The sequence below is a fragment of the Monodelphis domestica genome, chromosome 7, assembly GCF_027887165.1.
Source record: "Monodelphis domestica isolate mMonDom1 chromosome 7, mMonDom1.pri, whole genome shotgun sequence".
In the NCBI taxonomy this organism is placed as follows: Eukaryota; Metazoa; Chordata; class Mammalia; order Didelphimorphia; family Didelphidae; genus Monodelphis; species Monodelphis domestica.
The window spans coordinates 237,928,759-238,072,937 of NC_077233.1; the positions used below are offsets into that span (position 1 = coordinate 237,928,759).

Here is a 144,179-nt window from a genome sequence, read left to right on the forward strand (position 1 = left end):
CTCAAACTCCAACACCCCTCCCCACAGACTGCACTGTCCTAACAAAGCTCCAAGAGGGGAGACTGACAGAAAACCCCCAAACCAAAAAAAAATGAGAGGATCAAGAGCACAGACAAATATGGGGAGTAAAGGGGTAAATATGAGCAAACAACAAAAAAAAGAAGAAAGAAATTACAATAGCCAGCTTCTACACAGGCAAAGAACAAAGAGCAAATGAAACAGTGAAGGACTTATCATCAAACAATAAGTCAGAAATCCCAGCAAATTGGATACAGACTTTGGAAGAACTCAAAATGTAATTCAAAACACAATTAAGAGAGGCTGAAGACAATTGGGAAAAGAACTCAAAAAGAACTTGGGAAAGTCATCTGGAAACAGAAAATAGTGTCTTGAAAGCCAAAATCAACCAGCTTGAAAATGTGGCAAAGGAGATGAAAGATGAGGCAAAGAAGATGAAAGATGAGGCAAAGGAAATGAAAGATGAGATAAAGAGAATGAAAGATGACCTCCAAAGAAAATCAGACCAGAAGGAGAAGCATGACTAAAAAGCCAGGGATGAAATCCAGTCTTTAAGAACCAGAATACAACAACTAGAATTAAGTGACTTCACAAGGCATCAGGATACTATAAAACAAAACCAAAAGAATGACAAAAATTGAGGAAAATATGGAGCACCTAATCCACAAAACAGAGGATTTAGAAAATCATTTGAGGAGAGACAATTTAAGAATCATTGGTCTACCAGAAGACCATGACAAAAGAAAAAGCCTGGACATAATACTACAGGAAATCATCCAAGAAAACTGCCCCAATATTCTAGAACAAGAGGGAAAAGTGGAGATTGAAAGAATCCACAGATCACCTCCTGTATTTAATCCCCAACTGACAACACCAAGAAATGTTATAGCCAAATTCAAGAACTATCAGACCAAAGAGAAGATATTACAAAGCTGCCAAGAAGAAGTCATTCAGATACCATGGAACCACAGTGAGGATAACACAGGATCTGGCTGCACTGAAGGACCGAAAAGCATGGAATATGATATTTTGGAAAACAAGGGAACTAGGTCTACAACCAAGAATCAACTACCCAGCAAAACTGACTATATTCTTACAGGGGAAAGTATGGTCATTCAACAAAATAGAAGAATTCCAAGAATTTGCAAAGAAAAGACCAGACCTGAACAGAAAATTTGATGCTCAAGCACAGAACTCAAGAGCATCATCAAAAGGTAATTTAAAAAGAGGGAAAAAAGAAAAACAAAACAAAAAACAAACAAAAAAACTTTTTTAAGAGACTCAGTGAGTTAAAATGATATGTATTCCTATAAGAAAAGAGGTCATTGGTAAGTCTTAAAAATTGTTATTAACACCTGGGCAGCTAGAAGAATTATACTTCGAGGGAACAGTGACAAACTGTATAGGATAAAATCACAAGACATGAATAGGTATATAGATATATATATGCATAAATAAATATACATGTATACGTATATATATATATATACATATATATATATATAACTAGAGCTAAAAAAAGAGGTTAATACTAAAAGAAATGGGAAAAGAAACAAAAGGGAGTAAATTTATATGTTACAAAGAAGTTCATGGCAGGAGGTGAGGAGAACATCGATACACTGGAAGGGTAGAGATTGGAGATAGAAAATACTCAACTCTTATGTGTATTGAAATTGACCCAAAGAGGGAAAAACAATCCAATTCATTGGGGCAGAGAATAGATTCGCGCCCTATAGGGGAGTAGAAGGGTAACAAATGGACTGGTGGGGAGGGAAGCAGTACAAGGGAGGGAAAGGGTGAGGAGAGGGGTACTTTTTTTTTTAAAGACTGCAAAGAAAATAAGGGGAGGGAATAAGAAGTGAGGGGGGGTAGAAAGGGAAATAAAATAAGAGTGGGAACTAGGGGGACTGATTAAAAACAAACATTGGGGTAGAAGGAAATAGTGAAAGAAGAAAAGGTAGGACTAGGGGTAGAAATCAAAATGCTGGGAAATACACAGCTGGTAATCATAACTCTGCATGTGAATGGAATGACTCACCCATAAAACACAAGTGAATAGCAGAGTGGATTAGAATCCCAAACCCTACCATATTCTGTCTAGAAGAAACACATATGAGGAAGGTAGATACTCATAGGGTGAAATAAGAGGATGGAGCCAAATCTATTGGGCATCAACTAATAAAAAGAAGGCAGGAGTCGCAATCATGATATCTGACAATGCCAAAATAAAAATAAATCTAGTTAAAAGAGATAGGAAAGGTAATTACATCCTGATAAAAGGCAGTATAGACAATGAGGAAATATCTGTACTCAACATGTATGCACCAAATGGCATAGCATCCACATTTCTAAAGAAGAAACTAGTGGAGCTGAAGGATGAAATAGATAGAAAAACTATAGTAGTGGGAGACCTGAACCTTCCTCTATCCAAACGAGATAAATCAAACCAAAAAATGAATAAGAAAGAGGTAAGAAAAGTGAATGAAATCTTAGAAAAATTAGAGTTAGTAGACATGTGGAGAAAAATAAATAGGGACAAAAAGGAATATACCTTCTTTTCAGTAGCACATGGTACATTCACAAAAATTGGCCATGTATTAGGGTATAAAAATATTACAAACAAGTTCAAAACAAGTGCAAAAGAGCAGGAATAATAAATGCAACCTTCTCAGATCACAATGCAATGAAAATAATAATTAGCAAGGGTACATGGAGAGATAAATAAAAAATTAATTGGAAATTAAACAATATGATTCTCCAAAACCAGTTAGTTAAATAACAAATCATAGAAACAACAATTTCATTGAAGAAAATGACAATGATGAGACATCCTTTCAAAGCAGTACTCAGGGGGAAATTTATATCCTTGAGTTCATATATTAACAAATTAAAGAGGGCAGAGGTCAATGAATTGGGCATGCAAATTAAAAAACTAGAAAGTGAACAAATTAAAAATCCTCAGATGAAGAATAAATCAGAGATCCTAAAAATCAAAGGAGAAATTAATAAAATTGAAAGTCAAAAGAACTATTGATTTGATAAGACTAGAAGCTGGTACTTTGAAGAAAGAAATAAAATAGACAAAGTACTGGTCAGTCTAATTAAAAAAAGGAAAGAAGAAAACCAAATTGACAGTATCCAAGATGAAAAGGGAGACCTCACCTCTAATGAAGAGGAAATTAAGGCAATGATTAAAAACTATTATGCCCAATTATATGGCAACAAATATGGCAATCTAGGTGATATGGATAAATACTTACAAAAATATAAATTGCCTAGACTAAAAGAGGAAAAAATAAATTACCTAAACATCCCCATATCAGAAAAAAAATATTGAACAAGTCATCAAAAACTTCCCTAGGAAAAAATCCCCAGGTCCAGATGGATTCACAAATGAATTCTATCAAACATTCACAGAACAACTAATCCCAATATTATACAAACTATTTGACAGAATAAGCAAAGAAGGAGTTCTACCAAATTCATTTCATGACACAAACAAGGTACTCATCCCAAAGCAAGGCAGGTCAAAAACAGAGAAAGAAAACTATACACCAATTTCCTTAATGAATATAGATTCAAAAATCTTAAATAGGATACTAGCAAAAAGACTCCAGCAAGTCATCACGAGGGTTATTCACTATGACCAGGTAGGATTCATACCAGGAGTTAAAGGATGGTTTAATATTAAGAAAACCATCCACAAAATTGACAATATCAACAAGCAAACCGACAAAAATCACATAATTATCTCAATAGATGCAGAAAAAGCCTTTGATAAAATACGTAACCCATTCCTATTGAAAAAACTAGAAAGTATAGGAATAGAAGGGCCTTTCCTAAAAATAATAAACAGTATATATTTAAAACCATCAGCAAACATCATCTAGAATGGGGATAAGCTAGGAGCCTTCCCAATAAGATCAGGAGTGAAACAAGGATGCCCATTATCACCTCTATTATTTAACACTGTACTAGAAACACTAGCAGTAGCTATTAGAGAAGAAAAAGAAATTGAAGGTATTAAAATAGGCAATGAGGAGACCAAGCTATTACTCTTTGCAGATGATATGATGGTCTACTTAAAGAATCCTAGAGAATCAACTAAAAAGCTAGTAGAAATAATCAACAACTTTAGCAAAGTTGCAGGATACAAAATAAACGTGCATAAATCATCATCATTTCTAAACATCTCCAACCCATTTCAGCAGCAAGAATTAGAAAGAGAAATTCCATTTAAAACCACCCTAGACAATATAAAATCCTTAGGAATCTATCTACCGAGAAAAACACAGGAACTATATGAACACAACTACAAAACTCTCTCCACACAATTAAAACTAGATCTAAACAATTGGAAAATCATTGATTGCTCATAGGTAGGATGAGCTAACATAATAAAAATGAAAACTCTACCCAAATTAATTCATTTATTTAGTGCCATACCCATTTAACTACCAAAAACCTTTTGTACTGAATTAGAAAAAAACCATAACAAAGTTCATTTGGAAGAACAAAAGCTCAAGGATATCCAGGGAAATCATGAAAAAAAAATGCAAAGGAAGGAGGACTTGCAGTCCAAAATCTCAAACTATACTATAAAGCAGTGGTCATTAAAACAATTTGGTATTGGCTAAGAGACAGAAAGGAAAATCAGTGGAATAGACTTAGGGTAAATGACCTCAGGAAGATAGTTTATGATAAGCCCAAAGAGCCCAGTTTTGGGGACCAAAACCCACTATTTGATAAAAACTGTTGGCAAAATTGGAAGACAGCATGAGAGATATTAGGTTTGGAATAACATCTCACACCCTACACCAAGATAAACTAAGAATGAGTGAATGACCTGAATATAAAGAAGGAAACTATAAGCAAATTAGGTTAACACAAAACAGTATACTTGTCAGATCTTTGGGAAGAGAAAGACTTTAAAACCAAGCAAGAGCTAGAAAAAAATCACAAAATATAAAATCAATAATTTTGATTACATCAAATTTAAAAAGTTTTTGTACAAACAAAACGAATGCATCCAAAATTAGAAGGGAAGCAACAAATTGGGAAACAATTTTCATTACAAAAACCTCTGACAAAGGTCTAATTACTCAAATTCATAAGGAGCTAAACCAATTGTACAAAAAATCAGGCCATTCTCCAATTGATAAATGGACAAGGGACATGAATAGGCAATTTTCAGTTAAAGAAATCAAAACTATTAATAAACACATGAAAAAGTGTTCTAAATCTCTTCTAATCAGAGAAATATAAATCTAAACAACTCTGAGGTATAACCTCAGACCTAGCATTTTGGCTATCATAACAGCAAAGGAAATGAATGAATGCTGGAGGGGATGTGGCAAAGTTGGGACATTAATGCATTGCTGGTGGAGTTGTGAATTGATCCAACCATTCTGGAGGGCAATTTGGAACTATGCCCTATGGGAGCTAAAAGACTTTCTGCCCTTTGATCCAGCCATAGCACTGCTGGGTTTGTACCCCAAAGAGATAATAAGGAAAAAGACATGTACAAAAATATTAATAGTTTAGCTCTTTGCAGTGGCAAATAATTGGAAGATGAGGGGATGCCCTTCAATTGGGGAATGGTTGAACAAATTGTGGCATATGTTGGTGATGGAATACTATTGTGCTCAAAGGAATAATAAAGTGGAGGAATTCCATGTGGACTGGAACAACCTCCAGGAATTGATGCAGAGTGAGAGGAGCAGAACCAGAAAAACAGTGTACAAAGAGACTGAGACACTGTGGTACAATCGAATGTAATGGACTTCTCCTTCAGTGGCAATGCAATGATCCTGAACAATTTGGAGGAATCTATGCTAAAAACCACTATCCACATTCAGAAGAAATACTGTGGGAGTAAAAACATTGAAGAAAAACATCTGCTTGATTACATGGGTCGAAGGGATATGGTTGGGGATGTAGATTCTAAATGAACATCTTGGTGCAAACATCAACAACATGAAAATAGGTTCTGATCAAGGACACAAGTAATATCCAATGAAATTGCATGTCGACTATGGGAAGGGTGGGTTGAGGGGAGGGAGGAAAATAACGTGATTTTTGTAACCAAGGAATAATGTTCTAAATTGACTAAATAAACTAATTCAAATGGGGAAAAAAAAGAAATTATCCAAGAAAACTGCCCTGATATTCGGGAACAGAAAGGTAAAGTAGAAATTGAAAGAATCCATAGATCACCTCCTGCAATGAATCCCCAAATGATAACTCCCAGGAATGTTATAGCAAAGTTCAAGATCTCTCAGGCAAGGAGAAAATACTTCAAGTAGCCATAAAGAAATAATTCAAATATCATGGAGCCCTTGTCCAAATTACACAGGATCTGGCAGCTTCCACATTAAAGGACCATAATGTGTGGAATATGATATTCTGTAAGGCAAGGGAACTGGATTTACAATCAAGAATCACTTGCCCATCCAAACTGATTATATTCTTTCAAGGAAAAATATGGTTATTTAATGTATTTATTCTCACTACAAAGTCCTTTTCCTTTTCCTTCTTTTGTACATTATAGGCTCCTATTGAGTAGTTCTTAAATTGGATTGTGTGCCCTGTAAGGTTTTTACATTCCTATAGTAGGTGTTTGAGAAATATTTTGTTAAGTTGAATTTTATAGATAAACTGAGTTACCAAGGTAGTAAAAATTGTTCAAATAGCTGGTGGCAGAGTCAATTGGAATCATAGATCTTAGAGTAAAAAGGGACATTTAGTTCACTCTGTTACCAGATAGACCCTTACAGGAAGGTGAATTCCTTTTTTTTATCACTCCATTAATAAGTGATCCTCTAGTGTTAATTCAATTAAATAACAAAACACTTCCTATTGAATTTGGCCTCTGCTTAAACACTTTTAATGTTAGGATTTCACTCATCATAAATTTAGCAATAAGAGAGGTCCTAGAGATTATCTAGTCCAATCCCTTAATTTTGCAGATAAGGAAATTGAGGCCCAGAAAGGGAAATGACTTGTTCAGGATCACCTTAGAGATAGGTACAAAGTGACAGCAGCATGATATGAACTGGAATCCTCTGACTACAAAGCCAACTATTTTTTCTACTATATCACTCTGCCTGTTTACTACTCAGTTTTTCTAAATCTGTTGTTCCTTTTTAATATTGATCTCAAATTGCCGTTCGACCTTAATACAGGTGTCCTGACTCTAATCTAAAAAACTTATCACAACATACTACTTTCCTATATTTCTTACTTGACATATGAATTATATAGAAAGATGAAATAAAATAGACAAAAAATAGCAATATTTGCATTGTGCTTTACCGTTTAGAAAGCATTTTCACAATTCTATGATGTGACCAAGACAGGTAGTAATCTTATTTTATAAATGAGAAAACTGGTATTTAGAGAGTTTAGGTAATTCACACAGTCATAAGATTTATAATTGGCAGAACAAGCACACAAACAAAGCTTTGTTTTCTCATTCTTTCTGTTCTTTCTACTCTTAGTACACCACATATGGTCAAACACCTATGACCTAGATTAGACATGAAACCATAATCCTCTGCTCAAGGGCTGATGTCTTTTCTATTAGGCAACATATATTTCACACAATGGGGTATAGGTTATTCAATATTACCTGAATCACCCTGAGGAGTTTTTGTTAACTTAGAATATTATTTTTGGGTGAAAAGAATTTTGTCACTAACACAATCAAAAAGTTTTTGGAGCTAAGATTCTGATTATTCATGCTCTTATAATGCTGACAAAGAGCATCTGGTTCTTGCATAGCCAGGAATCTAAGGCAAACTACTGGGAATGAATTATTCAGAAGAAAAATGGTCAGGAATATAAAAATATGATGTCCCTATAGTCTTCCCTGACATCTTTGCCTGTTGAAATCCTTTCCTTCCTTCCAAAGTCAAATTGCATTCTCTCCCCTGAGTTTATTGGCTGTCAGTTCATCTCTCCCTTCTCAAATCACTTATACCATTTTATTGGGACTTTTCTTTGGGATTCATTATTTTATAATGTATATTATACTCATTAGTGTTCCTATCCTATCCCTCCTCCCTATGTTGTAAAGTCTGTAAGGACAGGTATAGCAGTCCAGCCCATATGTATAATTAAGAGGCAAGGATTGTGTGTGGGCACATGGCCATTCTGCGCATGGCAATGAACTCTGTTCTCAGCATGGCTGGAGTTAGGGCGTGAAACCTTGCTTCCCTTTGTCTCACTCACCTGAGGATAAAAACTCCACCTTCACCTTGTCATAATTTGCAATTATCCAATGGCAATACACTATGTAACTCATCAATATGTATTGAGTACATTTGTGTATCAAAGAGATTAAATAGGGAGCCGTAGCCATCTCTTTTCTCTTCTTCTTCTTGGACAATCTCACAGGTTTGCTACACTGTCTTTCCACCTTTCTCTCTCCTCTCTATCTCTACCTGAGGCCTGGCCTTTGGCCAGGTGTCTCTTTCTTTTCCAGTGCTAATACCTAGCATTCTCTAATTCTTCCTATCATACTCTATTCATTCTCCCAGCTGAGCTATATCATCCTCTGACCATTGAAGTGTTAAATTGGGATCTCTGGACAGAAGATAGCCTTCCAGTGACGTCCATTGATCGGAGCATGGCTGCAGCTCCAAGATATTAATAATAACTGATCTCTGACTCATTTTTGACATCCCGAACTTGGCTCCCTCACGCCCTTCGTGGCACCCAGAACTTCTATCCTTTTTCTATCTTCCTACCTTAAGGCTTCTCGCGGGATCGGGAAGCCTTAACAGGAATTGTATCTTATCTTTGTATGCCTTAGGCCCAATACAAGTATCATACACATAGTATGTATTCAATAAAAATTTGTTAAAGGTATAAATAAGTAAAGAATTTACCTTGTGTATATTTTAAGGGTAAGGTGCACAAAACAGGTAGCCTATATGGAATGGATTTAAGAAGAGAATGCTGGTATTAGCTGTGTCAGTTCTAGATCAAGAGTGAAAGGGTAGACATGAAACAATCAGGTTTGGAGTTTTTTGTTTTGTTTTGTTTGTAATGAATAAGAGAAGACTGTGGAAGAAGTGGTTTAAAAAAAAAACAAAAAACCCTTTAGCTTCTGTCTTAAAATCAATACTATATAGTGGTTCCAAGGCAAAAGAGAAGTAAGGGCTGGGCAATGGGGTTTCAAGTCACACAAGTTAGGACATACCTAAGTTCAGATTTCAACCCAGGATCTCCCATCTCCAGGCCTAGCTCAAGATTCACCGAGCCACCTTGCTCCTTGAAGAAGTGATTTTAGAAACAAATGGAAGAACAAAATAGGCTTCCAGCCAAGATGGCTGCAGGCTATCTAGTTTCTCAATATGTATTCTAACAAAAACCTGAAATTCTTTTCAGATGAAATAATGATCAGAAATCCAATGAGAAGCTATATTAAGTGGCTTCTTCTACCTAGGGCTGCACAAAAAGTCAGCTGACAGTCCACAGCCAGCAAAGCCAGCCCCAGTATAGGCAAATAAGCTTATATCCTCCCAGTGGGACTAGAGAAGTGTCAGAGACAGACACATGAACTGTCCAGGACTTTCTGTTCAGCAGTTACAAGAGTGGAGGGATTGCCTGATAAAGCCCCAGGGTATAAATCCATAGTAGGGGGTGGAGGCCTTTTGAAGGGCCAGAAAGCAGCATCCAGCAGTGCAGATGTGGGAGCAAGGAGCTGGAACACAATTCAAATCAGAACATTCAGTGTTCTGAATTCCTTATCAGCCTGTCCTTAGTAATGTCATAGAAGGCCCTGATCATCCAGCAATCTGAACATTAAGGAAGGACAAAGGAATAAGGAGGCATTATTTTCTGTACCCTTGTTAGGTGGGGTAGAAGTGCTGAGTGATTGCTTCAAAGGATTATCTTTTTTACATGTTCATTCACAAGAATTTTTCACTTGAGAGTCATCTTTTGTCCTTGGACTTGACCATAATTGTTCCTTATCTAGCTAGCATATGATTTCTCTTTTAGGTGTTTGTGAGAAATATGGAGTAGAGAAATTGTCCAGTCTACTATCTTATTGTCCTGTGACCTAGAATTCTAACTTATAGTATTTCCTCCTTATGTTTGATATTATCTTCTCTTTACTCTTATTTCCACTCTCATTTCCGGGGTTGGGACTTTGTGCTCAAATCACTCCTCTGCAGCACTCTGGTTTGGTGGTCTGGTTTGGTCTTGGACCCTTTGTAGTCTGGCTGCTTCTGCCACTCTCGAAACATCCCATGAACCAGCCCACCTTGACCTAAACGCTTCTAATTGGCTTACCTATTGGCTTTTCACTTCTTCATTCTTCCCTTACACAACTTTACTCTTTCATCACACTGTGAACTCTAATCCCTCAGCCTCTCAATTCTCTCTCTGGCTGCACAAGACATTCTCTTGACCCCTTGGTGAACAAATTCAACTACATCATCTTCCTCTCTTGACCTCCTACTCCCTCATCAGATCTTTGATTATTCCCAGTCAAGACTAAGCCTTGGATCACTCCCACCATTCAATGCTTTCATTCCTACACATGTGCTGCTGAAAAAAAAGGTGGAGAAAATCACACAATCATTCCACTACAAATTTATGTTACATAATCCAAACTGGGCCTTTCTTGCTGATAGGCAATCCTACTATACTTTCCTTCTTGATTCACTATGACACTCTCCACAGAGGTTTTTTCAAATATTTTTATCCTGCCTCAAATCTCCCATGGCTCTCCCTCCCTCCACACTTTGAGCTAAGAACCTTGCCTTATATTTTACAGAAATACTTGGGGTCACTCACTCTGAACTTTCACTTCTCATCTTTCCCTCATCTCCAATTTCTCAGATGCCTTCTACAACCATCTCTTCCTTCACTCCTTTCTTATATGATGAAGTAGCCTTACTCCTTAGCAAGACTAACCCAACTGCTTCTTTAAGTAATCCTACTCCATCCTGTTCCCTCTGCTCTTTCACTTATTTTTGATCTACTACTAGCTCATTTCCTGCTGCTCACAAACATACCCAATGTCTCCCCTAGCACCCCTCCCCAAAACTCACCTCATTTCTATTTCCACTATCATCCTATATCTCTTCTGTCCTTTGTAGCTAAATTCAAAAAGATCATCTAGTAGATGCCTCTAGTTGCTCTCCTTTCAAAACAAAAATAAACCTTTGTAATAAATGAGTAAATAGCTAAGAAAAATAAATTCTCAGACTAGCCATGTCCCAAACCATGGCCTTTTCTACATCTCATTCTCATCCATTACTCCTTTGTCAGAATGTGGGTAGCATTTCCATCATTGGTTATAAGATATATATATATAGATATGCATGTATTGGGAACTATTCCACACAGAAAATCTCAGGATGGAGGAAAGATTGGGAAGAATTTATATACATGTCTATGCTTAATATATATTTACCTTACATACATATACACATATGTGTATTTAGTTCAATCTTATTAGAAATGATCTGATTGTAGCAAATACTTAATTTTCTGGATCTATGAGTACATTGGAAAGTTACTCGAGAGGTTATCTCTTTGTATTAGGACTTTCAGTTCACCTTGCTTATTGCCAATACATGGTTTATTAGAATATAAAATCTTTGAGAACATTTCTTGAGTTTTAAGTAGCCTCCTACAAGTACCAGCTAAAATTTCACCTTCACCTTCACCTTCTATAAGAAGTCATCCCTCACCCCACTCAATACTAGTGCCTTCCCTCTGCTGATCATCTCAAACTTATCTGTATATATCTGTTTGCACAGTTGTTTACATACTATCTTTCCCCTTAGACTGAATTCCTTTGAGAGCAGGGACTTTGCATTCCTAATGCTTTACACAGTTCTTGGTACATAGTAGGTGCTTAATGAATGCTAGTTTACAGACTGAGGGGAAAGTAGAGGAAACTGGATGGAGGGATCACGATAAAAGGAAGATAAATTTAATTTTAGTAACCTTGAATTTGAATCATATCAAGGAAATGGGGAACTGTAGTCACAAGACATAGGAGGAGAACATGGATTTGAGTCACATTTACATAAAGATAACAGTTGAACATGTGTGAGAAGATAAGAAAATGTAGAAAAAAAGCAAAAAACTCCATATTGATGGTAGAAAGAATGGAGTAGAACAAGAAAGGGCCAGCAAAGCAAGAAACAGAATGGTGTATCTAGCCAAAGGTGTGTGTATGGATCATCAATCTCTGAAAGTGTTGGCTTCCCACACATAGACTTTCCTGTGTGGCACAGTAGGAAAAGCTCTGAATCAGGGCACCTTGTTTCACAATCTCATTTCTGATATTTGTGGGATTTTAGTGAAGTACCTTAACCTCCATAGTCCTTAGTTTCCATAGCAGTAAAATGAGGTCCTTTTCAGTCCTCTATTTATGATCCAAAGACTGAATATGACATAGGTATGACATTTGGCCTTTGGTTGAATATCTTTTCTATCTAATATAACAGTTCACTAATGGATACAGCTAATTGTTTTAAAAATATTCTCCAAATTTGCATCCTCACGGTTGCCATCTATTTTGGTGTGGGGGGGGCCATCCTAGATTTGGGGAACTGCCTCTACCTACTCCTACCTCTTGGCAGTGGAGTGACCCTGAATTCATTTACCATTTCTATCACAAAAGCCTTTTAAAAACTTGAAGACAACAATCAAATCTTTTATTCTTTCCCTCTCTCCATCTCCTCTTCTCCAAGCTGAAAAACTGCCTTTTCCTTCAACTCTTCTTATGATATGGTTTCTAAATCCAATATCTTGGATTCCCTACTCCAGAGACCCTCTAGTTTGTTAATGGTGGGTTATCCCAGCCTTTAAAGTAACTGAATTTCAGAGCTGAAATGGAACTTAAAGATCCCTTGCTCTGGTAGCTGGGTGAAGAAGCTAACCCACCCCTTCTCAGTCTGAGCCTAAACTAAAATACATAGTATTTTAAAGGAAACGATTTATATCCGAATAAGTTTGTGTGTATATATATATATATATGTAGATAGATAGATAGAATATACTTATACATGTATATGTTTTTGTTTTTTAAAGTTCACAAACCCTGCCTGCACTAGACCAACCCCTTCCTTCTATAGATGAAGTGCCTGAGCAGAACACCCAGAACTGAAGGCAATCCTCTAAGGGTGCTCTCTCTTAACTCTCTACCCAGCCTAGTTATTTTCCCTTTCCAGTCTCCTCTCCCTTTCTCTTCACTCTTCCTTTTTCTTTTTACCCTACCCCCACCCTAGCATTGTCTCCTAGCATTGTCTCCTAGCATTGTCTCCTACCGTGACCTTGACCTTGACCTCAACCTGCCTTAGTAGCCTTTCCTCTTCTACCCTCACAAGAGAGAAAAAGGGGAGGAGAGGCGGAGAGCCGGGAGGGGGAGGAGGTGAGGGAGGAGGGAGGGGGGATTGGGGGCGTGGCGCCCAAGGCAGGCGGGATTCTGGCGCCCGTGATCGCGCCAGGGGCCTACGCGTCTGGAACGTGGACGTCAGCTGGAGACCAATTGTTCAGGTAAGTAAAGTGCCCTCGCTACCAGGGGCGGGGCCAGAGAGGACGGGGGCTGCCTCGCGAGGCGCGCGCGCTAGCGGGCTGGCTGGGCCCGCCGGGCGCAGGGCGCACGGAGCCAGCCGTAGACCGCTGGGGGACAGATTGACGCATGCTCCTCCCACTGACCAGGGAGCGCGAGCCTGGGCTGGGCTGGGTGGCGCGCGGCGGGGGCGCGCGGCTCCCGCTGCTGCAGCAGATTTAACATCATCAACCCGGCTCTGCGAGTCTTGTGACCTTTGTACAGGGAGAGGCGGCCTCGGGATTTGTCCGTAAAGGTCACACCCTCACCTCCACACTCCCCAAGTTTGTCTCCTGTCATTCTTGATCCCGGGATCCCCACGGCGAGCTCCACTCGTACAGAGCTCCAGAGCCCTATTAGTTGCCCTTTTCTAATCGCAGCCGCCGCCGCTGCCGCTGCTGCTTCCGCTGCAGCCGCCGCCGTCGTTGCCGCCGCTGCTGCTGCTTATTTCGCAGCCACTTCCGCCGGAGCTGGAGAACCTGCGCCTTCTGCCGCTGATCCCCAAGACCCGTCCATCGGCCCTCCGCCGCCACAGTCCTGCGCCGCACGCCAGTCCTACAGGAAGCATGTTGCCCAACACCGGGTAAGGGACCGACGCGACCGCGGGCCCAGGAAAGTGGCGGCCGGACTCCTCTCCCTCCAACATATGCAACACACATGGAAACAGACACACACGCAACTCAAGCCTGGTTCCCCCACAGACACATACACACAGACATTCCCAACCTTCCAAACCCCTCCGACACACACACACAAAGACACATTACATACAGATATGGCTTCAACTAGCCAGACCCCATGCAGACACACACACACACACACACACACACACACACACACACACACACACACACACACGAACACTCTTTTTCTCCCCACCCCGCCCCACTTCATTGGGGCTGACTTTTTACAAAATTCCTGTCCTCATCCGGAGAGATGAGACCCTCCCTCCAAAAAGGGATTGCCTTTTCCCTAGCACCTTGCGGCCAATTCGGAGTGACTTTTTACAAACTCCCTTCCAGTCCCTGCCCTTTTACAAAACCAGCTCCATCCAAAATGGGTCTTTTTTTTTTTTAACTAGCTCCTTCCCCCAAATCGGGGAGCGATAACAAACCCCTTCTTCCTATCTAGTGATTGTCCTTTTTTTACACTTCCCAAGCTGGAGTGAGATTTTACAATCCCGTCGTCCCCGAAGAAGCCCACTCAAATGAGTGACTTTGACAGTTATTTCCCCCTCCTCTCCTCTTCTACCGCTCCAGACAGTAGGGATTTTTACAATAATCGGGTAGTGTGACTTTTGCAGCCCTTTCCCCTTCTGGATTGAATTTTATCCCACCGGGAGTAACTATTACAATTTCTGACTTCCTCAAAGGAAGTAACTTTTATTGTCCCCCGAAACAATCTTCACTTTAATACATTTTTACATGCCTGATTCTCCAAAAGGGAATATTTGTACGACATTTTCTTTGCCCTCAAACTCCAAACAGAAGCCATTTTAAAAATTAGCTTGAGTGGTTCTCCCAGGAAATCCGGGGGCTAAAGTCTTTCTACCTCGGCTTGAATAGGAATGAAGGGAGGGGCTTAGATGTTCCTTGAAGCCTTCACTCTAAGTGATAAAAGTTTAAATTCTAGTTTACTTAAAGTTTTGAAAAGGCATTTCCAGGAACATCTGTCGCAGTGTTTTGGGGACCGGGTCCTCCTTTTGGGGGATCTTCTGTCGGTATTCTTGGGGATTTTGGCAAGATTAGCCACTTTGCCTCTTCACCCCCTTAGGAAAACCTTGTGAGATATTTAGGTGAAAGGTTACTGTAACCACCCGTATGCACATGCAGTTGGTTCATTCTGATCTCTTTTCTGACAGACCCTATTTTTCCCACATTTTTAGAATGTCAGATTTGGAAAAGACCTCAGTGACCAACTAGTCCAATTTACTAGTTTCAATTATTCAATTCTTGAATAATTTTTAAAAATTCTTATTTTTTTAAGTGATTTTTTAAAAATTCTGTATTAGAAAAAATTTACATTTTAGAGATTGTGCCCTGAGCATGTTTGATGTGCCTGTGTGTTATTGTTAAAAAAATGGAATTATGGAATAACATTATAAACATCTAGCTCTGATTTACCTAATATTTTAATCAAGTTCCACAAACATCCTTGTTTTTAGCCTATGTTTTAATAATTTTCTACCTGAGTTGATAATTATTACTAGCTCCACTTGGGACATGAGAAAAGTTTATTGTTTTGTACTCTAATTAGCTTATTAGGTTTGTAGACTATGTGAGATATTTTTGTTTGCTGTTTAAACTTTTTATTTAGTTAGGGTTACCTTTGATTTCATTATTACTGGGAACTCATATGTAAACATCCTTTGCAAAAATTGGCAATATCACAACTTGTCTGCAATTTATGGTTGATCCTGGAGCAGTGAAAGTTTGTGATTTGTCCATGCTCACCAATCTAGTGTATTTTAGGAATAGTACTTGAATTCAGATCTTCCTGATCTCAAAAGTCAGCCCTCCAGCCTATCCCCAACTAGATGAGAGGGTTTCTCTCTTAAACATTGCTGACTTTCAAAATTCATTTATTTCATTTTAGGACTACTAAAGGTCTTTTTTGAAATTTTTATGGTTTTAATAGATAAACAATAATCAATAAATGCTTTCCCTTTTAAAAGGGTAGTCTAATACTTTTGTTTAAATTTATGCACATCATCTAACTCTAAATGAATGTTTCATTTCTCTGAGGATAGAAAAATTGAGAATTTGACACTGAGAAATTATGGAGGAGGAAAGTAATAAGCAAACTATTCTGAAGCTCCTTTAATGAACTACTTTTATGTTTTACATAGAATAATTCAGAATTCTTGTGTTCTTACAGGGTAGAAACAGTTTAATAGACAGTTCTGCAATGTAGAAACAGTCCAGTAAATGGTTGTTTCTCAGAGGTAAGCTCAGAATATGTCACAAAGGAGTCACTGTTATCTAGGCAACCACTATTTAGCAGACAGAATTTATCCAAGTGAAGATGCAATGTTAATTTACAAGTTAAAGTAATATTTTGAGATGAGTCTTTTAAAAAATTAAATAAATAAAACTTTTCATTTAGTTAAAATTTATTAATTTTTAAAAATCACTAGGAAGTGTTAAGCCTATGATCAATTAACAAGCAAATAAGATCAGTTAACAAGCATTCAGTAAGAACCTGCTGTGTAACAGGTACATTTTCCCTCCTTCTATTAACTTTGTTGATTTTTAGTTTCAATCAAACATTTCTTAAGGATTATTCCACTAAAATCCCAGAATAATCCCTTACATTTTAGTGTATATTCTCATTTATGTTGTAACATTCATTCTATATAAGGCTAACTGAATTCCTTACATTAACTGATGTTTTTCTTCTGTTTCAGAAAACTAGCAGGTTGTACTCTCTTCATCACGGGTGCAAGCCGTGGCATTGGCAAAGCAATTGCATTAAAAGCTGCAAAAGATGGAGCGAATATTGTTATTGCTGCAAAGACCACCCAAGCCCATCCTAAACTTCCAGGGACCATCTATACTGCTGCTGAAGAAAGTAAGTTTTATTATGGCATTGAATACCTTTTGGTATAATGTGTTTTAAAAATGAGCTGAGAAGCATCATCTTGAGAATTTTCTTAAAGCCTTCCATGGAAATAACTAATCTTATTTATATACTAATTTATGTTTAGAAAATAATTTTCCTAATGACAAATGTTGGGAGAGATGTGGAAAAACTGAGATATTAATGCACTGTTGGTAGAGTTGTGAACTGATTCAGCCATTCTGGAGGGCAATTTGAAATTGAATACAGATGAAAGCATACTTTTTAAAACTATTTTTCTTGTTTGTTTTTTGGTTTGTGTTTTCTTTCACAACATGACTGAAGATGTATTTCGCATGACGGCACATGTATAATCTATATCAGATTGCTTGCTCTTTCACAGGGGAGGAGTTATATGAGGGAGGGAGTAAATTTGGAATGAACTCAAAATTTTTTAAAAGTGAATGTTTAAAATTGTTTTTACCTATCATTGGGGAAAATATTAAAAAAGATTTTTTTTAAAGAAAATAATTTTCCTTTTAATAAGTAGGTAGCCCTATTTGGCAGATGAGAAAAACTTCACCCTAGAGAATTTGAGATTTAAACAAAGTAAGGCCTAGAGTCATGACTTGAACCCTGCTCCATCATGTTTTCCATTATACTCTCCTGCCTTTCCATCACATTTGAAAATTTCTTTAAAAATCATCTCTCTTATTGCATAATTATAATAATCAGGTTTGATCCTCCAAAGAGATCAAGAGAATGCATCTCCCTTCCTTCTTTGCAGAGGTAGGAGTCTATGGACATAAACACTGTACATATTGTTAGATTTCTCAGTTTAGCTGAGGTGGGTTTTTTTTTTCTTTATTATAAGGGATAGCTCTCTCTGAGTGGGGAAGAAGTAGTTATATTTGGAAATAAAGACGATTTGTATCAAAAGACATACAAAAATATTGATAAGAAAGTTATGATCCTATCTTCTTAAAGAAGGAGACCAGACTTTTTCAAAAGCCTTTCATCTTTTCACTTTCAACACCTTTCCAAGATAGTAGTCAGCTGAAGAATGAATTAATTTTTTCTAAAATTGCCTTCAATTGACTTCTTTCTTTTCATTTAGTCTAGAAGAATCCTAGGAGAATATACCCCTACTGTAAAATTAAGTCACTTGTAAAATTAAAGCCTATTTTGGCAATCTCTTTTTTTCCCTTAAGGAGAAAATAAAAATTCTTTTCTTTTTCCTTTGTAGTTGAAGCTGCTGGAGGAAAAGCTTTACCATGTGTGGTTGATGTGAGAGATGAACAGCAAATCAGTGATGCAGTAGAGAAAGCTGTACAGAAGTTTGGAGGTAATTTCTTAGCTGTTAAATGTTGGCTAAAGACAGAGATGTAGCTAGAAAACAGAGTGATTTAATCAGATATCATCTAGTCACAGGGCTTCTAATTGAGAAAATTTGGAGCATTTCTAGAACTAGGTATAACTATTTTCCCAGCTATAGCACTGCTTCAGAAACCTTCAATAGTTCCCCACTTGACACAGGTAAATTTTGAACTCCTTAACCTGGCATTCAAAGGTCTTCACAGTCCAGCCTTACCTCCTTTCCTACATAAACCCTTTAATTTTTGAAACTGATTTCTTCTCTAGTCCCTGAATGTATGCCCTTCTTTCTTACCTCTGTGTCTTTCTGCCTGCCTGAAATGTCTACCTTTCTTTCCTCTCTACTTATTAAAATCCTCTCTGTCCTTCAAGGCTCAAATCTTATACCTTTTCTAATCATCACTAACAGAATTGATTTTTCACCTTCATTATTCATAATAACAGTATATTTATGGGGAGCTTTCTTCACAATTATAATTACTCAGATAGAGAGCTTTCTTAATAATTATTATAATAATAGCTCATTTATATAAAGTTTTCTTCACAGAGAACTAGAAGTATTTTTAGTTCCATTTTACACAGGAGGAAATTTTGGTACAAAGTGGTTAACTTGCTCAGTGTCGTAAAGATTCTGTTCCTAAATTCAATACCATTTCTGCTACAACCTTTTAAATTCCCATTATACTTACTTTGGTCTTTTTTGCTGCATTTGTTTTTTTTTTTCATGTATTTCTGTCTTTATCTCTAGCAATATTATAAAATCCTAGGTGATAGGGGAATGTATCTTTCTTAACTCTTTCTTATTTTCCCACAAGGCTTAATAGGAGTCTTGCACAAACTAGGTACTCAGTAGTTATTTGGTGGTAGCAGTGTTGATAAAGACGGATGCTTAGTTTTGGAGGTTAAGGAAAATTGAATATGGAGCATTCTCCAAATCTGAGAAGTCTTCCCATAGGTTCCAGGTTGCCCCTTTAGACAATTGCTTCTCTGCCCTTTTAATGAATTTTTAGTGGGAATTGAGCTTAAGTTTTAGTATCTAGGCTGAAATGCAAGATTCCTAATTATACCACTGACAACAAATAAAAATTATCCATTTGAAGATTTAAATCAGGTTTTTTGAAACAATAAAAATGAACAGTTAAATACTACTGTGAATGGGAAGATATTACCAAAGAATATGATAACTTTAAAATATGTACCTGTGAGCATTAAACCTATAGAAAATGGAGAAAATCAATAGCCTCATTTAAAGTGTCTTCTCCAAATTAAAGATGTGAGAGAAAGGTATATAATAAGAGGTAGGAGGTTGCCATGTCTCAGTGTACTTTATAATCTTGCCTATGGTTGGGCCTGTGCACCAGTCATCATGATAATAGTTTTGCCCCCGCTAGGAAGCAGGTAACTCCTTTCTGAATATGATACCCCAAAATAAGAGAATTTTCACCATTCCAGCCTATAACATCAGCTAGGATATAAGCCCTCCATTTAGAATTGGTAACCCTAGCAGGAGGGCAGCATTGTGCACTTGGGTAGAGGGTGAGTGCTACCTGTATTGGGTACCACAATGGGGACCTTTGAATACCAAGAGGGCAGCATTCAGGTTCCATATATTTAGAAATATGTTGGGCATCAGTGGGGGAGAAGGAACCCAGGAGGTTGGGGAGATTAAGGAAAACTAGGTCTATCTACCTGGGACTTCTGTGGTTCTTTTCCTGTGAAAGTCATTTAGATTCAGCATTAGTTCAATTAAGATATATGCCTATTTACCTTACTGTGTCAATATGGAGGGTCCTGTGTAAGTTAGAGCAAGGGTGTGTGTGTGTGTGTGTATGTATGTATGTGTTAACTGGAACCCATGTGACCAGCTCCAACTAGGAATAAATTTGTATATCTTGCTCAGAGATGACGTTTAAAGCATTAACATGCGATGTTTTTATTTTAAAAATAGGAATTGACGTTTTGGTAAACAATGCTAGTGCTATCAGCTTGACCAACACACTGGAAACACCTACAAAGAGAGTAGATTTGATGATGAGTGTCAACACTAGAGGAACCTATCTTACGTAAGTCGGAGAGGAGAGGAGCTAAAAATCTCCTAGGGTTTTCTTGGAGGAAATGTTTTAATTACTCTTTTTAAACCTGGTTACTAGTACTGTGTCAATTCTGTTGTTTATGTAACCTGTCATATCTAATGAACGCTTAAACACAATGCCAAAAATAAATGGTTAAATTTTTTTCTTTAGATTTGGTGAAGTAAGCTGTGCTTTCTTATTCCAAAATATTTTTCATCAGGGTATCAAAGGTGCCTGCACTTGTGAGTAAAATTTCTCCTTAGCTTTAGATCAGTCTGTATACATGGATGGGTGTTATCAGTATCAATCTTTTAGTCTGATTGCTTCTGGCAGTTCTTGTAGTGGTGAGAAGAAAGGTACAAAAGGAGGGGTAGGAAGTTGTCGTGTCCCAGCAGCCTTCATAATTTTGGCCATTTGTCCTGCCAGTAATTGAACAACATGTGTTTAGGGAATTAAGATAGCTAAAGCAAAACATAACTAGGAAGGTCAGTCTGCTGAGGGATGGAAGTGCATTCCAAAATCAATTAGTAATCTGAGAAGTATTCATTAGTTAAATTTGTCCAACCACTAGTTTGTTAGCACTTAGAGTTGACTTAATTATTATACCTATCACTCATCTTTTCTATTTTGAATGTTACATAGCTGAAGATGTTTGTGTATATAGTGTACAGATTTGCATGATAAGGTTGACCACACTAATATATTCACACAGTCTTTAACAGGAGAATTATACCTGCAGCTTGTTTATAGGACTTAATGCCATTCCTTTGTCTTGCATATTGGCCTTATGATCAACATAATTATTATTTTGAAATTGAGCTCTTCATCTCCAGGGCTTCATGCTGGTCCACTCAGCTGCTGACATTGATAGTATTTTTCATTGGTGTGTCTCTGATGTACTTCATGTACATACGTGCCCTTTTGGCATGTGACTTCTGCTTTGGCCCCTCAATGTCATTAAGACTCCTAATATGATTACTCCTATTGACTGCATTTTGGTAAATTTAGCTTCAGTGCCTGGGATGAGGTTGTCACAATCCAAAGCCATTACACTGGAAACTTTGTTTTACGAATAGCATGTGAAAGCATGCTATAGCATGTGAAATTGCCAGAAAGGGATCTTGTCTAGAAAGAAACAAACACTGGTAAAAGAAGTTAGTTTGACACATTGATTCAGTTACTCCTTCTAGTTCATCTGTTATAATTTCAGCCATATATGCCCACAACTGTTGTCCTTTTGCAACACCTTTGACTTTGTGATTCCAATAAAATTTTTGAGTCTACTTAGGAAGAGACCCAAGTTTGGTTAACTGCTCTCTGTCAGAAAAGATTGGGTTTTTTTAATCATATGTGCATACTTTCAGAGCACTGATATGGATCTACAGTGGTGCCTTCCTGTTTGGGACACTGAAGAGACATTTTGATTTGAGGTAGAAGCCTAACAGTGGTATCTCTGTTAAAGATCTTGCACCGTTTAGTAACTTTTGGGTCGTTTTTCCAAATAATCGTTTCCAGAATGACTAAACCAGTTTACAAGAGTGAATTAATGTAGCATTTATACATTTAACCTATGTTTTTATGAGTGGTGTTCTCACTCAAAAGAGCATTCCTTGTGATGAAGAGTTCAAGTTTTGATTATACCTAATATTTGGAATTAAAGGTTCAGTCTTTTTTTTTTTTGCCTCAATAAAAAATTCATGGTGGGCCAAACCTGTTAGCATCATATCATCACCAGTTGTATTTTTATTTCCAGCCTCAGCCAAAATTATGTTCCCTCTTAGTGATAACACTAATCAGTTTAGAGAGAAAAATTAAATTTTAAAATTTTAAGTCCAAAATTCCTTGTCTTGACAGCACAACAGTTCAGAAAATGTCAGCATGGATTCCTCCTCAATCTTTTGCAGAGAAAATGACATAGTATTTGGGAGAATACCACATGGACTAATTCTTCATAAAAAAAATTATTTAACTTTCACTGCTCTCCTTTGTTTCTTCCATTCCCTTCATTTTTTAATCTATTTCTATACCTTTTCCTACTAAGCAAGTCATTACTTGTGACAAAGAATGAAAAAAGAACGGGGGAAGGGAGCTAACCAACAAATCTACTAAGTCTAATCATATGTGTTATGTTACCTATAGTCTCCCACCTTAATAAACAAAAGGAGGCAGTTTTTTCTTTAAAAGGAAATTAAATTATTGGAATCAGTCACTTCCTATTGCAACTACTATTGTGTCTCACTGTTCTCTTAATATTGAGTTGATCCTGATTATTGGATACCAGCTTAGGGAGAGCTTTCTGACCACTTAATTACATATTGATAACAATAAATAGTACATGGCATCTAGATGACAATTTTTACTGTAATGAAATAAGGTGGTTTTTATTTTTCATAAGTTCTTGCTTTCCATGATTACTGGGATTCAAATGTCTTGTTGATTTCTTACAGACTATGGGTGGCAAAAGAGGAACAGTCTATTTTGATGCTTAAACCCAGTGTTTTTCCAGTATACTGCTCTGCCTCTCTGAAAATGCTAGGAAAAACCAATTATTACTCACTATCTTTTAGATTTGGGATTTAATTTATAATTATCCACATTTATTTAAATAGGAGTTACCCTCTCAACATTACTGAATCCAGGAGAGTCATCTTCTCCATGGGATTCCATGTTAGAAAAATACCTTCCATTCCTTTACTTGTGTGGGAGAATGGACCTTCAGTTTGCTCCTTGAGGGACATGGATTTGTTGTATACTTATTTTGGTGTACGTCATAACTTGCCTAGCCCTTAAGTCAAGGATACATCAGTACTTTGCTGCAAAGGAAGCATATTCCTGACCTGCTTTAAAATCTGAACCTTTCACTGTCACTTGGCTTGGGAGTTCAATCTCTGAGGAGGAACGAACAAAGAGAGTAGGAATCTCTTTTCAGGTTTTAACTCCAGAAACAGAATTACTTCAGTCTCTGATATCTATATATCTATATATCTTGAACATACAAGGGACTATAAAGTCCCCGATTTTTACCTGATCTATATTTTTTTACTATTCCAAAAGCTGATTTGTTATGCTTTATTTAAGTTGAGTCCCTCATGTTTAGATTTTTAAATGTATATTTTTCATCACAATATCTTTAGTTCCTGCCATTTTTATGCAAATATTATCACAGAGCAGCATAGATTATCTTTTTTTTAATATATGTAAGTTAAAGAGGTAGCATTAGTATAGAAGAATAATACTTATTATTCTTATTGCAGTAATAAAAAAGAATGCAGCTGTAAAAAATGCACCTGGTCTAGTGGAAGTGGGGTGAGGGATGTATTGTTTGACAGATCAAAGAGAAGTCTATTTTTGTGTTGTAAATCAAATGAGTTCTTTATGAGCATGAAAATATGATCATGAAGGCTGGATTAGTTTTTTTCCCCTCAGATGATGTTTTGAAGTTCCCTTTTTCTTTTTAAAGAAAAAAGCAGCCATGATTGCTTTTTTTCAGTGTAGCTGAAGTGTACTTGAAAATCATACATATTATACACATAAAAGTCTGTGCTTGCAATAGAGTTTGAATTTTGATAGTTTAAAAACAAAATAATAACCAACTGACAAAGGATTTCATGCTTTTAGAAAAAAGGAACAGATGCTTATTTAAAAATAAAAGCGGTCTAGATCAAAGGCATGGAAATAATTGTAAAATGTAAGAACCAATGTGAAAGAGGTTTAAGTTTAACATGGCTTAATTTTTAAAAATCGAACCTGATTCTATCACAGCATGAATAAATTGTCTTTCCCTAGATAGTGAATTAACCTTTTCAGTTCAGTATGATTGCTGTATACTGTTGAAAGAAAAAAATCCATCATAACTTAAAATGTAGAAGACATATATTTTTGGACATGGCCAGTGTAAGAATTTGTTTTGTTAGACAGTATATATTTGTTATAAGGGGTTTCTTTTTTTTATTATTCAGTTGAGGGCACAGTGGAAGGGAAAGACAATAAATGCTTGTAAAAATAATAAATTTTAAAATTTACCTTGGAGTAGACAGATTGCTCCCTCAACGTAGTTCAGACAAAACTTATTATATATAATAACAGTGAAAAACTACTGAAAAAAAATAAAGACTGAATATACAGTATTATGGAACATATTTCAAAATATTTTCTTTTAAAATATTACATAGGATCATAGATTATCTAGTCCAAACCTATCCATTTTACATATGAGGAAACTGGGGCAGGGAGGGAAAGTAATTTAAAAGTGACATAGATAATAAGCTGCAAAGTCAGAATTCAAACCCAGATTCCAAATCTGACAAGCTCTCCAACCCATAAAATGTTTTTCTTGAGACCATATAGTACATAGGAAAGAATATTCATCTTGTAACCTTATAGAGTCATAGAACAATGAACTGGAAAAGATTTTACAAATGATCTGTTCTATTTTCCTTATCTTTTTGATGTTGAGAAGGGGGAAAGGGAGGACACAAAGAGGTTTGCATGATTTGCCTGAGATTATTTGGCTAATTAGAGGTAAAATCATGACCAGAGCCCAGATATGTGGCTCTTTGAATCAATCACATCTTGGCAGTTCTTCAAAGGGCCATATTCTTGTTACATTCTACTGCTTCTTTTCAGCTGTGATCTAGAATGTCAGAGGTTCTTAACAGTTGGTTCCCTCATCATTAAAACAGTGCTGATGTTATTTGCATTAACTCATGGGGATAGTGTGAAAATTAAGCAAGGTAATGCATGAAAGCTCTTTGTAACCATAAAATGCTATATAAATATGTAAGCTATTTATGATGATGATGTTGATGTTCCAAGACACTTTCTGCTGTCCTGAATAATAAATATTTATGCTGTGGATCTCTTCTTGAAAACTATATAACGGTTCAGGAGAAAGAAATTTTGATATGTGTGATATTTTGTTTTTGAAAAGCAACAAACTTCAGATTTGTAGTTTTTAATGAGGCAAAATTGGTGATATGATGAGGTTTGAAAAGAGTATACCTAGTATTAGATTATCTGCATAAGGGTAGGCCACATTGCCAGGCCATGGTCATATCTGGTAAGAAATTTCTACTTCTACCTTTGCTTCAGAAAAACATGAGCATTAATCTACTCCCACTGGCCTAATGTCTCTTTAGAGGTAATCCAGTTTTGAGTATATCTACTGTTATCTTTAAGATATAACCAAGTAAAAAATATCATTACATACATAGAGAAGTGATTAAAAGACTACTAACTTTCATTTTTTCCTTTTTTTTTGCAGATCTAAAGCATGCATTCCTTATTTAAAAAAGAGTAAAATTGCTCACATCCTAAACCTCAGTCCACCATTAAACCTGAATCCAATCTGGTTCAAACAACATTGTGGTAAGCATTGGAGAAAATAAGCCTGGTTGCCCTGGTTAGTTCATTTATTAAGCTTTTGAATGGCATTAGTGAACCTAAAGTAACCTATATGTAATAATCACGATTGAATGATTTTTATCTAAAGGATGGGAAGCAAATGTCTTCATTAAAAGCAAATTTCAAGAAGAAAGGAAAACTTAAAACTTGAATAATTTCAGATATTAGCCTTTGCATTGGCTCTCCTCATTTCTGGAATGCTCATGAAGTCTTTCTGGGTATTCCCTGCCTTCTAGTTCTTTCTCTTCCTAATGTTTATCTACTTTACATGTGTTTTGTATATCCCTATTACATGTAAAATTTCTCCTTCAATAGAATGTAAATTCCTTCTGGGCAGGAGCTATTTCATTTTTGTCTTAGGCAAGGGAACCATACCTTATAGAGAAGATATGAAAGCAAGAAACTCACGTTGGCTTTATTCTTGAGGGCAGTTTCATCTCAATCTGAGTTTTAGAGAAAAAAAACTGATGATTTTTATCTCAAGTTCCTAGCCAAACAACCTGCTTACCCTTGTACATCCCACCAAATTAGAAGAAATAAATCATTCTTTCATTGAGTTGACAAACGTTCTTATAACCAAATAAACTAGGATTACCTTTAATTTTCAATTTTATTAACTAGGGTAGCCAAACTGGTAATTTAAAAATTCCTTGATTTTGAATTTGTTTCCTTTATATGAAGGTGATAGAATCTGGGCTTGAAATAAAAGTGATGACCTTAAAAAAAGGTGGCCATAGTGTGAACTATGAGGAAATTTTCTTCTTCCTATGCTATTGTATGAACTTCCATCTTACCTCTCTTCTTCTTTTTTCTCTCTTCTAAATTCATTCCTTGAAATTTGTTTCTTTTTTTTTTAAGCCCCTACCTTCTGTCTTAGAATCAATACTGTGTATTATTGGTTCCAAGAGAGAAGAGTGGTAAGGGCTAGGCAATGGGGTTAAGTGACTTGCCCAGGGTCACACAGCTAAGAGAAATTTGTACCTTTGACAACATAGTAATGATTTCAGATAAGATTAAGTAATTACTGTGGTAGCACCATACACACTTGTGCATAGAAATCCTTGTGGTCCTTATTTCAATTTTTTTTTAATCCTTCCTTTTTGTCTTAGAATTGACAGTAAGCATCAATTCCAAGGCAGAAGTCTAGGCAATTACAGTTAAATGACTTGCCCAGGATCACATAGCTATGAAATGTCTGAGGATCACATTTGAATGCAGACCCTCTAGACTCCAGGCCTGGTGCTCTATCCACTAAGCCACCTAGCTGCCCCTTTTAAGTTCTTTTTTTTAAAAAAAAACCTTACCTTCTGTTTTGCAATCAATACTGTGTATTGGCTCCAAGGCAGAAGAGTGGTAAGGAATAGGCAATGGGGGGTCAAGTGATTTGCCCAGGGTCATACAGCTAGGAAGTGTCTGAGGCCACATTTGAACCCAGGACTTCCCATCTCTAGACCTGGCTCTCAATCCACTGAGCTACCCAGCTGCCCACTTAAGTTATTCTTTAGGATGTTTATATTTCAGTTCAGCTAGTAATAGATATAAACTAGTTCAAAGCCTTTTTAAAAAAAAAAAAGGTTAATTAAAAATAGTCTGTTTTTATTTCCAACTCTTTATTTTGTACTATTTATAGTCTTCAGAAGCCTAAACAGATAGATGTGTATCTTAGAAAAGGACCAGTGGAAGGGAATTGATTATATTAACCCATGGGATTGATTATCTAAGGCCTTGTTTTTGTTCTTTTTCAGCATATACTATTGCTAAATATGGTATGTCTATGTGTGTACTTGGAATGGCAGAAGAATTTAAAGGAGAAATTGCTGTCAATGCTTTGTGGCCCAAAACAGGTGTGTTTGATTTTTTTAAAAAATTCAATTTTGAGACATTCCTATTATCAGTAGATATTTTATTATGGAGTAGAAGGTTGGTCCACTTGTTAGCAAATGAAAATTATTTTATTTTTTGAATTTAATGTAGATTGCCTACATGTGTTTGTTTTGTTTTTCCAGAGGATAATATTTATTAGGGGTAGTTTTCTTTTTTCTTATTGTTTTAAATTAATCATCTTCTATCTTTGACTTGAACCATATTACTATATAATTTTCATTGAGAATTTACTAAAGGAATTTCCATGTGGCAAAATAAGGCATATCAGACTGCAGATCCCCTTATAACTTTTTATCCTTTAAAAAATACAACCTCTGCTTTCTTTTACTTTAAGCCATTTTCCCTTTATGAATAATAGTCTGTTTTGAACCCCTTTTTATATTTCTGATAGCACCTTCTGGTCTTCTACAGTGAGATTTTTAAAAAAGTAGGAATTGATTCATTCTCTGTACTCATATCCCCAATTCTTAACACAGTTCCTGGCATATAATAGACATTTAATAAATTCTTGATTCATTCTGTATCTTACATGGATTCTGCAGGGCTCCCAAAATCCACATAAAGACCTAACAATGGCTAGTATATCTGCAAATATTCATCACAGATGAGTCAGTACAATTTTTTAATTTTTATTGTCATGCAAAACACACTTCTGTGTTGATCATTGTTGTAAGAACAAACTAATACATAACCAAATCGCCAAAATAAAACTAAATACACTGATGTAAAAGACAACTCCTAGAATTCTTTCTCTGGAGGCGGATCGCATTCTCTGTCATAAATCTTTCAGGATTGTCCAGATCATTGCATTGTTGAGAGTAACCAAGCTTTCACAGTTTTTCACATGGTACAGTATTACTGTTATTGTTTACAATATTCTCCCAGTTCTGCCTAGTTCACTCCTGCAGATCTTTCCAGCTTTTTCTAAAATCATCTTGCTTATCATTTCTTATTAGTATTCCATCACCAACACGTACCACAGTTTGTTCAGCCATTCCCCCATCAACGGACATCTCAATTTCCAATTCTTTGCCCCTACAAAAATTGCTGCTGTAAATATTTTTGTGCAAGTAGGTCCTTTCCCCTTTATTATCTTTTTTGGAATACAGACCCAATAGTGGTATTAATGGACCAAAGAGTATGCAGTTTTATAGCCTTGTGGACAGTTCCAAGTTGTCCTCCAGAATAGTTGGATCAGTTCCTAACTCCACAAATATGCATTAGTGACCCAATTTTGCCATATATCCTCCAAAATTTACCACTTTCCTTTACTGTCATATTGGCCAATGTCAGTACACTTTACTTTTTATTTTTTTTTATTATTTTGAAATGTTTATTTAATTTGGAATATTTTTCCATGGTTATCAGATTTATGTTCTTTCCCTGCCCTTCCCCAACTCCTCTCCCCTAGCCAATGCACACTTACTCTGGGTTTTTACATGTGTCATTGATCAAGACCCATTTCTATACCATTAATATTTGCACTAGCGTGATCATTTAGTCTACATCCCCAATCATATCCCCATTGACCCTTGTGCTCGAGCAGTTGTTTTCCTTCTGTGTTTCTCCCACAGTTTTTTCTCTGGATGTGGATAGCATCTTCTCATACATCCCTCAAAATTGTCCTGGATCATTGCATTGCTGCTAGTGGAGAAGTCCATTATGTTCTATTGTACCACAGTGTATCAGTCTCTGTGTACAATGTTCTCCTGGTTCTGCTCCTCTCACTCTGCATCACTTCCTGGAGGTTGTTCCAGTCTCCATGGAACTCCTCCACTTTATTATTCCTTTTAGCACAATAGTATTCCATCACCAACATATACCACAATTTGTTCAGCCATTCCCCAATTGAGGGGCATCCCCTCGTTTTCCAGTTTTGGGCCACCACAAAGAGCGCAGCTATGAATATTCTTGTACAAGTCTTTCTCCTTATTATGTCTTTGAGGTGGGCCAAATGGCAGACAGTCTTTTAGCGCCTGTACACTTAAGATATTGCTAATACCTCAAAGGAAAGGGAAGGAAGAGTAAGAAGAAGAAAGAAACAGAAACAATTCTTTTAGTTTCATACTATTCCCCCTTTATCTAGTGGTAGTTTAAAAACTTATGAGAAGGTAGTGTGATATAATGAAAAGAATGGTTCACACGAGGTAAGAAAAACTGGGTTAGAATCCTCTCTTTCACACTCAACACCTCTGTGGCCACAGACAGGTCATTTAGTGGCTCTAGTCTCTAGGGACTTAGTTTTCTCAAGTGCAAAATGAGGATAATAACTGTCTTGCCTACTTTATTGGATTGCTCTGAGGCTCAAATTTGATATTTGTAAAACACCTTATATACCATCAAACCTTCTGGGGATATCATATGTTTTTATCAAGGTGAGAGGGCATGGCATAATGGATAAAAGCAGACCTGAGTCATGTCTTATTTATTTGATAGATTACTTGAATGACCTTGGGCAGGACATAGAACATTAACCTTACATTGCCACAAGTGACTTTCTGAGTCTCATGACATATTAGTAGAGAATGAGCTTAATCATAGGCCTGGTCCCCCCAAAATTATTGTTATGAAGGAAAAAGCTGATATCTTGTATGTAATTTATGTAAGGTCTTTTCAAAACTTTAATGTGCTATATATAACCTCTTATATTATTGAGAAAGCTTACTTAGAATTTTTTAGGTTAAGAAGTCCATTTGCAGTTCTTTTAAGTAATATCCTAAAAAATTGAACAAATACTCTGAATTGGTGTTTCATTACCAGAAAAATAGATAATGAAAGCTACTATTTCAAATACTGAAAATTGAGCATTGAAGGTCCGTTTCTGAAAGATGTTTAACATAATAATAACATAGAATTAACATCTACATATGAAGAATCCAAAGTAAAATTAGTAATAACTTTAAATAAAATTCTAGTTTTATGAATTAATATACTTGTATCTTGGAAATTTGCAGAACTTAAACACTAGGTAAATTATAAACTTTTCAAAGTTGAGAATTGTAAGCAGGCAGGATAATTGTGGGATTAATGTGCAAATTTGCTTTTGTTTTTTTAATATAAAATGAAACATTTACAAAATAACTCCCCCATAGGTATATACACAAATACAAAGATGAATCCACAAGGAGAAGACAGAGGAGTAGCCAATAACTATTGGATGTGTAGAAATTCATTTTTAACATTAAATAGTTGTAGTTATAACTGGTTTTGTCACAGTTAAGTTCATAATAATAAAATTGCGGATTGCACTCTGAAAAGAAATGGAAGAACATCATGGCATTTCTACTTCTATCATTGAATTGGATATGGAAAAAAGAATGGTGCTTACATACTTTACCTATATTATCAAACCTTCTATACACTTATAAGCATTATGTGGATTAGCACTTATTGTAAACATGCTTGGATCCCTGCAGAGGTAGTACTGTCCCTCCCTTCTCCCTTCCCATCAGAGAAGGGATGTGACCCCACAAACAGGATTCTTGCTTTCTGAAAGCGGTCTAATACACTTTTTATGATATCAAATTTAAAAAAAATTCACCAGATCACACTATTTTATTCTGGGTCTTTGTTTCATTGACTGTTCTCTTGAGTAGCTAGAATCCAAGCCTCTCAGAATTTCAGAGCTCAGGGGTCAGCTGTATGAGTCTGAACATTTAGTTTTTTTAAGCCTCAGTTTCTTCTTTTGGAAAAGAGGCCTTATGCCTGAAATGATCTGCTACTTAAGTGCTTCATCTGGGTCTCTTTTTTGCTCCCATTATATCCTCTATTTGTGTCATACTTAAATGTTTTCATGTTCTATTCTTTTCTTCCTCCTTTTGCCTTTGGTAGAATGCAATTTTGAGGTCAGAGACTGAGCTAAATAAAAACAAAAACCATCTTCCTAGTCATACATAGGTCTCAGCCCCAGAATCATTCTCAGTTCTTCATTTTCATTCTTATATCCAATCAGTTGTCAAGTCTTGTTGTTTTTCCTTTACATCATCTTTTATATCTCTCCTTTTTTTTCACTCATTCAGCATTTACCTTTGTTCAAGCCCTTTCACCTCCTATCAGGAATCTTATTGTCTGTTATTCTCTATTGGGTCTCTCTGAATCTAGTCTCTCTCCTCTCCACTACATCTTCCATATAGTTACCAAAAAATTTTTTAAACTCTTACCCTGCCTTAAAATAAATCCTAAGTATTGGATCCAAGGCAAAAGAGGAATAAGAGCAAGGCAATTGAGTGAAGTGACTTGCCCCAGGCTCATATAGCTAGGAAGTGGCTGAGGCCAGATGTGAGCTCATGACCTCCCATTTTTAGGCCTGGCTCTCTATACACCAAGCCACCTTGCTGCCCCTCCACTCCATCTTTCATAGTTACCAAAATGATTTTCTTATAGCCCATGTGTGACCATGTCATTCATTTACTTGTTTGAGATATTTGGGTGGTTTCTTGTTGCCTGTAATTTAACACACAAACCTGATGTTGGAAATTTAAAGCCCTTCATAGTCACTGGAGTCTCTTTACATCCTGATTACATGTATATATTGTTTCCTTTTCAGCCTCTCTCTGCTCTAGCTGGATTGATCTGCTTGTTCTTCCTTGTATACAACATTCTATGTCTCCTGTCTCTATGCCTTGTCCCCCAAGCTTAGAGTTCTCTCCTTTACTGTAGCTTTTTGAAACCCCAATGTCTAAGGCCAGAGTTCAAGTGCCAACTACTTTAAGAGACCTTTCACTATTTCACTAGTTTTGAGTGTTCCTTCACTCGGGCCCTGAAATTACTTTGTATTTATTTTGCATATCAATTGTATTTACTTATCTTCAGATATGTTGTATTTCCCCCCCAGTAGAATGTGAACTTGAGAGCAAGGGCTATTTTGTGTTCATTTTTGTGTCCCCAGCCCCTAGCTTGGAGCACATATGCGTAATAAATGCATATTAAATGAATGAATACATGAATTAAATTACTTTCAGAACTTCAATTACATTCTTTTAAAGCTGTCTGGTTTTTAAGGAAGGTAAAAAAAACCCAATAATACCTCACTGTCTTTGAATGTGTTTTTTTTTCCCATTTGAATAAGTTTTAGTCAATGTTCTAACATTATTCCTTAGTTACAATAATCACATTATTTCCCTCCCTCCCCTTTACCCACTCTTCCCCCACCTCCCCACAGCCAATGCGCAATTTCATTGGGTATTACTTGTGTCTTTTTTATCAGAACCTATTTCCGTGTTGTTGGTGTTTGCACTAGGAGGTTCATTTAGAGTCTACATCACCAATCATATCCCCTCGACCCATGTATTCAAACATTTGTTTTTCTTCTGTGTTTCTGCTCCCACAGTTTTCCCTCTGAATGTGGATAGTAGTTTTTCTCATAGATCCCTCTGGGTTGTTCAGGATCACTTCATTGCCATTAATGGAGAAGTCCATTACATTCAATTGCACCAGTGTATCAGTCTCTGTGTACAATGTTTTCCTGGTTCTGCTCCTCTTACTCTGCATCACTTCCTGGAGGTCATTCCAGTCTCCATGGAATTCCTCTAGTTCATTATTCCTTTTAGCACAATAGTATTCCATCACCAACATGTACCACAATTTGTTCAGCCATTCCCCAATTGAAGGGCATCCCCTCATTTTCCCATTTTTGGCCACCACAAAGAGCGCAGCTATGAATATACTTGTACAAGTCTTTTTTCTTATTATCTCTTTGGGGTACAGACCCAGCAGTGCTATGGCTGGATCAAAGGGTAGACATTCTTTTATCGCCCTTTGGGCATAGTTCCAAACTGCCCTCCAGAATGGTTGGATCAGTTCACAACTCCACCAGCAATGAATTAATGTCCCCACTTTGCCACATCCCCTCCAGCATTCATTACTTTCCATAGCTGTCATGTTAGCCAATCTGCTAGGTGTGAGGTGATACCTCAGAGTTGTTTTGATCTTTGAATGTTTTCAGTCTGGAAAAAGACTGATCTATATACACAAGTTCTAGAATTTTTACAATTTTAAATCACAGTCAATAATTTATAGTCATGCCTCCTACTGAGTGCTATCAGAGGTAGAAATGGAACATGCTGTTCTTGCCCCCAGAGAGACATAGCAATACTCATGAAACAACATGATAATGAAGCATTATCAAAGTTTTTAGGGATTCATTTTTTCCTTTGGGTCAAGGAAATGATTTGCATAAGGCAATAGGTCTACAGAACATATCTGCCTCTATTACTGTTCTGTTTTTCATTCTTACTTTCTAAGAGGTAGATTCATTTTTGCCTTAATATATATATTAAGTCCAAAAATTTTCTAGTGCTCTATTCTGAAGCTTTTAAGAACTGAAGTAACTTCCAAAAGTGAAATAACTTTTGGTCTTCTTCATCCTTTACAAGTTTATCTGTTTTACACAATCCAGGTATGTCCCCTGAGTATGAAATTTAGCTGCAAAATGCAAGTGAGACATGAACTAGCAGCAAGGAGACCTATTCTGTGTTCATAGTTGGAGTTGCCTCCTTCAAATCTGAAGATGTAAGCCAGTAGCTATCCACAAAAGTGAATTTAGGGGGTAGGAACCACAATTGGGGACTTTGAGAGCTTTAGGAATATGAAGGTTAAAGCAAACTAATTAGGAATAAAGGTTTTTGAGACTAAACATCTTTAGGCCTTGAATGCCCCCTAGAGGATCCAGTAATCAGAATTGCTACAGTCATATATGACTTTGGCTAAAACGGTGACTACCAGTTTTTTTAATGCTGAATTTTCTTAATTGTTGTTTGCATCTACTTCATTGGTCACAGTTGTGATTTATCCATGGAAATAAGATCAAGTTTTCCTTTAGACCGACAAAGAACATATTGGAAACAGATCAGTAAGCTGTAACAAATTACCGAAGGGCTATCGACACTCATTTCTCTAGTTATTCCTTAAAAGGTCTCAAATTTTAAGTTGATGAACTCTAGAGTTCATTGGCTTTTATCACAAACTCTTATTATCTTCTATCCAATAAATCATCATTAAGCACACAATTAATTGTAGATGTGTACTTTTAATGAGCATTTTTGCTGAGAGCCAGTTTTGTAACTAGTTTAACTAGTTTGCTTAGCTATGCTACATAATCTTTTGTTGAAGGCTACTTCTCTTACAGCTCCTTACTTGATCTTGAAGTTGTACTTAGGTGTCATCTTTGTAAAAGATCATCTCCAGATAAAGTTTTTAAATGGATAAAACTTGATAGGAGATTCAATACCTTTTTTTGGTTCCATTTTAATAAATCTCCTGCAGAACAAATATGTTAAAGCATTTGGAGAATGCCATCTCCCTTCCCTCCCATTTTAATCTCTTCAGGAATCAGGAAGTTTGTTTTGTTTATGACGATTCCCTCTTAACCCCCTTCCCTATGTTTCTGTACCAAATTGTGCATGTGTGTATGTGCATTTGACCATCCCTTTATCAGTTTCAAGACTGTGACATTTATCTGATGTCCATTTCTCCAAATATTTCCATATTCCCCTCAAATCCCCCAGTTATGAAAAATAAGTTTCACCCCTTCATCCTTCTTTCTGTATTAATCTATTCCTTCTTTTACCTTCCCTTCTCATAAATCCCTCAGAACATAATCCATGCCTAGGACTTCTCTCTAAAAGGCTAAGAAAAGACCTTTGTTTCCCACCCCCTTCCCACATCCCCCATTAGAATGTTAGGATTGCTTCATCATACAGCTCCCTCCAATTGATTCAGTTAAACTTATCTTCCTAGGTTTCTTTTGACTCTAGTATTTGTGTGTCAAAGCTCCCATTCAGTTCTATTTTTTTTTTAATCAGAAATGCTTTGACAATTCTTTATTTGAGTGAAAGTGCACTTGATTCCTTTCTTTGCAGGCAAACTATGTCTATATGTCATTTTTGCAGGTTTGCATATAGTCCGGTTTGTATCTGTCTGTATTTCTTTTTTTTTTAAACCCTCACCGTCCAGCATAGAATCAATAGTTTGTATTGGTTCCAAAGCAAAAGTGCAGTAAGGGCTAGGCAATGGAGGTGACTTGCCCAAGATCACACAAGTAGGGAGTGTCTGAGGCTAGATTTGAACTCAGGATCTCCCATCTTTGGGCCTGGCTCTCAATCCACTGAGCCACCTAGCTGACCCTATACTTATTTCTAATAATTCTATTTTTTTTTTCAGTCTGAGACCTTGTTTTCAATTCCTATATATTTAGAGTTTCATTAATACTAGCTAGTGTTTTCTTTGATTTATTCATCTCTCCAACTTAGTTTCTGAATTGGGGCTCTGCCCTGTGCTGTGCTTTTGGGTGGAATGAACCAGGTCTTTGAGGTTCAGAGTATTGAAACTTCAGGGATTTCGGTAGCATCTCAGGAGAGAGTGTTAGGGATTTTAGATTCTCTGGGTCTGAAATGTCCCAAGCTGAGTGTGGAGGCGTGTTCCATGCAGCCAACTTTCGAGCTACAAATCCTTGAGACTTGTAAGATCCCTATTCTGAGGCTACCACCCTGGGGCTTGCTAATAAAATTTCATATACCATCAGTGTATTTTGCAATTTTTTGGTGATTCTTTTTTTTGAAATGGGTATTTGCAAATTAGAGAAAGAGAATGGGTCAGTTCTTATATTCCATTTGTGTGGCTTGATTTTGTGTGCTAACTTTGTATTTTTCTTCTTTGTAGCCATACATACTGCTGCTATGGATATGCTAGGAGGATCTGGTGTTGAAAGCCAATGCAGAAAAGCTGACATCATTGCTGATGCTGCATATTCCATATTCAGTAAACCAAAAAGTTTCACTGGAAACTTTATTATTGATGAAAATCTCTTAAAGGAAGAAGGAATAAAAAATTTTGATGTCTATGCAGTCAAACCAGGTAAAATTTATGGTTTTTTTTTTTTTTTAAAGATGATGGGGGGGCAGCTGAGTAGCTCAGTGGATTGAGAGCCAGCCCTAGAGATGGGAGGTCCTAGGTTCAAATCTGGCCTCAGACACTTCCCAGCTGTGTGACCCTGGGCAAGTCACTTGACCCCCATTGCCTAGCCCTTACCACTCTTCTGCCTTGGAGCCAATACACAGTATTGACTCCAAGACGGAAGGTAAGGGTTTATTAAAAAAAAAAAGATGATGGGAACACTCTCTGTATTATTTTGAAGTCAGATTATATTCTCAGAATCAGAAGCCCAGAATTTCTTTTATTAGAATAGATATTAGTAAGTATCTAGCCCAACATAGACCCAAAAGAAATCCACTAATCATTCAACCTTTATTTGAAGACTTCCAGTAAGGAGGAACACTATCTTCCAAGGCAGCTCATTCTATTTTTTTTAATGGCTTTGGTTATTAGAAAGGTTTATTATTCTTAAATGTAACAACAGTCTTTTATGTAAGTTTTTCAAAATTATAATATTCAAATTGTGTCCCTCCTCCCAGAGCGTAAGCAGTTTGATCTGGCCAATACATGCATGATCTTGCAAAATATATTTCCATATTGGTCATGTTGTAAGAGAATACTCATAAAAACCCCCAAGTCCAAAAATAAAAACACACACAAAATGAAAAATAGTATGCTTCAGGGGGCAGCTGGGTGGCTCAGTCGATTGAGAGTCAGGCCCAGAGGCTGGAGATCCTGGGTTCAAATGTGGCCTCAGACACTTCCTAGCTGTGTGACCCTGGGTAAGTCACTTGACCTCCATTGCTTAGCCTTTACTGCTCTTCTGCCTTAGAACCAATACCCATTATTGATTCTAAGATGGAAGGTAGGGGTTTAAAAAAATAGTAGGCTTCAGTCTACATTCATACTCCATCAGTTCTTTTTCTGGAGGAGAATTCTTTACCCTAAAGTTGTCCAGAATTGTCTTGAATCATTATCAGATTGCTAAATCTCTCAGAGTTTTTCATTGTATAGTATTGCTGTTACTGTTACTGTTACTGTGTACAATGTTAATGTTCTCCTGGTTTTGCTCACTTCTCTCTACGTCAGTTTATGTAGATCCTTCCAGGTTAGAAAAGCTTCTGACAAGTTTATTTTTGCCCATTTGCAACTTCCATCTATTGCCCCAAGTCAGCCCTCTGGGTTTACACAGAAGAAATCTTCCATATAACAGCCCTTCAGAAACTGAAAGACAGCTGTCAGGTTCCTCCTGAGTCTTCCCTTCTCCAGCCTAACCATCAGATTTCAAATTATCCAAAATAAAAACTAAAGGCTGTCTTTCAAATTGCTTTTAAACTTTTAAAATATAGATTTTGTTTAGAGATGTTATGTTGGAAAACCTGCTTTTCTCAAACCTTTTAATGCTATTAAACATTTCTGAACCCCTCTCATATATTGTTGGGGAAGGACAAGACTGATGCATCAGGCAGAATGATAGTCCCCCACCTTATGTGAAGACCTCTCTGCCCTGATCTATCTCCACCATTCTCATGCCTTGCTTGAGAATTTTACACCTTGGAGATGAACTCCTGTAGATAAAGAAGGCACTGTGTTGTGTCTTATATCAGGTGTTCAATGAACCTGTTTAATTAATTGGACTTTAAGACTTTTTAAGATTTTGTGGTCATTGAGAAATTTCCTATAAAGTTATTTCACAGTAGATCAGTCAACCATTAGGCATTCATTAAGGCCCTTCTCTATGCCAGACTCTGGGCTAAATGCTGGCTACTTTTAGGAAAATAATGCATTAAAGCATATTTGCTATTATCATCTGATTGGGGAATTAGCTTATCACTGCAATTTTCTAATCATGCCCCCTAGCAGAGAGTAAGTCCCTATAGGAATGGGATACAGGATCAGTGTCTTCAGATTTTATGGATTTATTTGCCTGTTTTGTTTTGGATTACCTTTTTAGGTCACCCCCTATTACCAGATTTCTTTGTGGATGAATACCCTGAGACAATTTCCAAGGAAGTGGAAAAACAACAAGGTAAGATGATGATTGTATTTTCTATAGGTTTGTAATAATGATAGGAATATATAGATGTGGTCTAAAATAAAATAATTGCCCTCAAAAAGTGACACCTGTTTCTGTTGTGAAAGCTCTTGATAATTTAATTATGGGATAAATAATTAGGATACTTTAAGGCCTACCCCTAGCCCCCCAGACAAAGAAGGGTTTTATTTTCCTCCTACCGGCTGCAGACAGAAAAAAGCCAGAGACCCTTAATATTATCCTTGCAGCCATTTAAAAAAACTGATTGGAAAATTCAGTTCAATTCAACTCAACCAACATTTATTAAATGCCTACTGTGTGCTGAGCACCATGCTGGGCTCTAGGGGAGATGCAAAGTTGAGATAAGATAAGGTCCCTGCCTCTTGGAGCTTGCAGTCTAGTAGGAGGATATGACATGTATGCAAATAACCATAATAGAAAATATACATAAGTACATGTAGGAAGAACACACACAGTGTTCGTTGTAGCATCACAATTAGTCTTTGCTTTTCTTCCTATTATGGACTCTTTAAATGTTGCTTTATTTTGGAGAAGAATTGGGTCACATCCTAGCGTGTTGGAGCCTTGGTATAAGTGTTCTCAAGGTCAGTACCGTGGGACGGGTGAGGCCACGTAGCCTGATAACGAGATTTAACTGTAACTTATTTTCTAAGGAAACCTAAATAGATCCCAGAGGGACCCCGCCCCCCATGCTAAGTTCTCCTTCTAGTGAAGACTTATAACAAGTTGCCAGTGTATTAGTTTTTCCTGATTTCTTCCCTAGTTAGAACTTGGACATCTGGTATTCAGAAGGAGAAAGTTCTTTCAAGTAACCAGTTTCCGGGTAAACGTTCAGGTAATAAGTGCTTCTGCCATTAGAAATTGCAGGGTGTCCAGTACGCACAGAATTGAGAGGCAGTGTGGTGTAGTGGATAGGGGCATGAGGTGGGGGTTGGACTAGGCGGTCTCCAAGGTCCCTTCTAAGCTCTAAATCTGTGATCCGGTGACTTCACTTTTCTGCGCATCACTTTCCTCATCCTTAAAATGGGGATATTCCTAGCACCTTCCCCACAAGGTTGTCATGAGAATCCAAGACCTTAAAGCACTGAATGAAAAATCAGCTCTAATTACGATAATATTCACTCACGTATTTGGCATTCATCTCTCGAGGCCCTCTGTCCACTACGCCCTGCTACCTCTCAGAGGAGGGTGGGAGGGGGTGGGGGAGCGTATCTTATCTCAACTTTGCATCTCCCAGAACCTAGGCGGGCACTTAATAAATTGAGTTGAATTATTAAACTGAATTTAAGCATTTTGTTGTTTCCTTCAGTTGATAGGTGGTGGTGATATCATAGGGAACCTATTAAACAAAAGCATCTCAGAACTTTTTCTAATCATTCTCTGAGTGGCTGATGTCTTCAAATGGAACAATCTGGGGGTATGTAAAGCTATTAGATGTTATAATTTTATTAATCTTCTAGTGTCCATTCGATGGGCTAAGTCATAACTCTGTAGGGCACAGGCCTTGGTCAAACTGTAAAATAGGGTTGCATCACATGTACAATGTTTGCTAGGCTCCTGTTAGCTAATGCTTAATGTTTGGCCTGGCTTTGCTAAGATTTCAAGTGCCTACGTGACCCCCTTTCTTCCAGATGCAGCTCCACCAGCAAAAGATTGGAAGCAATATCTACAACAACCACGACTAGCTGCTGGAGCAGTTGAAGAAACATTTAAAATTCTTAAGACCGCTCTCAGTGAAGATATTGTGAAAGCTACTCAGGCAGTTTATCTGTTTGAACTCTCTGGTAAGGATCGGCTCTGTTGGCTCTGCCTCGAGCCCAGCTCAGCAGATTCTTGTTGAGCACCTGCTCTTCTAGGTGGGAGGAAGTCGAGAACAGCAGCTGCTCCTTGAGAATTAGGTCTAGCTGGATTGCCTTCATTTTGTTTTAAACCGTTACCTTCTGACTTGGACTTGATTCCGAGTATTGATTTTAAAGCAGAAGCGTGGTAAGGGCTAGGCATTGGGCTTAGGAGCTTGCCCAGGGTCTCATAGCGAAGAAGGCCAGATTTGAATCCCCCCATCCCAAGGGTGGCTTTCTCTCCACTGCACTACCTCGCTCATCCCTCTGTCTTCAGTTTTCAAAGGGACCTTTGCTACTGTGTCCTGCTATTTCTACGCAAGGTTGTTTAGCCTTTTGTCTCTAAGAATTAGGGCATGCGGAGTAAACCACCGAATTATAAGGCACAAGACAACTTTGGGGGCCAGAAAAAGAAGAAACGTAGTCTTGTAAATCAGATGGTCTGTTCAAGTGTTTGTACAAGCAGTTTGCCTGTGTGTGCCTACAGGCCGTGGTCAAGTTTGATGACAACCTAAGTTTTATGACTTTCTGTTGTGCCTAGGTGAAGATGGGGGAACTTGGTACCTTGATCTTAAAAACAATGGTGGGTATGCTGGATCTGGACAACCTAGTGACCAGGTAGATGTGGTAATGACCATGACCACTAGTGATTTTGTGAAAATGTTTTCGGGTAAGTTCTTAAATGAGTCGTGTGTATGTGTGTGCGTGTGTGTGCGCGTATTTTAAGCTAGCATGAATATAATCTTATTTTAAGGCTTGTGCTTCATCTCTTCCCTAGTAATCAAAGCTAAGAACTTTTTTAAATTGAGGGATTCCCCATGAATCTTAAGTAATTCCTTATGTTGCAGAATAGTTGCCAAATCACCCCTACATTTCTCTGGTCCAGCAGCTACCTTTGTGGTGGCCTTTCTTGTCATGGTACTGAACCTTTGCTGTGGAGTTACATAGAAGGGAATTGGAAATCGGCTTTCTTTGTGTATTACTGGCAAGCAAGTGCTCGCGGGAACAGACCGCTGGAGACAGAACTAGAGTATGAAAAAGAATTCTTAAAATCGAACTTGTTCCTGGTAGCCTGGTGGAAATGTATCCGTTTTCATGGCAGTGTGATCAGCAGAAATGTTAAGTTTAGTCCAGAACTGTTTATGGAGAAATAGGAATTTCCTGGAGAACATTCAGGTCTGGCTACTTCCATGATCAAGGCTGTCCTTGAAACTCCTGAGCTGCTTCTGCTCATCTGCCCTCAATATCTGGGACCAACAGAAAAGTTCTTTAAAAGTTAATTTAATTTAGGATCCACTCTTGAGCCATACCAGAAAAGTAAATGATGTTCTGTGCACTAGAGCCATGTGTTTATGTAACAGCAAGATCTTCCTCAGTTGTATAGGCTGCTTCCACAGTGAGAGCTCAGGCCACGTCAGATGCTGATTAAAGTAATCTATAATCGACAGGTCCACTTCCTTTTATTTCAGTTCAGTTCAACAATAATATATTTAAGCAACTCTTGGGTGCCCCGAGGATACAAATGAAAATGAAACTTTCCTTGTCCTCTAGCAGCTTAAAATTCTACTGGCAGTGAACAATAGGTCATGAGAAAAATACAAACAAAATAAGTCCAAAGTAATTTTGAGAGTTGGAGGTATCCACTCAATAGAGGGGATCAGGAAAGGTTTTTTGTGGGAAATGGCATTTGAACTGAGGCTTAGAGGAAACTAAGGATTCCAAGAGGTGGAAAATGAGGGTGGTTTTCTCTTGTGCAAAGATGCAGAGGTGGGAAATGGATTGTCCCCTACAAGAAGTAACCAATAGGCCAGTTTGGCTAGATCATGAGGGTTGGTAATATTTGTCCCAGAGGCAGCAGGCAATCACTGAAACTTTCTGAGCCAGAGGGACAACAGAGTCGGACCTCACAGGCTTTAGGAATATCTAATTTAGCGACTTTTGGCGGATGGATTGGAGAAAGGAGAGACTTGAGATAGGAAAAACAGTGAGGAAACTGAGCATATAATGACCCACATAAGAGGTAACAAGGATTTGAACTAGAGCAGTTTGATGATGTGTTGGGAGATTCAGGAGAGGAGTAGTAAAGACAAGGTCTAGCAACTAATGAGCTATGGAAAGTGAGTGAGAAAGAAAAGTCAAGGATGACCTCAATGTTTTCAACCCGAGTCACTGGAGAGTTGAGACCCTTGGCAGAAATAAAGAAGTGAGGAGAAAGATTGCTTTTACAAGTAAATAATTTATATAGTATTACTTTTTAATTTAAAGATCACATATTATCTCCTCTTTATTCTGTTGGGCCAAAGCCAAAAACTTCTGATTTGACCAGAAAAGCATGCATTTTTTTCAGCTATTATCTATAAATATCTAAAGAATTAATATATGTAGTTTTTTTGATATTTTAATTAAAAAATTTGAATTTTCCTGACTTGAAATTTCTGTGTTTTTTGTTTGTTTGTTGACATGCCCTTGATTGTGAATTTTCCTCGTGTTATTAGTTAAAATCCTAAGTATTTTTTTGGGTAATTTATAGATAGTGAAAATAGAAATTTCTTGACTACTTCTAGTAAAGAGAAATCAGGATATTCCTTTAATCTCACTTATATTAGTATGTGCTCTTACTAGTCTAGTGAGCTGAGTATACAGCATACTTTGTAAATATGATGATTTTTTAGCAACTTTTGAAATGAGGGAGAGAGGTCTCTTTTAATTTTTTTGTCTTTTTAAATGTGTTCCCTTAGACTGACGAGTAAGGGTCAATGGACAATAGCACAAGATTAACACCGTTTACCAACAAATTTCTGGATTTTGCCATAAAATTTCCTTTTCTTTTTTTCCCCATTCTCCTCCACTCCTCACCCCCTTACATCTCTCCTCTTTATTTATGAGGTTATATGATCTTGAGATAAGAAATATAAGTTTCTATGGACCTGGTTACTTAGTATATATTTGGTGTTGACTTATCTATCTGTCCTGCCCTCCACTCCCCCAATCTCCCAGAAAGCGAGCTCCTTGAAGGCATGGACTGTGTCTGTTATCCAATGCTTTTGCACAGAGTAAGCATTTAATAATTTGGTAGGCATTTAATCATCGATAAATAACAAAAATGTCCAAATATTCTAATTGGGTAGATTTGCTTCTTTTGGTTAGTAAGAGGGCTTTTACAAGCTAAAGTAAGATGATATGCTATTTTTTAAAAATCCTTTAAAGACAAATTTTGTTGAATTTTTGATTAGCAAACAACATCCAAGACAAAATATAACTTCTGAAGACCAACCTTAAACTTTTTAATTGAATAGAAATTTGGATGGGTACAGTGAATATTATTACAGTATACTTATTCATAGTACATTGAATTACGTTAAAAACCAGTTCATTTTATAGACTAGATGTCCTCCTTAAAAGCAAGTATTAATACATTGACTCATTTTCCAAATGAAAATGCATTATAATGAGTTGCATTATCTTTATTTCTGTAGATGTTTAGTTTTTGAGTGCTAAGACATTATTTTCTAAAGTACCTTCTTCCCTTCATTATCATATCTGAATCTTCATGACCTCATGGACCACAACATGCCAGTACTGTCCATGGGGTTTTCTTGGCAAAGGTACTGGAGTAGTTTGCTATTTCCTTCTCCAGCGGATTAAAACAAACAAAAGTTAAGTGACTTGCACACAGTCACCAAGCTAAGAAGTATGAGAGGCCATATTTGAACTCGAGTCTTCTTGACCCGGCCCAGACCCAGCACTCTGCCCACTGAGCCACCTCGCTTCATTTCCTCTGTGTCCACTGTAAAATAGTTAAGAATACCTCCTGTAGGAGTTCTTACCTAGGATCCATGAACATTTATTATTTAAAAATATATTAGTAACTGTATTCCAATAGAATTGGTTTCCTTTGTAGTCCTGTTCACTTTATTGGTTTAAAAGCATTATTGTAAGATGGGGTCCATAGGCTTCACTGGACTGACAGAAGATCAAGGGGTTCCTGACCCCGAAACAGGTTGAGACCCCCTGATTTGGCACTCTACAGTTTACAAATCAGATACTTTCCCCTTTAGCTCTTGCTTCTGTCTAGCTTTTTATCTTGTGTATGATCCTTAGTTAACGTCTGTTCTGGGGCGCGGGGAATTTTCTCAGGATGCTGCTACCAAATGCATCCACATGAAGAATAACAACTCGGCACCTGCCTATGTAAAGTTATAGAGCCTGTCGTAGTTTCAGTAACGAATGGTAGAGCTCTAGCAAGCATATGTGAACAGTAGAGGAAGGGGAGAGAGAGAGTGGGTATACGAAATGACCACATATAGTGAGTGTAAGCGAACTTGCGGGCATTTTTTGACTCACTTTATTTTTCTTCTTTCCCATTGTAGGAAAACTAAAGCCAACAATGGCCTTCATGTCAGGCAAATTGAAGATTAAAGGTAACATGGCTCTAGCAATCAAGTTGGAAAGGTTGATGACTCAGATGAACTCCAGACTGTAAAAGGAAAGGAGTTCTTGTTCCATATGTAGAACACTTGGCCTTAAGGAGTAAAAACTTCATTGTTTAAAATACCTGTTCACTTTGTTTTGCCTATCTAGATCATGAAGCAGCATGTTGGTCCTAGTGGAGAAGCTTTCATGTCCACATAACTTGATAAAGAAAGCAGGAAATTAATTTGGTTTAGCTTAGTTAAGTGGAACCATTGAGTTGTGTTGTTGCTTACATACGCCTGGCTGAGAAATACCAACTCTGTCCAACTAGCTGGCTGAATTGTCGTTTGTCGCCAAGTAGTGGCCAGAGAATTCTCTTTGTTGGGATTTGGTATTTTGCAGTGCTTAAAATCTTATTAGATCCTTCAAGATCAGAAATCAGAATTGGAGAGCTTTATAGATTTTTCTCTACATAACTGCAAGCTAGTTTATTTGAAAATTGAGAGTTTTTTAAAGCCTGGATTAATGGAAATCTTTGCTGATATTTTGGATTTTTAAATAGCTATATTTTAAAGGAGATTATCAGAAATGCATTTTGTCATAATATGAATGTTTACTAATCCAAGAAATATTAACATCTAATGAAATTTAAAATGTGCTATTTTTGTTTGATATTAACTTTCTTGTCTGGTGCAAAACATCTACAAGAAAACAATTTAAATGTAAATCAACTAATTGTAATATGAGTTCTGCTCATTGTTATGTGTAAATGCTCTGAAATAAATGACTTTCCCACCTGGTCTATATAATTGTTTTTTAACAGTGGCATGTACCCCCACAGGTTAATTGAGGACAAAAACAAAGTAAACAAAGTTCCATTGTAAACTCAAATCTCCAAAATGCTGAAAACAAAGTGGGTGCCCATCTTTTTCTTGGGGGGTGAGAATGACTAGAAAAGCATTTGGATGTCAATGAATATTATTATTAAGTAGTAAAAATGATAAATTTGTAGAAATGTAGAACCTGACTAATTCAAAGTAATCAAGTAACTCAAATAAACAGAATCAAAAGAACAATAAGCAAAATAACTATTACCAATATCAATGAAAACAAATATTAAAAAGTTGTACTCTGAATAATTGAAAAGCCAGTGAAAGTTGCAGAGAACAGTTAATGAAACATACTGTCCTCAAAGCAAAGAGGTTAGGGACAACTAGGACAAAATCTTGTACATTTTAGAGAGTGTGTCTATCTCAACTGGTTTTTGCTTAATTGTTTTTCTTAGTCAAAAAAGAGGATTTAACTACAAGGAGTTAGGAAATGACAATGAAGAGGGGGGAAAATCATTCAAAGAGAACAATAGTGTTAGTTATGGCAGTGTTCAAGATGATAACTTATTGATTAAAAAAAAAAAGAGGGGCAGCTGAGTAGCTCAGTGGATGGAGAGAGATGGGAGGTCCTAGGTTCAAATCTGGCCTCAGACACTTCCCAGCTGGGTGACCCTGGGCAAGTCACTTAACCCCCATTGCCTAGCCCTTACCACTCTTCTGCCTTGGAACCTAAACCTAGTATTGATTCCACGATGGAAGGTGAGGGTTATTAAATAAAAAGAATAAAATAAACATACAATGTATTTGTTTTTTAGAAGGACATAGGAAAGTGATTAATTTTAATTACAGAAATATAGTACTATAGGCCAATTTTGTTTATTATATCAAGAACCATCCTTAACTAATGGCTATTCCAAGTGCTGCACCAATACTAGTAGCCATGGAATATTCCAAGAACCACAGGTAGAATTCCATCACATCAGCTTCTTTTTTTTTTTCTTAAACCCGTACCTTTCATCTTGGAATCAATACTGTGTATTGGTTCCAAGGCAGAAGAGTGGTAAGGGCTAGGCAATGAGGGTTAAGTGACTTGCCCAGGGTCACACAGCTAGGAAGTGGCTAAGGCTAGATTTGAACCCAGGACCTCCTGTCTCTAGGTCTGGCTCTCAATCCAGTGAACCACCCAGCTGCCCCCATGTCAGGTTCTTCATAGAGGATTTACTGAAAGATATGAGCAACAATTATAGAGAGTGAAAAATCATTTTGCTCTTCATGAAATTGGAATGACTACTCAAACCAGTGAAATTACAGATCCTTTGAAGTTTTTAAATATGTTTTTTGCTTTGCTCATTTCCCTTTCTCCCACTTTTCTAAGAACTCTGTTACGGGGGAAAGAAGAATTGACTTTAAATTGGACTTGAACTTATCCCTATACTTTAAGCGTTCACAACTAGTGATCATCTCTTCTATAACTAGGGTATATTTGCAGTGACCCAAGACTACTACTATCATAGAGAATTTGAAGAAAAATGTGTACAAAAAATAGCAGCTGTTTGTTGTGGCAAAGAATTAAAAATTTAAGGGGATGTCCATCATTTGGGAAATGTCTGAACAAATTGTATGATTGTGATGGAATATTGTGCTCTAGGAAATGGCAGGAATGGTTTCACAAAAACCTGGGAAAACTAATGCAGAGTGAAGTGAGTAAACCAGAAGAACACTGTACACAGTTACAAAAATATTAAATAACCAACATAATGACCCAAAATAATTCCAAAGGACTGATGATGAACAATGCCATCCACCACCAGAGAGAGAACTGATGACTTTTGACTGCAGATTGAAGCATATTTTTTCACTTTTTTTTTTGCAACAGCTAATAAGGAAATATGTTATGCATGATTTTACATGTATAATTGATATCAATTGCTTGCCTTGGGTTGGAGAGGGGATGTGAGGAAGAGAATTTGGAACTCAAAATTTTTTTTACAAATGAATGAAAAAAAGGGTGTACTGCTGGTATGCTCTTCATTTTTGTTACCTATTTAGGAATTCCATAGAAAGAATCTCATGTTAAGCCATATAGGATCTCAGGGTCATCTAATCCAGAGCTCTCATTTTACAGGGAGGTTATAGGGATAAGCAGGGGGGCCTCTAACTCCCAAAGCAGAGCTTTTTCTACCACACCCTGCAGAGCTTTTGAATTACCCCCAACTGTCGAGGTAGGAGAAGGAAGCGGTCTGAACTGGATTTGTCACCAGGGAATTCAAAGGAACTGCAAAGTAGCACAAGAAAGTGGTCATCAGGGTGAGGTGTGAGGAAAGGCCTTTTGCGATTTGCCAATTAAAAGGTCATTAAAAGTTTCCAAATCTGTGTATAGACAGCAAACAAACCCAAAAACCATTTGCCAGAGTATGAGATCAAAGAGAAAAAAGTTCCTCAAGAAATTGCAAACTAAATCACACTAAGTGCCACCCTATATTAATATCAAAATACAAATCAAGATAACCCTGAGGTTTCACCTCACAGACTTCGAAGGTGCCAAGGTTGCCCCTTGCAGGCTGGGCTGTAATCGGTGGCCTTGACTAGTCTTGTCACTGGACTCGACTGGAAGAGAGTGGAAAGGGAAGTGGATGACTTTATGCAACTGCGCCGCCCTTAAATCCAACTCATGAGCAAATGTCTGTAATGATTAAAATTTAGGGGAGAGGGGGAGACTGAGGCATCTGAGGCAGGTAGAAATTAGTTTCTCTCTACAAGGAGTATTATATTTTTTAGAGGTTTATTAAAGTTAAAGATTAAGAATATACAAGTAAGAAACATGTGCCTAGGCCAAAGGCCTAGACAAAATAACCTCACATCATGGAAGAGACGCCTCTGCTCCAAAAACGGAAGTCCAAAAAGCCCCGAGGCCTTCAAAAGCCTTTGCTTAAATATCTTCTCGATCTCAGCCCAGGTGAGATTACAAGGCATTCTGGGGAAGTGGAGCAAAGGCTCATGGGGATTGTAGTCCTGTATTCGAGTCTATTTTTTACATCCCCCCGTGTGATCATTTGTGGAAAAATTAATTTTTCCCCAAAAGGATCATAAAAACATAATAAACTTAAAAGATTACAATAGTGTGAGGATAAGAGAAAAAAGAATAAAACCAATAATTTCTGAACACATTGACAAAAAGCCGTTAGGGGGCAGTCCCCTTTGGCATAAAAGTATACATACAAATAAATGTTCAATCAACCACACCCAAAGTTCAATTTTGTGCAACTTGTGGTCTGGAGGCTTCTTCATGGTGGCTTCTCCAACAGTTCAGTTCTGGATTCAGAGAGGTAGCATCTTCTTCACCTAAAATTCTTCTCAAAAGGAATTTAAACTTTGCAATTTAAATAATGATATTTTTTACATTCCCCCGTGTTGTGGGTGATTGAAAGATTCAGAATCAGTTAGGGATGCATGGCTGAGGTATGAGGTATATGAATCAATTGGCAAGAGATATGCCAGGCTTTCTCACCAAAAAATGAGATCCATTTCCTCTTTGTATCTGGCCATGATCACTGTGAGTAGAAGGCAAATGAATTGAACAAGGTTAACAATTTTTTCATCTTTAAAAATACAGTAGTACAACTATGTAGTTACCAAAATCCCCAAAATTCTCAATAGCCCAATTAATTACAATAGCAAACAAACACACTTTCATATTTCACATAAGTTGCTGTATGACATTTTTAAAACCTATGAATTGATGGACATTTGTCACAATTTTTACAAACAGAGCAATCCTTCAACCTTGGTATTTAAACATATTTTAAAACAAAGTAAAACTCATCTTGGGTTTAGAACATAATCAAGAAATCTATATATCATCCTGGTAGAAGTAAAATAGTGAGCTGAAGAGCATAAATAAAGGGGTGCTCCTTGTTCTTGGAGGCTTTTCCCAAGGGTACAAATGCCCTGAAATTAACTGCCCAACTTCCATTCACATGTGGGAAGGTTGGGGGTTATAAAATACATTTCACTTCAGCTACTAGAATGGGCCTTACCTCGTGGCAGGGGCAGGCAAAATAACCAGATTGTTAAAAAAAATTCCAAAATCATATTTAAAAAACCCTTAAAATCAAATCATTTGAGGTATTTAGCACATTAAATTTTCAAAGGTTGTTAATACAATTATAACCAGTTCTGAAGTCCATCTATCCTCAGCAAAATAGAAAAAAGCTGTTTTTTCATATATGGGCTTATTCACAATAATATTTTTTCAACACAGTTATAGGGGGAAAACAACAGAATTTCAAAACTCAGTACATTCAAAATAAATTCCATCAACCTTCAGTTCACAGAATAATATTCAATCCAGTAATATATGAACTTAAAATCACAAAGTTATATCTTAAACAAAAAATGCAATAGAATACAGATAATTTTATAAACCATTAGAGTCTGAAATGCCTTAGAATATAGCCTTTAGCCTCTTCAAAGTTCCTTGGGGTTTTTTTTTGTTTGTTTCTTTTTATTTATCCATTTAAATGTCTATTGTCCGAAGGTAGAGTAGTAAAGGCTAGGCTATGGGGTTCAAGGGATCCGTCCAGGGCCCCATAGCTGGGGAGTATCTGAGGCCAGATTTTAACTAGAGACCTCCCGTCTCTGGGCCTGGCTTCCAGTTCGCTGGGCCACCCATTTTCCTCCCCAAAGTTAAAGTTGAATCTTTGGGCTGAGTCTGCTCCCAGACAGGCAGGTAAAATCAATGAAACTGCCAGAAGAGTCAAAAATCCTTTTAAACAGCCCATTGCTATTAAGTTTCTGTTTGAAAAGATCTGTTTCTTCTCTTTAGTCTTTTCTGTCTTTCCCCTCTCTGATACCCCTGTGGCCAATACCCCCATCCACGTGGAGGCTTAGCCTAAGGGAAAATTGCCCGGTCTCCTTTCCCTCTGGTCTCTCCCCTCCGCCCACGTGGCCAATACTGTTACCAGCTGGTCGCAATGAGTCCTGAGCGATCTGCTCCAAGGATCTGGGTGATAAGCCGGCTGGGGTCACGCTCGAGGGTCTTAGGCACAGAAATAGGCAGGCAGCGGGCCGGTGAGAGGCCAGGAGCTGGAGCTGGAGCGGCTGTGGGGGTGGGCAAGGCCGGGACCAGGTACCAGGTGAGGACAATCAGGGCTGCAGGCTGAGGCAGGAAGCGGCGGGACCGAGCCAGGTGGGGTGGGCAGCAGGTCCGGAGTCTGTAGCAGCTTTGCGAGGGTAGAAAACCTTGGCCAGTGAGATATGGCTCAAAAAAAAAATTTCTAGGTACTAGCTATTAAAATTGAATTTAAGATCAGAAAAGAAATCAGAAGACTGAGTTTTTTTCCCATTAGGTCGCCATAACTGTAATGATTAAAATTTAGGGGAGAGGGGGAGACTGAGGCATCTGAGGCAGGTAGAAATTAGTTTCTCTCTACAAGGAGTATTATATTTTTTAGAGGTTTATTAAAGTTAAAGATTAAGAATATACAAGTAAGAAACATGTGCCTAGGCCAAAGGCCTAGACAAAATAACCTCACATCATGGAAGAGACGCCTCTGCTCCAAAAACGGAAGTCCAAAAAGCCCCGAGGCCTTCAAAAGCCTTTGCTTAAATATCTTCTCGATCTCGGCCCAGGTGAGATTACAAGGCATTCTGGGGAAGTGGAGCAAAGGCTCATGGGGATTGTAGTCCTGTATTCGAGTCTATTTTTTACATGTCTAGAATGAAAAGTGGGCCTGAATGTATTGAGGTAGCTGCAACTCTCAAGAATCAAGAAACCGAGTGCATTTCTGGGAGAGACGTGATTTAGTATCGCCATTTTGGAATTGGGCAAATAAAGGCCCCCCGTCTCATTCCTAACTACTGCCCGTACTCCAAGGAGGTAATTGATTTTAAAAAGTTCCCCCAAATTAAAAAGTGGGAAATAAAGTAGATCCCCATCAGTCAAGGGCTGTGATGAAATATCGTGCTCTAGGAAATGAAGCATATGTCAAAGATTCAACATTTTATAGTTGAGAAAACACATTCTGTTACTCACCTGGGGGTCCAAAGGCTAGTAAGGTTTGAGGCAGCATTTGAACTCAAATCTTCTGTCATTCAAATCTGTATCTGTGTGTGTATGTGTGCATGTCTGACACATCTGAACCAGGAGGGAAGATCTCTGATCAAAGAACTCAAAGGAGTTGGAAGTATCACCAAAAAGTGGTCGTTGGGATTACATGCCCATGGATGTACATACATGTATTCATATATTTGTGCAGACACACATACACAGAGTCAATTCTACTAGAACACCCATCTCAAACACTGTAATTCATTCCAACCCAGTTGCTACAGTAGTAAATCTTGACCATCACTCCAATGTTTGTCTCCAGAAACCAGCAGTATGTTGAAAAAGGCACCATTTCACAGTAACTCACAAGCTACAACCCTTGGAACAATAGGGTCCACCAACATTGGGTCTTTGCACAGGAAAATGTCATAGTGTCGCTGCATTCCCTCCGGCCGAGGAGAAATTGGCCCTGGGCCAGCAGGTCTCCCTTACCCCAATCTCCACCTCCACTGCCTTCCACGAGGCAAGGCTTCAGCCCTCTGGAGTTGTGGCCTGCCAGCTTGTTAGGACAGAGCCCGAGTGTAAGTGGAGCAGCAGGAGTAGCTAAGAACTCAGCCATTGACCATTGGACATGTATAAAACCCGGCTACCTATTGACATTTCTATTTGGGGGTTTGGGTTGTCTAAGTGTGCTCTTACCACAACCAATGTGGAAGTGAGTTTTGCATGATAACAACAAAAAAAAAATCAGTGCTACCATTGTTAGAGGTTCCTTTTCATGTCACTGATGAAGTTTTTGAGGGCTGTGCTCCTAAACTTCATTTTCCTGTCTTAGAATCAATAGTGCAAATTGGTTCCAAGGCAAAACAGTGATAAGGGCTAAGCAATGGTGATTAAATAACTTGTCACACAGCAAGGAAGTATCTGAGGTCACATTTGAACCCAGGACCTCCTGTCTCTAGTCCTGGCTCTATCCACTGAGCCACCCAGCTCTCCCCAAGCCTGTGCTTTTTTTTGTTGTTGTTGTTGTGCAATTTTGGATAGTGTGGGCCTTTTGGGGAAATGCATATATTAACAAATATCTATGTTTCTAATACATACAATAAACAACACAGGAAGGATTATAAGGAAGCTTACAGATGTCTTCTAAAGGGGGAATGATAAGAGATAACCATGGATGTCATCTGGGAGTTATGGTAAGAGGAAAGAGGCCTTGATGGTCTTGCCTGTTCTCAGGACTTGGTGAATTATTACACCAAACTCATTAAGACTCCAGAATCTACCCTTTTTTCCAAGCAGCAAGTTCACCTTAGCTATCAAACTGTTTAAGATAGAGAAGAAGGTCTACCCTACTAGCGAATGCCCTCAGGCTTAATCTTTTCTTTAGATCAAGGCCTTTGGGTGATTCTAAGACTATATCCTAGGTTATGATGAATATTCCCTATGCCTAGTAATCTCTGAAACCTCAACCAGAGATCTCAAAAGGATTTTGATTGAGCTCCCCTTTTGTTTCAAAAAATTTTGAACCCTCCTCTCCAAAATAAATGAATCCAGGTTTCCCAAATGTCTTGGTAGGATATTAAATTTTAATCGCTATTTAACAGCTGAATATTGCTTTTAGACTTTGGAGACATCCTACTGTAATTCATTTATTCATTTATAAATTATATATGCATGAACATGGTTCTAAGTTTAGTTTGTTTAGTCTTAATGGCTGTCAGAGATGAAAAAGATACATCATAAGATACATAATTCCAAATAGAAGAATTGCAGTGTTGACTGCACTTATTAAATAATTTCTTTTGCCATCATTTCCCCATAGCCTGTAGACTAGACCAGAAACTAATCCCTGGAGGAATTAATCCTTCCTCCTCTTTAACTCCATCCTTATAAGTCCCTGATTTCATATTCAGAGTTGCCTCTGTTACCCCACTATATTTAGGTCTAGTTTTCATTCGAATATTCTTTACTCCCTGATTGATAAGCCTCAGACCCATAGATGAGTTAAAGGTGTGTCTACACTAAACACATGAAGACTTAAGCTTGCAAAATGGTTGAAAAAGAACAATTCGTTCCAGCCCTATGAAGGTGTCTGAAGCAGGTGCTGTGGAACTCTTAGAGCTGGATCAGACATCAGAGATACTAAGGTCATCCACGCAGGCTGGGCCATCATCAGTTGTCCTAACTTTAGTTTTGCTAGGGATTTTGATGAATCTGGAAGAGAAAGTGAGGCTGATGACTTTATGCAACTCTGCCTCACTTTAATCCAATTCATGAGCAAGTCAAGAAATCATCCTGTGATGTTACTGGTTCTCTTTGAAAACGAGGACAAATAACAACCCCCTGACCACCTTTATATCAGCAGCCTTTGTTTTCAAGGCATCCCTCCATTCTTCATCCCACATCTTTATGATTTTTCTTTTTATGGCTTCTGGCAAAAGTGTGTTAATTTGCTCCCCTATGGTTCCATTCACCATTAGTGTAATTTTTTTAAACCAAAATGTCTCTTCCTGGCCACTCTATATATGTCCCTTCCTATTAGAATATAAACTCTTTGAGGGCAGGGACTGGCTTTGCATTTGCATTTGTATCATAGTACTTGCTGCATAGTAAGCACTTAATAAATGTTTCTTCATTCGTTGTTGATGCTAATTTTTGGACCCCTTGTGCTAATTTATGCAAAAGTTTTCATTGAAATTTAGTTCTTAAGTTTTCTTATTTAGGTAAATCAACTATTCTTACAAACTATTTTCATGAAGTTGATGCATTTTCATTTTTAGCAAATAAGTTCAAAATTTGTTGAAACTCTTTGATAATTTCATAATAGGTTAGAGAATTCTGTGTCCAAGTTTGCGTATTCTTTTATGAGTTTAATAGGTAAAATATACTTACCTAATTTTCAGAATCCCAAAATAATATCATAATGGATACATTTCCAAGTATCCTTTTTCAAAATTCTTTCTGTAGTGTATTTCTTTCAAAAAGCAACCAATTTCCCACTCACTAAAATATTATTTTTGTCTGATATGCAAACTGTATGGTACTAACATAAATACATAACATCAAAAGACATCCCCCCCCTTATTTAAGGAGTAAATTGATATAAACAAATAGTTCTTAAAAGAAAAATTGTAAACTATTAACAATCATATGAAAGTTTGCTTCAAATCATTAATAATGATAGATGCCCATCAAAACACCTCTGAAGTATCACCTTGTACATAGAGATTTGGGTAAGGTGGCAAAAGTTCATAGTCAATGTTGGAAAACTGGTGGAAAGACAAGAACACAAATATGCTATTGTTTGAACTGAATATTGGTCCAAACATTCTGGAATTTTAATGCTATAAGGATAGATATCTTTTGATGCAGAGATATCACTGAGAGGCATATAACCCAGACAACTCAAATATAGAAAGAAGGGTTCAAAATATACCAAAATGGGTAATAGCAGTCATTTTTACTAATATTACAGAACTGGGGGAAGTAGAACCTCAACAATCAGAGAAGGACTAAATAGATTCTGTGAATGTGATGGAATTCCTTGGAATACTACTCTTCCACATAAGAAACAATGAATATGGAGCATACAAAGGGCTTCTGGGAAAACTGAAAGCTGTTTGCCAGAAATTAGGTTTAGAACAAAATGAAACTTTATCTTTTGATGTATATAATAAGCTCCAAATGGATATATGACCTACATAATATATATATATGTATGTATATGATCTTGTTATAAACAAGTTAGAGGAAAAGGGAAAGAGGTAGCCTTCAAAATTATGTACAAGAAGAGAATTCTTAAGAGACTGGGATTGTGGAGAGCCATCATATCCCTGCTGTCTGACAGTCACAGATTGGGGAAATAGAGACTGCAAAGCAATCCCCAGAAAATAAGGCACCCACTGAACCCCCTTCTGTGTGACTTCTCCCTCTAACTTCCCCTACTAATGGAATTGCTATGATTATTGTTCTCTCTCCAATACAGGAGAAATAATATGAGAGCAAATATTTATAGGGTTAACACACACATATCCCACCTTAATCCCCCCAGATCATTACCCTAAAAGATTAAATTCAAAGAATTAAAATCTAAAGATTATTACCCATTTACCCCCTTCCTTTCCCTCTCTATAGAGTTACATTCACTCTCATTACAAGCCAGGCAAGCCAAGAACATCAACCACCTTCAAGCCCAGGTATACAGGACACACTCCACTGATTTGTTATATACCAAGCAACCTTGCCAGGTGTCTGAATCAAGCACAAGAAATATACATCTTGGAAATTGAGGAAAATCCCAACTCTAGTCTGTCTTAAATTACCCTCTAACCCTGTACCTAGCTACAAACTGTTTTGTAACCCATCTCCTAAGTAATTTGTGATTGATTGCGAAAGCTAACCAAAAGTAACAATGATTCTCCCAGGTCATCCCATAGGTCAGGGAGAACCAACCTCCAGATCATCCTGTTTATGTCATTCATCTATTTTTGTCATAGTAACAATGTTTTGTTGACTATTTCCTTAGGCTTTGTGTCTGTTGTTAGGTTCTATGGAAACATGTATGTTGAGAAATGATTGTGTGCCAGAAAAGCATGTACTTACTGAACCTATAAAATAAACCAACCTCTCTGCCATGGCAGAACACTGGGTGATGCCTAAATGAGCACCCAGTGTCTCTCATCATTTATCTGACTGAATCATCACACTTAGAAGAAGAACCCTCCCCTCTGAGAGTCCGCTGGCTTGGTTCTCAAAGTGGGATAATCATAAAAAATTAAATGGAAAGATTATGTAAAGTATAATTTTTTTCACCTTTGTTAAGCAGTGTATGAGTAGAAGACAGCAAATAATGGGAATGATTGCAAGACTGAGGCTTAGTAAGGTATAATTAGCAAGATGTCAAGAGGGCCAGGTACTCAACAGTTTAAAGTTGAACTGATACACCAAAGGGTCAAGGTGGGGAAAAGAAAAGAGTCTGATTAATGAAAGTTCCCTTGGCCTAGGAGGAAACCAAAGAATCAAGGTTTTGGAGATCAGGATATAGAAAAAGAGTAGGACTTGGTATAGGTAGAGAGAGGGAGAGGTGGAAAGCCAAAGGATTATGATCAGAGAAGAGGATTTCAGATTTCTTGAACAAGGAGACAGTACATCTGTGGATGATAATGAGATAAAAAAATATCTTTGTATGTGGCTTGAGGTATAGTGGAGGAGTAAGTAATGGGAAGTAAGTAGGCTGAGGAACTGAACAGTTAAAGTGTCTGATGGTGGTGTGTCAATACGTATGTTGAAGCCTCCTTATATGAGGGCAGGAATTGGGGCAGAGAGAAAGACTGTGAACCAGATATTGAACTTATTGAGGAAGGAATAGGACTGTCCTATTGTAAGGGGTAAATATAGGGGGTTTTGACTGAATATATTATACTAGTGATTGCCAGGGATTTAATTCAATCCCAATAAAAATACTCAAGTCAGTTTGGGAAATTTATGGTGGTTTAATAGAGGGAAAAAAAATAAGAAGAGAGGAAAAAGGTATAAGATTTCTCCCTAGCCTAAGCTAAGGGAAGTTCAGAGACCTCAGCTATGAGACCTCCTCCAAGATTTAATCTAGCTCGACTTCCAGCCATGAGGCCTCCTAAGAGGATAGTGCTTTTGGGAGGTAAAGGAAAAAGGAATCAGCCTAAACTCCAAGAGAGCTCAGGGAAGACGCCTCACCTGACCCACGGTACTGACCTTCTCCCAGTTTCTTCACTAAGGATGCTCATCGCCAAGTCTGGACAAGAGTTGCAAGCATGCCAAAACGCCAAGATCCCCAGCACACTGCTTTGCTGAACCCAACGTTTCCATGAGAGATACCCAGAGCTCAACGCCTCCACTGCCATCAAAGAGAGCCCGGCAAGAGGAAGTGATGTGAATCTATAGACATTTTTTACATCACTTCCTGCATCTTACATGTACCAATGGTAGCTTAAGCTAATCTTAGGACAGCCCAGGGGGGTTTGTCAGTTGTTTTCTTATTTGTCACTTGCTAGCACATGTCTGTCAGACGCCATACCTCCTCAACAATCCTTAAGTAGGGGTGTTGACATTCCTGTTTGTTAGGATTTTAAAAACTAATCAGGGTGTAGAAAATCTAAAATTCACACTATGGGTCTACAGACAACATTTATCAGGATTTTAATTGAGTGGGAAATGTGGATTTTATGGAACAAAAGGAATAGAGGAGTGATGGAAGTAGGGGCAGGACCTGGAAGGGGCAATGGGGAACAAAGAACATTCAGTTCTTTTGCCTTGACAAATGAGCCAGGAGAAATGGGCAAAACTACAACCAGTACTGGAAATTGTGGTTAACGAGGCTGTGTCATCAAAGGAGACCTAGGTCTTGGTGATTGCCAAGAAGATGGAAGGAGTTGGAGAAGAGATTTAAAATAAAGATAAAGAAAAACTTGTTCCTACAAAACAAGGAACAGATTCCAGAAGGTGCAACAGAAAGGTTGCGCTGGTTGGGACTTGGGGGTATGAGGGTTAAAGGAAAGGAAAATAGGGAATCAGGAGGTGTAGTATAGACAGAACAAGAAGTAGATTATAAATCTGGCAAGAAAGCATGGTGTACGGTCTGATGGCTATAGAATACTCTTTCAAACAAAGGCAAAGTAAATGATGAATTATTGACTTACCTCCAGAATTACACTGAGGTTGTGAACATGGGTGACTGAAAAGATAGTTCTCACCAGAAATAAGAATGTTTAGAAGGGGGGTTAAATTGGAGAAAACATAATGAGATCTTTGACCTATCCATGCCTAAGCATCTTATATGACTCACTCTTCAGTGAAAATGCAAAGGAGGGGGGCTGTTTTTACCAAAGGCAGAAGGTAATCTTGGGGAGAGGGGTTAAATATGTGTGGGGAAAGAAGAAATTTTCCCAGTGACATCTGCATAGTCACTGTGGGTACTCAGATTTTGTTTAGTTTATAACTATAAATCGAGGCTGATGCCTGGCATAGAAGGGAAAAGGTAAGAGCTTGCCCAGATATAGAGAAAGAGGATAGAGCAGAGAAATGATAGTAATCACTGAAGACAATGGCTAGGTTGTATTGTCTATTTTTTAGGTAATCAAATCAAGAACTTAAAGTGCTCTTACTTTATACTAAGTAAGAGAGTTTGTCACTTGCTAAAGTGGGTGACAACTCCAGAGGCCACTACCCTGCCCTTAGGGTGATAGGCTAGACATTTCTCTACCCTCTTCTTACATTTTTCCACTTTCACTCTTTCTACCTCTTTGTAAATAAAGCTACTAAAAATCATTTTGACTTAAGCTATAATATTTTTTAAATCAGTGACCACAATATTACTTTAGAACTTTCATATTAGCATAAAAACCTACATTTTACATTCTTACAATTAGAGAAGATTTCCAAATAGATACCGAATGGGTAGAATTGACCCATCTCACCATCAGATTGGTTGTAAACTTCTTGGGGTCATTTTAGGGCCCTTTGCACATGTTTGGTCCCCACTTTGGGGATTATTGGTCTAGGACCTAGACTCTCATTGGTGAAGATGTGGCACCAGTGCAAAGCTGGCACTTGGGGAGTTGTTCCATTCCCCCCTCCTCCCAGCACTCAAGGACATTTTTTTTTGCATGTTCTACCCCTCTGTCCAGTGGCCGAAAGCAAGCACTTTCTCCCTTGGCTCTCTCTAGTAATGCAGGGGGGCTCATAGACAGCTTGAATTTGCCCTCTGGGCACTCAAATTCAATAAAGGTTCTCTAGTGCTGACCTAGACTATCTTATATTAGCCCTGATAAAAATCAAATAAGATTAGTTTTGCATGGCTTGTGTTTTATGAAGCCATATTAGCTATGTTCCCTACCTCCCTTTATAAAAGCTTAAAACCATAATTTTGATCATATGTCTAAAATTTTCACTAGAAATCACAAAGCTATGATGTGTAGTTTTTCACTTAAAAAAAAAAAGACTTTTGACCTTTCCCAATCCTGCTATAGTCTTCCTTTTCTCTACAGTCTTTTAAAGATCACTGACTATATGGTTCAGCAATCAGACCCTCAGTCTACTATTTCATCTAGGATATATAGTTCACTTAGACCTGGTTACCCAGTGCAATACTATTTCTTCACTTTTCTTGGGCTTTGTTGTTGTTGTTGAGTTAGTTATTCAGTCATGTCCTACTCTTCATGACCCCATGGAATATCTAGCTTCCATGAGGTTTTCTTGTCAAAGATACTCTAGTGGTTTGCTATTTCCTCCTCAGCGAATACCAAGCCAGGTATTCTATGGTGAACTGTCAGATGGACTCAGGAAACAAGGCTGACCAAAGAAAAGATTCAAGGATCAGCTAAAGTCCAACTTGAAGTGGGCTGGCATTACGCCAAAGCAACTAGAACTTGCTGCCTCCAACAGAAGCAGCTGGCGAACCCACATTAACCATACCGCCGCCACCTTTGAAGATGAGCGAGGTCGACGTCTTGCCGCTGCGCGTGAACGCCGACACCAGACCACAACCGCACCTCCCATAACAACTGGTGTTCCATGCCCCATGTGCCACAAACTCTGTGCCTCAGCCTTTGGACTCCAAAGCCACATGAGGGTACACCATAGATGAAAATGCACAAAGACAGTTGTTATTCTCGGACACTGAGAGACTACTACTACCTCAACAGAGATTAAATGACTTGCCCAACAGCTAAAAAGTGTTTGATTTCATGAAACCAGCTCCTAATCTTATTTATTAGTTCAATAATTCCCTTGCTTTCAATTTTATTAATTTCTCCTTTGGTCTTTAAAATTTCCAATTTGGTCTTTAATTGGGGGTTCTAATTTGTTCTTTTTCCAGTTTTCTTAGTTGCATGTCCTGCTGCAACTGGGATTGCATTGACCTGCTTCTCTATTTTATTGATATAAGCATTCAGGGATATAATTTTTTTCCCTTATGAACTGCTGTAGCTATATCCCATAAATTTGGTATGTTGCTTCCTCATTTTCATTCTCTTTAACGAAATCATTGATTGTTTCTATAATTTGTTCTTGTTGACCCACCCCTTTTGAAGAATTACATTATTTAGTTTCCAATTAATTTTTAATTTTTCCTTCTATAAACCTTTATTGATTATAATTTTTATTGCATTATGATCTGAAAAGAAGGCATTTATCATTTCTGCTTTTCTGCATTTGGTTGTAAACTTTTTATGCCCTAGTACATGGTCAGTTGTTGTATATGTACTATGTGCTATGAAATAGAAGGTATATTCCTTTTTATCCCCATTCAATTTTCTCCAGAGATCTATTAAATCTAATTTTTCTAAAATTCCATCCACTTCCTTTACTTCTTTCTTATTTATTTTGTAGAAAACCAGCTCATACATATAATTCTTGCATGGGTTTGAATCAACCTGTAGAGGGAGGCTAGAAGCTGGAAAGAATGGGTTAAGTTTATAGGTTAGAGAAAATAAGTCATAGAAGGGACATAGAAAGAGAGAGAGAGAGAGAGAGAGAGAGAGAGAGAGAGAGAGAGAGAGAGAGAGAGAGAGAGAGAGAGAGAGAGAGAGAGAGAGAGAGAGAGAACACAAGGACAAACAAACTTTAGCTTGGTCTCAGCAGGTCAGTTATTCCTCCTCAGATGGTCAGAGAGAGTGTGTGAGTGAGTCAAACTGTCTTTATTAAGGAAAGTAGCAATAGGGGTTGTGGGATGTCAATCAAACACTTGGTACATCAGAAATTTTAACATGTTAAATTTAATCATGTTAACATGTTAAAGACAAACTCACAATAGATCACTAGCTAACCATGACAGAACGTTTCCCCTTTCTGGGATGCTGGCATCAGGCTTATTTTAGGGATGCAAATGTAAATCTTTGACATTAAAAAGCCCTTTTAGAACTGGTCTGCTAGCTTTCAGACTCCAGATCACAGTAAAGAATTGATTTCAAAGTTCCACAAAATTTAAGAACCAACCAATTTAAGGATTCAGAAATCAATCATGTGAAATATTATAAATATATCCATAAGTCTGGTCCAGGAGCACTTTGCTCATTAGAGTCAGCTTTTGAATACATCTTTAATACCTTCATGATTCATTTATAACTGAAACCATATATATTTTTTTGCTTAGATTTATCTAGTTCTAATAGGGGAAGGTTGAGATCTCCCATTAGTATAGTTTTACTGCCTATTTCCTCCTTGAGCTTATTTAGTTTCTCCTTTAAAAATCTGGAGGTTCTATCATTTGGTGCATATACATTAAGTATTGATATTACTACATTGTCTATAGTATCTTTTATCAAGATGTAATAACATTCCTTATCTCTTTTAATTAGACCCATTTTTTTGCTTTAGCTTTGTATGGGATCAGTATTACTACTTTTGCTTTTTTTAATCTCATTTGAAGCCCAATAGATTCTGCCCCATCCCCTTACCTTAACTTTGTGTGTCTACCTGCCTCAAATGTGTTTCTAATAAACAACATATCATAGGATTATGTTTTTTAATGTGTATCCCTTTTAATCATGTACTTCCTCTTTTCACTCTGCCTCTCCCCGCAAGTATTTTGCTTTTAATCACCTCTCCCCAACTCCCCCTTCTTTATATTACTTCTCTTCCTTCTTCCACTTTTCTTATTCACCTTCTGTTTCTCTATAGGTCAGTGAAGACAAACCTTTTAGAGATGGAGTGCCAGGCCCCACTCCCACCTACCCCCAGACTAAGTGCCATGCCTACCCTCTCCCAGAGACTGAGTGCTGCACCCCACCTCCCCCTGGAAACCAAGTTACATGACCCACCCCTCACCTTTCCTCCCAGCTTCCTCTTTACCCTAGACAGAGGAGGGAGGAAGCACTCCCATTGGGCTGCTGGGCAGAAGGATGAATAATGAGAGAAATGTCTTCAGTGCAGGTGAAGAAGGGAAGGGGAGTGGCCCAAGCTCTCTGCTCCCCTCTAGCTCTGCCTCCTATGAGTTGCCCACTTTACCCACTGTGCACTCCCATTGGGCTGCTGGGCAAAGGGACAGATGATGTGAAAAAATGTCATCAGGCATGGTGGAGAGGGAGAAGGGAGCAGCTCTGCTTGAGTCCCTTTGCCTTTCTAGTATCAAACTGGGGGGCGGGGGGAGGACAGAGCATATGCCCACAGAGAGTACTCTGTGTGCCATCTTTGGCACTCATATCCTAGGTTTGCAATCACTGATTTCGGGTAAGATAGGATTTTATACTCCAATGAGTCTGATTGTTATTCCTTCTTTTAGCCAATTCCAGTGAGAGTAAAGTTTAAGCATTGCCCGTCACCACCCTCATCCTCCCCTCTACTGTAATAGTTTTTTTTTCTCCATATCTCTTTATGTGATACAACTAACCCCAATTTTACCTCTCTCTTCTCTTTTCTCTCAGTGCAATCCTCTTTTTCAACCCTTGTTTTTTTGTCTTCCTTATCAACTTACTCTTATATGTTCTGTCTATGTATATTTCTTCTAACTACTATGATTGTGATAAAATTTTAGAGTTACAAATGTCTTTCCACATAAGAATACAAACAATTTGACTTTATTGAGTCCCTTAAATTTTCTCTTATTTACATTTTTATGCTTCTCATGAATCTTGTATTTGGACATCAGATTTTTTGTTTAGGTCTGGTCTTTTCATCAGGAATGCTTAGAAATCTTCTCTTTTATGAAATTACTATTTTTTCACCCTGAAAGAATATAGTCAGTTTTGATGAGTAGGTGATTCTTGGTTGTAAACACAGTTCCCTTGCCTCCCAGAATATCATATTCCAAGCCTTCCAGTACTTCAATGTAGAAACTGCCAAGTCCTATATAATCCTGCCTGTTGCTCCATGGTATCTGAATTATTTCTTTCTGACTGCTAGCAATATTTTCTCCTTGGCCTGGGCGCTCTTGAATTTTGCCAAAAATATTCCTGGGGTTTATTGTAGAAGATGAACTGTGGATTCTTTCAATTTCTGTTTTACTCTATTGTTCAAGAATATCAAGGCAGTTTTCTTTGATAATTTCTTGTAATATGATGTCTAGACTTTTTAAAATAATGACTTTCAGATAGTCCAATGATTCTTAGATTTTCTCTCCTGTATCTCTTTTCCAGGTCAGTTATTTTTTCAATGAAATAGTTCATACTTGTTTCTATTTTTTCATTCTTTTGATTTGCTTTGTTTCTTGATGATTCATGGAGTCATTAGCTTCTATTTTCTCCATTCTAATTTTTTTAAAAATATTTTTGTCTCCATAAAAAATTTCTAGAGTTAGGTATTTCTTTTGCTGTTTGCTGATTTTCTTAGCACACCTCCCTCCCATCTTTTAAACATTTTTACTTTTATCTTAAAGATGGACTCTGTTTTCAGAGTAGAGGGTGCATTCCCTTAAACTTTAGTTTTCCTTACTGCTACCCTCATCTCTCATTCTGGTTTGCTGCAAGTTTCAGTTCTTCCAATGTGGTTCCAAGTCTGTGGGCTTGGAGCTCTGGAAGCCACCTCCCACTGCTGATTCAATCTCCTCTAGGGACTGATGACGGCTTGTAGAGCTCGGAGAATTTTAAAGTAATTTACCCTGGGGCTAGGGACTTCACCACAGGCTTGAACTGGCCAAGTGCTACAGGTAGTTGGGGCCTCATTACAGGCTTGTGCCAGGGCTTGGGACTTCAAGGAAGTGGACATGAGGTTCTCTGCTATTGGTTTAGGCAGAGTCCCAGGGTCTCCAATTTTGTGCCCAGGTTTGGAATATGGAGCAGTAGGTGGGGGTTGGGCAGCTTGCACTCTTCTGCATGCAATTTTACTTCCAGCTTCCCTCTCACTCATGAAATAGACCCTCTCTGCCAACCTTTCAAGTTATTTTCTGCAGGAGAATTACTTCTCTCCATCTCCTTGTTGGTTCTTTGACTCTAGTATTCATTTTGTGGTGGTATTTTAAGGTTGGTTTGAGAGGATTCTCAGAACAGTTCCAGTTTTCTGTGATACTACTATGCCATCTGGCTCTGCTCCCTAGAAAGTGTTTGAAACTGGATTTGAACTCAGGTCTTCCTAACTCTAAACCTAATGCCACTTCCTCTTGGGCCTTAATTCCCTATTAGTAATTTTAATACTAACCTTCTAAGTTTAAAGATCATTCTCCTTGGCAGTGCAGAAGCAAAATAAATTGAGTAGTTGTACCTTCTGTCCCTCACTTTTATCTTATCAATAATTTTATGCCTTTGATTTTTCTATTATTCCCAACTTACCTAAAATAGCCCTTTTTATTGTCCTGTATATTCATACTTAGCCATAGTTCATTCTGAACTTTAGAGATCCTACCACTATCCTTAAATTTCAGTATTACTTTTATATTTATACTTTGCTCTGTCCTTGTTTCCATTTTTTTCCATGACAATATTAAATCTAACTCAGTAGATGAATTCCCAGTGAATCAACAATTTCTTTAGACAGCTTTCCCCTTCCTCATCCATATCACTTGGAGTTTTTATCATTAGAATTTCTTCCTTTTCATTTTGAATTTTATGTCACTCTCATTCTGTCCTTTATATGAAAGCTGAAATCTGCTACCCCCAAATCTATAGCACGTGTCAGATGATGCCTTCTTACCTATCTTTTTCTAGAATTTTAAGAAAGAGTGGTCATTTGATCTCTAGGTTCCTGTCATTTCTACTTTAGTAAATAACAGTTCCATCTTCTTAGTCATAATGGGGTCCAGACTAGCAGCTCTCCTTATTCCTTTTGCTGCCTTTTAAAGAATAAGGTTCTTCACTCTAATGCAAATATTATCAACAAAGTAATGGGTTCAAATCAAGAAAATATCTAATGCCCAGTGGATTTACGTGTCGGCTATGGGGGGTGGGGGGAGGAAAAGAAAATGATCTATGTCTTTAACGAATAATGCTTGGAAATGATCAAATAAAATATATTAAATTTAAAAAAAGAAAAAAAAAGAATAAGGTTCTTAAATAAAAAATTTGATTAATAGATCTTGATTTACAAGTCAAGAATTTATCAACTTTTCAGGTTTTGACTGAGGAAATATACCAGCAGAAGTCAGGGTTTGTGAAATGTCCCGTCACCTTCATGTTAAGTTTGTGATCTGGTTTCTGGTCTCATTATAGTTCATTCTTTGCCCCATATGGTCTCTTAATATTACTATGACAATTTTGCTTCTCTTCCTTCTATTGATTCTTACCCAAATGTTTCCCATCATACTTTTCCACTCCAGTTCTGGATTTTTTCATATTGTTATTTGAGGGAACACACACTCCTTAGATGGGGAAATGAGGGTTGAAGGCAGTGAGGAAAGGGTTGATTAAAATGGCTTCCCTTACTATTCCCTCCCGGAGTCCCTGCATTACTTGAAGGAGACAAAATGGAGATCTCTCCTCAGTGAAGGCTTGCTCCGTAATGGCCATGCCAGCCCTCAGGGGCCGTGGGGAAGTCTTCTCTACAAGGAGAGGTATATGGGATCTCAATCCAAACATGCACTGCTTTGGGGCACTCAAAGCCTCCCCCTCATGTCCTCTTGAAAACTGGCAACAAGATGGAGTCTGCTAATGGGCTTACTCTCTAGATGTAAATAAACGAGATTGAATTTGCTATTTGCCTGTTTTATTTAATTGTTGATTGGGGCAAAGGGTAAAGGTTAGAGGGGTTGTAGGTTGCCCTAAATCTTTTTCTGAATAATCTAATTACTGAAGTAAAAGGTTTTCTTGTAGACAAGGGAGAGGTAGAAAAAAGGGAAGAGAGCCCTGCTCACCAATTTGAGTCCAGTATCTCAATAGTTCATGGAATGAAAGTCTTTGAAGAAATTAGGTTTCTTGACAGGAACCAGTGATGTTTTAAATAGGAACCTGCAATATTAAGATTTCTGTCAGTTTCAGAAATCTCCAAAGGTGACTTGAATGGCCCTGAGAAACAGCTCCTCCTTCCACTCCCTTCTGTGTCTCAGCACCCAAAACCCTTCCTCAGGAGAATTTCCCAGAAGTCCTTGTTCAGTTTCCAACTGCCATTTCTGCCTCAATTTCTGTAGAGGTCTCCCAACGGTTTTTTTTCCTACTCTCCATCATTACAATATGAATATTTGTCCTCAACATGTGATCTTACTCCTCACCTCATATCTCTAATGTTTATATCAAAGCCTCTCATCATATGAGGAGAGACCAATTACATTACAGAGGATCTGCCTACTTTCATTGTCTTTACTCAAAAACCCCATCAACATCATTATATGAAAACACCTAGCACTTGTCATCAATCACCCTTAAAGCAGGTAGTTCAAAAAGCTCAAAGATAAAAAGTTTATTTGTACTCCATAATTATATATATATATAATTCATCATAAAATTCAATTTATCATATAAACTCATCATAGAAGTTTTCATATGAGATATGAATAATGGTCTCTGCTCATGAGTAGCCCTTTCCCAGAGTCTTATATCCCTTCCATTGCTTATGTTGTTGTTAAATCGTTTTTCAATCATGTCTGACTCATCATGACTCCATTTGGGGTTTTCTTGGTCAAGATAATGGATTGGTTTGCCATATCCTTCTGTAGCTCATTCTACAGATGAGGAAACTAAGGCAAATTGGGTTAAGTGACTTGATCAGGGTCACATACATAGCCATGAACTAAGTAAGACACCTAACATTATTTCTTAGAGTTTCCTAATATAACTTATCTACTCAGGTTTTTCATAGTCTCCAGGAGGTGGTACCCATTATTATTCCTTTTGTAGTTCTGCCTGGTACCCATCCAGTAGTGGCTATTATCAGTTGCCTGAAGTTCTTTGCTATTCCTAGAAGCTAAGACCCAATAATCATTCCTCCTGTCTTTCTCCATATGGAAAGAAAGGCAGCTATTCACCCACCCAAGACGAACTCCAAAGGAGAAGAGCAAAGGCCAAGTCCCAAGGAGAAGTCCTCCAATACGGCAGCCTAAAGAAGAAGATGTATGTAGCTAGTGCTTCTGTCATCTTGTTTAAAGTTTACTGCAGTTTTTAGCAAATTACATTAATAGCTCTTTTTCCCCATAAGAGAAAAGCTTCTCTACCACAGGACCCAATCATTGAACTATCCAGGGAGAATTTCTGAGTTTTCCTGTCATGGCAACCTTAGGGCCCAAATAGAGTGCCGACCAGGGCCATCTCCACTCTAAAGTTTCTCCCTTGTGTTCTTGTTTCCTGATCATCTTTTGCTTCATACCCAAGTTTGTCCAGGAATCAAGAACACAGACCAGGATTCTTGATATCTGATATCTTTTTTTCTTCAAACACCAGAACACTGTGTTGACTGTCCACATCAACACTGTTTATAAGTCTAAAAACTTGACAAAATACCCCAGTTTCTTCCCAATTAAAGTTTCTTGGGGGTAACTTGGTTGGATTAGTTAAATTCTATGGAGTTCCTTTCTACTACCTCTAGTTGAAGATGGGAGAATTAAGTACTCCCTGCTATTATCATTAAGGGTGGGTAGGTGGCACAGTGGATAGCATGCCAGCCCTGTCTCAGACAGTGTGACTTAGCCCTGTTTGTCTTGGTTCCTTCATGGAGAAGGAAATAGCAAACCATTCCATTGTCTTTGCCTAGAAAATCCTAAATCAGGTTACAAAGAATTGGACACAACTAAATGGCTATTTATACCAGGAAGGAAAAGAAAGAAAAACAAACAAACAATCCCCATTATAGGCATTCCCTTCTATATCCATATTCTAGCCATGAATCTTTGTAAAATTCCTCTACTTCATCCTCTACACAGATGTAATTGCCCTCATGGCCATCCATTTGTGTATAATTAACATGAGAATCTCAAGGCAAGATGATGAAATTCCTGTGAAAAAGGTTTCCTCTTGTCCTTGAGTAGATGACACAACCAACTCCACCACAAAATCACAGAATTTTAGAGCCTGAAAAGAATTCAGCAATCATTTGTTCCAACCTGAAAAAGAATCCTCAAGCAGTTAAATTATGGTATAAGAATGTAATGGAATATTATTGACCCATAAGAAATTATTTTAAAAAATAATGATTTCAGTACATTAAGTATATGAAATGATGTAGAGTGAAGAGTACAGAATAAGGAGAGCAATTTATACATTAATGACATTTGTAAGAATATAAAATTAGGTTTTATGTTAAATATGAGAATTCAATAGTAATATTGTGGTCATCAATTTAAAAATATTATAACAAGTCAAAAATTACTTTAGTAGCTTTATTTACAAAGAGGTAGAAAGTGAAAATGGAAAAAGGTAGTTAAAGAGACAGATTTTTTTATCTTTTTTTTGTTTTAGTTTTATTTAATTGATCAATTTAGAACATTATTCCTTGGTTACAAGAATAATATTTAAAGAGACAGGTTTTAACAAGCCTACTAGTCGTTCTCCAGTGAAGTGAGGCTCGGCTCCATAGGGGCTTCCCTGAGTTTGATGGTGTCTTCAGCTAGAGTTCCACTGAAGTAGCTTCCTCCAAAGCCACAGCAGAGATCTCTGGAACCAATCTCTCCAGAAGCCAGGAAAGAAAGGCAGCTATTCACCCACCCAAGACGAACTCCAAAGGAGAAGAGCAAAGGCCAAGTCCCAAGGAGAAGTCCTCCAATACGGCAGCCTAAAGAAGAAGATCCAGGAGCAGCCCTCCAAGAAGCAGTGCAAGAGCCAAGGTTGAAGGTCCAAGGTCAAAGCTCTCCAAAGAACAGTCCCAAGGAGAAGGTCCAAGGTCCACGGTCCTCTCGACAGGAAGTTCATGTTTTATAATCCTTTTTCCACATCACTTCCTGTCCCTTCCTCCACTTTACGGGAACCAATTGCAGTCTTTTAATTTGCCTAGTACTGACCAGGGGCAGTGAGAGAGAGAGAGAGAGACAGAGAGACAGATACAGAGAGACAGAGAGACAGAAAGAGAGAGACAGAGAGAGAGTCAGAGAGACAGAGAGACAGACAGAATGGCATGGAAGCCAAATTCCGGCAAGGTAAAACTAAGTGCAAGACAGCCATTTAGATAGCTCTATTGGTTAAGAATTTTTCCTTAGGTCAAAGTTTATTTTCACCTACTTGTTCTAGTTTTTCTGTTTGGGACCACCATGTGTTGAAGGTCTCCTTACACAATAACAGTTATAATCCATTTCAAAATATCATGGTTTCTATGGCTCTCTATTATGTGCTGAAAGACAAATATTAAAAAAAATTTTTTTTAAACTAGAAATGTTCTTCCTTCTCCTTTGGAGAACATAAAAGAATTGATATTGGTTGTTAGAAGAGAGGTGCCTGTTTACATGTAGCTATAATTAAGACCTTTCTCCCTTGGTTTTGTGAATTAGAAGTTTATTCTTGTTTCCCATCCCCAAATGAAATCTTAGTTACCATATGCACATGTAAAATCTCAAAGGATAAAAAAAATCAAGAACATTTCCAATCAGAGGTCTTTGCTACTGACATGAGACAATAACCCAAGGCCTTTCTCCTGGAACTAGTGAGATTTTTGAAGGGCAGAACTCCCTGGAAAGATTCACATTCATATTAATTGGCTACTCTCCTGTGGACTTGTGTAGATTTAATTGCTCATTGCTTTCTTTTGCTTAAATTCCCGAAATCAGCTGACAATCAGCTGAAATCTTGTTTGCCCAGTTATACCTCTATAGGTCAATGACCATCTGGGCCCAGAAAGCCCCAAAGCACCTGGGTTCATAGATAAGGTCATCCACATTCTCCCTCATTGGCTGACCTTGAGTAAATTGGGAAGCATTCCAGTTCCATCTCATCCCCCTTTAGAAATTACTGGGTTCCAAAGATCTCAAAGCAAAAATCTGAAAGCCAAGGTACTAGATAATGCCTTTTCCCCCCTTGATGACTATCCTGGGACTCCTGAAAAGGAGGGAGCACCTTGAAAACATTATCTAAGATGAAGTGCTTGGTACAAGGTTGGGAGTACACAGACTCCCTTTTATTAACATGAATCAAGTCCTCCCCTCATTCACTATTGACTGGTTTCTAGAGTTATAATCTGGTCAAAAGAACCAGCTGATCAGAATGCAATTTATGACTCTAATCATTCGCATTCAAGTAAAGCAACTTCACCTCTTAAAGCACTAACCTATCGTGCGTTCCTCATCATGTCCTTCTGTGGGGAAAAGGGGCTTCAGCTAGAATATAAAACAAATCAATTTTCTTTTCTTCTTACTCCATTACACAGGCTCATGAGAGGAGTCCACCATCTTGTCAGGACATGTTCCTCACAATAACACAATCTATCTTTGCACATATCTATTTTTTGGTTCAAGCCTTGCTCCTTTATCCAAAAAGGAATCCTATCCCTTAATGGGAAAAAGAGTGCTCTAAGCTATATATCCAAAGGTTTGCCTCCCTTCCCAACAAATGCCAGCTCCACAAAGCCCACACAGACAGAACCACAAGTAAACCCATTTATTCAGGTTGACAGCAAACAGAAGTGAGAGAAGTTTTACAGATGAGATTATACCAGACAACACACAAAGTGAATGAGTTCTTCTCCTGGGATAGATAAGTGCATGTGTGCCATAGTTGGATTTTATGTCACATGCTCAGGATAGAGTGTACTATAACTGGATTCCCCTCCGAATAGACATCTGCTTGGGGCTTCCTAGTGGCTGGAAGAGCCCTGATATGCAAAAATAAGACACTACCAAACATTAATTTGAGTTATTGAGATCTTTGCTGGGGCCAACAAACTCGGTACTTAAAAGTTACATTTGTATGAATGAGCTTAATATATGCCAGAGCTGTTAAATGTCAAAAGCTCACCAGGGCTGAATAATCATCACCTTAACAAGAACAAATCTCATGCATTTTACACCTAATTGCTCTCTGTAATACCTGTTTTCTGATTATTACACTGTCATGTTAACAATTTGGGTGTTATCCAAAAGACTGTGAGGCAAAAAATTACTTTTCCACCCATAATCACCTTTAATCAGGACTTGTAGCTTCTGCATTTCTTTTAAACAAATAGAGGCAATAACTGTGCTAACCATGATGTTTTGGTGCTTTGGAGCTCAGTTCCACAGAAATCAATGAGGTTCATACGCAGATTTGATAGAAATGCTCCATCGATTTCAATAGAGCTAAGCTCCAAATGCAATAAAACATTATTGCCAAAGCTGTTATGAAGAGGAATCGATGGAGAAAAAAACCCAATTTTGCTATAACCCGGGCTTTCATCGTCCACTGTTTTCAACAGAGCATTTCTAAAAGAGTCTTGTTCTTGGCAAATAACCTTTAGATCATCCAAATATAAGGGCTCAGTAAACTGTGTTTAATTCCTTAAAGATGACACTTTACACATTGAAAATTCCTATACTGGAAAGAGGAAAAATGACATTTATGATTAGTTTATCAATGCACATAGATTATATTGCTAGTAGAACATAGAAGCCAAGAATATATGTGTGTGTGTGTGTATATATATATATATATATATATATACACATACACATAGATAGGCTATATTATTATTATCTGGAGATATATGTGTAGGTACAAATATAGGTTATAGGATAGATGTGGGTATAGATATATAGGGGTAGATATGAAAATATGTAATAAGAAAAGGAAGACTGCAAAAGGATTTTTGCAATATGAACTTCCATTTGATTGACAGGGACATGTGCCGGAAGGTCACATGGTGAGCCTGAGTCAAGAATTCTAATGTCCCAACTGTAACAGCCTCCTAGAGGAAGCTGTTGGAGATGGGAGATTTTCCATCTGTCTACCAGGTTTCTGGCCCTTTGGACTATACCAACTTGAGTGAGAGAAAACCTTCTTGGACTGGCTGCTGGTAGCTGGACAGAAAACCAAAGAACCACTTCTCTACTGGACCTATTTTGGACATTTTCTTCTGGGATCTTGGCTCATATACTGGACTCTATTTTGTGAGATTGTGTTTGGGGAAACTTAATTGATTTAGCATAGATAAGTTAGCCATTAAGATAGTTTTAAGGGAATTAGTTCTGGAATTAAGATCAATAACCTTCCCTTACCCTTTTACCCTCCTTCCTCTCAACCTTCCCAACAATAAACTTAAAATATTTATGTTTTCCCTCTTGTTATTTCCCCTAACAATCCTACAATAACACTACATACACATAGACATTCTATATTATTATTATATGTAGATATATGTATATACACACATATAGGTTATAGTATAGATGTGGGTATAGATATATAGGTGTAGATATGAAAATATGTATGCATATGGGCATAGATAAATATAGCTAAATTAATGTATAATATTATATTAACATGTCATAGATTCTTTATATATCATAAATATAAAATTAATATAGAATATAATTATATAGCTCTTTAAAGGTTTATAAGATATTTTACAAGTTTCTCATTTTAGCTTTGCAACAGCCCTGGGAGGTAGATGCTGTTATCTCCATTTTATATATTTAAAAAAACTGGAGGTAGACAGAAGTCAAGTGATTTCTTTTAGTTTAGTTAATTAATGAATTAATTTAGAATATTTTTCCACAGTTACATTAATCATGTTCTTTCCCTCCCCTCCTCTTGTAGCCAACAAGCAATTCCACTGGGTTTTATGTGTGTCCTTGATCAGAACCTATTTCTATATTATTAATGTTTGCACCAGGGTGATAGCTTAGGGTCCACATCCCCAATCATATCCCCATCGACCATGTGATCAAGCAGTTGTTTTTCGTCTGTGTTTCTGCTCCCACAGTTCTTTCTTGAGATGTGAATAGTGTCCTTTCTCATAAGTCAAGTGATTTTACCCAGGGGGTACAGATGGTATAGCCAAGGCTGGATTTGAACACGAGACTTCCTGATTCTAGATCCAGGTCTGGGTATAGGTATAGGCACATTATACAAACAATATGCTCAAATATAAGTATATATAGGTATATACAATAGGTATAGGTATGATGTATTATAGATATGGGTATAGACATAGATAGCGGAATGGATATGGATATGATAAAGGAATGGAAAACAGGTATGGTTATGGGCATGGGGATGGAGTTGGGTATAGCTAGAGATAGAGATTGTTGTTTGATTGTTTCAGTCATATATGACTTCATGACCCCATTTGGGGTTTTCTTGGCAAAGATGCTGGTTTGCCATTTCCTTCTCCAGATTATTTTACAGATGAGAAAACTGAGGCAAACAGGGTTATGCGACTTGCTCAAGGCCATACAGCTAGTAAGTGTCTAAGGTCAGATCTGCACTTAGGTCTTTTTTGACTCCAGACCTGGCATTCTATCCACTCTGCCTCTTAGCTGCCCTTTCACTATCAGGACATGTTTGTGTTTGGAAATGGATAGAGCTAAAAATACGGATATAGGCATGGGTTTAAAGGAAGGGATAGACATGGGGATGAGGATGGACATAAATATAAGTATATCTAGGTACAGATATGGGTATTGGTGTAGGTCAAATGCTGGAGCTGAAGCTTCAATACTTTAGCCACATAATGAGAAGACAGCCCTGATGTGGGCGAAGGCTGAAGGCAAAGGAGAAGGGCATGGCAGAGGCTGAGATGGGTAGATAAGTGTCGTGGAAACGATGAACATGAACTTGGACAGACTTTGAGAGAGAGTGGAAGACAGAAAGACCTTGTGTGCTATATGCTCCAGGAGGTCATGAAGAGTCACAGTCAGATACAACTGAACAAATGGACAACAAACAGGTATAAATATGGCGATGAGTCTAAAGAAAGGTATTTGGGTCCAACACTATGTTTAATAGAAATGTACTTCTAACAGCTATGGTGTCCCAAGCCTTCTTTCTAAATTTAATGCAAAGTTAACTAAAAGGTCATTGGTATTCATGGCACTCTCATAGCTTCTGATCTGTCATTTAAGTAGGATAGACATAGATCATGAAGAGAGAAAAACAAATCAATCCTTTACATAAATTTGTTAAAAACACAAAACAAAACAAAACAAAAATCCTTGTTTTCTTTTGTCTTAGAATCTATACCAAGCAAGGGGTAGGCAACAGGGGTTAAGTGACTTGCCAAGAGTCACATAAGCTAGGAAGGGTCTGAGGTCAGATTTGAACCCGGGACCTGCTATCTCTAGTTCTGGCTTTCTATCTACTGAGCCACTGAAATAAAGAAATCTGAATCAATTCTTTGATCTGGAGTGGGCCAGTTTGTTAAATTGGTTTCAGATCTAGTTTTCTCCATGAATTTCCTTTTTTCATGGGAACTGAATAATTCTGATAAAAGGAAATCAATATCTTTGAAATCAGGACCAAAGATCTTGAATGCCCGTTTAAGCTCCTTATGGGCTTTAAAAGGATTGTCCACAAATTTTGGAAATTGATGTTTAATGGACTCAAGTTCTTGTGGAGTGAATTGTCTATGAGCCTTAGTGTGAATAGTACCAGCATTAGTTGTAAGCTTGGTGACTTCCTTCAATGGACATATTTTCTCAGGGGCACTAGCAGCCTGGTTCTCATTTTCATTGCTCCTCTCATTTTCCTGAGGTTCATTCTCTGATTGCCCATTGTCCTTGCCCATAACTAGATCTAAACCCTTTTCCTTAATGAGTTGTTCAAACACTGCTTTAATCATTTTGTCCAAGTCATTGTCAATGGCCATAACCTTCTCTGCCTTCAGGGGAACCATGAATCTGAAAACTTTCCTCACGTGTTAAAGTCTGCAACACAGCCATGAATAGTACATATACTTGTGCCAGGACTTGCCATAGAACTAATTCATTTTGGAAAGGTAATTGTAACACAGTCATTGTCAAGTTTCCTATATAATGCACAGTCTCTACTACCATTTGAGTCAGTTTGCTGTAAAGAATATGGTAAACCCAAAAGCTACGATGGCTGTCAAAACCACCACACCAAAAACTACTTGTTTAAACATCTTTACTGTCTTTCCTGCTTGTGAGATTGTTGGGTATTGCCAAACTACTGGGGTGCCAATTGAAATAAAGAATAAACTGACTGAAAACTGTTACTGATTGAAATGGAGAGGGTAAATTGATGCGGAACCTGTTTCTACAGCAATGACTGTTATTCTCTGGCTGACTGTGTCTAGAGAGGGCTGCCTATAGGAAATTGAACCTGCTTATTGGTAATGGAGGTAGAACAAAAATGATGCTGGGGGATGCCACTACACAGAGATGCTAATACACAGGGGACACTGCTTATAAGGGACTGCCCTGGGGTTTACTCTGGGGTTTCTGCCTATTGATTCCTACTGATGACTAATGGATCATTCTACTTCTTCACCTCCTTCCTCCCTCACTCCCTCCCTTAACCAATCTCTCCCTTTTGCCTCCCTCACCTCCCAAATCTTCTTGAAGCTTTTGTTTCTTCCCTCCCTCCTGAGTGAACTATAAAGATGCTCCAGTTGCTTTCTCAGTCAGAGGGTTAATTGGGACAACAGGATGGGAAACTGAGGTAAGGGGGATAAGGATTTCCCAAATCTAAATGAGATAAAATTGAGGGCTTGGGGGAGTCACAAGTGTGACTCTTAGACAGTTAGAAAGATGGAGGACAATAGTAGTTCAAAATCTTCTTTCTATTTTTTCACAAATCAGCCAGATCTCTCAGCTTAACCCCAAAAAGAAACAAAATTCAAAGTCTCTCCTTTTCTCCTGGCCAGCTCAGCTCTCTTATAGATCACCAACTCAAAAGCTTCTCCCCTGAACAGCTTCCATTGCTCAGAGTCAGAGAAAAACAAAAAAATCAAATCAACCTCACAAAAGTTTTTCAGCCAGCTTCAAATCTCCAAGGAGAGAGAGTGTGTCTCCCAGTCCCAGACACAAAAACCAAAAGTCCCTCCCACCTGGCAGCTCAAACTGCCACCAACCAGGGACATTCCTTTGGAACCCAGGCTCTTGCATTCTTTGCATCTTGGTCCACAAGTCCTGCAAAAATCTCTCTCTCTCATGTCTCTATCACACCACCCAGCTATCCCCTTAAAAACAACAACAACTTAGAGTACATCAGCCTGCATCTCAATGGCTCCCTGACTTAAGCACTCATTCCACTGGCTCAGGTCACAGTCAAGCTACAACTTCTCATCCTGTATAATTCTGGTCCATATCTTTCAATGACATCTCCTTAAAGGACCCACCTCTATGCTGCCTCCCTTAAAAAAAAATGAAATCTTTTATTAAATTCAATTAAACAAATACCTAATAAGGTTTTCATTATGTCCAAGGCACTGTAACAGATGTTGGATTCGCAAAGTCAAAGACAAATAAAAAATTCCCTCTATCAAGACACTGATATTCTCTTGGAGGACAGAACACACAAACAGATAATAATAGGCAGTATTTTTAGGTTTCTAAACCTTGCAAATATTACCTTTATTCTCCCAATAATCCTGTGAGGTACAGCCAATTTATTATCCTGATTTTTACAGACAAAGAAAACTAAGTCAGACAGGGATTAGATGACTTGCCTAGGTGTATATCAATAGTGTTTGAGGTGTAATTTGAATTCAGCTCTCCATGATGCTAAATCTGGTGCTCTGTCCATTAAGCGATCTATTTGCTTTCTAATAACAATAATAACTAATATTTACATGGTATCTTAGGATTTGCAAAGCACTTTTCAAGTATTACCTCTTCTTTCTGGGCAAATCAATGAAAAGAGCACTGGATCTGGAATCAAGAAGACCTGAGTTCAAATCTTGCTGCATACACAGGTTCGACAAACACAGAACCATTTTCTGCCTTGGTTTTTCCAACTGTAAAACAGGAATAATAATACTACCTGTCCTTCAAATTGTTCTCAGGATAAAATGAGAAAATGTTTACTAAAAAAATACTTTGCAACCTTTAGAGTAAATGCTAGACATTATTATTATTAGATGTGTAAACAGGAGATAACTACAAGAGTGAGAAAACACATAAAAGTAGGAGATTAGGAAAATCTTTAGGTAGAAGCTGGCTTTTGAGCTATACTTTAAAAGAAACTGAAGGTTCTAAAAATAGAGGGAATAGACCACGTGGAAAGAAGGAGGTAACGAATATTTATTAAATACCCACTGCATGCCAGATACTATGCTAAATGCTTAACAAACATTATTTTATTTGAAAGGGAACAATGTAAAGTAAGTCCGGAATGGTGGAATGGAATCATATTATAAGGGGCTATGCTAATGCTAGGATGAGCAGTTATATATTTTGATCTAAAGCCAATAGGGAGTTATTGAAGATTTTTCAAGAAGAGAGCGACAGTCAGAACTGTGTTATAGAACTATTGCTTGGGCAGATTGTTGTGGAAAAGAGATAAAAATAGAAAACATCAAGAGAGAAAGGAAGAAAGGAGGGAGAAAGAAAAGAGGGGGAGAGAGAAAGAAAAAGAGAGAGAGGAGGGGGAAGGAAGAGAGAGAGGAGAAAGAAGGGGAGGACGAAAGAGAGAGGGAGGAGGGGAGGGAAAAGGAAGAGAAGAGGGAGTAGAAGAATGGGGAGAAAAGGGAGACAGAGATAGACAGAGGGAGGGAAGGGAGTGGGGAAGAGTAGCGGGGAGGAAAGGGGTGGAGGGACTGGGAAGGGAGGCAGGCAGAGAGGAGAGAGGGAGAGAAGGAGAAAAGGAGAGGGAAAGAGAGAAGGAAAGAGGGAAAGGGAGAGGGAGGAGAGAGAGACAGTGTAATATATTTATTGGGAAAGGAAATAGGATTGGGAAAAATGGGGATAAATGGGGAATAATGGGAGGTTTGTATAGGGGTAATGAGGAGTTAAGGGGAGAGAGGGAATATTGCTTGGTGAGGCAAGGGAGGGAGATGCCCCCTGCTGAAAGGAAACTGCAGGGGTCCAAAGAGGTCTGTTTGTCTTTGAATGACTGAAACTGAAGTTCAGCTCCCTCTATGATCAGTAAAGATAGTCCACTTATCTGACTGGGAATTCAAAATATAACGTTTAATAACTAGTTGGGATTGGAGTTTTTCTCAGCTTCAGACCTGAGGCCAGGCCCCAGAGGCTGGTGGAGAGTTTGTCCCACTCCCGTCCACTCTCATTGTTCTAATTCAGAATCTTAGCAATAGACAGAAAGCAAACAAGAACAATTCTAACCTTTAGAAGCCTGTGTCTTTGGGCTGAACCAAGAAGAGCATGCCACTCCAGACTGGGTTGAACAAGCTCCTCTCTCCTCCAACACCAGGACCCCCCCCCCCCCCCAGAAGGCAATGCTAGTCCCAAGACCCAACTGCCACTCCCAGTTGGGCCCTTCCCCCACAAACTGTCAGTCTTGTTTCCTTTCCACAACAGAGAAGTAGAGAGAGAATGTTACCTAGATTTTTAGCAAAGCTAAAGGGAGAAACTATGACTGCTGTCTCCTGGATTTGAGATCAGCACCATATATATCTGTATATTTTATTTCATTTTTTCAACTACCAAGCATTAATTTTTTTCATTCCCTTTTCTTCAATGTTCATTGAAGAAAATGAAAAAGAAAACTCCTAGATATATTCTGCCTTTGGAGCCTACATTTCCTTGGAAGTGACCAGCAGAAACCCAAGTTCTTGTACCATGCCAAATGAGTTAACATATGTAAATTGCTTTGCAAACCTTAAAGCACTCTGTAAATGCTAAGCTATTATATCAATAAACTAGACCTTGATCTACCAGAGAAGTTTTGCCCTGAGTGAAAAGTCCAGGATGAATGTGTTTGCCTGCTCCCACACATCTGAGTGACAACTGAACAAATGTTTATTTTTACTTCCGTCAAGACTCATACGGATTCATGCCTGCTCTGAAAAGGATCAAAGGGCTGTGGAAGCAAGCAGTGTTGTACAATAAAAACTGAATTAGCTTTGGAGTCAGAATGCATGAATTCAAACCCTATCTGCAGATTTTGATCAAAACATTGAACTTCTCTAGACCTTAGTTTCCTCCTATACAAACTGAGAGCATTGAACTACATGGCCTCTAAGGTCATTGTCAGTTCAAAGTCTATGATCTGTGATCCCACCAGATGATTTGTTTTTATTCATTTCTAATTAAAGCACTGTGCATAAACACACACACACACACACACACACACACACACACACACACACATATTCACCTTTGTAAGCTACCTCAGAGAAATGTATCAGGGACAGAATGGGGAGGAGGGATTTCCCTAAGTAGGATGGGGGCTGAATTCCATGGTGTAATGGATACTCCTCATAAAACTTAGGCTAATTTTAGAGTCTGGGAAAACACTCAAGATTGGTAGAACCAAGGGGATTTCATAGAAGTTGCCATAAAACCTGAGGAGGTCACCAGAACTATGACTGATACCCTAGGGGGGTCTTCTCTGAGTTTTGGTGTTGTACATTGTTGTGATAGAAAATACAGTAGGAAGGCAAGGAGACAGATCACAGGGCCCTCTACCTGATCATTTGAGGGGCTTTATGGAAATGAAAGGCTATAGTCATGCTCTGTTACCACAAAGGAGAGTAGAAATGGCATAACTCCCCCTCTACCAATGATAGAGATGGGAACAATAGGTCCTGAGACTTGGCATTGTTTTTTTTTAATTTATTAAATTATTTTTAATGGAAATTTTTTATTTAATTAATTAAGAATTTTTTCCATGGTTACATGATTCATGGTCTTTCCCTCGCCTCCCTCCACCCCCACCCCATAGCCCACGCACAATTCCATTGGGTTTTACATGTGTCATTGATCAAGACCTATTTCCATATTATTGATAATTGCACTAGGGTGATGGTTTAGGGAGACTTGGCATTGTTGTAGATCCTTACCTGACTGGTAGCTGAGTAGAAACAAAGGGCTGGGATATTGTTGCAGTGACCCAGGAAAGAGTATGTGTAGACTCCAGGAATGGTAACAGGTTCAGGGCAATATATTCTGGACCAAATGATCCTTTAAAACTAGTCTCTTAGTGGGATTTGAAAGGAAGTCCCACCATCTTGTGTAGTGATGGAACCTCTGAGGAAAGAACTTTTGTTTAAGGGTGGCATCTACCTGGTTGCTCCTGGCAATGGAGGACTGTAATGTCATTACAGTGAATCAGAGCTCTCAGATATATGTATCTAGTTCTATTTCTTCTCTGGAACTCCAATCAAACATTATCAACAGCGTATTGGTTATTTCCAACTCTCTAGGTAGCACAGTGGATAGAGTACTGGGCCTTAAGTCAAGGATACTAATTTTCCTGAGTAGCTGTATGACTCTGGGCAAAGTCACTTAACCCTTTTTGCCTCAGTTTCCTTATCTATAAAATGAGCTGGAGAAGAAAATGGCAAACCATTCTAGGGTCCCTGCCAAAAAATACTCAAATAGGGTCATGGAGAGTTGGACAGGACTAAAAACAACTGAATAAAAACAACATAGGCATTTCTGTATCAGTGTGTCCAACACAGAACATATTATCTTTCCCCTAAAATCTATCTCTTTTCTGAACTTTCCCACTTCTGATAAGGGCATCACTATTCTCCCAGGTTATCACCCAGGTTCATTTTCTTACTATCCTTAACCTCACATACTCAATCAATTGCCATATCTTGCCATTCTACTTCCACAGTTCATGTCTATATTCTATTCTCTCTACTTAGACAGTCCCCCCCCCCCTCTAGTTGAAGTTTTTATCACCTCTAACAGGGAGTATTTTAATAGTTTCCTAGTTGGTCCTTCCTGCATCAAGTCTTTCCCTCCTCCACTCCATTTTCCACATACCTGACAAAGTGATTTTCCTAAAATATGGGTCTGACTATCTCACTCCCCTACACAATAAATTCTAGTTGCTCCTTATTGTCTTAAGGATTCATCATAAACTCCACTGTTTGATATTTAAAGCCCTTCACAATCTGGATCCAGAAGATATTTCCAATTGTATTATCCATTATTCCTCACCTAGCACTCTTAGAATCCCTGACTTCCTTCCAGAGTCAGTTCAAACATCATCTCCTAAAGGAGGCTTTTCTTGGTTCCTCTAGCTATTAGTGCTTTCTCCTTTAAAGTTATCTTCTATCTACTTTGCATAAATCTTTTATATCTCAATTCCTATACATTTCACCTCCTCCATTAGAATGTAAATCCCTTGAGAACAGGGATTATTTGTGCTTTTTATCTTCAGAATTTAACAGAGCACCTGGCACTTGTTTGATCACTTGGAATCTCTTTGTTGTGTCCAATTCTTCATGACCTCATTTGGGGTTTTCTTGGTAAAGATACTGGATTGGTTTACCATTTCCTTCTCCAGCTCCTTTTACAGATGAGGAAACTGAGGTTAACAGGGTGTGTAAAGGAAATTTATCCTCCCCCTTTTCTGGGGTCGCACAGGTGATGTCCTCTACTGTCAATTATCTGGCTGTGAGCCTGAACTTGCCCAAGAGGCAAGGATTGTGTAAAGGAAATCTTTGAGTGAATTGGGTCATGAGGATAGAATGGCAGCCAGAAAAAGGCAGTGATAGAGTCAAGAGATCAGGGGACAGGGGGCAGGGTGGAAGCTCTCTACACTGACCCCTGGGTGGCCCAGGCAAAAGAGAAAGCCAAACAGTTGGCTCCCTAGATGTGCTGTGTGAGATAGTGGGCAGAGAAAAAGTTTGATAAACTGGGGCAAGAGGGGATTTTGCTCTTTTCTCTTCTGTATTTGTTGCTGGCTGGACTTCCCTGTGAGTGTGTCTAGGAGGCCCTAATGGCAGCCACATAATTGCAAGTGCCTATATATCTTTCTCCTATTTTTCCATCTTTTCCCCCCTACTACTTTTGATTTAATAAAATTATTAATTGACAGCCAGTGTCCTAATTTTTCCTCTTATAACGGTTAAGTAACTAATATTGAACCATTTATCAGAGTCAAAGATTTCCTCTCCCAGGTCTTTAGGAGTTATGGCTGCTAAGGGAAAGGAGATGGTGTTCAGCTCCTTTAAAATCTATTGCCTGACAATCAAATGTAATGGGCTTCTTTACTAGCAGCAATGCAATGATCCAGGACAATCCTGAGGGACTTATGAGAAAGAACACTATCCACATCCTGAGGAAGAACTGTGGGAGTAGAAACTCGGAAGAAAAACATATGATTGGTTTGATGGGGACATGCCTGGGGATTTTGACTTTAAAAGATCACTCTATTGCAAATATTAATATGGAAATAGGTTTCATGCATAACCCAGTGGAATTGCTTGTCAGCTCCAAGAGAGGAGAGGGAGGAGGTGAAGGAAAGAATATGAATCATGGAACCATGGGGAAATATTCTAAATTAATTAATTAAAAACACAACCAAACAAAAAAAACCAACAACTTATTGCTAGATTGAATTCCCTAAAAGGTGGATTCTCCTGGTTGATGTCTATTGAGGGTGGGTTGGAAGAAGAAGGGTCAGCAGACTAGATATTGCTGCTCTTCCTGGGGTTGTTGGTTTGGGGATCCTGGGCTACCTCCATGAAACTCTAAGGGGAGGGAGTAGAAACAGTGGTTTGAATTGGTGGCCCAGATCATCTCTTGTGTGTGTACATATTGTTTACTCCTGTGAGGAGCAGGTCCTGACAAGATGGTAGACTCCTCTAGTGAGGCCGAAGAAAAGAAAATTGAGTGGTTTCATGTTCCCAGCTGTATGAGATGATAGGGTTTAAAGATAGCAAAGACCAGTCAAGTGAACAGAGGCAAGGTTTAGTCTTTCTCATGAGGAGGGGTTACGCATAGATGCAGATACAAGCATTTTATTTTCCTGATGCAAGGCCCCTTCCCCTCTCTGCTCGATATCCCATGGTCTGGGGGCTGAAGTTACAATCTAGGCACGAAAGTCTAGCCAATTAGAAAATTGACAGGTTACCTAACATGAGCTTCATCACAAGTTTCAACAGGCTGGGTGGGGGGAGGTTATGAAGAGGTAGCTATGTGCTTGGGAGTAGCTCTTCTGACTCCAAAGGTCACAGGAGATAAGGAGGTAGGATTGCATAATGGTTTGCTCTCTTTGAGATCAAAGATCTCTCAGCTCTCTGGTTCTATGGCAATGTCCTTGAGATCTTGTTTTTAAAATTTTACCAGGTTTCCCTTTTCTGTTTTTCTTTCTTTCTTCTTTTTTTTTTTAAGGTTTCCCTTTTCGAATGGGATCTATAATAAAAATCCCACCCAGAGAAGAACAAATTAATTCTTTTCTCTCCACACACTAGCTTAAGCTCCTTTTCCTCACATCCACAGCAGCAAGACATGATGAGGAACACATGACAGGCTAATAGGTGAAGTCGCTTTTCTTTCATGTGAATTATTAGGGTTGTAAATGGCATTCCAATCGGCTGACTCTTGGGACTAGATTATAACTCTCTAGGAATCAGCCAATGGTGAGTGAGGGGAGGGGCTGATTTGGGTTAATAAAAGGAAGATTGCCCGCTCCCATTCCTTGTACTTGCTGACTGTACTCTCTGTAAAACTGGCTCATGGGTATCCATTCTCTCAAGAATAAACTAACAGAGGCTTCGCCACATTAATGCTAAGTTCAAGATTCTTTTGAGTAGGTGGGTATTCCTCTCACTCCAATAAAATATAGCCTCCTTGAGGGTAGGTACTGTTTCATTTTGTTATTGTATTCCCAGTGCCTAGTACAGTGGCTGGCACATAGTAGATGTTCAATAAATGAAGAATGGTTGGTTGATAGTGAATAGAAACAGAGCTATAAAGAAAGGGTTTTTTCCCTGGAATGCCAACATCCAATTACATGTAGTTCCATCCCAAGCAGGGCTCATTCTCCCCCTTGGCAAACACCATTCTCATGCCTTCCTTCATAGTCTTCCATTGGTCTTTGATGCATTATAGCACAACTGTCCTCAAGCTGCTCTGCCTAGTATCTTATCATCATGGTGCCCCTCTTCTCAGGCAAATCTCCCCATCCCTCCTCCTGAAAAAACCCAATAGAAAATATATTGTACACAGCATTTTCTGGACCATTTTAGGAGCACTGGACTGAGGAATGGCACAGTGGAGAGTTTTACTCTTGTAATAATTAAAATTATGAGGCTGCTAGTAGTTTTTTTTCTGTTATCACATCATTCTCTCATTTTTATTATGATTTTAACATCAACATGCACAAACATTTCAATATACAAAGAATAGAAAGACTACATTTGAGAATGCAAATCTCCAGTATGAATAGCTTAGTTTTTTGTTTTTGCTTTTTTAAACTCTTACCTTCTGTCTTAGAATTGATAGTGGTATTGGGTCCAAGACAGAAGAGTGGCAAGGGCTAGGCAGTGGGGGTTAAATGACTTACCCTGGGTCATAGTGTCTGAGGTCACATTTGAACCCAGGACCTCCCATCTCCAGGCCTGGCACTCTATCCATTGAGCCACCCAGCTGCCCCTGAACAGCTTGTTTTTAAAGTAGGTTAACTGAAACATACAAGGCTATGGACCTTACAAAAAATAAAGGTCTTTTCTTGTAACAACATAGTTATAGCAAAGCAAAACATGTTCACACATTGGCTCTGCCCAACAGCATACAACAGATATCTTATTCAGCACATCCCCTCTCTGCCATGGTCTTCAAGCTTCTAAAGTCAATTGGTCATTTCACTGATCAGTTTTTAGGTCTTTCCAAAGCTCTTTCCCACATTTTCTCTCAGGCTACTTGAGATGGGGTCTGATCTGAGCAAAGTAACTGGGAAATGCCTCACAATTCTTGGAAGCTAACCCTCTAAGCAAAATGCTGACTAACAGGTACTCTTCCACCCATATGTCTCCCATGAACACATCAAAATTAAGCTTCCTTGAAAGATGTAAAATAATCAAGTTTGATGACCCTCATAAGTTGTTTGGTGAGACACACAAGAGAGACACAAATCCCACCCCCAATATTTTTCTTCTTTATAAGTGTCATGAAGAAGCTCCAGCACTGGATCCAAGGTGAAGGATTCCCTGGACGGGAGGATGAGTTCCTCTAGGGCCATATACAAGAAGAGCTCCTACCCATGGAAGCCACTGTGCTAACTGCATCTAGCCCCTTCCCTCAAGCCTGCACGGATACTTAGATTAGATCTGGAATCACTCCAAAAGGTGCAACCATTTACAGTAAAGAACCATGGAGATGAAGAACACCCTTTGTCTAATGTTAAATTAGAAGGGCTTACAGAGCTTGGCCATCACACTTGCATGTATGTATGTATACATACTTGCAAGGATATATATATGTATGTATGTGTGTGTGTAGTTCCATGAATAAACAAAGGCTCCTCCACATACCTCTTAGAAAGACACTCCAAATGGATGAGTCACTGAGCCCATTTCCTCTTCCTAATCAAATATATAACAACAATAATAACAGTATATTTAAAGTATTAAAAAAATAAGTGGAAACCAAGTCAGTGCAAATTGGAGGAAAGGCCAAATAGTGGCACTGAATATAAGAGAATATCATTCCATGACAAAAGAAATGAATGTGAGGAATTCAAATGTGAGTAGACATTGCTGCCGAGTATTCAAAACTGGAATTGAAATAACATAATAATCTCCACATTCTAGGCCTGCCTTCTGGATCAGGAGGTCTTAACCTGGGGCCAGTGAGCTTCATTTTTTTCATATTTCAAAATAGTTTCCTTTGTATCCTATAGAGGTTAATTTATTCATTCAGCACCATGATTCTCAGAATCCCTTAAGCTTTCCTAAAGCTTTTAAGTCCTTAAGCCAACAGTGACCCATGACATAAGAAAAAGTAAAGAACTCCTGGGTAAGAGGAACATCTCTAAAATATTTGCTATTCATAAAAGTTTTATCAAGAACAAATTGCTGGGGGTAGCTGGGTGGCTCAGTGGATTGAGAACCAGGCCTAAAGATGGGAGGTCCTGGGTTCCAATCTTGCCTCAGACACTTCCCAGCTGTGTGACCCTGGGCAAGTCACCTCACCACCACAGCATAGCCTCTACTACTCTTCTGCCTTAGAACCCATAAACAGTATTGATTTTAAGACAGAAGGTAAGGATGTTTGTTTGTTTTTTTAAGAATAAATTGCTTCATGTTGAATGAAGGATACACTCGAACTGAAATTCTACTCAAAGTCATTCTAGCTAATACTGTGAGGTTAAGGAAACTCTGTATTGCAGCAAAATTCTTCTAATCTTTGTCCAGGTTTTTGTCCATTATAGGCATTTATGCTATTGAGCTAGTTGTCCATTCAGGCAATCCTCCTCACAGTAGCTTCCTTCAGCTATCAACTACTGGTAGCTATTTTTTTCCTAATTGTGGGTTATCTGATATTACTTCCATAAGTTTTCTCTAGAGTATGAATTCTCAAGGGTAGGCTAAACAGTCTCTACAGGTCTTCCCACAGCCATCACATTCATAAGGTTTCTTTTTTTTCCCTCATTTCCCTCACTTTATTTTTTCCCCTTTTAAACATTATTTTATTTGGTCATTTTCAAACATTATTCATTGAAAACAAAGATCATTTTCTTTTCCAACCCCCCGCCCGCCCCCACCCTGCCCCCACTCCTCCCACAGCCGATGTGCGATTCCACTGGGTATCACATGTGTCCTTGATACAAACTCATTTCCACGTTGTTGGTATTTGCATTAGGGTATATAGTCGAGGATTACCTCCTCTTTTCTTTATTTGTATTTGCTTAAGATAAAGTTGTGGACTTGCTTGTCTTTGCTTCAGACAAAGATGAGGATTGACCTTCACCCATCCTGGGACCAAGGATGGAACAGTAAACATGAAGGATGCAGGATAACATTTATGAAAGGCAAATTGCGATTAGGTGGGCGCCTATCCCCTTGTCTGCCCCTCTTCCCCTTGTTTGTATTTGTAATAAACGAAGGATGTGGGTTAACCTTTGAACACCTACCTATCCCTGGACCAAGGTTAGGGTTTCTGGAATGAAGAATCATAAATTCCTGTGGGTTTTGTCTAAGTAGTCTTTGCCTATAAAAGTTCTGGGTGAAGCAAATAAAATTGGCACTATTTCTCTCTTTTCATATTGTGTCCATCTCTTCTTTTGTTACTCTTCATTTTTCGTTACCCCAAACAGGATGTCACAGGACTGGCCAACCCTGTGGATGAGTCTTGTAAGCCATAGAGTCTTACAAGGGTGTTCATTTAGAGTCTCTCCTCAGTCATATCCCCTCCACCCCGGTAGTCAAGCAGTTGCCTTTCCTCTGTGTTTTTACTCCCACAGTTTGTCCTCTGCTTGAGGATAGTGTTTTTTCTCCTAGATCCCTGCAGATTGTTCAGGATCATTGCACTGACATTAATGGAGAAGTCCATTACGTTTGGTAAGTGATACAGTGTATCAGTCTCTGTGAACAAGGTTCTCCTGGTTCTGCTCCTCTCACTCTGCATCACTTCCTGGAGGTTGTTCCAGTCTCCATGGAATTCCTCCACTTTATTATTCCTTTGAGCACAATAGTATTCCATCACCAACCTGCCACAATTTGTTCAGCCATTCCCCAATTGATGGGTATCCCCTCGTTTTCCAATTTTTGGCCACCACAAAGAGCGCAGCTATGAATATTCTTGTACAAGTCTTTTTCCTTATTATCTCTTTGGGGTATAAACCCAGCAGTGCTATGACTGGATCAAAGGGCAGACAGTCTTTTATCACCCTTTGGGCATAGTTCCAAATTGCCCTCCAGAATGGTTGGATCAATTCACAACTCCACCAGCAATGCATTAATGTCCCCACTTTGCCACATCCCCTCCAGCATTCATTACTTTCCTTTGCTGTCATGTTGAACAATCTGCTAGGTGTGAGGTGATACCTCAGAGTTGTTTTGATTTGCATCTCTCTGATTATAAGAGATTTAGAACATTTTTTCATGTGCTTATTAATAGTTTTGATTATCTGAAAACTGACTATTCATGTCCCTTGCCCATTTATCAATTGGAGAATGGCTTGATTTTTGTGTACAATTGACTTAGCTCTGTAAATTTGAGTAATTAAACCTTTGTCAGAGGTTTTTGTTATGAAGATTGTTTCCCAATTTGTTGCTTCCCTTCTGATTTTAGTTACATTGGTTTTGTTTGTTCAAAAATTTTTAATTTGATGTAGTCAAAATTATTCATTTTCTATTTTGTGACTCTTTCTAAGTCTTGCTTGGTTTTAAAATCTTTCCCTTCCCAAATGTCTGACATGTATACTATTCTGTGTTCGCCTAATTTACTTATGGTTTCCTTCTTTATGTTCAAGTCATTCATCCATTCTGAATTTATCTTGGTGTAGGGTGTGAGGTGTTGATCCAAACCTAATCTCTCCTACACTGTCTTCCAATTTTCCCAGCAGTTTTTATCAAATAGTGGATTTTTGCCCCAAAAGCTGGGGTCTTTGGGTTTGTCATAGACTGTCTTGCTGAGGTCACTTACTCCAAGTCTATTCCACCGATCCTCCTTTCTGTCTCTTAGCCAGTACCAAATTGTTTTGATGACCCCTGCTTTATAGTATAGTTTGAGATCTGGGACTGCAAGTCCTCCTTCCTTTGCATTTTTTCCATAATCTCCCTGGATATGCTTGATCTTTTGTTCTTCCAAATGAACTTAGTTATGGTTTTTTCTAATTCAGTAAAGAAGTTTTTTGATATTTCAATGGGTATGGCACTAAATAAGTAAATTAATTTGGGTAGGATTGTCATTTTTATTATGTTAGCTCGTCCCACCCATGAGCAATCAATGTTTTTCCAATTGTTTAGATCTAGTTTTAATTGTGTGGAGAGTGTTTTGTAGTTGTGTTCATATAGTTCCTGTGTTTGTCTCAGCAGATAGATTCCTAAGTATTTTATATTGTCTAGGGTGATTTTAAATGGTATTTCTCTTTATAATTCTTGCTTCTGAAATGGGTTAGAGATATATAGAAATGCTGATGACTTATGCGGGTTTATTTTGTATCCTGCAACTTTGCTAAAGTTGTTGATTATTTCAAGTAACTTTTTGGTTGATTGTCTAGGATTCCTTAAGTAAAACATCATATCATCCACAAAGAGTGATAGCTTGGTCTCCTCATTGCCAATTTTAATACCTTCAATTTCTTTTTCTTCTCTAATTGCTACTGCTAGTGTTTCTAGTACAATGTTAAATAATAGAGGTGATAATGGACATCTTTGTTTCACTCCTGATCTTATTGGGAATGCGTCTAGTTTATCCCCATTGCAGATGATGTTTGCTGATGGTTTTAGATATATATTGTTTATTATTTTTAGGAAAGGCCCTTCTATTCCTATACTTCTAGTGTTTTGATTAGGAATGGGTTATGTATTTTATCAAAGGCTTTTTCTGCATCTATTGAGATAATCATGTGATTTTTTTTTAGTTTGCTTGTTAATATGGTCAATTATGTGGATGGTTTTCCTAATATTGAACCATCCTTGTATTCCTGGTATGAATTCTACCTGGTCATAGTGGATAACCCTTGTGATGACTTGCTGGAGTCTTTTTGCTAGTATCTTATTTAAGATTTTTGTATCTATATTCATTAGGGAGATTGGTCTATAGTTTTCTTTCTCTGTTTTTGACCTGCCTGGCTTTGGGATCAGTACCATGTTTGTGTTGTAAAATGAATTTGGAACAACTCCTTCTTGGCTTATTCTGTCAAATAATTTGTTTAATATTGGAATTAGTTGTTCTTTGAATGTTTGATAGAATTTATTTGTGAATCCATCTGGACCTGGGGATTTTTTCATAGAGAGTTCTTTGATGGCTTCTTCTATTTCTTTTTCTGATATGGGGTTGTTTAGGTAATTTATTTCTTCCTCTGTCAGTCTAACCAATTTATATTTTTGTAAACATTCATCCATATCACCTAGATTGCCATATTTGTTGCCATATAATTGGGCATAATAGTTTTTATTCATTGCCTTAATTTCCTCTTCATTAGAGTTAAGGTCTCCTTTTTCATCTTGGATATTGTCAATTTGGGTTTTTTCTTTCCTTTTTTTAATTAGACTGACTAGTACTTTGTCTATTTTATTTGTTTTTTTTCAAAGTACCAGCTTCTAGTCTTATTTATCAAATCAATAGTTCTTTGACTTTCAATTTTATTAATTTCTACTTTGAGTTTTAGGATCTCTAATTTTTTAATTTGCATGCCCAATACATTGACCTCTGCCCTTCTTAATTTGTTAATATATGAACTCAAGGATATAAATTTCCCCCTGAGTACTGCTTTGGCTGCATCCCATAGGTTTTGAAAGGATGTCTCATCATTGTCATTTTCTTCAATGAAGTTATTGTTTCTACAATTTGTTCTTTAACTAACTGGTTTTGGAGAATCATATTGTTTAATTTCCAATTAATTTTTGATTTACCTCTTCATGTTCCCTTACTAATTATTATTTTCATTGCATTATGATCTGAGAAAGTTGCATTTATTATTTCTGCTCTTTTGCAATTGTTTGCAATGTTTTTATGCCCTAATATATGGTCAATTTTTGTGAATGGACCATGTGCTACTGAAAAGAAGGTATATTCCTTTTTGTCCCTATTTATTTTTCTCCACATGTCTACTAACTCTAATTTTTATAAGATTTCATTCACTTCTCTTACCTCTTTCTTATTTATTTTTTGGTTTGATTTATCTAGTTTGGATAGAGGAAGGTTCAGGTCTCCCACTAGTATAGTTTTTCTATCTATTTCATCCTTGAGCTCCTCTAGTTTCTCCTTTAGAAATCTGGATACTATGCCATTTGGTGCATACATGTTGAGTATGGATATTTCCTCATTGTCTATACTGCCTTTTATCAGGATGTAATTACCTTCCCTATCTCTTTTAACTATATTTATTTTTACTTTGGCTTTATTGGATATCATGATTGCGACTCCTGCCTTCTTTTTATCAGTTGATGCCCAATAGATTTGGCTCCACTCTTTTACTTTTGTCCTATGCATATCTACCTTCCTCATGTGTGTTTCTTGTAGACAGTATATAGTAGGGTTTTGGATTCTAATCCACTCTGCTATTCGCTTGCATTTTATGGGTGAGTTCATTCCATTCACATTCAGAGTTATGATTACTAGCTGTGTATTACCCAGCATTTTGATTTCTACTCCTGTTCCTGCCTTTTCTTCTTTCACTATTTCCTTCTACACCAATGTTTGTTTTTAATCAGTACCCCTAGTTCCCACCCTTATTTTACTTCTCTTTCTATCCCACTCTCTTCTTATTGCCCCCCCTATTTTCCCTGTAGTCTTTCTAAAATTAACCCCCTGCACCCTCCCTCCCTTGTACTGCTTCCCTCCCCACCAGACCATTTGTTATCCTTCTACTCCCCTAGGCGCAAATCTATTCTCTGCCCCAATGGATTGGATTGTTCTTCCCTCTTTGGGTCAATTTCAAAGCACGTAAGGGTTGAGTATTTCCTATCTCTGACCTCTTTCCCCTTCCAGTGTATTGATGTTTTTCCCCTCCCACCATGAGCTTCTTTGTGACATATCAATTTACCCCCATTTGTTTCTTTTCCCATTTCTTTTAATATTAACCTATTTTTTAGCTCTCATTATGTATCTATATATATACGCATACAGATGTGTATGTATTTATGCATGCATATATCTATATACCTATTTTTGTCTTGTCCTTTCATCCTATACAGTTTGTCACTGTTCCCTCTAAGTGTACTTCTTTTTGCTGACCAGGTAATAACAACAGTTTTTAAGAGTTACTAATGACCTCTTTTCTTATAGGGATACATATCATTTTAACTTATTGAGTCTCTTAAAATTTTTGTTTTGTTTTGTTTTTCTTTGTTCCCTCTTTTTTAATTATCTTTTGATGATTCTCTTGAGTTCTGTGCTTGAGCATCAAATTTTCTGTTCAGGTCTGGTCTTTTCTTTATGAATTCTTAGAATTCTTCTATTTTGTTGTATGACCATACTTTCCCCTGTAAGAATATAGTCAGTTTTGCTGGGTAGTTGATTCTTGGTTGTAGACCTAATTCCCTTGCTTTCTGGAATATCATATTCCACGCCTTTCAGTTTTTCAGTGTGGATGCAGCCAGATCCTGCGTTATCCTCACTGTGGTTCTGTGGTATCTGAATGACTTCTTCTTGGCAGCTTGTAACATCTTCTCTTTGGTCTGATAGTTCTTGAATTTGGCTATAACATTCCTAGGTGTTGTCAGTTGGGGATTAAGTACAGGAGGTGATCTGTGGATTCTTTCAATCTCCACTTTTCCCTCTTGTTCTAGGATATTGGGGAAGTTTTCTTTAATAATTTCTTGTAGTATGATGTCCAGCCTTTTTCTTTTCTCATGGTCTTCTGGTAGACCAATGAATCTTAAATTGTCTCTCCTTGAACTGTTTTCTAAATTCTGTTTTGTGAATGAGATGCTTCATATTTTCCTCAATTTTTTCATTCTTTTGGTTTTGTTTTATAGTGTCCTGCTGCCTTGTGAGGTCACTTAATTCTAGTTGTTGTATTCTGGTTCTTAAAGACTAGATTTAATCCCTGGCTTTTTGGTCATCCTTTTCATTCTGGTCTGATTTTCTTTGGAGGTCATCTTTCATCCTCTTTACCTCGTCTTTCATCTCCTTTTTCTCATCTTTCTTTTTCGTCACCTCATCTTTCATCTCCTTTGCCTCATTTTCCAGCTGGTTGATTTTGGCTTTCAAGACACTATTTTCTGTTTCCAGATGATTTATCTTAGTTTTTAAGTTCTTTTCCCAATTGTCTTCAGCCTCTCTTAAATGTGTTTTGAAATGCATTTTGAGTTTTTCCAAAGCCTGTATCCAATTTGCTGGGATTTCTGATTTTTCCTTTGCTTATCCCTCCCCCTCTGTTTTGTTCTCTCTTTGCTCGTTACTTGTACAGAAGCTGGCTATTGTAATTTCTTTCTTCTTTTTCTGTTGTTTGCTCGTGTTTACCCCTTCTTTGCTACCCGTATTTGTCTGTGCTCTTGCTCCCCTCATTTTTTTTGGTTTTGGGACTGTCAGTCTCCCCTCTTGGAGCTTTGTCAGATCTCTTGGTACAGTCTCTGGGGGAGAAATGTTGGCTTCCCTGTCCTCTGGAGGCTTTTGATTGGATTATGTTCAACTGGGTTAGGCTGTATGTGCTCTGAGGCCGAAAACTCCTGGAAGGCTGGAGTCGCCCAGGCTCTCTGCAGTTCTCTCCAGCTGATTCTCTGCTGCTTGTGTTCCACACTCTGAGCCTGGCACAGCACTGTCCACAAAGTACACCAGTGCCTGTGCCCGCCCAGTGGTTCCTGTCCTTGTGGGAAGCCCTGCACTCTAGGGGAGGGAGGGGTCCTTGCCTCCCTGAGATCTGAGGACTCCTGATGGGATTAGGTTCAACTGGGTTGGTCTGGATGTGCCCTGAGGCAAAAAAACTCCAATGAGACTGGAGCCAGATGGAATGACCCAGCCACGGGGCTGCAGGCTCTTCGGTCTCTCTCTGGCTGTTTCCCTGCCACCTGTGTTGGATGCTCTGAGCCTGGCCCAGGCTGCTCTAAAGGTATACCCTCCAGATCAGCACCTTTGCCTGCCCAGAAGTTCCTGCTGCCGCTGGGGGCTCAGCACTCTCTGTTGGGGGGAGGGGTCTTGGGACCTTACTTCTGCCTTCCCCTTAGACCCAAGCGTTCTCAGATTCTGGCTTTTGGAGGGTGTACCTTTTGAATTGAGTCCAGAAGGAGGGTTCCCCACCTCTCAGTCCCCTAGGAGCATTCAGTTTGTGATTGGTAAGGAAGGTTTTTCAGAGGTCTGAACTTTTGCTGCTTCTAAGCCACCATCTTGACTCTCCCTCACTTTATATCCATAAGGTTTCTTCTGGCATGAATTCTCTGATGTTGAGTAAATTCTGTGCTTAGGTGGAACCCTTTCTACATAGATTCTTTACAAGGATCCTCTCTAGAAGGAGATGCTTAAATAATGTGACTTTTAATGGTGAAACCTTCCCAAAGTCATCACATTTATAAGGTTTCTAATAAAAAATATTTGATCTTCAGTAAATTCTGTGTTCATATGGGAGCCTTCCTAGATTTTTATAAGATTTCTCTGTGGTATAAATTCTCTGATGTTCAGTAATCTGCCGTTTGAGGCCAAAGAGCTTGACAATTCACTAAATTAACAAAGTTTCATTCCAGTATCAGTTTTCTCATGCTGAAGGCAATCTCTCAAAGATTGATTGAAAAAAATGAAAGGTCTTCCCATATTTGTTCATAACATTTCTCTCCCATATGAATATTCTGATGTCTAATAAAATTTCTCTTCAAATAAAAGGCCCTTCCAACAGCCTCTGTAGTCTTTATGTCTCTCCCCTATGAATCCATGTTGAAATAAGATGAGTTCAAAAGGAAAGTCTTCCCATACTGATTACATTTTACAGGTTTCTCTCTAGTATATGGATTCTATGGTATCATATATGCTTTTTGTTCAAACACAACACTCGAATCAACCCAAAATGACTCTCTGATGTTAGAGTGTCCCCTCTAGCTGAAGGCCCTCTCATATTCATTACATTTTCTCTCCAGTATGAATTTTCTCATTCATACTGTTCTCTTCAAAGACCTCATACTGATTACAACTGAACATTTTCTTTCCAGGATGAACAGGCTGTTGTTCTGCAGGCTGTCTTCTCCTACTCAAGGCCTTCCCAACTTGATTACATTCATAAGGTTTCTCTCCAGTATGAATTCTCTGGTGTCTTGTATACTCTTTGCTGAGGCAGAAGGCCTTTCCACATTCTTTACATTTGTAAGGTTTATCTCGAGTATGAATTCTCTGATGCAAAGTAAGCTGTGACCTATGGCCAAAGGCTTTCCCACATGCACTACGTTCATAAGGTTTCTCTCCAGTATGAATTCTCTGATGTATCATGAGATGTGTGCTGTGGCTGCTAGTAGTTCTTTAACTTTATTAAATCAAAGTAGTAGAATTAAAGAGAATGAAAAGTAGGAAAGAGGTAGAGAGGTACTTAGCTAACTAATCTATTGGCTGATAGATGGATTGAAGCTAACCTCCAACAATGGTTCCTTTAGCCTCCTCACTCCAGCCAGAAGACCCCCAAAGACTCCTGGGTCTCCCCTTATGAGCTCTTTTCTCCACCCTCTAGATCTCACACATCACATCTGAGGAACCAATCATAGTTTCTTCATTTGCCCAAGCCACCCAGGGGGACAAATGCCTGTGGAATCACTTTCCTGTCTCATTGGTTCTTTAACTTCCTTTCTCTGAGGGATTGTCTATATCTGAATTTACTCAGTGGTTTTTGACCTCCAGGTCACTGAGAGACCGACATAATGGAGAGAGGAATTCTCTTCTAACACTTGCAATTCTATCCCTAACTTAGCTTTTATATTTTATTTAAAAATGTTTTTAAATCCTCATCTTCTATCTTAGAATCAATACTATGTATTGGTTCCAATGCAGATGAGCAGTAAGTTCACATAGCCAGAAAGTGTCTAAGGTAAGATTTGAACCCAGGACTTAGGCCTGGCTCTCAATCCACTGAGCCACATAGCTTTGTATTATATTTCTCCCTGTCCCTTCTATAAAGTCAAAGAATTGGACTATATCATCTCTAAAATCCTCATCAGTTTGAAAATTTTGTGATTCTGTGAAATTATTACAGATTTCCATATTTGGAAACATTTTTGTTTGTAAATATTCAACAAAATGACTTTTGGGGCCACCACTGAGATCAGCACCCATTCAACCCTATATCTAACACAGTTACAAGTTGGTAATTGTAGAGTCTATGGGCCTTGTCCATAATCAGATATAACTTTTGACTGAGAGGCTCCCTTTTGATATGAAGGTCAAGGTCCATTTTGGGGACTTCACTTGAATGGATGGATGAAAAAGCATTTACTAAGTGCTGATTATATACTAGGTATTAGGAATACAAATATAAATAAGCAAGATTGTCCTTGCCCAAAAGGTCTGTATATTCTAATGGGGGAAGACGACATACAAAAGGGAGTGGTGGTCAGGGAAGTCAAAGGGAATGGTGACTGGGGTCACAGGGTAACTGACTCACATCTTTTTCAGAAACAGAAGTATTGCTTTGATTATCTAGTTCCAGAACTAGAACTGGAAACTGGGAAAGGAAGGGACAGCTACATGCCACACACTCTTATGCTGATGGCCATGCAACCACTCTTCTGATGTATTATCCCAACCTAGGTGGAACCTGGGAATTTTGGTATCTCCATTTCATGCCCAACTTAAAATTCTTAAAAACTTTCAATTCATTAATATCAATAAGCATTTATTACTAGGTAACTACTATGTATTAGGCCAAATAATGAGAAACCAAATAGAAAGAACTAAAATCTCCACTCTTAAAGTCCTTACATTCAACGAGGTAAAACAATAAGTATATTATATAAAAAATAAAAAGAGAGAATACAGAATAAATACAAGCTAGGGAGGGTGGACAGTAGCAGTTGGAAGATAAGAAAAGGCTTCATGGACAAGATGATGTTTGAGCTGGTATTAAAGGGCAAAAAGGTATCGATGAGATATAATGGAGGAAGGAGTTTACATTCCAGGCTGGGGGACTTGCCATTGCCAAGAGCAACATCCTAGAGATAGGAGATGGAGAGATATGTTAAGAATAAAGAGAAAGTTGCTTTCTCTAGAATATAGAGGGGTGGGAAACAGAATAATATATAATGAATTGGAAAAGATAGATTGGAGTCAGGCTGTGAAGGACACTGAAAGCTAAACAAGTATAAAAAATATAGAATAGCTTTATAGTTTATTCCATTCCCTAAAACAGTCAAGAGATGCTTAGAGTATCCTTTCCACCTTCATTTCCCATTCCTCTTCAGACCTAGATAGTTCATTTGATTTAGTTATAGAACTACCCTGTGTGTGGCTCAGCAAGGAAGGAGGCTCTCTACTCTTTGTCATTTTGTTCTTTTGTTGACAACTCTTCCAATCATTGCTCCTCACATTAACCTCTATTTCCCCAAAGTGTCATCAGTCCTTTATACTAATTGGAGGTAGATAGGAATGCTTTAGAAAGACATGAGTTTAAATCCAGCCTCAAACACTCACTAGCTATGTGATTCTGGGCAAGTCACTTAACCATCGTCTACTTCAATTTTTTCATCTGTAAAATGGAAGTTATCATAGTATCTCCCTACCAGAGGAGACAAGATGAAATAATATTTGCAGAGTGCTTTGCAAATCTTGGCCCTGGAGTCAGGAAGTCCTGGGTTCCACTCTGACCTCAGACACTTTCTAGCTGTATGCCCCTGGGCAAATCATTTCACTTTGTTTGCCTAGATTTCCTCATATGTAAAATGACTTGGAGAAGGAAATGGCAAATCACTCCAGTATCTCTGCCAAGAATACGTCAAAGGGGGACATGAAGAGCTGGATACAATTGAAACGACTTGATTTTTTTGTGAGTCTTAAAGTGCTACATAAATGCTAGTTATTATTATTGCTGCTATAATCATCATCATCACTGTCCTCCATCCCTTTCTGCTATTTTTGGCTCCACTTTTCTATGCTACTCGGGCTATTTGGCTGTTTCCCAGTAGATGGTGCTAAATGTCTTCTATCTGGGTACCACTTATTGCTCAACTGGATTCTTTCACATCCTTAGGACATGGAGTGATCTCCAGAGTATTGGAATTTTCTGATGTTTTATATTCAGTTTCCACAGACCCCCTTTACTCAGAAAAGGTACCATCAGGTACCTGTAAAAATCCCTCTTTGGATTATTCTTTTCTGGAGCAGCTAAGTGATGTAGAGAATGCTGGACCTGGAACAGGAAATCTGATCCAACCACTTACTAGCTGCATGACTTAGTCTCTGCTTGCCTCAGTTTTCTCAACCATAAATGGAGATAATAATAGCATCTCTTCACAGGGTTGTTTTGAGAATCGAATGAGATAATACCTGTGAAGGCTTGAGTTTAATCAGTCAGTAAACATTGATTAAGTTCTTACTTTGTGGTAGGTACCATGGTAAGCCTTGAGGATGTAAAAAGAGGCAAAAGAAGTTCCCGCCCTCAAGGAGCTCACAATCTAATGGGGGAGACAACCAAATCAATGTGTATAGGCAAATATATAACCTATTTCCAGGATATGTCTAAACATATAGAGGATAAATAGGAAATAATTAAGATAGAGAAGACATTAGAATTAAGAGGGGTTGGGAAAGGCTTCCTATAGAAGATGGGATTTGAGTTGAGATTTCAAGGAAGCCAGAGAAGCCAGTAAAGAAAAGGGAGAGCGTTCCAAGCATGGAGGGCAACCAGAGAAAATGCACAGAGCCAAGAAAGAGATGGAGTGTCTTTTTCATGGAACTGCCAGAAGGTCATCATCAATGGATTCAAGAGTAAGTGAGTGGCAGAGAGTCATTATCAATGGATTAAAGAGTAAGTGAGTGGCAGGGAGTAAGTTGCAAGAGGACTGGAAAGGTAGGAGAGGGCTTAGTTTGTGAAAGGCTTTGAACATCAAACAAACACATTTTCTCTTTGATCCTGGAGGCAATAGAGAGCCACTGAGTGTGGAAGGGACCTGGTAGGATTTGCATTTTAGGAAAACCACTGGGGTGGCCGAATCTGGAGGACAGATTGGAATGGGGAGAAACTTGGTGTAGACAAACCCACTGAGGTTATTGTAATAGTCTTGGTGATAAGAACCTGGACAGAACAGTGGGAGTGTCAGAGGGGAGAAGGTTGTTACAAAGGTAAAACCAGCAGGCCTTGGCAATAGATTAAATGTGGGGTGGAGGAATCCACTGAAGTAAAGAGTCAAGGCTGATAGCTAGGTTGTGAGCGTGAAGACCTGGGAGGATGGTGATTCCTCCCATAGAAATGGGGACGTTAGGAGGAAAGTAAGTTTCAGAGGAAAAATAATGAGTTCTGTTTTGGACATATTGAGTTTTAATATATCTACTGGACATAAATGTCTGAAAGGCACTGGAGATATGAGACAAGAAGTGAGAGGAGAAATTGGGGCAGGATTGGAAGATCTGAGAATCATCAGCATAGAGATAATAATTAAATCCAGGAGAGATGATGAGATCACTAAATGAAGAAGTAGAGAGGGAGAAGGTAAGAGGGGCCAGGACAGAATCCTGGAGGACATCCAGGAGACAGTCGTCCTGAAAATCCAGGGAAAATAGAGTACCATGAAAGAAAGGGTGATCAATAATGTTAAAGATTGTGGAGAGATTAAGGAGAAGGAGGATTTAGAAAAGGCCAGTTGGATCAGGCAATTGAGATTGTTGGTAACTTCCAAGAGAGTAGTTTCTGTGTAATGGTGAGGTCAGAATGCAGATTATAAGGGGTTAAAAAAGGAATGAAAGAAGGAAAAGTAGAAGCACCTATTGTGGTTCCTCCTTCTTTACTCAAATGGTTCTACATTTTCTATTTTTTTAAATAAACTTTCACTATCCATCTTAGAATAAATACTGTGTATTGGATCTAAGGCAGAAGAGCAATAAAGGCTAGGCAAAGGGGGTTAAGTGACTTGCCCAGGGTCACACAGCTAGGACGTATCTAAGGTGATATTTGAACCCAAGACCACCTGTCTGTTGGCCTGACACTTAACCCACTGAACCATCTACCTGCCTCCTTATGTTTTCCATTCTATCCACATGGTGGCTATATGGCTATTTACTTTCTCCATTTCTTTAATACCCAGGTAATATGCTTCACATTTACCCCATCCTCTCAGTCTTTTGGGGCTCATCGATCCACTCCTGTCTTTCATTATCTTTCCTTTTATCTTTTTGTCTTCTATCTTTCTCTGGAGCAGTTGGACAGAGGCAAATTATGCTTTGGGGAAGATAGCCAAAAAGTATGTGTTTGGGAATTTCATGTTGGTGACTCCTAAATGTTCCAAGGTAGAACTGATCTTATTGTCCTTTTCTGCTATTCAATGTTTATCAAATCTGAATCCCTTAACTTTTATTCATTTTTCATGTTAGAAATGTTGACATTCGTGTAGGTAGTCTTTTAAAGTATGCTGGAACTTTAGTTGGCTTTTGAATGTCTCTAAAAGATTTTTTTTTTCTTTCCTCAGGGTCCATCTGACCATTTCCCAAAAGAATTCATATGCATCCTACCATAATAATCACAAAAGTTTGTGTTTCTATCATTTTATAGTTTATTAAGGACTTGGCCTGCTGAACACAGCTAAAAGTTTGGAAAAGTTTGCAAACAACACATATGGAATAAAGACCAGAATTTGGAAGAAAATTAATTGACCTCAGTGCCTTGAAGGGAATATAAACCTCCACCTGTTTTCCCCTCCTCTCACTCATTTACTTGGGAGAACAAAAATAATCTTGGAGTTGAGAAAACTTGTCATAGGCTTTAGATTAAGATAATTCTCTCCTCTGCTTGGTTGGAGAGTTTCCTCCATCACTAATGATGTCTTTTGACTCTCAAATCAATTGATTGAAATGACGCTGAGTTGAACAAAGTCATTAGCCTCGCTTTCTCTTCTAGCCTAGAGAAGTCCAGTGGCAAGACAAAAGTCAAGAGGACCAGTGATGGCTGGGGATACAGTGGATGATCTTGGCATCTTCCATGTCTGACCAAGCTCTAAGGGCTCCTGCATGGCTGTTGGAACAAACTGTTCTCATCTGCCTCTTCTTCAGCAGTTTGATGAAAGAGAAAGCCTTCAAATGAAAGTGTCTGTTACCAGTCTACCTTCTAACTCTCAGCAAGACTGAGGCTTGGAACCTCTAGGGAGCAGAGGTTAAAAAATGGACAAAGCCTGTAAGTGCTACTTAACTGGCTGCCAATCTCTTTTCCAAAAGATAAGGGGGATGGGGAAGAAGAAAAGTCTATCTATCATAGTTACACTGTCCTAAGCACACAAAAGCTGCTAATGTATTTTTTCCAAGGCTAATGATTAGGTATCTGAGAACTTTGCCTTTGAATTACATTGAATTATTGAATTGAAATGGAATTGAATTGAAAATAAATTGAATTACAATAATAGTTCACATTTATAGAGCACCTACTATGTGCCAGGCATTGTGCTTACAAATATGATCTCATTTGATCCTCATAACAACCTGGGGAAGTTGGTGTTGTTATTATCCCCATTTTATGACTGAGTGAACAGGCTAATGGGGGTTAAGTGACTTGTCCAAGATCAGAAGCATTTGAACTCAGGACTTCTTGATTCCAGGCTCAGTGCTCTAGTCATGTTGCTACCCGAAGCTTAAGCATTTGGGGCTCTAAGCTAAAAGAGAGATGGCAGAATCTACTCTACCTTTTATGGGAAAGAGGTGACTCCTCGGCTGAGGACTCCAGCAAAAGTTAGAAGTTGGATGCAGAGCGGCACTCCTTGTGTCCAGTGGAGCCATGCTTGGCAGTGTCCACTGAAATTGCTAGAGCACCAAGTGAGACCAGAAAGACCCTTACTAGCTGTGTGACCCTGGGTAAGTTGCTTCATCCCATTTTGCCTCAGTTTCCTCATTTGTAAAATAAGCTAGAGAATGAAAAGGCAAACCATTGCAGCATCTTTTTTTTTAACTCTTAACTTCTGTCTTAGAATCAGAATTAGAATTAGAAACACTATCCCTGCCTGGCTCAGTTTCCTCCTCTATAAAATGAGCTGGAGAAGGAAATGGGCGAACCATCCCAGTATCTTTGCCAAGAAAACCCCAAATGGGCTCATTAGAGTCAGATACGCCTGAAATGACTCAACAAATACCCAGGCTGGGAATGAATTTCCTCTTTCCCTCTGTCTCAGAGTCCTTCTCTTACTTTAAGATGGAGTGCAGTGCCATTTTAGGGTACTACTGCTCGGACCCCCCTCCCAAGTGATCTTGTCTTTACTTACGTCATGGATATTTGTGTTTACTGACACTGTATTCATGCTCCGTATTTTTTATAGAGTGTAGAACTCAGTCTAGGTACAGATTCTTTCATTCACTGTCCTGGAATTACGTAGAATCTAGCAAGGTTCCTGACATGTACTAAGCCCCTAATAAATACTCGCAGATACACATGCACATGTACACGATCATTTATGAGAACAGACCCCCAAACCTGAAATAATTTAAAAAAGAAATTTATTTGGTCATTCGGTAGAGGAGAGCAAGACAGAAAGGGCACAGCTCCCTTTTCCTGGATTCTGGACATTGTGTTCCATTATATATGAAATGTAAGATTTAAATTAATACCCAACAACTCCAAGTATTATATTTTATAAGATTATTAATAATCGCTTGAAGTAGAAAAATACAGGAACAAAAGTAAAAGCCTGAGTAAGGCTCATGAGAAAAATTCTCCTGCCTGGCACTCACTCCACCTCCACAAGCCTCCATCAGGGGTAAAGAAAGAGAGGGTGGAGCTATACTCAAAACCTATCCTCCCTACTTTAGCACATAAGGTGAGAAGGAACAGGGGAAGCTGGGATTTAGAGTCCTGGGTAGCAAAATTCTAATTACATAATATTACATTATGAAGGACATTTTAAAAAACTTCTTTTACATTATTACATTATATAATTTCTATATATAAGATTATACATAATAGAATAAACTATAGGATTATAATTTCTATATAGGATAATAGAATAGAATAAACTATAGGATTATATAGTTTCTATATATAGGATTATATATTATATAGGATTATATAATTTCTATATAGGATAATAGAATAGAATAGAATAAACTATAGGATTATATAGTTTCTATATATAGGATTATATATTATATAATCTAGGATTATATATTTTCTATATATAAGATTATATAATAAAATAAAACAAAGGATTGTATTATATAATAGAACAAAATATAGGATTATATAGTTTCTACATATAGGATTATATAATTTCTATATATAAGATTATATAATAAAATAAAACAAAGGATTGTATTATATAATAGAACAAAATATAGGATTATATAGTTTCTATATATAGGATTATATAATTTCTAGATATAAGATTATATAATAAAATAAAATATAGGATTATATAATTTCTATATAGGATTATATAATATGATATAATATAGGATTATATATTATATACTATAATAAAATATAGGAGTATATAATTCTGCATAGGATTATATTATATAAGATAAAATATAGGATTATATAATTTCTATATAGGATTATATAATATGATATAATATAGGATTATATATTATATACTATAATAAAATATGGGAGTATATAATTCTGCATAGGATTATATTATATAAGATAAAATATAGGATTATATAATTTCTATATATAATATAATAAAATATAGAATTATATAATTTCTATATAGGATAATATAATATAATATAATATAATATAATATAATATAATATAGGATTATATAGTTTCTATATATAGGATTATGTCATTTCTATATATAAGATTATATAACAGAATAAAATATAGAATTATATAGTTTCTATATATATATAGGATCATACATTATATAATATAGGATTATATAACTTCTATATATAGGCTTATAGCTTATATACCATAATACTATAATAAAATATAGGATTATGTAATTCTGAATAGGATTATCCATTATATAATTGATAAAATACAGGATTATATAATTTCTGTATATAGGATTATATATTATATACTATAATAAAATGTAGGAATATATAATATCTACATAATTATAGTATATAGGATTTTTAAAAAATCTTACCTTCTATTTTAGTATTAATACAGAGACAGAAGAGTGGTAAGGGCTAGGCAATTTGGGTTAAGTGACTGGCCTAGGGTCACACAACTAAGAAGTGTCTGAGATGAGATTGAACCCAGGTCCTCCTCCCTCCGCTCTGCAACTGAGCTGCCCTTTGAGCTGAGTCTTTAAGGAATCTAGAGAAGATGAGGACATAGAGAAAAGCCAGTGGCAAGTCATGAAGAAGGAAAGTAGAGAGCCTTATTAGAGGAAATTTGTGAATATGGGGTGATCCGATCAGATGCATGTTTTAGGAAAATCACTTTGGTGGCCAAGTGGTGGATGAATTGGATCGGGGCAGAGTGTATCACTGGTGTCATGCAATGCTAAAAAATCTTCTTATGGTTCCTGAGCACTTTGTGTGGGCTGATGGGGGAGGATTTAAGGATGAAACCAACAAGACTTGCATGGGACAACAGGGTATGGATGAGCTGTCATCTCTGTAATTGGAGGGAGTACCCACAGGGGTGGATCTGAAAGTTTGGCAGCATGAACTCCAATGAGCCTTTTGTTTAAAGGTTTAATATAAGCACATGTATATTTACTGATAATCTATCTATAGGTCATATAGATAGACATATTGTAATAAGTCGGTAATTATAATGAAAGACAGAAACAAATGTCTATAGTCAGCCAGGGAAACAGGAAAGCCTGGATTCAAGTCGTGCCTTTGACATATACTGGTTCTGTGACCCTGGGCAAGTCACTGAACCTCTCATGGATCTGAGGCATAAGTGGTAGGAAAGGTGCTGACTCTTAATGGAAGGGGGAGTTTTTTCATCTGGGAATTCACTGTATCAGTAAAATCATAGATTGGGTCTATTATCCCAACAATAATAATAGTTCACATTTACATAGCACCTTAAGACTTGCAATGCACTTTTCATACATTATCTAATTGCATAATTATTTTAAAACCCAGGAGCCAGTTTTGAAGGCAACACTTTGCTGACATATTTAAGCCCACAAAGGATAGAGAGAGGAGTTTATTTATTTATTTTTTCTCCTTCTCTGGGAGGGTGTTAAACTTTAACTACATCATTTCTGGGTCCATTGTGAAAGGAATTTTTTAAAATAAATATTGTGTCTGAATTATTTGAAATCATATGACAACTATCTTTACACAGCCATTACTCTGTCTAACATTTACCTAGTTTTTTTGAAGGCTTTGCAACAGACTGAGCTGGAGGGACGTTCATTAGAGACAATATAATAAAAGCATCAAGTCTCAAATCCGGGATATCCTGGAGGGCCAGTGTTGCCTTCCTCCCTCCAAAGAGTGGTCGAGTAAGGTGTAGTTAGACTGCATTTTTGCCAAGCTGAGCTTCTCCTTTCTTCCGTGAGGCTAGTCCTGACGAACGGTTCCATCTGGTTTCTCTTCACAATGACCCCTTGCCCAATGGACTCCCCCACCTCCACCTCTCTCTCACCTCTGCCAAGAAACAAAACGTGCGGTTAGCTAGGAGCTGGAGGTCAGCTGCAGAATGCAAACTGTCCCCCAGCTCTGGAAGTCTAGCTGGGAAGGGAACGAACAGAAAGAAGTAAGTGGATGAGGGAATTGTTTTTGTTGTTACCCACCTGGCCCACGAGGCTGTTCAGGTGAAATTACATCTGCGGAGTAATTTCCTGCAGATTCAACAAGTTGTAGCATCACCTCAGAACAGGACTCGTCCCACTCCTCCTCCCCAGCGTGAGGAGCCAATGCCACACTCGGCTCTTGCAAACCATCCTCTCTGCAAGGTCAGAGAGACTGTTACATCCCAGCTGGAAGGGGCAGCGAGGGGGCGGAGCTGCGAGGTTTGAACCGGCCTCTTCCTCAGGCTCCTCCTCCTCCTCTTCTTCCCTCTCCGCCCCTGCCCTTCCCCCAGCGACTTAGGAAAGGGGTCTGTACTGGCCGACGTTGTCTGCCATAATTGGGGTTGAGATGCTGCAGCCTTTCTCCAAGCTCCTTGCACGTCCCTGGTGCTCTTTTTAATCCCGGAGGCCTTCGTTTCCCTATAGGCCCCCCGGTTCATCTAGGGGACTCTCCCACCCCCTGCTCTTCCCCAGCTCCGCCCCTGCCCAGGTTCCCAGGCTGGTGTGCCTAGATCTGGGTGTTTGTGTGCTTGTACGTCTTCGATTTCTACTTCCCCTTTCGGCCCCACGTGCGGGCCGCCTCACAACCTAGGAGCCGGCGGGAGTGGGTTTGTTGGGGGCGGAGGATAGGAAGTGAGAAAGACCAAACTAAGGGGGCACCGTGGAGACCGATCCCTGGTCACCTACCCCCGAACAGATTTGATGTTCCTCCTTCCAGATCCTTGCAGGGTTAGTCCCTTTCTCGGTTCCCCACGTTACTTTGTGTGCCTGTTTTGTAGCGACCTATCGATCCAACCGCAGAAGCGATTGTTTCTCTCCAGGAAAATGGAAGCTCCTTGAAGGCCGGGACTGTTTGGAGTTCTTTTGTTTTTGTACTCTTATCCCTCGGCATAGTGACGGGGATATAGTGGGCGCTTAATACTTGCCTGTTGAATGAATGAGAGGATGAATGAAGGAATGAATGAGGGAGTGAATGAATGAAGTTGTGGAAAACTCCTCAGTATCTCAGGGATTGGAAAGCAGGGATCTCCTGGGGAAACTGAGTCAGGTCAGAGGGAGAAAAAATTGTTATGCGGACCCATGCTTTCTCTGTATTCCGGGTGCATGTGTGTGTATACATACATATGTGCATACACACATTTCCCTCGGATAGTGCAGGGATGCATGCATGCTCGGAGACTGGCACCGGTGGCTTACAGGAGAGGGCTAGACTGGAATCGAGAGGAGGCAGCGGGCTGCGTGAGTGTGTGCGTGTGCGTGTGTGTGTATTGCTAGGTGTTGTTATTACACACTTCCTGTGGTATATTTATGACCGCGGCGGCGATTTCCGGTAGCCGATACGAGCCACTTCTCAGTCGGTGCCTCTCCTCCCCTGAGCAGTGAATATCCTCCTCCTCCTCCTTCTCTTCCTTCTTCCCTTCCTTCTCCTCCTCCTCCTCCCCCGCTCCCCCCCCCCCTTCATTTCCAGCCGCCGTCGCGGCTGCCTCCGCCGCCGTCTGTGCCCCCAGCGCCCCGGAGCCGCCCCAGCTCAGGATCCAGAGGCAGACGCTGAGCCTGGGAGCCCAGGCTGGGGCAGCGGGGCCGGCCACTGGGTCCCAGCCGAGGTGGAGGGGGGAGGAGGTGGAGGAGAGGCTGCTCACCCATCCTTCTCTCCCTCCCTCTCTCCTCTTCCCTCTCTCCCCCCAAAGACCTCTCTCCTTTCCTGTCTCTCTCCCTCTGTCTCTTATACGCACACGCACGCAAACAGAACCCACATCCCTGTCCCTTCACGTTCAACCCCGCGGTCCCAGGGTTTCCTCCAGCGCCCCCCCGCTCCGGCCATCCTCCCTCCCTCCCTTTGGCCCCACACCCCCATCCTGCATTCCTATGGACAAACACCTGCAGGTAGGTGAATCCTCCGGGTAGAAAAGGGGGAGGGGGCTCTGTATGAGTGAGTAGGAGAAACGCCGCGGCTACCGTGGGGATAAGCTCTCCCGGGAGAGCAGTGAGTGCGCCTGGGTGCTCTTTGTGTGCCCTAGGTAAGACGCGGGGGGACTGGGGCCGGGGGCATGACTGGAGGGGAGAGGGGTGGGGGTTGTGTGCTTCTCTGCCTCTTCTGGGTCCTGCCCCTTCCCTCGGGTGGTGGGTGTTTAAATGAATGGGCTGAACCCTCCTATTGTCTCCCGTTCCTCGGGCGAGAGGTTAGGGAGGAAGGAGGGAACCTTCCTCGACAGGTTGACTCCGAATGGGGTTTGGAGGGTTGGAAGTTGAAGACCCCGAGAGAGGAGGGATCCAGAGTGAGAGTTGTTGTGGGAGAGGATGTACCTGGGCATCTGGACACGTCCTCCGAGGGCTGCTCCCAGGGCTAATTGAGTAGTACTTCTCCGGGCTCCGAAACCAACGTGTGTGCGTTGTGTGTGTGTGTTGTTTTCCTACTCCTTCTCCTCCAACTGGAAGGGAGGGAGGCGAGCGTTACCTCCCGGAGCCTTCTAGTTTTTCCAGGCTCGTAATCCTGGCGGAGATGGACCGTTTGGCCTGGTTGTGCTTGGCTTAGTTGTGAGTGTGTGTTGGGGGGGGGGGGGGGGGGGCACAGGCGAAGGTGTGTTGGGGTTGCGGCCGTTTGTAAGTATGTGTCTCTTCCCTGCCTTATTTATTGTTTCTAACGGAGGAGGAAAGGAAGGAGGAGGAGGAGGAGGGCTTTCTGTTTTCCCCCTTTATCTGAGGCTGCGCACATTGACTTCTGTTTGATATCAAATTCATCAAGAAATGTATTCCCCTGGGCGGGAGGAGGTGCGTTGACAGAAATCAAACCAAATATGCAAGAATTGATTTCAGTTTATTTTGGATCCCAGAGGATGAAAATAGCTGATTTTTACGTTTCTTGTTCAAAAAGTAGACCGGTTTGTGTTTGCAAACCGTGGCAATAAAGTTTTGCGTTTCTGGCAGCCCCATGAGGAGGGGCAAAATAGCATCCTCCACTTTTTAAAATCAACCATGTATTTAAACAGTCGATTTGGGTACACGAGGCAGGGATGTATAGAGCTCAGGCCCAAGAACAGAAAGAACTGCATTCAGCTCTCATCTGCCACATATTTACGGATTGTGTGGCCTGGGCAAATCCATTCACTTCTTGGGGTCTGAAAGTACTTCTTTTAGTTCCTCTATGGTTCTAGATGGACCAGGAATTTATTTACTTGGGGCTCTTTACACTAATAAAATCACAGGGCCAGGGAGAATTTAAAGGGATTTTGAATGTTTTCCCTTTTTCTTGGAGGTGACCAAGCCTTTCTCCTAGTCTCTTTTTCTTTTTGCATGTATATACAGAGTAAGTGCTTAATAAAGGCTGTTGAGTGACCCTGGGCAAGTCACTTGACCCCCATTGCCTAGCCCTTACCACTCTTCTGCCTTGGAGCCAATACACAGTATTGACTCCAAGACGGAAGGTAAGGGTTTAAAAAAATAAATAAATAAAATAAATGCTGTTGACTGACTATTCACAATAATACCTAATGTTCTATAGCTACTGGTGGCTCAATAGATAGAAATACGGGCTTAGGAGATGGAAAGACCAGGGTTCATACACTTCCCAGCTGTGTGACCCTGGTCAAGTCACTTAACCCTCATTGCCTAGGCCTGACAGCTCTTCTGCCTTGGAACCAATACATAGTATTGATTCTAAGACTGAAGGAAAGGATTAAAAAAAAAAAAAAGCTAAATAGTGCTTTACGTGTACAACGTCTTCCATTTTTCTCACAACAATCTTGTAGATACTTCTGTGACTATCTTTACATGAGGGGAAACTGATGCCCAAGTGGCTAAGTGACTTGCTAATGGTCCATACAGCTAGTAACTATGCCAGTCAAGATTAGAACCGAGATCTCCTGACTTTATCCAAGTCTAGTGCTCTTTCCTCAATATCATAAGAACATTCAAGTTATTGAGATAGTTATGGGTATGATCTTTATTTTTTTTAAAAATCCTCTACCTAAAGTAATGATTTGGTTGTTTAGTTTTAACAAGGTAAATGTTTTTTGAATTGCTGCAGAGATGTGCTTGTAGGATATTCAGCATAACGCATTAAATGGAATGAAAAAAAATCTACTAAATATTCATACTTTAAAAAACTTGTATATTCTTATGTCTATCAGTATTTGAATCTCTTCACTTCTGGAGCTTAAGATAAGAGTTCTCTAGTAATAGGAGAAACTGTGTTGGCTAAGTGTTAAGCCTAAGATACTAGGTAAGATTAAAAAAAAAAAAGATCACCATGTATTATTGTAGTTTTAATTGCCCACAAGCCAAAAAAGAGGTTTTTCTATGAAGGTGTAGTCATCTAGAGTGGGAGGGAGGCAGAAAAATATTTTTAAGTAGAACAATATTTGCATTTTCAGCAAGACTAGAAATTCTTGTCAGAAGATAATCTTTAGATTTTTAATGCTTAGTGCTTTTGATTCGAATGGATTTTACTTTTGTACCTAATGAAAGCTGAACTATCCAAAAGGAAGATTGTTCAGAATTTCAAAAATAGTCATCTAAACAGGTCTTTTATCACAGGTAAAATTGCTAGCTTTTTGGCCACTTTTCCTTTCTGTTAACATGTAGCACTATAACTTTGTCACATGCTTAAAGTAATAATAACAATAGTTAACGTTTATATATGTGCCAGGCACTGTGCTAAAGACCCTTTGAAATGATCTCATTTGATCCTTACAGCAACCTTGGGAGATAGGTGCTCTCTCTTTTCAATAGATGAGGAAATGGAGACAAACAAGTTATATGTTCTGGTCTTCCAGATTCTACCCCTAGTGTTCTATCTACTGGGCCTTCTAGCTGCTAATGAATGGAGACAGATATATTGTACTTGAAGAGAAGAATTTTTGCTTTGTCTTTTTTTCTCTTTTACTTCTAAAAGTGTCATAGCATCAGAGAAGTCCAAATAGGACATATTATTTGATCTGACTATATTAGCTAATTTCTACTTTGCTGGCCAGAGGGAAGGTAGGCAATGAAATTTGCTAAAGGCTTACCATAAATCTTGGCAATAAGATTCAAAACTCCTGAAGTTACAACTGGTGGCAAATGCTAGACCACATTGTCTTCTTACTCTTTGGTCTTTCAGCCTGGGATTAAATGTATTTGCTCTTTGAAGTGTTATAAAAAGTAAATTAACAAACTAATTTGCTTATTTATATACTGAGAAGCCTGTACACAGTAGTGATAAGATTTAATGTAGATATTGTATAATCTAAATATTAACAGAATCTGATGTGAATGGAGGATTCTTTGTACAAAGTAATATTCACATCTTAAGAAATCTTTTGAGATAGGTACAACAATTAATCCTTACTTGGTCCTGCTGTACACCTAGTCCATTATCTTTTTTATGGTGTCATGCAGACCACTTTTTAAAAAAATCTAATTAGCTAGATTTTTTTTAGTATTATCATAAGCATTATTATGAAACAACTCTCAAGGCACCTTTTTGTCTTTTCTTTTGATTTCCCTTGGCTGGCTGCTGTTTGTTAATTCAGCATGTAATTATTTTTCTTTGAGTTTGAAATTGTTTTTTTTTTCTTCTCCTTTTCAATCTTATGGCAAACAAGTGCAGTTCTTGGTAATATTCAGGGCTTGTACAATGAGATTTTTTTAATGGCTGAGCTTATGGTATATTAACTACACAGGGACTGACTTTTCAAGAACTATAATGGTGGCCACACTTACTAAGCTTTAAAATCAGTTGACTTTGTTGGCATCTTTAATGTTTTATAATTATCAATTCAACATCATTAAAGTCAACTTACAATGTCCACATTGTGTTAGCTGGACACTGAGTGAATGGCATTAGAGTTAATTGTAAGTGAATGAAAATGAGAAGACCGTGTGGTACTCTCTCTACATAAGGATGCATCTTATTTTTCACTTATTGTAAAATCTGTTTCATTAGGAAAGGTGTTACCCTCAGTGGACTCCTGCTGGTCTGAATCTGAGAGGAGTGGCCAGTGACCTCCACTGTGATCTTTAGTCTACATTGGCTTAAGTAGTAAACTAGCACTTAAAACAATTGCTCAGTAATGATTCCCCTAAGAAATACAGAGTTCAGTCTTGGATTAGTATTCAGCTACCAGATGTGTGAAATTGGCTTCAGAGAAGCGTTTCCTCTTAAATGTTGTCACTTTGTTGCTTAAAAAAAAAAAATAGAGGAGCTGAAGGCTGGAGAGAAGCCATTTATTTTAAGCAGATTTTTTTGACAGTTCATGTTTGTAAAGAAACCTGTTTGAAATATTTACATAATACATAGAAGTCCATGACAACTGGAGGTTTCTTTCTCCATTAAAAAAATCCATAAGCCTATAGAGATTAATTTTCATAGACAGGTACTTCTTGACCTTGGTTCTGATTTGTTGATTTATGACCTTTATTTAGTAGCATGATTGGAAAACTCTTTTGCAGGACTGAAATCAAAATCTACAATCTACCAATGCTCTGGTTGGTTTCCTAGGTAACAAATGTACTGCAGAGATTTCATAATGAGGCCCTGGGTTGGTTAGTTATACTGAAAATTTGGTGGTTTGATAAGGCTGAGTCCCCAATTTAAATAAGAGGTCAGGAAATAAAAAGGCTTGAAAAAATGTACATTAGGGTCTTTAAATTTGATTTGAAGGAAGTTTAGCCCAAGTGTCTAGAAGAAAGGAAAAATATGTAGAAGTGTTCAAATAATTTAGTTTGAGAAGTCATATTTAAGCAACTAAGGGAAAAAAGTGCCTGTCTTATTAGTACATGGATAATCCCTCTATTAAAAGGAAGATCATAGATTTTGAGCTAGAAGGGACCTCAGAGGTTTAACCCCCCCCTCCCCCCCAGTATGGCTTAAGATACTCTCTAGGGTTCCTAGAAGTCTTACTGTATTAAAAGCAGCAAACCAATCTTCCTACTGTGGCATTGGTGAGGAACTGAAAATACTCATAATTTATGAAAAAAAATGTTAAAATTGCATTTCTCATAAAGGAGCTTGTTTTCAAAGTATTCTGATAATTGAGGTTATCATTCTGTGGTGACCCTGCTACAATTGTAGCAGCATACAATATGCTCCCATCTCTATTGATGCCATATTGCCCAAAGTAGTCTTTCTTAGGTATAGATCAGTTTTTGCATCAGTGAATAATTCCTTGGCTTTTTTCCTTTTTTTTTTATTTGATTTTTCTCTAATTCTGGCTGAGTACCTTTCTTGGTGCTATAGAGTTTCCATTGGTAGAGGCAGGGAGATGGTACAGTGATAGAGTGCAGGACCTGGAATCAGGATGACTTGAGTTCCAGCACTTTCTAGATGGGCAGGTCTCTTAAATTCTGACTCTACATGACCCCATTTGGCCACCTCATTTGAGTTTGTTTGTTTTTTTGGCAGATACTAAAGTGGTTTGCCATTTTATTAGCTCATTTTATATATGAGGAAACTGAGGCATAAAGGGTTAAATGGCTTGCCCAGGGTCACACAGCTAATATCTGAGGCTGAATTTGAGGTCATTAAGATGAGTCTTCCTGACTTCTGGTCCAGCACTCTATCCACTGCTGCCCTTTCTCATCCATAAAATGGGGACAATAATAGCATCTACCTTGCAGGATTGTTGTGAGCATAAAAAGAAATACAATTTGTAATGAGTTTTGGTTTTAGGTTTTTAATTTAATTAAAAAAATTTATTTAATAGAATTTATTCCCAGGTATCTCAGCCCCTGTGTTTTGTAATGTGTTTTGCAAATGTTAAAGCAGAATAAAAATCCTTGTGATTCATATTCTCTATTTCAACTTTGTTTCAATTTGACATACGTTTTCTCTGTGCCTACTGCATGCAAAGCCACTCTGATAAACTTGGGGGACACAGATGAAAAAGGAGTCCCTCTTTTATGGATTTTATAGCCTAGCAGGCATAAGAAATGTACAAAAATAATTGAAAAATTAGACTATATGGTAAATACCATAGTAATATAATTAGGCAGCAAGGTAATTGAGTTATAGGAGCAGGAAGGTAGCAGCTGTTGCCAGTAGCTGTAGTGAGTACACCAGCTTTTCTTTTACTAGGAGGCAACTTTAAGGAAGTAGATAGAATCAAGAGGAGTTTGTTCTTCTGGATTGGTATTTAGTCTGGTCCATTATATACTCTTGGGTCTTGGAATAAACCGGCAAAGTTGTCCAGGTTACCGGACAGACCATGCTCATTTACAAAGAAGTCTCACCTCTCTCTTTTGCATTCCCTTCCTTTCAAGCAATCAGCTCTATAGCCATGGTATAATGGACCAGCCAAACACCTGCTCTCAGGTCTGGCTTTTATTTACTGCCTAAAGAAAGTGACTGGCTACCTCATTAAGAATATTGGCTGTAGCCTCATCTCCCTGATGGGGAAGGGAAGAAAAACAGAGAGGGGAGGAAGGTTCATTAGAAAGGGATCAAAAATGGAATCATGGAGAGTGACACCAAAGTTTGCTTCTTGGAAGGAAGAAAAGGGTTTTAACAAGTAGAAATATGGAAAGAATCTCTTCCAGGCATGATGGATAGTTCACATAAATGCAGGGGATGTGGGAGAGGCCAGGATGTGATGGGAGAACAAGAGTGAACAGATTAATTTTGTTGGAATGCAGAGTGTGTAAGTGAAAGTAAGTAGCAAATAAGAAAGGAGAGCTATATTACAGCTAAATAATGGAGGACTTTATGTTAGGTTAACATGTTTGCATGTATTTGTTAGCAAAGGGAAACCACTGAAGATTTGTTTTATTTTCCCTAAAGGCTTTATTATATATTTTTTCCCACTTGTCCACAGAATCAATTCTTAAAATTCATTTTCTGATATATTTTGGTTTAATTCATTCCCTTTCTCCTTCCCTTTTCCCCTCCTGGAGGTGGCAAGCAATATGATATAGGTTATACATGTGCTGTCATGCAATATGTATTTCCATATTCATCATGTTGTGAAAGAAGACATATCACACATACAAAAAGATTTTCATGAAGGAAAGAAAGTAAAAAACCATTGGAGCTTTTTAAGATGGGCAGCGAATGATCAGACTTCTGCACTAAGATTATTTTAGAAATGGTATAAAGGATAGACTTGAGCAGGGAAAACAATTAGAAAGTCATAACAGTATCAGAAGAGAAATAACCAGTCAGTTAATGAACATTTATTAAGTGCCTACTATGTGGCAGGCTCTGAACTAGGCAGGATCATATTAGGAGTTGAAAGGAACAGGCCAGTGGGAGAAGTATAAAATTGACAAAGAAAATGGTGATAATAATTCACAAGTCTGTAACACTCTGATAGAGAATTTACATAGGGAGATGCTGGTTTTATGGTATGTCAGGTAAAGACTGGCCTCCAATCAAGGAAGGACCTGTTCTGATTCCATGCCCATTGGCCATATGACCCTAGGTAAGTCATGGTAGCCCCAGTGTCCCAAGTAACTCTCTAAGACTATAAAATAAAAGGCAAAATAAGTATAGATCTGCTCTGGTAGAAGAAGTTCCTTACTTTGAGCCTCCTATGTACCAATGAAATCTCAGATCCAATCCCTTTCTGTATCTTGTTTAAAGAACTCTGAGTTAAAAAGCAATAACCCAACAAGGCAGGTATTATTATCCTTCTTTTATAGATGAGGAAATCGACTCAAGAGAGCTTACGCGATTTACCCAGAGCATATAGTTGGTAAGTGTAAATGGGAACTCAAACCCAAATTTCCCATATTAAAACTTGTGTTTTTCCAGCTATTCCAAATGTCTCCATGGCATTTGACTGAGTATAGGGGTTAATTGGGAGAGATGGATCAAATAAAGAGAAGAGTTAAGACATTGAAGCTGAGTGATCTGGAGAATGATGGAGCCCTTTGGAGGTAAAGAAGTTAGGGGAAATTTAAGGGGAAATGATGAGTTTAGTTTGTGCTATGTTGAGTAAGACATCGAAATAGTCAGTGGGCAGTGGAAGATGAAGAATGAATCTGAAGCTTGGCACTGCAGATACAGGTGTGGAGGTCACTTAATTAGAGCAAATAAATGAAGCCATGGTAGGGATGAGAAGACAAAGGGACAGAGTGGAGTGGAAGAAGAGAGAGCTGAAGACAGAGCTGTTCCATCCATCCATCCATCTATCCATCCATCCATCCATCCATCCATCCATCCATCCATCCATCCATTCATCCATCCATCCAAAAGTCAAGGAAAAATGATGAACCTGGGAAGGAGCAGGGAGATAAAAGGGAAAAGTTAGGGAGGACAGATGCTCAGTAATGTTGAAGTCAGCACAAAGATTCGAGAAGGATGATGGCTAAGAAGAAGCCACATTGAATCTGAAAGGTCCACAAAGATACAAATCAATTATGGTGGGTTGCCTTGGTGGTTTCTGGAAGGTCCTTAGGTGTAACATACTTGGTGATAACATTCCAAGTGGATGACCTTCTACGTTTGGTAGAGGGAGTTGCTGTTGGTCCTTTATTTTCAAAGAGGACCGATGACATCCCAGGGCAATATCTTGACTTGTTCATGAATTGGACTTAAGTGAGGCAGAGTTGTACAAAGTTATCAGTGTCCCACTCTCAGACAGAGGTGTCCAGGGACAGGACAGAAGTCAAGGTGACTTGGGTTAGATTGGATGACCGTATGGGGTGGAGACCACCCCTCGCAATGAAAATTTGGAGTCGGAAGGTATGAGCAGAAAAGGCAGGTTTTTTATTTCTTTCTCATGAGAAAGGGCACTACTCTTTTGCTCCAATCATGGGCAAGTGCATCCTGTTCTGGCTGAGCCTAGTCTTTTATAGGCTTTAACCACAAGACCCTGCCACCACCCCCTTCCCTTCCTCCTTTCCCTGTCTACCCTCCAGAAATTGGCAAGCCAGGGCTTCCAATCTAAGGTTTTACCCAATTTGAAAATAGCACGACTTAGATCACCTAAAACCACCACTTCTAACAGGTATAGCTTAGCGTAGGAGCTTGACCCAGTTAGCACATAGTATAATCACCACTTGTGTACCCTGCTGGGCATGCTCTGGGACACAGGCTAGCAAAGGCAGCAAGGTGGATGGTCTCTACTCTGACTGCCACTCCCAGGATGCAGCTCTTCCTCATCTTGCACTTGAACTGTAGTAGTAGCCTCCTGGTGGCATTGGGTGTCACAAGTCTTTCCTCCTCCAGGCCATTCTCTGCTCAGCTGCCAAAGTGATTTTTCTAAAGTTCAGGCCTTCCTGAACTTTCTACCCTGCTCAGTTTATGTTAGAGACTTTCTATCACTTCTAGAATAAAATACGAAATTCTGTTTGGCATTACAAACCGTAATCTGCCACCCCTCCTCCAGCTTCCATCTCTTATGCCTTCTACCTCACCACACACATCTTCTATGATGCCATGACACCGGCTGCCTTGCCATTCCTCAAACAAGCCATTACACCTCCATACTCGAGGAATTTTCACTAACTCCTCCATGCATGGAATTTTCTCCCTCCACATCTCTGCATCCTGGCTTCACTGACTTCCTTCAAGTCTCAGCTAAATTCCTACCTTCTACAAAAGCCTTTTCTTATCCTTTTTAATGCTAGTGCCTGCCCTCTGTTGATTAGCTCCAGTTTATATTGCATATAGGGCTTTGCATGTTTTCTCCCCCACTAGAGTGTGTAAGCTCTATTAACTGGTTTGCAAAATATTTTACATGTTTTCTCATTTGATATTTATTAAAATCCTTGGAGGTTGGTTCTATTATTAACATCCTCATTTTACAGATGGGGAAACTAAGAGTTATAGCTAGACTTTCCCTTATCTTAATGAGTAGCATTACAAAAAATGAGCATACTCTCAATCCTGGATTTCTACCTCCAAAATTTTTTCAAATATTTTTCATAGGTATATTTAAAAAATTTTTATTATATTTATATAGTAATTATAGGTCATTGAGAACATGTAGTAATCTACCTAAGAATATACCAGAAGTTAGCCTTAAAAGCAGGCTAATATTGAGTGTAGGCCTCTCTTCTTTACAACTAGATTACTATAAAAAAAAATCTGTTAGGTGGACTTTCAGCTGCTAATCTCTTACCTAACAAGTTTATTCTGATACTGATTTTTTTCCCCCAAAGACTTTATTTTGTATATATATATATTTTTTTTTCCTAATTGCCTGCTGAAACAGTTCGTTTGCTGACATTTTTCAATTCAAATTCTTTCCCTTCCTCTCTCTCCCTTTTCTCCTCCCCAAAATGGCAAGCAATATGATGTAGATTATACATGAGCTATGATGCACTACATATTTCCATATTCACCATGGCATGAAAGTAGATATCACACTTACAAGAAAGTACCCATGAAGGAAAGAAAGTTAAAAAATGGTATGTTCAATCTGCATTCAGAGTACATCAATTCCTTTTATGGTGATGGATAGCATTTTTTATTATGAGTCCCTTGGGGTTATCTTGGATCTTTGCATTGCTGAGAGTAGTTAAACCATTCACAATTCATACACTATTGATGTTACTGTGTACGGTGTCCTCCTGGTTCTGTTCATTTCATCCTGTATCAGTTCATACAAATCTTTACAGATTTTTCCAAAATTGTCCTATTTGTGATTTCTTATGGCACAGTTGTATTTCATTACCACCAATATACCATATCCAGTTTAGCTTTTCCCCCAGTTGTTGGACATCTCCTTAATTTCCAATTCTTTGCCACTACAAAAAGGGCTACAATAAATATTTTTGTATCAGTAGATCCTTTTCCATTTTCTTTGTTCTCTTTGGGATATAGACCTTGGTATTGCTGGATCAAAAGGTATTCACAGTTTTTGGTCCTTTGGGCATTCTTCTAAGTTGCTCTCAAGAATAGTTGGATCCATTTACAACTTCACCAACAGTATATTAGTGTCCCAATTTTGCCACATCCCTTCCAACATTTATCATTTTCCTTTTCTGTCATATTAGCCAATCTGATAGATGTGAGGCAGTACCTTAGAGTTGAAGTTTATTTATTCACTCAAGAGTGTGATACGTCCTACCAGTAGTTGATAGAAACGTGTGTCTGATAATTTGGCAGGTGACATTTCTATAACAAAAAAGATGTGTTCCTTTTAACAGTTTGGTTTCCATCATTCATTGAGCAAGCAAATGGGAAAAGGTTCTTATTACAACAAAGAAGAAGCTTAAATTATTACTGAGGAAAAGTTGCATCCTTGTCAGCATAGCTACTTATACTAGACCAAAGAAAACAGCACCTTCTTTATATTAGTCAGTAGGATAAAGAAAGGGGAACAACTTCTTTGAACTATTAAAGTCCTCTGAATTTCCTTTGGTAAAGTGATTAGCAGGAAGGGAAATATTGAGACATTTGGCTTTAAGAGACCACTTAAAATTCTTAGAATCCTTTCTCAATTTTATCTAGTTAATTTAAAATTTGAAAGAAACTTCTGAATTCCTTCTTTCAATACAGTTCAACCTTTCTGATGGACACAAATTAGTTTAAAGTATTTTTTAATATCTGTGAACCAAGACTACATAAAGTATGAGTAATTTACTGATCCTCAAGGGTGGGAGGAGTTTCTACAATGAGAATTCCCCTTATCTGATGATTTGTTCCCCTCCTATAAAGAAACTGTGATGCTGCTAATAACTAAAAATATGTATAAAATACTTTAAGTGGCATCGCAGATAGAGTGCTGGGCCTGGAGTCAGGAAGACAATTTTGTGAGTTCAAATCTGGCCTCAGACACTTACTAGCTGTGTGACCCTGGGCAAGCCACTTAACCCTGTTTGCCTCCATTTCTTCATCTGTCAAATGAACTGGAAAAGAAAATGGCAAACCATTTCAATAGCTTTGCCAAGAAAATCCCAAATAGGGCCACAAAGAGTCAGACACAACTGAAAAAATGACTCAACAACAACAGAATTACATCTACTAATTTCATTTTATTGACATGTATACATTTAATAAGGCGTAGTTGAAACACACCCTCTTCTCTTGGTCTGTTGCTTCTCTTCCTAATCCTTCCCATCATCTGAGTTTTCTTCTCTGCTTTGCTACTCTTAACTTCTTGGATATTTTTCAGAGGTTTCATAGCACCCTCTTGGCTTGCTTTTTCTTTCTCATATTTGAAGAGTGAACAAACCTCAAGAATAAAAACCTATTGTGTTCTTAAGTATGATTTTAAAAACTAATTTTGGTACAACTATTGTTTTCTGAAGGAATAAAAGTCAGAAATTTATAATGTAAGCCAGTGAGAAAGCATGATTCAATTTCCAAAAGCAATTATATACAAACATCCTTTAAAGCACTCTGTTGCTTCAGATGGAGCAGCTAAGTGGTGTGGATAGAATGCTGGGCCGGGAGTCAAAAAGACTCATTTTGCTGAATTCAAATCTGGCCTGTTATTAGCTGTGTGGCCCTGGGCAAGTCACTTAACTCTGCCTCAGTTTCTGTATCTGTAGAATGAACTGGAGAAGGAAATGGAAAACCACTCCAGTTTCTTTGCCAAGAAAACATCAAATGGTGTCACAACTGAAAACAACTGAACAACAATTGTCTAAAGTGAATTACAACTATCTCTCATCTAAAGTCCAGTACATTAGGTAAAATACTATTATAGGGCAGTTATTACTTCCCAATGGATGCTTAGACAAATGATGGTATCAGGGATTTCTGTAAGATGGGATTTAGTACTAATTAATGAGTAATTAATTTAATTTTTTGCTCTTTGAGAGATAATTTCTTTTAACCCAATTTCATATAAAATTTTTTAACATTCTTTTATTTTTTGATGTTTTATCTTTATTTTAATAGCAAATTTCCACTTAAGTTTTCCAAAGTTATATAATTCATGTTTGACTCCAAAGATGCTGGAGTGGTTTGCCATATCCTTCTTAAATAAATTCATCCTGATATCAGCTTGCTTCGGGTTGTTTTTTCTTTGTCTTAGAGGTAGAGTGCCATGTCCTTCTCTAGCTCATTTCATTACAGAGGAGGAAATGAGGCAAACGGGCTTAAGTGACTTCCCAGAGTCACAATTATTCAATGTCTAAGGTCAGATTTGAACTCAGAAAGATGAGTCCTCCTGATTCCAAGCTTTCTCTAGCTACCCATGATACTTCAGGAAAGATATCATGTAGGATATGACATTTGAGCTAAAGTTTGAAGTCATCTGGGGTTCCTGAGGGTCAGAGATGAGTAAGACTGAATTCTAGACTTGAATAATATTTTAAAATGTGAAGAATTTGGCTCACCTGAAAGTTAGAGTTGAAGGAGAACCTCTAGTCCAATGGTAGCAAACTCAAACATAAAAAGATCCTTGAGGTCTACCTCTTGACTTAGAAAACCACAAATTAATAATATTTATATTTTGTTGTCTTTTTATTAACTTTGTGAAACAACTCCCTATTACATTTTCATCTGGTTCTAGCAGCATGGGGAATTTTACAGGAGGTGAGTTTAATACCATTTATCTACTTTAATCTTAATCTAAACTCATTTATTTTTATTTTTAATTTTTTAATTAATTTAAAACCCTTACTTTCTATCTTGGAAACAATATTAGTTCCAAGGCAGAAGAGTGGTCAGGGCTAGGCAATGGGGGTTAAGTGATTTGCCCAGGGCTCACACAGCGAGGCAGGGTGTGAGGCTCGATTTGAACTGAGGAAGATGAGTATTGCTGACTTCTGTGCCACTTAGCTGCCTCGTGTGTTTACACACACACATATATGGCAAAAGTTGGAGACGTGAAAAATTGAAAGTCAGCTTACTAAACTCAAGACGTGGTGAAAATGAATCTTTTCTTTAGAATATTAATCTGTGCTAAGAGATTTATTTTATTTTCGTGACTATTTTGAGAATGCTTGATATTTTATTATTTTATTCTAGACATTTCAATGTTAGTGATATCAGGTTTTGTTTTTGCCCCTCTCCCATGCTATGTTTAAAAATTCAAGTTTTCTTTCTTAACTCTTACCTTGCATCTTAGAATCAATACTATATATTGTTTCTAGTTAATTGAGGTTAAGTGACTTGTCCAGGGTCACTGAGAGAGTGTCTGAGCCATGTTTGAACCCAGGACCTCATACCTCTGAGCCTGGCTCTCCATTCACTGAACCACCCAGCTGCTCCCAGTCCTTTCTCTTTTCACAGCTATATTGGCAACCCTATGAACAGTATGGTTCAGAGGGTCATGAAGAGTCTGTTGCAACTGAAGGACTGAACCACAAGGCTATATAATATAAATGGTGGTACACCCAGTATGGGCATCTCCATCTAGGATTTAACTTTCTTTCCAAAGTCAAGTTATTATAATGTGGGGCTTTCTATGATCAACATTTACCTTGAAAAGAATGACAATGGTGCTTGATCATTATTTTTGGCAGTAAAGCACTCTCAGAATTTAGATGGACAAGTTGGTTTTGAGTTAGATTTGAAGTTGTCTCTTAGGTTTTTCCTTGTCATTTATACTGAAATGAGTGGGAAAATCTTTAAGAGAGCATCTATATCACAGGATGAAATTTTCAACAAGCTTAAATTTCATAATCAAGAGAAAGTTAATATTTGAACTAGTAGAATTTAGAGACATTCCATCTGGAAAGGAAACTATAGATTTAAGAAATATAATCATGACTCACGAGATTTCCTTTTTGAATCTCAAGATTCTGATGTTCCCCTTTTCATTTTCAGCCTCATGCCAGTTTATTAGACCAGACCCAAGTAATGCTGATAGAATCTTGAGCTGCAAGGAAGTGAGAAATAATCTAGTCTTTATAGATGAAGAGACTGAGGTTCAGGGAAGTCAGGTGATTTGGCAAAGGATCATACAGCTACCAAACAGCAAAACCAGGATTAGAACCCTGGAGCTCTGCTGGCACATTATGGCATGTTGTACCCCTCCAGCTAAAATCTTAGGGGAGCGTTCTATCAGAGATACTGTTTTCAGGCATCCTAGGGTTGAAAATGTAACCTTGTCAGATTGGGTTTCCATTAAGGGTACATTTTGTTAGCACTAAATAGCCAAACATTTGTCTGACACTTGTGAAAGGATATGTTTGTTTGGTATATTCTTAATGCTAAGGTATCTAACTTGTATCCATTTGGACATCAGTCAAAGTTTCCATACCCGAAAGATCAAAGCTTTATTCTAAGGCACTGGATTGTGTTGCTTTTAGTATTTACACTCTAGTAAGTGACATTTTCCTCCTTGATGGCTGTTACTTAATGGGTTTAAATAAGGATTAATATAGTGAGCATCTGTGTTTCCAATGGAAAATTACTGTTTTGAGGCCGGTAAGAGAGGGCATGAATATTCCTCTGGTGTTTTTCCATCAGAAATCCACTCCATTGGTTTAGTCTCCTAAATACATTGGTTGTGTGCACTTGTTTAAATAATTCACTCTGAAGCCAAGCCCACTCAGATCAGGTCATGGAAAAGTAAAACCTGACTACTAGTGCATTCACAAAGGCTGTCTGGCAAGGAAAAATTAAAAAGCTTAAATTCGTTTCCTCATCTCTATTGGAATAATGAGGCAGAATTCATTATGTCAAGCCCTGCAAAGAAGTGTATGCTAAAGCTGCTACATATGATGCAGGCATATTGTTGGAACCAAGAAAAAAGATAATTTGCATGGAAGATGGTTATTCAACAGGGCCTTAATTTACAAGAAACATTCCACAATTTAATTGAGCACTTTTAAATACACTGCATCTGCTTTAATAGGCTGCATTTGCTACTTGCATATGTACAGTGTCATCGGGGTAGTTAAAATTTGATTCAGTCTAGCTGGAAGCCAAGGTGAAATAACAGCTCAAAGCCATGTCATAAAGATATACATTATTAAACGTCTGAGAGTTGTTTTGGACATCAAACAGTTTCCCGTTGGCTGGTTAATACCATAAAGCAGACTGTCTTTTATTTTTTCCCCCTTTACTATCCGATTTCTTAAGCCATTTTCTCACTTATATTTGGCCTTGCTAGCCCCTCGTTAAACCGTCCTGCTGTATTTGCTCAATTTAGATTTTTATAGACTATTCGGCTGCACGTCACTTGTGCTAAATGAACAAACATAGCCTTCATCTACAGACAATAAGGGAGCAAAATTCGGTAATGCACAAGGAAGGCTCTGCTGAATTGAACATTTTAATAATATACTTTAGTATAGTAGAATTTTGAAATGACCAAAGTAGATATTTGAAGATAAAAGGATAAAGTAGATAGATATTTACTAATTATATATATGCATATATAATTGTAATGATTACAATTATTAAATATTAGAATAATTATACATGCAATCTATAATTATGTATGATCTATACATATAATTTATATAGTTACAGAAACTAAACTACATTTGATATCTAATATCTATTTATTATATAGAATATATAAAATCTAAATAAATGTATGCATATAGATATGAACTAATTTAAAATAAGGAGAAATTACACTACATAAGCTGCAATGATTGTCAAAGAAGGAGACTGCATTCTCTAATCCCTGCAATGTTTTAAAATAAGTAGATTATTGCCTATCTGGAATGCCACATAAGGGTCATCAGGAAGGGGGCATTTCACCCGAGCCCTGGAAGAAAGAAAGGGGCTAGTGATGCCGGATGGGTGACCTTTACAAGTACACAGAGGTGGGAGAAGGCAGAATGGGGAATGAGGATAATAGTTTAGTCTCCCTGGATGTGTTAAGATTGTATCTTGTCCTGGTCCCCTTTGACGACTCCCATCCCTTCTGGTTAGCATAGTAAGTTTATAAGTAGCCAGTTTAGAGTAACACTAGCGGGGAACCTAGAAGTCATTTACAGAGTGTCCTGTAGATCAAAGGAGCATGATGGTTTCTTGCAAACTGTATCACATAGTAACTAAAAAGTCATCCTGAGATGAGGTGCTACATCAAGGGATGCCAGCTAGCTAGGCTTTGCTTTAAGGACCCTTTAAAGGGTCCTGATAACTGTCCAGGGTCTGTAAGTCTCAGATAAACTCCATCCCCATTAAGATCAGGAGAACATCAAATGTTGCTGATAACTTTGAGATGATGTTATGTTAAAAATCAAGGTGGCATGGATCAGGGTTAAATCTATCACCTATGAAAACCTATAAAAATAAGTCAATAAACTCATACCCTCTGAGCACTCTCTTTTCTCTCCATCTGGGTCCATGTTGCAGAGTGTTCCTATTTCTAATCCAGAGTTATGGAAGTGATTTTCTGTGCTTTCCCCCTCCCCATTTTCTTCCCCATTCTGCCTACCACCCTCGCCACCTGATTCCAAAACCACTGCATCCCATCCTCTTCCCATACCATTTGCTTCCATACTTTCTATGCCTTATTAAAACGTGAATGAAGCGTTATTCTCTGCTGCCATTGTGATCTTTTCCTGTGAATATTGAAAGAGCTAGGTGTGTGTGCTCCTGTTTAATAATCCCATAAATTAATTATCAGTTCACTGGAATATAGGTAAAGCGTATAAAAGAGAGTAACACAGAGTGAGACAGAGAGATAGTTTGGAACCTGATTCTTAGAGGATGTAGATATAAACTTGAATATGTAATTATATTCATTTGGCAAGAGGAGCCATTGAAATTTGAGAAAGAGAGTGACAGGGTCAGACCTGTGCATTAGGAATATTATTTTGGCAGCTGTGTGAAGGATAAATTAGAGAGGAGAGAGGCTGAAGACAGATAAACCAGTAAGGAAGCTATTACAATAATCCCGATAAAGATAATAAGAATTTGGGATAGGATGGTTGGCAGTGAGTAGAAAGGAAGAGAGATGGATGAGAGTAATATTGTTTAGATAGAATTGACAGGACTTATTGGATGGGGTGGACTGGCTGCAGTATGAGAGAGAAGAATTTCATAGATGGCTTCGAGGTTTTGAACCAGGGTGTCTGAGAGATTGGTACCACCATCAACGGAAGTCACACAATTTAGGGGAAGAGATGGTTTCAGTAAGAAGGTGATAAATTCATTTTTGTACATATTGAGTAATGAGGTGCCCACTAGCACATTTAAGCATTTTAAGTAGAGATGAGTAGCAGACAGTAGAGAATGTGAGATCAAAACTCAGGGAAATTCAAGACTAGAGATGAAGATTTAAGACTCATATACATAGAGTTGATCATTGAGACTGCAGGATTTTTCTAAGACTCAGTAAAACTAAAACTTAAGGATTCCTGGAGAATTGACTACAAAAATAATGGCTAATATTTTTATAGGCTGTTAACATTTGCAAAATGCTTCCAATTGTTGTCCCATTTGTTCTTTGCAACTTCTTGAGAAAGATGTTTTTATGATTCTGTTTTACAAATGGGGAAACTGGGGTTAAAAAAATTTAAGGGATGCTGAGAATCACATAGCTGCTAATTGTATCTGAGGTAGGATTCAAACCCAGACCTTCCCACATCTAAGAGTTAGTTAATCTCAGTCTGCCTTTTTTTTCCTACTCTGAAGAAAGAAGATACTAGTAACAGCTACTTCCCAAGGCTGTTGTGAGGAGCAGAGTGCCTGATGTATAGTAGATACCTTCTTTCCTTCTTTCTAGTGGAGAGTAGGCTCTGGCAGGTCCTTCTACATCTGCATATGAGCCCAGAATGCATGTTATAAGTCCAAGGAATAGTCTAACTTAATTTGGAGTACTTTATCAACACAGTGGAAGCAGGGTGATAACTTTTTGGAGGCTGCAATTCTCAAAGGCTTTCTTCTACGTCCCTGAGAGGTTATGATCTGTATCAGAGGAGGAGTACGCATAGATTAAATCACAAAACAATCCTCTAGCATCTGTAACAAACAAGTATTTATTATATATCTTTACCACAGAAACCCAGTTTAAGCCTATCCTGCTTTCCATCCCCCTTCATCTTCTGATGTTGTATTTATATAACAGATGTGGGCATACTCAAAATCAAGTATAGAAAGAGCCTATTAAGACCCTTTCCCCAGCCTTCCATCTGCCTGTTGCTTTTGGTTTTATGTGACTTTGATACTTGGGCAATGAGTTAATTTATACCTATAGAGAAAACATTGTCTAGGTAGTCTTTGATTACAAATCATACATATTCATACCCAATTTCCTCTTTCATCTCATTTCTACTTGGACCCAACTTTTCACACATATGCTATTGTCTAAATTGCTGATGCCCTGGGGATAATTAAAAGAACAAAACTTTGGAACTTTTCTAGAACTTGAGGGTTATGAAAAAGAAGAGAAAAAGAAGTTGTAAAAAAGTGAAAAATCAAGACTTTTATATACCATGCTATTTTTGCTGAGTGTGGGACATTTCCTTAGCTGACTTCAGTTTACCAGAACTCCTTCCTTTTCATTTCAGATGGCACGTAATAACATCACTCATCAATGAAGTAAGTTGTCCAGTCAATAAAGAGGAAAGGGATCCAGAGCTCACACATAGAAAAAGGACTAGAAACTTTGTCTCAGATGTCTGATAGCTAAGAAAATCTATGAGAAAACTCGGATAGCAAATTAACCTTTTTTTGAATCAACTTCTAAAGAAGTCAGTGGATACTTATCAAATACTTCTGAAAGAAGCCCTTAAAAATGGCACGACCCTGGCAGACAAGCCCATCACTATATTGTTTCAATAAAAATAAATAAGAATTACAGGTTAGCAAATTAAGATATCTGAGAAGTACATTATGTGGTTGTCTTAAAAAGATGTGATTGATTTATATTTTTATATTATATATAAATAGAGTAATTTATAATATAAAATAAATTTGTTACACAGATAAAAGAATGTCATATACTATTTTATATTCTAAACGATTAGTTTTGTGTTAATTCATTTAATACTTATTTTTGGCTCAGTAATTGTTTACATGAGGTGTCTGTGGACCTTTATATAAAGTTGATCATCCAGATCCTTGGAAAAGAACATTAACTATTATTATAATATAACATTTGTGAGATTATCAGTATTAAATGAGTATTTCATTTTACAGTTTTGTTTTAGGAAGGTGAACCTCACTCTAAGACTGAGAATGACATTGCTTTTGAAGCATTTTTTCAATCATGTCTAATTCTTTTTAACCCCATTTAGGGCTTTCTTGGTACTATACTAGAATGGTTTGCTATATCCTTTTCCAGTTTATTTGACAGATGAGGAAATGGGGAAACAGGGTTAAGCGACTTGTCTAAGTAACACAACTAAGAAGTGTTTGAGGCCAGATTTGAACTTCATCTTCCTGACTCCAGTCCCAGGGCACTATCCCTTGTACCATCCAGCTGTCCTGACTTATCACTTTCCTTTTTTACTTCGTATCTAGTTATTAGCATTGATCATGAAAGCATACATATTTTATCCCCAAATAAAATTGGCATTTGAGATTACCTAAACTAATTATTTGTGTTTTTGCTAATTATGATGACATGCTTACGTATGATTTATTTTTATCCTGAACTTAATTCCCTTGTATATTCTGGTTCTTATGTTGGGATCCTAATAAGAACATGACATTAGATCTTCTCAAAGATACAGTATGGTATAGAACAACTTGGTCCATGTCAGACTGAATCTAGGGGACTAAGACTGGTGTTTCAGCTCTGTCACTGACCTGCTTTTTGTGTTTTTTAAATTGTCTGGTATTGATCCATCTGTTGTGTAGATAGGTGCTGTTTTGGTAGTCTATAAGATGTAGCTGCTTCAGTCAGTCTTATCCTAGGATTTGTAAAAAGGTCCTGAGTCTGACTGACTCTTTCTTGACCCAGGCTATATACCATACCTGTAGGGTTGCTCCAAATATTCTTGTCATCTAAAGTCTGATTAATGATTAAGATATTAATAGAAATATGAAAGTCTATTAATATTATTTTATGTAATCAAAGTCATACCAATCATTGCTTCCTCTAAGCTTGCTGTTTGAACAATTCATACTTTTAACACCTTAACTTTAAAATATATTGTTAGCATCTTTCCTTTCCTTTCCTTTCCTTTCCTTTCCTTTCCTTTCCTTTCCTTTCCTTTCCTTTCCTTTCCTTTCCTTTCCTTTCCTTTCCTTTCCTTTCCTTTCCTTTCCTTTCCTTTCCTTTCCTTTCCTTTCCTTTCCTTTCCTTTCCTTCTTTCCTTAAATACTTTCTATTTTAGAGGGTTTTTTTGTGTGTGTATTGGTTCCAAGGCAGAAGAGTGGTAAAGGCTAGGCAATAGGGATTAAATGATTTGTTCACACAGTGAGGAAGTGTCTGAGATTACATTTGAACCCAGGATCTCCTTTCTTCAGGCCTGGCTCTTTATTTACTGAGCTACCTAGCTACACCCTTTAGTATTCCTTTTTTAAAATGTTGAATTCCAAATTTTCTCCCTTTCTCTCACTTCTCCCTCAATTGCCTGAGAAAACAAATAGTATGATATCAATTATACATATGAAATAATATAAAACTAATTTCCTATAAGCCATATTGCAAAACAAAGGAAATAATAAAGAAAATGAGAAAATTATACTTCATTTTGCATTTAGAGTTTATCAAGTCTCTCTCTGGAAGTGGGTAGCATTTTTTGACCATGAATTTTCTGGAACTGGTTTGAATCATTGTTTTGATCAAGAGTAATCAAGTCTTTCATAGTTGATCATCATTATGTTATTCCTATTCCTGTACACAATGATCTCCCAGTTTTTCTCATTTCATTTTGCATCAATTCCTATAGGTCTTGCCATGTTTTTCTGAAACTACCCCTGTGTCCTGTCATTTTGTATACTATATACAGTATACTACTCCATTACAATCATATGATCAGCCTCTTTCCAATTGATGAGTATCCTCTCAATTTCCAGTTTTTTTCCACAACAAAAAGAGCTGCTGCAAATATTTTTGTGCATATATAAGTGCTTTTCCTCTTTCTTTGATCTCTTTGGAATTCAGACCTAGTAGCGGTACTGCTGGATTAAAAATAATGCAAAGTTTTGTAGCCCTTTGGGCATAGTTCCAGATTATTTTCCAAAATGGTTGGACCAGTTCCCTATTTTACCAACTGTTCACTAATGAACCTGTTTTCCCTCATTCCCTCCAGCATTTGTCTTTTCTAATAGGTGTGAAGGGGTATGTCAGAGTTGTTTTAATTTGCATTTCTGTCCGTAGTAGTTATTTAGAGCATTTTAACATATGACTATTGATATCTTTGATTTCTTCTTCTAAAAACTATTCATATTCTTTGATATCAATTTATCAATTGGAGAATGACTTGTAATTATGCTAAATTTGACTCAATTCCCTATCTACTTGCTAAATGAGACCTTTATTAGAGAAATTTGCTGTAAATTTTTTTGATATGATTTCATTGTTTATGATGCTTTTTAGCAAAATGTGGTTTTCCTGATTATCTTTTTTAATTTATTAGCTCTGTTTTTGCTTTTACTTTACTAGAGATCATGATTAATATCCCTGCCTTTTTTTACTTAAGCTAAAGCATAATAGATTCTGCCCCTGCCCGTTATTTTAACTCCATGTGTCTTTCTGTTTTGCGTATCTCTTTAAATACTATATTATGGGATTCTGATTTCTAATCCATTCTGCTATTTACTTCCATTTTATGAGTTAGTTCCTCTCATTTACATTTAGCTATGTATTTACCTTCATCCTATTTTTTCTTCTCTCTCTCTCTCTCTCTGTCTTTCTCTCTCTCCCTGCTCACTTCTTTCCTGTTTCTCCTCCAAAGTCTGTTTTTCTGTTCACTGCCACCTTTTAATAATTCCTTACTCCCTTTCTTTCCCTCTTATCCCCTTCTCTTTTTACTTCCCTATTAGGTAAGATCAATTTTCTATTACCAATTGAGTGTATATATATATATATATTTCCCTTATTGAATCAATTCTGATTAGAGTAAGGTTTAAGCATTGCCCATCCTCATTATCCTCTTAACTATAAAAGCTCTTCCTTATATGCCTCTTGTGAGATAAATTTCCCATTCTACCTCTTTCTCTCTTCCCCTTTCTTCCAGTGTATACCTCTTAGCCCCACATTTTTTGGGGGAGATCATCCAAATATAATTAACTTACACCCATATTCCCTCCCTATGTAGACTCCTTCTAACTGCCTGAATAATGATAAAATTCTTAGGAGTTACATGCATCATCTTCCCATATAGGAATATAAACAGTTTAATTTTATTGAATCCCTTAAGATTATTCTTTAATGTTTAACTTTTTATGCTTCTCTTGAATCATGTATTTGAATGCCAGATTTTCTAATAATTTCTGGTGTTTTCATCAGGAATGCTTGGAAGTTCTCTAATTTTATTAAATTACCATTTTTCCCCCTTCGAAGGATTATATTTAGTTTTGCTGAGTCTATTATTCTAGGTTGTAATCCTGGATCTTTTGCCTCTCAAAATAATATATTCTAAGCATTTGGCTCCTTTAACATGGAAGTTGTAAGGTATTGTAGGATTCTTGCTGTGGCGCTCTGTAATATTTGAATTCTTTTTGGCCACTTGGAATATTTTCTCCTTGCTTGGGAGCTTTGGAATTTGCCTATAATGTTCCTGTGAGTTTTCATTTTGGGATGTCTTTCAGGAAATGACTGGTAGATTCTTTCAATTTCTGTCATTCTTTGGTTCTAGTATATCAGGGCAGTTTTACTGAATAATTTTTTGAAATCATGTCTCAGCTCTTTTTTTGTTCATGGCTTTCAAAGGTATTCCAATAATTCTTAAATTATCTCTCCTCAATCTATTCATCAGGTCATTTTTTTCCCCAATGAGATATTTCACATTTTCTTTTTTTTCATTCTCTTGACTTTGTTTTATTGTTTCTTGAATTCTCATGTAGCCTTTAGCTTCCACTTGTCCAATTCTGATTTTTAATTATTTTTTTCAGTGAGCTTTGGATCTCTTTTTATGTATGGCCAATTCTGCTCCTCCCTCCACCCCCCCCCCCAGTGATTTTTATGCCTCTTTTGCCATTAGACCAATTCTGTTTTTTTAAGGTGTTATTTTCTTCAGGGTTTTTCCCCCTCTTTTACTAAGCCATTCATTCTCTTTTCATATGTTTTATATCACCTTTGATTCTTTTTTATACTTTTTCCTCTACCATTCTTATTTTTTCTTTAATTCATTCAGGAATACTTTCTGACTATAGGCTCAATGAGCATTTCCTGTGAGTCTTTGTTTGTAGCTGATTTCACATTTTTTCTTTTTCTAAGTTTATGATTTGGTTTTCCCTGCAACCATAGTAGCTTTTTTATGGTCACAGTTTTGTTGTTATTGTTTGCCCTCTGTCCCAGCCTATTTCCTTGCTGAGAATTTTAAGTTAATGTTGGGTTCTGCTCGTCTGTGTGTGGGAAGACCTTGTTCAAGCTTTAGGCTTGGATATACAAGTTTTTGGTGCTTTCAAGGTGGTGTTATCACTGGTGTCTTGCTCTGAGCTCTGGGCTTTTCCCAGGAAGGGACCCTATTTCCCTGCAGGTGCAAGTGCTAGCATGTGTATTATATAAATGTTTGTGTGTGTATTGCATATATAATATTAAATACATATATATATGTATATATGTATATACTTAAATAAAATAAGCTTCCTCAGGGCAGAGACTGTCACTCTTTTGTCTAGAGTTCTCCACTACTCTAGCACAGAGCCTTGCTGTTACTACTTCTGGTGAAAATTTTATTTCTTTATATGAAAGATGCACAGATTTGACCTCTTAGGGTTATGCCCATCTAATTGGCACAGTACTCTAGCATTTAATTAGATTTTCCATACATAGTTTAGACTGATTATAAATAGGACATCTTTGTGATTCCTAATTACTGGATATTGTAGGAAGTTTACTACTATGCCAACGAGAGGGGTGTTTGTTTTTCTCCTGGGTGATACGTCATCTTAATTGAGATCAGTAGTTCTTAAGTTTTATGTATTCTAAGGGAATGGGAAAGGGAAAACAATTTTACCACTTGCACTTGTTTTGACCCTATTAGGTTGGTTAGTAGGAGGTAGGGAGCAAATTAAATTGCTTTTACATTGTCAAGACACTAAGGATAGAAAAATAGAAAAGACAGGGCTAGATAAACATGCTGTATATATAATATTACTGCCAAGGAAATTTAATTCAGTCCTCAGTGATGGGTTTGGTCAGATTGCTGCATTCAGTTAGAGATAAGGTAATGCATGTGGTACAGTCTCAAGTAACTAGAAACAGAATGAAATTGATATTTTGCATTAGTCGTGTATTTTTATTGTATCTGATAAAAAGCATACAGGAGTTACTTGATACCTTTACCATCTGCATGATACTAGATACTCCCTGCTTGTGTCATTGAGTGAGTTGATTGGTGCTATTTGAACTTTTTGCACTATGGCAGATATTGGGGAAACTTATAAAAAAGCATCTCCCCAAACTGCAACCACAGATAGAAGGAAGGGTGATGAGAGATCAGAAGAAAATAAGAATAGAAATTAATGGGAGTAATTTTTTTAAAGACATGAAAAACATGTTTAAGATTATTTTAGTGTAGACATGTATGTGGGTGTTCCAAAAAGCAGATTCAGGAAATGCCAAAGTCAAAAGATTTTTAGAAATGATAAAGATGAAGAAGCAAGACTATAATACAAAACCATAGGAAGGAAAGGGGAAGTTAGAATTCCTGGTTGTCAAAGTTTTCCAATAAGACATTTTATCTGGGATATCTGTCTTAAATACAAAGGAAGGGACTGACCATAAGGGTGTAAGAATTTAGAAAGCCTTTTTGACCTAGAGGAGAGCATTTTGAGTATGTGTTACATTGAGAATGGTCTGACTTCTTTTGGTCCTAGCCAACTTATCTATTAAAAAGCTAGTGAGACATTGTTAGATAGTGAAAGGTGTGGCAAACCACCTCCATAGGAAAGCAAATGTAATGGTGGACATTTGCTCTAAACTAGGAGGGGGAAGGATTTAGGAGTTTTCTGTTCCAGAAAAATACTTGGCTGTCAGTTACACAAAAATGCTCTTGGGTTAAAAGAGTCCTCAAGTAGGTGATAGAGCTTTTAATAATCTAGAAAATGGGGGAAGTGTCTGGTGGGGATTATAAATCATAGTAAAAGAAAAAGCAAGGCTCCTCTAATATTAGGTTCTTGAATGATCAAGTCTAAATCTGAAGCAGACCCTATAAAAAAGAAATATCATGGACTGAACTGATTAACATTTTCAGAGGAAAAAATGAGCAGGCAGAAAGAAGTAGAATGGGCTAATTTATTTAATATAATTAAAGATGGATATTTGAATGGATGCCAGGGGAGAGGAGTGAAACCAAAGTCAAGTGGGTCAAATAGGGGGCATTTCAAAAAGAGGTGAATTGTTTCACCCTGTTCAAAGAGGTAATAGATATCGAATATGTAAGAGAATAAAGTATGTAGAACTTTCCAGTTTGGAGGAAATTGTGTGTACTTTTAAAGGCAGCCCAGAGACATCCCAAGACTAAAAACACCTTTTTGATCCTGTTCTCTTTTGGACCTTATTAATTAATTAATTAATTAATGAGTTTTTGAGTTAACTTCTTTTAAAAAACAGTATCACCAGAGTGATAGGGGAGCCTCGTAGCCGCTGTTAACTAGACTCAGCACTTTTTGCAATGACTTTTGTTACTCTTTGTTTTTGGTGGCATAATAAACACATGCAGGTTGCACCCGTAGTAGTTAGGTGTAACCATAGTTAAGGGAGAAGTGATGGCTGCCTTGATGCCATCTGGATTATATTCTCTATTGGTGTATCACAGGATTCTGCCCTTGACTTCTTTGTTCTAACCAGCCTTTTTGTCAGAGAGCTGGATGATGCCAGAAGTGGTGTGCTTTGGTACCACCTAAGTCCAGGAAGATCCCAAGTCAATATCACATTAATTAATTAATTAGTATTAATTAATACAACATAATATAAAGAATATAACAAGTTAAGGAACGTTTTATAGTAGATTTTTAATGTACTGAAGACAAGGTCGGTTTAACAGTTTTTCACATAAAAGGGTTTGAGAGGGTTTTGTTGAGTTGGATATCAGTACAGTAGAACTATGCAACTGAGATTCTGAAATCAGTGAAAATAGGTTGCTGATGCCTACCAGATAGGTAGGAGGTGCTGCTGTTAGGGTCCGTTTGGAAGTCCAAAAGGAAAAGAACAGACGATGCAATCAGCACAGAGAGGTACTTTATTGTAACACACTTTCACACGCGCAGGGAGGAGCCCAAAGGGAGCTCCTCCCCGAAGCAATCTCCAAGGCAAACTTATATACCCTCGGGCTGGCCATGGAACTTAGCGAGGGTCAATGTGGTTATCACACAGGAGGGTTCGTTGGCCTAGGAAGGGTGCTTATCTTGGTATGGTTCACACAGGGTTCGTTGGCCTAGTTCCCTTTCACTGCCATTGTGCCCAGGACTTTTATCTTTAATTATCATTAGATGAAGGATCAATATATAGATCCTGACCCACTTATCTTTCCATTCCAGGACTTGGGGAAATGAGTGTCCTACCTCTCCCATGCAAGAGCAACCGTGGTTGATGCAAGTTTCTATGTAGTTCCCGTTTCTACTTTGGCTTCTGCTCCCTATTCTCTGAGGAGAAATCCTATTCTTTATTTTAATTTTAAAGTGTCTTACTAGTTACGTTAGGTTGACATATAATTATTGGAGCCATTCTGTTACTTATAGTGGCATTTATTTACACCAATTTATCCTGGCTTCATATATGTTTATATGCATATAAATCAGTTGATAATTTGTATGTTGATGTTCATTATTTTTGTTTTCTAACATTCATTTACCTTCTTTAAGTAATTTCTCATCTTAAAATTAAATCTTTGGATTTTTTTTAATGCATTGCCTTAACTATAAATGGAAATATTTTAAATTTCTCATCAAGGATTATTCCCTTGGTTTTTATTTGTTTTTTTTTATTTTTTATTTAATTTATATATATATATATATATTTATTTCCCTCTGTTGTTTTATTTGCCTTTTTGCTATAACTAGTATCTTCAAAATTGTAACAAATGCAATCTTGACAGTGAGTAATCCTGTTTTACCTCTTTTTAATTAGAATGTGTCCTTTGCAAATGCTAGTTCTTGTGTAAATAATTTTAACCTGTTCAGAAAAAAGTTTCTTACTATACTTAAAAATTGATTTTAAGATAAAATGGAGATGTTTTAACAAAAGACATTTCTTTTTTATATTAAATTTTTTTTTCTTCTTACCTCCTCTTCTCCCCAATTAGAAATAGGAGGAAAACAAAATCCTTGTAAGAAATGTGCTTAGTCAAGCAAAATAAATTCCTTCATTTGGGTATGTCAAAAAATGCATGTCTTATTCTGCATCTTGAATTTATCCCCTCTCTTGTCAGGAAGTGCACAATGTGCTTGAACATAATTTCTTTTCTTAACAATTACATGTAGATACAATTTTTAATAATCAATTTCTATTATTTTGCAATCCATGTTTTTTCCCTATCTTCCTTTCTTCTTGTTCCCCTGTTCTTTTCTGATCTCCCTTCCTCCTCCTCCTCTTGAGATGGCAGGTAACATGATATAGGTTATACGTGTTTGAAGATCATTTCTAAAATGCGAAGAGTTCTTATTTTTCGAGGTTGTCTTCTCAATTTTGTTATTTTTAAACTCTTCACCTGGTTCTGCCTCCTTAAATTAGCATCTGTTCACTCAAGCTTTTCCTGGTGTTTCTAAAACCATTTCATATTATTTCTTTAAAAGCTAGAATATTTGGTTATTTTCAGATATCACAGTTTACCCAGGGCACCTTAATTTCCATTTCTTTGCTATCCAAAAAGAGCTGCTATGAATATTTTTGTACATGAAGGTCTTTTTCCACTTATTTTAAAAATCTCTTTGGGGCATAGACCCATTAAGTGGTATTGTTGGGTCAAAGGATTTGCCTAATTTATCAACCTCTTGGCCATCAATCCAAATTGCTTTCCATAATGGCTAGGCCAATTCACAGCTCTGCCAACAGTGCATTAACGTGCCTGTTTCCCTTCAGACCTTCTAACATTTGTCCTTTTCCCTTGTTGTCATCTTTGCCAATCTGATTGGAACAAGGCAAATCCTCAGAGTTGTTTTTAATTTGCATTTCTCTAATTACTTGTGATTCAGAGCATTTTGCCATAGACTGTTAATAGCTTGGATTCTTTCCTTTGAAAATTGGTTGTTCATGTCCTTTGAACATTTTTCAAGGGGAAGGGGAGAATGTTATTCTTATATGTATTAGAAATGACACCTTTCAGAAAAACTTTCTGCAAAGATTATTCCTCAGTTAGTGGTTTCTACACTATTTTTGTTTGTTCAAACCCTTACAAATTTTATGAAATAAAATGATCTATTTTGTCTTTTGTAATCCTCTTAATTCCTTGTTTTATGAACTAACTCTTCCTCTACTATAAATGTAAAGGTAATTTATTCCTTAACCAACTCATTTATTTGTGACGTAACTTACCAAAAGCCTTTTGATTACCTATTGATATAGCTCCCATTCCATTCTATATCATGCTTCTCCTCCTCATCCTTCCATTTCTGGTATGAAACCAATTTGAGTATGATGATTTCTAAAATTTAATGTTTCCTTTGGTTTCCTAGGATTTTATTTAGTTTTTTTTGGCATCTGTAGCCATTAAAGATAATTGTTTTCATTTTCTTGTCTTTACCAGGTTTGAGAGTCAGAATTACATTTTTACTATAAAAAAACTTTTCATTTTTGAAAAAAGTTCATATGTATAGGGATTATTTTTTTTATAATTACTTTTTATATGTTTGGTAGAATTGACTTGTAAATGCATACTGTTGCCTTTTTACAAAGTAGGTCCTTAACGATGTCTTATATTTCTCACATTGTAATTGTTTTATTTAGGTTTTCTATTTCCTGTTTTGCCTATTGGATATTTTTGTAAACATCTATTTTCTCTTAAAGTCTTAGTTTTGTTGGCATGTACCTGTGCGCATTAGTCTTTGATAGTTTTTCTTTCTTTTAAATTCATTGTGTTCTTCCCTTTCTCCTTTATGATTTTGGTAACTGGATTTTTCCCTTTTCTTTGACCAAGTAGATAATGAGCAAATTTAATTAAAAAAACAAACAGCTTTTCATTTGTCAGTTCACTTGTCTTATTGTCTATCTTAATGATCTTACTTTAACCTTATGTTAGTGCTTGTTCTCGACTTATTGTTAGTTTTACAATTTTGAGAATTGCCAATCCAAGTAATTAATTTTTTCTCTCTTAAAATACATTTGTATACATGTGGATGTGTATATGTATGGCTTTGAGAACTGCTTTTTTTTTCACCATCCCATATGCTTTTTATATTGTATTATATTTCATGATTGTTAAAAGGTAATGTTATTACTTTTATGAATTGTTCTTTAACTAAAGCATTGTTCAGTAAATGGACTTAAAAATTTCCACATATATATTTGCTAATTTTCAATATATACTTATATTTTATTACATTTTGACATTTTGAGCAATAAATATATTTTAAAATCTGCTGTTTTGAAATTCCCTATATCTTCTTTTTGACTGAGAATAATGGTGTCATACTCAAACAGATATGAGGAACACTAATTTGTATGTAAGCATCCTAGTAGACTTCTATTGACTTAGATTTAGGATGTAATTTTTTTTGTTTTATGATGTTTTAATTTATTTTATTAAATATTTCTCATTTACATTATAATCTGATTTGGGCTGTGTTGTGGGCCATATGCTTCATTCTTCTGCCCTAGAACATTGTCTTAACTGGCTTAGAAAAGTTTGAAATACCTAAAAGCCAATGGAGCTCCCAATGAGACAATAAAGCTTTCATGAGGGGAGATACTAAACCAGGGGGCAGTCTGGGAAGATGTTTGTTGTTGTTCATCATCAGTTTTTTGAAAAGGATCATTGACATCTATTTTGTCTTTGCCTAGAATGACAGATCAAACACAACTGAAATAACTGGGGAAAATGATAGGGTCCCCTAGTTCCTGGGTGGAATTAGCCCTGGAAAGAAGGAAATAGGGTCTTCTAAACCAGTAAAGTGTGGTGAATTTTTATAGCCCAGGAGTAGCTATGGAAGGAAAGGAATAATGATCTCAAACCTAGGGACTAGCTGCCATGTTAGAAAGGGGAGGAAAGTCTCCTGGGGAACTGGAGGATAGCGGATATTCTACCACCATGACCAGGAAAGGAGCTTTGGGTCTTCAGTCATTGCTCCTCCTCTTCCTCTCTGATGGGGTGACTCGTCTTCCTTCTCCAGGGAGTCAGACTTCCTCATTTTAGCATGCTCCAGAGACTACAGTAGTTCTTGCAAACATGGACCATTTTTTGTGAATGTTCCTTATGTTTTTGAAATTATACATTCCTTTCCCCCCCATTCAGTTCTCTTCCTAGGTCCTCAACAAATTATTTCTTTAGCATTTTATTCAGTTCCCTAAAGTCTGTATTGCTTTGGTTGGATGAAGAATTATCTAAGGGATGGATGTTCCAGCTAATTTACAAATCAGTTAACTTCCAACTTCTTTGTGGTTTAGTTCATAAATGTTTCAAACTAGTATATTTTCATTATCATGGGTACCTTTGACACGTTATAGAAATAGCCTTGCTGTTTTCTCGATTCCCTTTGATAGGTAGCCTTCCTGTGCAACTTCAGATATTCTTGACCTAGTTATAAATTTTAGCCCACTCTGTCTTCTTAACTATGTGTTTAACTTTGGATATTGGATGTTGCTCTTGGAGGAAACATGCTATTTTATTGTGTTTTATAAATCAGTTTTATAGCCCTTTTAACAAATAGTGGATCAGGGGTTTTCTCCTGTTATTAAATTATTTGCTGTCAGGAATGAATGTAGTGTTTTTTACTTTTTTATTTTACTAGTACTAGCCTTTCCCAAACTTCTTTTCTTCCAGATTTTTGTATGATTGACTTTTAGCTGTAGTGAGTTGCCTGGGCCATGAGAGGTTGTGCCTTACCCGAGTTACACCATCAGTATGAGTCAGAGGTGGGGTCTTGTAATGGTTAAAATTTTAGCTTCTGGGATTGTTATAATATTGAACAATGGCCGCCAAGGAATTTACTTATGAAATTCCTAAAATGAAACACTCAAGTCAGAATAGAGTTTATGGAGGTTTAATCACACTGGGAGTAGGGAAAAGAGAGGGAGAGAAGGAGAGGAGAGATAAGGGAAAGGGGCTACTCAACCTCTGACCAAGGCAGAGTGAGTTCTAGGCCCAAAGGGCCAAGGTGGAAAGAATCAGTCCTTAACTCACGTGAGTGATCTGAAGGAAAGCTGTCTGCGGGCGTCCTCTCCCTCCAAGCTCCTAAGACCAGCTGGCTTCTAGCTCTCTCCACAGGAAGTGAGCGAAATCCAGAGGCTGTTCCTTACCTCACTTCCTGTGTCTCACAAGTGCCAATGGTTGGCTCTAGCTTAGCTTAGGACAGCCCAGGTGGGCAGTTAGTTATTTCTGATTTGTCATTGACTAGCACATGCCCGTGTAGTGTGGGTGTGCACAATTTTTGGGTGCTATACCAAGATGGAGATTTTTAAAATTCACAGTCTGAACTTGGGACATCTGGATTCTAGGGTAGTTCACTATTTCCTCACTGTGCTAAGCTGCCTCTCTTCCTAAATCTACAACAAGAAAACAACACTCCGCAAGGTTCAGATGCATATAACCATGATGTGTATCTCTCTCTCATGCCACATTAGCTGATGGATCTAGACCACAGGTTCCTTCTTTGAAAAAATAACCTTAGTAGTGGCATTTGTGTGGTTGTCCAATGTTTTGCAAAGTCCTTTGCAGATATCTCATTTGATAGTTGCATGTACGAGCATCGTAAATTGACCGATTGTAACCCAGAGCTTTCCAGGTTAATGACTGGGATGTTGTAAGAGCAATTGCAGACTCCTTACTGGCACTTGCCATTTTCCATTTGGGTAATTGTCAATTATTTGGATAATCCATTGGGTAGTTGACAAAATCTGATTTAGTAACTTTGTTGAGATGAAGTGAAGGTCTAGCAGTGTTTCATCCAACTCCCAGATCAGGAAGCACTCCAAGGCACGAGTACCCTAAATTTTCCTGGGCTAACCACCTCTTTGCAAAATTGAACCATTTCAACACTCTCCCCTTTTTCCATCACCTAACATATTTAAATCTGAAATTCAAGTCCATAGAAGTAAAAAATGTTAAAAGTGGAAGAAACTAATAGACATCTAGTTTATCTCATTTTTTTTCTGTCATGTAAATTGAGTCCCAGAAAAGGAACTTTTCCAAGATTCTTTGATTCCCTCATTATAATTAATAGAGCAGTCCCCTTCCTAGCTGGATCCCTTCTCTTCTGACCCTAAAAACGGGTTTTCATGACCCTAAAAATGGGTGTTAGTTTGTACATCTTTCTTTAGGGAATGGGCCACATGGAGGGGTCCACTTATCTGATCTGCTAATTATAATAGGATTATAGGACTCTATCATCAGATCATAATATTTTAGTGCTATTGAAGAATCTTCAACAAGAGTCTGGTTCAATCCCCATATTTTCCCTATGCTCAAAAAAGTCTAGACCTATCTTGATGAGTCTGGGATCCCAACGAAGGGCTAGGAAGACTCCCTGGTGGTAGGGGGTTTACTGGGAAGTTATTCTAGATAGGAATTTTTTACCTGGGGGCCTTGAATTTTTAAAAAACATTTTATAACATTTCAACATAATTGGCTTCTTTTGTAATCTTTTATGTTGCATTTTATGAATTTAAAAACATTATTCTGTGAAGGGGGCCATAGGCTTCATCAGACTTCCTACAGATTCCATAACAGAAAAAAAAACGCTAAGAACTCCAGGCTTTGGAATCCCTTTCCCTGTCTCAGGAGCAGGATTCTCTTCCAATCTACCAGTGAATTCAGAGCCACAGATACTGAAGTTAAGAGCTTGTAAAAAACAAGGCAGAGAGCAAACAACTTCTGACTTGGAATGAGAGATCCCTAAACTCTGCTTATTAATGTCCGGCGCTAGGAAAAATCATTATCCAGTGAACTCTGGGAACTAGAGGATTGTGTGTACTTTCAGCCCCGGGCTGAACATCCCTGTGCACCTAGGGGTGCCTTTGGAGACAGCCTCCTGAGCTAAAAAAGTTGTAACTACTGTTTCAGCTGAAATCGTAGCATAGTAGATAGAGAGCCAAGTTTGGAGTTGGGAAGAATCATCTTCCTGAGTTCAAATGTGGTCTCAGATATTTACTAGTGGTGTGACCCTGCGCAAGTCCCTTAATATTGTTTGCCTCAGTTTCCTCATCTGTAAAATGATCTGGAGAAGGAAATTTAAAAAAATTACTAGTTTTTAAAAATAAAAAACTTTTTCCATAGTGTTTTAATGGTTAACGTTTGAATAAAAATCTGTCCGGTTTATTTTTTGATGTCATTCATATGTTGCCTTTTTCTTCAAAGGGAGTTCGATGAACGATCTTCTAGAAAAATGTCAGGGGTTCTCCACTCGGGCACTAGTTAGCAAACAAAGAGATCCATTCATAACAACTCCACCATTTGAAACCACCTTGACTCTAAAGAGCTTAAAGCATGCCTCCCTTTCCTGTCTTGGGAACCTCATAAATAACGACCTTTTGAGGTAAGAAAATCCCAAATGGGATCACAAAGAGTTGGACACAAATGAAATGACTGAACAATAGCAACAACACAGACTACAACCCTGTTAGACCGGGATGGGACTGCCTAGGACAAGGCTCTCTCGGAAGCCACTGAAAAGTAGTTCTTTATAATGAGCATCCTTGTTGGCAGCTCCCCTTTCCCCCCCCTCCCCCTTTAGAAATATCCTGTTATCAGCCCTGACCTCAGCTTAATTTCTGCCTGGTCAGACTTTTTCCTTCAACAGTGCAAACCCCTGCCTCATGCCACCTCCTCTGTCATTCCTGCCTCTTCTGAGGAGAACCAGGCTAAGTTCTCCGCTTTGGAAAGGATCACATTATTTATCCCTGGAAGGGAAGGGATCGGATCGGATCTTGCTGGGCCTCCCTTTTCTCATCTCTACAAGATTGGCTTGTTAGATCATCCCTAAAGTTCCTTCCAATTCTAAGTCCACCATCCTTCGTTTTGCATTATTGTAGTGCATATTTGTATTGCATTACATATTAAAGATGAGGAAACCAAAGCCAAAAAAAGTGAAGTCATCAGTAATTTACCCCAAATCACACAAGTATTATTAGGCTTTAAGGGTGTACATATAAAAAGACACAATAAATTAGGTTGAATTCATTAATAATGAAGCCAATGCAAGAACTGCCACAACACAGTAGAGATAGATAAGCCTCAATGTAGAAATCTTCAACAACTGAATGAAAAAGGTGAGAGCACTGGCTAACTGGTGTGATAGAGACATGGAAAGAGAGGTTTTGCAGGACTCACATAACAAGATAACAGTTTCTTTCAGTTTACATATTTTATTACACTGGGCAAGAGTGCCAGTGTTTGGAGATCAAGAAATTCAAGGCTATTTGTCCAGCTCCTCTTCTAATGAACCAGAGATGGTGCCACTTCCCCCTTCTCAGCCAGAGAAATTGTTAATTTAGGTAGAAATTTGTCACTTTTTTTTTACATTTTTATTAGTGAAGTTTTGTATTACTTAACTTTTAATACATGTTTCTACACAAAACTTAACAGTGCAAAAGATCACTAACAGTACTTTTTTAAATTAAAAAAAAAGTTTTTAAACCCTTACCCTCCATTTTAGAATCAATACTATGTATTGGTTCCAAAGCAGAAAAGTTTAAGAGTTAGGCAATGGGTGTTAGGTGGGTCACACAGCTAGGATGTTTGAGGCCAAATCTGAACCCAGGACCTTCTGTCTCCAGGCCTGACTTTCTATCTACTGAACCACTTAGCTGCCTCCTTCAGTAACAATATTGATGGGAAGCAGACATGGTGTTTGTTGGAATAAATAAGTGAAAATTATTTTTAAAAAAATCTTACCTTTATTGCTATTTTTTGTTTTATGTTGCCATAATTTCCCCATATATCCTTCCCTCCCACCTAGTGAGCCATACTTTCTTTTAAAAAAAATTATTTACTTAATAAATTTAGAATGTTTTTCCATGGTTACACGATTAATGTTCTTTCCTTCCCCTCTTCCCTCCCCTGACCTGTAGCCAATAAGCAATTCTACTGGGTTTTACATGTATCATTTGAACCATACTTTCTTTTTTTTTAACATTATTTTATTTGGT

General features: G+C 37.9%; 2 protein-coding genes and 2 long non-coding RNA genes across 7 annotated transcripts in view; 2 read left to right on the forward strand and 2 right to left on the reverse strand.

Moving 5' to 3' along the window:
* Positions 1-13,131: 13,131 nt before the first annotated feature.
* HSDL2 (hydroxysteroid dehydrogenase like 2) lies at positions 13,132-45,869 on the forward strand. 2 transcript variants are annotated; one of them, XM_056806613.1, is made up of 12 exons: positions 13,132-13,545; positions 13,981-14,183; positions 17,007-17,170; positions 18,405-18,503; positions 20,481-20,595; positions 25,868-25,971; positions 27,753-27,851; positions 36,550-36,744; positions 38,717-38,791; positions 40,450-40,602; positions 41,198-41,326; positions 45,027-45,869. In XM_056806613.1, the coding sequence occupies exons 2-12, from the start codon at positions 14,167-14,169 to the stop codon at positions 45,137-45,139; spliced, it is 1,263 nt and encodes a 420-aa protein (XP_056662591.1). In that variant the 5' UTR covers positions 13,132-13,545; positions 13,981-14,166; the 3' UTR covers positions 45,140-45,869. The 2 variants fall into 2 exon arrangements, with proteins under 2 accessions (XP_056662591.1, XP_056662592.1); XM_056806614.1 differs by lacking the exons at positions 13,132-13,545; positions 41,198-41,326; positions 45,027-45,869 and adding exons at positions 39,586-39,653; positions 40,128-40,235 and having other exon boundaries at positions 13,573-14,183; positions 40,450-40,493.
* Positions 45,870-48,664: 2,795 nt separating this feature from the next.
* LOC103093044 (uncharacterized) lies at positions 48,665-77,881 on the reverse strand. Its single transcript, XR_469826.2, has 2 exons — positions 77,528-77,881; positions 48,665-54,162 (listed from the first exon to the last, which is right to left on the reverse strand). It is a non-coding gene; the product is annotated as an uncharacterized LOC103093044 (long non-coding RNA).
* Positions 77,882-105,438: 27,557 nt separating this feature from the next.
* Positions 105,439-106,360, reverse strand: LOC130455462 (uncharacterized). Its single transcript, XR_008913444.1, has 2 exons — positions 106,042-106,360; positions 105,439-105,895 (listed from the first exon to the last, which is right to left on the reverse strand). It is a non-coding gene; the product is annotated as an uncharacterized LOC130455462 (long non-coding RNA).
* Positions 106,361-107,255: 895 nt separating this feature from the next.
* The window catches only part of KIAA1958 (KIAA1958 ortholog), a 238,271-nt gene continuing 201,347 nt past the window's right edge, over positions 107,256-144,179 (forward strand). The window contains exon 1 of one of the 3 annotated variants that reach the window (XM_056806615.1): positions 107,256-107,922. The gene's annotated coding sequence lies outside the window, so the exon portion shown is untranslated. The remainder of the gene's footprint in view (positions 107,923-144,179) is intronic. The other 2 variants (XM_016423852.2, XM_016423849.2) reach the window with 2 other exon arrangements.

What these genes read in the sequence shown, in the direction of transcription:
- HSDL2 (XM_056806613.1), top strand. An exon ending in AGCTGTACAGAAGTTTGGAG is followed by an intron (nt 18,504 to 20,480) that starts GTAATTTCTTAG and finishes TTTTAAAAATAG; the next exon opens with GAATTGACGTTTTGGTAAAC. An exon ending in TGTCTATGCAGTCAAACCAG is followed by an intron (nt 36,745 to 38,716) that starts GTAAAATTTATG and finishes TTACCTTTTTAG; the next exon opens with GTCACCCCCTATTACCAGAT.